Source organism: Amblyomma mixtum, chromosome 6 (assembly GCF_055824585.1).
Source record: "Amblyomma mixtum isolate Tamu chromosome 6, ASM5582458v1, whole genome shotgun sequence".
Lineage (NCBI taxonomy): Eukaryota > Metazoa > Arthropoda > Arachnida > Ixodida > Ixodidae > Amblyomma > Amblyomma mixtum.
Window position 1 is genome coordinate 65,209,666 of NC_143017.1, and position 131,766 is coordinate 65,341,431.

Below are 131,766 nucleotides of genomic sequence, written 5' to 3' on the forward strand. Positions count from 1 at the left end.
GCACTGCCATTGTCTGTGTGTAGTAACGATGCGTTTTTCGCAATTCCAGCCGACCATGTTATGTATGTGGATGTTAGGTATGCGGCTGATTTCATTATGTGAGTGAATTAGACACCTGTCCTTCAATCTGCAAGGGAACTTAAAGGAGTATGGACACCTAAGTTTTGGGTGCGTGTTTTCTTCTTTGTAATGATGCGTGAGGCATTATTATACATGGAGTACCACGTGGTGTTCCTACAACTGCTAAATAATTTATTACCGTTTTTTTCTTTTGCTGTTTAAAGTTCAATAACTCAACTATGAGTGGGACGTCAGTGAGTTATAGGCACCCTGCACCCGCCAGGCACCACCACCGTAGGGGTAGAGTTACTGTATATGCTACCAAAGGTAGCAGAGTTGCGCGTAGGTCCGCCATCTTGCCTGCCAAGCAACCGAAGTTATGCGGCGAAGCCGCACTCCGTTTCTGCAGGCGACATGCCTAGCGCATCACCGATCGACCGTGAGCGCTTTTCCGAGGTTTTTAAAGCACTTTTTCGATTGATCGCAAACAAAAAGCCCCTAAAAAGTTGACTGTGTAACCCAGTAAACAAATGTGGCCAAGAAAAAACGGTGCTCTAGCGCGCGCCGTGAGCTGCGGCAGCAGGCGATTCCCGTCACCTTCCCCGAACTATTTACCTGATAACCTAAGGGCAGACTCAGTATTCTAAATACGCCGTGCAAATGCAGCATTCATTCATCTTTGCGGCAACATTTATTCACCGGACCTGCATTAAAAAAACTGTTTATAGTCTCCTTTACTAAATACGAAACCCTGCAAAATGTTATGAGCCGGAACTATAGAAAGGACTGTATAAAAATCCAAAATACAGTTTACTCGAAACTGGTTGAACGTTACCATCTGACGTAAACAATCAGATGCCTGAACATGTTTCCCTCGATAAAAAATGGTTTGCCATTCAGGTTTTATGCCAACAGGCATAAATACGCAACGCAGAGCTCTATTTTAGCGTTTCAACAGTATACACGAAAAAGCGCAGAGCCGCAAGTCCAGCCTGTTTTCGGTAAAGAAACCGCAATGCAACTTTTACCAAAAAAAAACAAACAAAACGCGTGAGCTACACCCCACAGCAGCGAACGTAAACAGCCGTTGGATAGTGGATCCGCTTCGAACTTGCCCGGCTGTCAATCCAGTTCGCTGCAGCGGCGGCCGGCCTACGTCATCAGCGCACGTGTTTCTGGCCGGATGGTCAAAACATGCACCGTACCGAGGAGGCTCTCACAGGGAGAAGAAAGGCTGCAGGGCGTCTCGAATCGGGGACAGAGGCGGCGGGGGAGCACTTGACACCGGTAAAACCGGTTCAGAACCAAAAGTGAACGATTTTGCCCATCGAGCGTCGTCTTCTCCGCAGTACACGGTTGCTTGGACACCACGTGATGGCGCTCTACCAATGGAGTCGCGAGCGGCGTTGATCAAACAGACGCGCAACTCTGCTACCTTTGGTAGCATATACAGTAACTCTACGTAGGGGCTGCGTTCAGCACCCCCGCGCGGGCAGTTTCTCGTCCCTGTCAGGGAGGCTCGCCCCGCGACTGCGAAGGGATGACGTCTGCTAGCGGCTGCCGCTGTTCGTGGAGCCGGGATTTCGACCTATTCATTCATGAGGCTGAAAAATTCTTTCGAGGAGCGAACGTCAGGAAAGGAACGAAGCTTTTTGAAGCAGACCATGTACACAATGTGAATGAGGGGGGGGGGGGTCGTGCGAAGGGAGCGAAGTAGCAGCCCGGTGCATTGCGCAGACAAGCATCACTGCGCCACCGAAGACGATCAAATTAAAAATATTTCTATCTAATGCCTGTCATCGCTGCACTCTCACTCATTTTTTTTTTATGTAGCTATCTTCCAGTATACAGCTTGTAGCCGCGAGCTGCAGTTGCAAGGCAGGCAAATGTAAACACGCTGCTGCCGTTGCCGTGTTTTTGGAGCGGTGTTAAACGCTCTCCAAAACGAGCCACCCGCAAGCCTGGGGTGTTCCTGCATTTAGAAAGGCTTACCCTGAACTTTCAAAGACGGCCAGGCGGCATAACATTGAAGGTAACTATAAAACTCCGGTTTCCGAGCGAACGGCGCAAACCTGACTTCATAACATTCTCGTTTGCCACGCCTTCGGTGTTCGACGTGGAATACCCTGTTCAAACTACGCCTTGAAATGGTGCGCCCATTGCGTAATCTACCACTCATATTTTCTCTTTTTTCAGCAACTCCCAGGCCATTATCACTATAACACGTGCGTCAGTATTTTGGTGATATGAGATGTCCAATGAACGAGCTTTTGCAAGCAGAAGAGAATGCAAGCTGCGGCGAAGCGCCGGTGCGCACTGAAACTCCTGCCGAAAACGTAAAACTTTTTAACTGGGATTCTGCAAAAAAGGAGTATCCCGGCTATTTCATGCAGGATTTTTGCAGAAAGCTTGTGCTCAGAAAGCGGAATTTCATTGCAAGGTTTGCTTAATTTCTACGCATTTAGTACAAGTGTTCTGACTCTTCGACATTAGGATATATGATTATTGTACTAAATTATCACCCAGTCCTTCAGACGTGGAGGCAAAGATTCATCAAGAGCATGTTGCCGTTGCCCCTGAAAGCTTGCCTTTAGTGTCGAAAAAGACGCTGGACGACAAGGCGCAGTGGAAGCGAGAAAGGATTCTGCGCATAGCTGGAACTAAGGTAAACGATTTTATGTGCAGCGCAAAATTTGGGCTCCTTCCTAAGGTGTTACTGCGGGCGAGTTTCGGCGTGGCTTTTTAAGCCCACATATTGTTGAGAGCCCAGTCAATGACCGCAAATCGTGGGTGCAAGAAGAGGGAAGGGTTCCCAGGGAGCCACTAGCATTCCTCCGAGTCTGCTGAATTTGCCATGTGTCAAAAACCTGTCTAGAAGGTAATGCATGAGTCATGTAAGCGTCTTCCGCACGGGTTTGACCATTGTTTGACCAGAAACCGCGCGCGCGTGTCGCCCGTCGCGAAGGGTGGGCCGGCTCCCAATGTCACGTTGGAAATCCATAAAACCTTGTCCGAGGCGAATTTATATATGTATTATTGCATCCTACAACACAGCAATGTGTCCTGCTGCTGTTATGTGTCATTTTGTGCTCGGGAAGGACGCTCACAACCGCTTCGCGACAGCGCGCGCAACACAGCGGGAGCTGTCAGACTGCCCCCGCCTTCCTGACAGGGACGCGCGCGCCGCCGCCAGTGGCGCGCGCGTCCCAACTCCATCGGCGCTTTTCGGCGCGCGTCCTGCGCGCTTGGGGGCCCACGCGTCGGCCAGAACAGGTCTGCGCATGCGCGACGCGTCGGCCGCCGCCCAGCGCGCCCACGACGCGCGCATCCGACAGTGCCAGATATCGGCGCCTGCGCACGGGCGCTAGCACGCGCGACGGAAGCGGGGTCCGGTTGACAACAATCGGAGGACCGCGGGGCTCTTCAGGACTCTTTTCTTCATAGCTTCGTGTTCCCCGAACTTTTCTTCGCGGTTTAACTCGTCCTTTCAGCGCCCCCAACCATGTATTGTTCACGGCTTGACATTATTCCAGTCGGCTCGCGAGGGGGAGCGAGCCAGCACCAGGTGCATGGAGATGCAAGCCCCTTTTCGACGCTCGTCGCGGCGCGTGCTGGTCGCGCAGGCGTTCCGCGCGCTCACCGAGGGGCGCCGATGGAGTTGGGCCTTTAGATGCGCAGGGTGCGTCCTCGTTTTAATTCACTACAATGCTGAAACCAGTCAGCCAGCTTCACTATCCGGACTTGTAACTAATGTAAAACAGCGATTATATTGCACTTTTTTCATGCCTTCTTGTCATTTCCATTTTCGAAATTCTGTGTGGGCACGTCGCCGGCGGAGCGCATGGAGTCAGCAACGCCTCGACTGGTACCCGTGCTGCTCGCGCTGCTGATACTCTCTTTCATTGTGAGCACGTGCCGTCCTGCTCGTGGGTGCACAAAAGAGGGGTTGCCGCTCGTTGTGAGTCATGACTGGAATGCCGCGACGTTGAGGGAGTGAAGAAACGTATTGTTGTGTCCGGTGCTGCCACAATAGTTCTCACAACATCAACGGCCAAGAGCAGCCCATGGAACTCTATAGATTTCCTGGACATATGTCCCACATTCCTGAAAAAAAAATTCAATACTCGAAATTTGTAATCTACTGCCGAGGAAATTTTGGAGGTAATGGTGAAACTTTTCGATGTGTAGCAAAATCTTGCAGAACTTTTCCATCGCTCGCATCGAGCGATAACAAAAACCTTAATAGCAAGACAGAAAAAAACAAAAACAATGCAAGCATGTCGACGGGAGGTTGGTATAGTGAAATCTTCCAGTGTATAAAAAAAATGCGTTCATACACTTTTTCCCATTCAAAAATGGTTTTCCTTGGAATTGTTGTCTGTGAAATGATTGAGAACGAGACGGCAAGCCTGGATAACTTCTGTGCGCAAGCTGAAGTAGGCGGTTTTCTCTTGCTAAATTGGTTTGGTATGTTGCGCGTGTGTATTATTTCTGACGAATTTTCATTGTAATTCACTAAGCATGCAGTGTTTAGTCGTACAGCTCGCGCTAAGGAAACATTTTTTTTTTTTGCCAGTAAAGCCCTCCGCCGGTCAGGTAACTCAAACAAATATTTTGGAGGCTGACATCAACAGCTGCGTTAGGCAGACGCGTGTGAGGCAAGGTCAGTGATCGCCTCATTGTTCCTTTGTGTGACGCCCGGCTCAATTTCCGAAGTTATTTTGCTAGATGTAAAAAATGTCTCAAAGTAAAAGTAGTAAAGATATTAGCTTGCACATGAGCGAGCGTTTGAATATGAGAGATGGCTCTGCAAATAAATTCTTTTGGGAATGCACGTGCGCTGCAATCGGCATTACATTAAATGTAACGACCACTGCGTAGTGATTGACCAAACTAGAGCATTTTTTCTGTTAGCCGTCAGCCAGCATCTGGTAAACGCATTTCGCGCGTGTTTTGTTTTTCTTTTCAGCCTCGCCTATCTTTATTTTACGTCCAAATAAACACATACGCGTTATTATTCAGCGAAAAACGTAATGAAATTCCAACTATTTGGCAAAGAAAGTTGCGTACATCGAACTGCTCAGCTACCCAACAAAATTAAGTATTTTGCGAAAATTTCCCTGCCATAAAAAAAAAAAGGTATTAAGCTCGAATTCCGCGTCATAAATAAACTTGCCATTTTCTTGCGACACACATTTCGCCGCAACGGTAACGACGGTTTCGTCAACAATCTGCTCCACGAAGTGGACCTGATGCACTGTCAGTTCTCTTTTTTTTTCAAGTCGGCGCAGAAAAAAAATCGCTGACCACTCTTTCTTGAAACCTACAGCTGAGAGGGTACTGTCGCGATAGAAGGAAATGCGAACAGCGCGGCGCCTAATTCGAACATAAGTACGCTACAGACATGAATTCCAGTTTCGCAGTGCGTAGGCAACATGCTGTTCACATTATTTTCTATCGCCCTTGTACATTTTCCTAGTCCTCTTAATTTCGTCTGCGTTCTAGCACGAAGGAAAAAGCAAGCGTCAGCGCAAACAGATTTCCAGGCAGTCCAACACGTGTAAAGCATGTGCGGAACTGGTCTTTTTTCAAAAGAAAGGGCTCAATGGGAGGGGTGACAGGTCCGCCCGGTCAATTGTGGGGAGTCGCGGGAGACGCTGCTTTTCACTCGCGCTTGTAGCGCCCTTCTGCCAAGCTCTGGTTCCCTCGGCGTGCCTTCCGGAGCGAAAGAAAGAGAGAAAGTGACACGGAGCTGGACTAGCCACCCGCCAGCTATCTTCTAACTGAGCACTGCCGAAGGCGGCAATGTGTCGCTTTTCTGCTGTTCTGGGAGGGGGGTTCTCGAGGGTCCGCTTTTTCACCGCCTCAGCAGCGCCATCTCTCGCTCAGTAGGGTAAGGAACATTTTGCCGTGAGTGGTGGCTGACCGTGGACACAGCGGCGACTCATTTATTACGCAAATAAAGTATGTCTTGCTTCCCCGTGACTGCCGGTCTCAGAACTGGCATCTGAATATCGGCCGGCAGGGGAGGGTGGATTATGAAGGGAAGAAAAAGTTGAGGTGAAAAGAAACAGACCAACGCGCATAGTATCAAAAACTATTTGCAGAAGATTTTTTACAAACTGTTCAGCTGTGGCACAACAGTCGGAGTAGAATGGCGAGCTTGGTCAGTACACCGCGGAGACTCGGCGGCGCGGAACAGGCGATGGGTAATAGATTTGCGTGCAGCTGTGGAGTTTTTCTCGTCTGCATTGTAAACGTTTTGCTGGCAACTCTAGATAGATGAATTTCCAAACATTTTGTATATTTTCTGTGACAATTATACCAGAGCGTTTTAATCTTCATCCCTGTGCCGCAAGCAGCGATGTGTTATTTAGGCTCCTGGACAAGAAATGCCTGTATGCTGCAGCGGTTTTGCAAGCGTTTATTGTCTGGCATTACCGCAAACAATGCAGGTTTCCCCTTCCTTAAGAACGACATAGTTTTGGGGAACAGCGCCCAAAGAAGGAACGTACACCGCACCACCGGCTTGATGGTTTGAGTATTCATCATGTTTGCGAAAGGGCTGAGTTCGATCCCCAAGCGCTTGTTGTACGTTCGGGACTCTATAATCTATCAATGTTCCTAGAAACTATGATTTCGATCGCAACCAACTCGCTGGACTTGTAATCCGCTTATTTAGACCCAGTCAGGAAGGTTCAGTTCGTCAGGAAGGTTCGAAGTCCACCGAAGATAGAAAGCGCATATATGCATGTATTAGTGCATTTAAATCATAGCAAAGTTTAATGTGATTTATAGCACTGTACTTTAATTCACATTAATTAAACACCACTACGTAATAGCAGTCTAATTTGATTTAAGCCTCAATCATACAAAGCTTAGTATCTTGTGCGGTGTGTTTCACCATCTTAATTAACCAATAATAAAATGTTTGACACAAAGTTAATTATTTAAGTTCGGAAGTATATGGCACAAGAATCCCATATATGAGGTCGTATATGTTCCATATATGCGAGATTGTTTCCATATAAGGATTTGAAGGTCCCCATATAAAGAAAGAGCATCTATATAAGGACGCAAATACGACTATATATAGCAGTATATGGCACTATATACGGTATCTTATGGCCGTATCTGCCCGTATTTGTGGTCTTATACACCCATATATAGCCGTATATCGCGGCATATCAGGTTTCCCATGGTCATATCTGGCCGTATATACGACCATATATGGACCTATTTAACTGTATATGATCCCATATATGAGTATATACAGCCATATATAAAATACATCTGGCCCATATCTGCCATTTTCGTAAGGGTATAGGCAATGTTTGGGATAGTGTCACTAATTATTTTCACATTTCGCCTCCATAGCAATGCGGCCACCACAAGAGCGATTCATTCCTGTTGACTTTCGGTCCTTGAGCGTCAGAACAGGAATTATGATAAGGAAGTCGGCCCTGAAATTCGGCTTAGCAGTATAGTTAGTTGGTCGACTTGGTAACGATTGGTAGTGGCAAATAGCGCATGGGACGAAAGACTAGAAAAAGGAGTGTACAGCATTTGTCAAGCTCAAGCAGGTTTGTCCGCCAATTCAAAGAAAAGAGGGAAAAGATGCGGCACTGAGCAAAACATGAAGTTCGTTACCTGCAGCACAGGATCCGTGTACCGTCTGCCCCTGTCATGCGGTGCCCTATACTGTATAAGGAAAACCAGGCGACGCTTAAACGCGCGCCTGTGGGAGCCCAAGAACGACGTATCCGACGGCGGTGGACAATCATATCTCGTGGCTCTTTGTCAAGGATGCGAAAACATGTGCACTGCATTTTTTTATCTCCCACAGGGGCTTTATACCCAAGGAGATCAGACCACTCGAGAAGTGACTGAGGCATTCCATTTAGCAAAGGAACATCTTAATTGCATTAGTAAATCCTGCTTAGGTTTCTCAGAAAAATGCCTCCCTTTTTTGGGCGCTTCTTGGTGCCTTCGTTCATATTTTATATGTTTCTTTATTATTTTGTATCTCTTGCCATGCCTTCTTTATTGTTGTTGTTTTTTTTTTCCTATTTTAACGCAAGGTTCCGCAAATAAAGTCTTAGGCTAGAGTAAGCGCCCGTCTTGTGCAATCATCTTTCTAGTCTTTCGTCCTGTGTGCTCCTTCCATGAAATATTTTCTAAGGGACTACTTTTCGGACATGATTCTAAAGACGCACTACCATTATTACTTACACGTTTCTTCTACTCAAGGTAACAAAATTAAAAATAGCGGTAGATGCCTGGTTAGAGCCTCCTCCTTATCCTGTTTTGTTTTTCTTTTTTGTTTTAGGAGGAGGACGGGGTGATTGACAAGCATACACAGACAAAAGCAAATTAGCAGGACGAGGAAGACTACAAATAGGATGGCGGACAGCATAGCCCCGACGAGAGCGACACCTTTGCTTTCCACTCAGAACTAAAAATACGAAGGAGGGCGGGGATCAATTTCGCTTACGCAGTGCCGTCAAAAGCTGAAATCGACTTCCTGTAGCGCCTGAGCACCTCAATGCAGACAGCTACTGCAAGGTCTTCCAACATAAATTTCTTCTGGGGCATCATTTTAACCTCCTCAAGTACACCAGAAAATGAGTCACCGGAAGATTCAAACAAAGATAGTTTTCGTTCATTATGACCGCCAAAACAAGATAAAAAAAGTGACTAAGCAAGGCAGTTGGTATTAACAGTAAAAATTATGGGTTGGAGCGCATGTTTGCTTATTTATCTTAAGGGAGCCAACTCTGCGCAGCCATAGCCGTCACTTTTTGCGCTGTGAAAGTCTATAGAAAGCCCTTTCTTACTACCGCAGAGCACAAGTGGTCTCCACGAACTTTGAATTATTTCAACGCATTGTTTTCAACCTTCAACTTCGCACAAATTGCGCAGAAGTTGCGAGAATCATATGATGAAAATATGACACTAGTTCGGGGCGGGGATAAATGCAAGTAGAAGTGGTTAAGTGTTGGAATAGGTGCAGAAGTCAGAAGACTACGCCACTGCTACCGCTTTTTTTTAGTACGAAAGCACTACTTTACTAGGTATAATCGGCTCACCGAGTTTGTGCGAACCTTGACCTTGACGGTGATCTTGGTCAAACCTAGCACAGCAACAGCCCATGCAAAAATATAAAGTAAATATTGATGTGACTGAATTTCGAGCCTGCAGCGGCGTCTACAGATCAGCTTCGCTGGGCGCTAAACGAGAGCACTATGCTATTGCCGAAGCCGATCACGCCTCGAGTTAAGATCAGCTTAACCTCGAACATAACTTAGCCTGAGTCTAATAATATAACCCGCCGCAGTGGCTTAGTGGTTATGGCACTCGGCTGCTCTCCCGAAAGACGCGGGTTCCATCCCGGCCGCGGTGGTCGAATTTCAATGGAGGCGGAATTCTAGAGGCCCGTGTATTGTACGATGTCAGAGCATGTTAAAGAACCCCACGTGGTCGAAATTTCCGGAGCCGTTCACTACGGCGTCCTTCATAGCCTGAGCCGCTTTGGGACGTAAAACCCAACAAAACCAACCAAAGTGAGCTTAATATCATCGCCAGGCCTGCCGACGACCCAGCAAAGCAAAACGATGACCCAGTCAGGCTAAACACATGGTTGCGCACGTCTACGAACAATAAGAAAAACTATGTCAAGTCAGCAAGATGCGTCATACGACACACTTAAGCAAACAACTACCGGAAAAAAGCGCTCAAGAGCACAGTACTAAAAGCTGCTGCCAAGAGCTGCTGCTATAAGAGCCAGTCCAGTTCAAACGCGGTCCGGGCATACACTTCCTTTAGATGAACAATCATTCTACTGGTATGGTTTTTTGCATTACAATGTCGGTCCTTCATGCGTGTTTTCCAGAGGCTGTACGGTCTAATTAGAAGGAACTTGCCTAAGGGCTCATCAAGAAATCTAAGTGTTGTGGGATATCCTACAGAATGCAGTGTGATGCGATGTGAAATTGTCTTTTATTCATTTTGTGTAGCAGGATATTCCAGAAGTGTATTGGATCTTTGCAAGTGATAAAAAAAAATGCTCAATCACTTCTGGAGCTTCACGAAGGTGGCAATTTACTGCTTGTAACTCTTATGCATAGTGGCTCTATGCCACTATGCATGTAGTCAACAAAGCACAGTCAAAAATTACTAAATCATCGTGGAGGATAACTGCAATCACATTGCAATCACAATGTGATTGGAGTTATCCTCTACGATGATTTAGTAATTTTTGACTGTGCTTTGTTGACTACATTTATCATTCACTGGCGATTCATATTGAGGTGTTTGCCGCTGCGATGCGCCAATCGGAATGTTCCCTCCCCGCGTACATTCCCTTATAAACTGTGTATTTTGCCTGTACCCCATCACTCTGACGAAGGCCAGACCTTGGTCGAAACGTTAGAATAAAGTTGTTGTTTTTCTACCGTGTGTCAACCAAATTACGTTTATGTTCTACCGGATCCATCCGATCTTCACCCCCTACTTATATATATATATATATATTCACCCCCTACGCTTCCCGACCTGCAAACTCCGTACAGCGTCACTACGGACCTCACACCGGTTCACCAGCGACCCAGCCGCCGTCTCCGCGGAGAGTCGCCTGAATTTGGGCCCCTTCCCCCGCCAACAAGGACGACGCAGCCTCGACCGCCGAGTCCACATGACATGGCCACTGACACCAGGACCCCGCCGCCGATCCAGCCTCTACCGTCGAGTCCAACTGCCATGGCCGCTGACACCAGGCCCCTGGCGCCGATCCTTTGCCACCCACCGCGAACACCGCCATCTTTTCACGGTGACGTGTTCGAAGACGCTGAGGACTGGCTGGAGACCTTCGAGCGGGTCGCACGCTACAACGGCTGGTGCGACGAGCGCAAGCTCAATAACGTCTACTTTACCCTGGAAGAGTCTGCTCGGACGTGGTTTGAAAACCACGAGGCTACACTTCCCACCTGGGAGACGTTCTGCCGGAGTCTCCTCGCTACGTTCCCCAACGCTGACCGCCGGGAGAAGGCTGAAGCTGCGCTGCACTCCCGAAATCAGCGCACGAACGAAAGCGTGCGCATGTACACCGAAGACATGGCCCGTCTTTTCAAGCGCGCCGACCCCAACATGACAGAGGAGAAGAAGCTGCGCCATCTCATGCGTGGGGTTAAGCAGGAGCTGTTCGCGGGCCTCGTGCGCAGCCCACCCCGCACGGTGGCGGAATTTCTCACCGAGGCGACCACGATAGAGACGACGCTGCAACAACGGGCCCACCAGTACAACCGGGACATCAACTGCATGGTGCCCGAAGGCTTTTCGTCGTGTCTCGGCGGCAGTGCAGACACCTTGCGCGAACTAATTCGCTCCGTTGTCCAGGATGAACTGCAACGGATCCATCTGCCCCAGGTTGCACCTGCGCCGCTGGCAGCGCTGACTGAAGTCGTCAGGGACGAGGTGCGACAAGCTGTGCAGGCACCTCCTGTCCCCGAAGCGCCGTCCCGGTCGGATGACAGACCCACGTACGCATCCGTTGTACGTCGCACGACAGGCTACGGTCCCATTACCCCAACGCCTGGCGTGAGCAACATCGGCACATGTCACGGAAACGTGCCTGGCTACGGTATGGCCCCGACGACCCCCGTGAGTAACATCGCCGCCTATTCCGCACCCGCATCTGCTACAGCTGGGCCACGCCCTCGCAAGTCGGATTTGTGGCGTACACCGGACCGCAGGCCTCTCTGCTACCACTGTGGGGAGCCCGGTCACCTCTACAGAGCATGTCCGTACCGCCAAGTGGGCCTTCGCGGTTTCCATCCCGACGCACCCTGCCCTCAGAACGGCGAACGACCGCATGAGATTGCGCAGCATCTCTGGGCACGCCAGAACCCTGCCTACTCTGGAAGGCGCGAGTCCCGTTCCCGTTCGCCTCTCCGTTATCGCTCTTCCAGCCCTGGCCGCCAGAGTAGCTCTGCTGGCCGGCGCTCGCCGAGTCCGCGTCGGGAAAACTAACACCAGCGACCTCTGGAGGCAAGGCCGCTGACGTCGGGACGTGTCAAGATCCTCCATCGCGAAACCCTCGAGCCGACGATACCTGGACAGAGAGAGGCAGCGACAGTATCAGATACGCTGCATCCGATTTGCGTGTGACAATTGATGGCACGGAGATTACCGCGCTGCTCGATACCGGTGCTGACTATTCTGTTATGAGCCGTGTCTTTTCTGGAGAACTTAAGAAAGTTCTGACACCGTGGACGGGGACCCCCATTCGCACCGCTGGTGGCCACCTAATTTCCCCTGTGGGCAAGTGCACGGCTAGAGTTGGGATTAGTGGTTTCACGTACGTTGGTGAATTTGTCGTACTCCCCGAGTGTTGCAGAGATTTGATTCTGGGGATCGACTTCCTGCAGTCGAACGGCGCTGTGATTGACTTTCAGGAGGCACGTGTCACGTTCTCGACCAAACAGGCCGTGGCGCGCTTTGACTCCCGCGATCCCTGCAGCAACGCCCTGCGCGTTGTCGAGAACGACGTTACGGTGCCGCCACGGTGCAGTGTTCTGGTGCACGTGCGGAATGACCTCTTTCACGACTACGAGTGCCTAGCGGACAGCCATAGTCCACTGCTGCTTAAGCGGGGACTTGCCGTTGCAAGAGGTCTCGTCCAACTACGTGATGGCCGCACCCATGTCCTCCTGACTAACTTTGCCAACGAATATCAGCACCTGGCCAAAGGCATGGCTATTGCCTTCCTTCACGACGTTGCTGAGGTTCCAGGTTTGTGCACCGTGGGAGGTCCCACTCCGGAGTATGCTGGCCCACATCACGCTCTTCAGTCAGTCAGAATAAATCCTGCCCTGCCGTCGGTTCAGAGGGATCTTCTGTCGGACCTCTTGGCAGACTTTGCGGACTGTTTCGCTACGTGCTCGAAGGTCGGCCGAACTCCACTCGCCAAGCATCGTATCATCACTGATGAGACTACGCGACCCGTCTTCCAGCGCCCATATCGCGTTTCCCCGGTGGAGAGAGAAGCCATTCAGAATCAGGTTGCCGAGATGCTTGCAGACGATGTCATTCAGCCGTCCACCAGTCCGTGGGCATCGCCTGTGGTTCTTGTCAAAAAAAGGACAATACCCTGCGTTTCTGCGTGGACTACAGGAAACTTAACAACGTTACCAAAAAGGACGTTTACCCGCTGCCCAGGATAGATGACGCGCTCGACCGATTGCGGAATGCCCGATACTTCTCGTCATTAGATCTTAAAAGCGGGTACTGGCAAATCGAAGTGGACGAGCGAGACCGGGAGAAGACGGCTTTCGAGACGCCTGACGGCCTCTATGAGTTTAAAGTGCTTCCATTTGGTCTGTGCCCAGCACCTCCACCAAACTGTAGCGTGCAACGCCAAAACGAACACCCGCGCAGAGACGAAAAACCTGCGGCGGTCACCCAGTGGTTCGAGCGCGCGCGAGAGAGCCAACTAACTTCTTCCTCTTCTAGCGCATGCACTACTTCTGTCTCTTCTTCGAATGCATGTATCAATATATATATATATATATATATATATATATATATATATATATATATATATATATATATATATATATATATATATATATATATATATATATATATATATAAATTTTTGATATGCCAAGAAATAATTTTTGAAACATATATATATATATAAACGTAATTTGGTTGACACACGGTAGAAAAACAACAACTAGTTGTTGTTTATGTTCTACCGGATCCATCCGATCTTCACCCCTTCTTATATATATATATATATATATATATCAAAAATTAATTCTTGGCGGCTGATTGATTAATATAAGATAAAGTCACCAAAAGTTGAAAAATATAAGACTTAATTCACGACGTTTCGGCTGGAGGACCAGCCTTTTTCGAAAAAGGCTGGTCCTCCAGCCGAAACGTCGCGAATTAAATCTTGTTATGTTTTTCAACCTCTGGTGACTTTATCTTATATATATAAATATATATATATATATATATATATATATATATATATATATATATATATATATATATATATATATATATATATATATACACGCACTTAAAGAAAACAGACGTGGTGAAGGGACACTGTATTTGACGTTTCGGCCGGTGAACGGCCATCCGCAGTGCCTACATCATCAGAAACGAGAAGTGGGTTTCGAACCCAAGCCGGCGCGAACAAATCAGCTTCGATTGCCGCTTCTATAAAGCACTGCGTCGTTATCCCTCATTTTATTTATTTCCAGCTCACGTCAACAAAAAATGTTACAGCAGTCGCAGAGCAAAATAACAATAACGATAAAATAATATTCAGAGTGGTAGCCGCAGTTGAGCCTTCAGCACAACACACCGCATGCTAAACTGCCAGTCTGTCGCGTTGGGTTTGGGTATCGTCGTCTTCATCAGCCTCCATTCGGGAGGCGCGAACAGATCAGCTTTGTTGCCCACTGCATCTTAGTAATACGCCGGCACTGCAGCCGAACTCCCTTCAAGCTACTGGCGAGGTTCGCCTTGCGATTATTCTACTGTCACTTCCTCTACCGTAGTGACCCATAAATATGAATTAAATGGAAGGGTTTAGCCCAGATCTGTGACCTAGCACTACTGCGCCACCACGTGCAGAAATACCCACAAAATTCACCAAATCCTGCTGTCACCATTTGGCATAGCGGTCAACCCTGCTATAGGATTTGACATTTCTCTAGCGGAAGCAACACTCCCACAGCACAAGAAGCATCTGTCCTTCCTCACTGCTATCCTTGCCCTGGTAGCACTTAGCAGTGCAATAGTAATTTAAAATTATACCATAATTAGCTGTAACGTTACGTGTTACTTAAACATTGGCGTAATGTAAAAAGATCAACGTTAGCGTATGTGCTCCATCGTACAGATGAGATCAATGTTCAAAATAGACATTTTGTTGTTGCTGTGACTGAAATATCCTGTAGTAGAGTGGAAAGTTGGGCGAGTTGGTATACGTTCATTTTGGGTATCTTTGTCTTCCGTCCCTTTCGCCCTGTTTTTCCGCCCAAAATCACTTAAATATCGTAAAGTTCAAATCAAGATGTGAAGTAATATCAGTTTAAAAGTTACTGTAGTGTTAAATAAATATTCTAAAACAACATTACATGTATATTTCAAGCAATTGTGTTACGGAGCTTTTCGCATTGCTTCTACAGAAAAGATGTTTTCCAAATTAGCAGAATTTTTTATTCAAATATATTCGACAGTGCCAGGCCTAAGCCGCATGCGCTGATGCAAAAGTTCGCTGCAAAGCTTTGCCCATTGCACCTTTATCCCTAAGACTTGCGATACAACCTTCTCAGCTGGCTATACGTATAAAACCTTCAGGCCATTCTGTCTGTTAAATAACTGTATGCGTTGCATGCATTGAGGTGTATGGTAGTGTTTAAGTGCCTTTTAAAAGTGACCATCATAGCTCGCGCTGTGGTAATGTCACCAGTTCACATGACACACCAGTGTCACGTAACACATGCATACAGTCGTTCGCGTACACTTACTCTAACCGGCATGCACTTTGCTACTCACTCAATCACTACTTCTTTAATTAGTGCCTCTCCTATCACACACTCTATAGCACACAGTTGTAAGCTACCACATTATGTGAAAGACCGTGCGACATACACATAAAACCCCGCTTCAACCAAGCCGTACGAACATGCCTGCATGGCCTAGCGGTAGTAGCCTATCTGAGGCGCACTCCAAAGGGCAGCGACTCAGTTCCCAACCAATTACCTCAATTTTCTTTTCAGCGCAATTCAATTGCTTTATCTGGTCACATGTCATACTGACGTTTTATTCAAGTAGCGACCTTGTAATCGCAGTAAATGTAGCGCTTTTATCGCTTTGCAATTTCGCCACTCAATATGTGACGCTAAACAAGTTCGACCAGTCCAGAGTTTTGCGACCCAACAACAACGCCGGACGCCGGCGGAACGGCAACGCCTTTTCCACTGAACGGGACCCTTAACGCTGCAGCGTTAAAAATGTATTGTCGTTTCATTACGACGCAATATGGTTACACTTCTGTAACTTTTCGGTACTACCTGGGTAGTACTTAGCTATTTGCTGAAAACACCAAAAAGTTGCAGACTACTCCATGCTGAACTTGGATTATCCTATTGCAGAAAATACATTTCAGCACTCCTTCATGCAGTAGAGTCCCAGTTTTCTTCACACTGCTGCCAACGACGCTTCCTTAACGCTTCACGTATTTTTCGAGGCTACCACTTCGGTCGTAAATACTTTGGAGCGCCGGTGTTACCTAGATACGCTCCAAAAGTACCTGCATGGAAGCACCATTTCTAGAAGTGGTGATTGCCAAACCTAAGAAAATATTAAGGCGAAAGCCTTTAGGCGCTCATAATCGCGGCCATGACTGTCTGTCCGTACGTTACATCTGAAGTGAAAGTCGTAACTAGTCATTACGTCACAAGTCATGACTAACAAGTTATTAACCAGTCATGTCTAGTTAGTCATTAACCAGCCGTGACTAGTTAGTTCTGACTGATTAGTCATAACTGGTTAGTCATTAAGCAGTCACAGGTCATGACTAACTAGTCATTAACCAGTCATGACTACTTAGTCCTGACTAGTTAATTAACCAGTAATGACTGGTTAGTCATCACTGGTTATTATTGACTGGTTAGTCATGATCAGTTAGTCATGACTGGTTATTATTGACTGGTTAGTCATGATCAGTTAGTCATTAACCAATGATGACTAGTTAGTCATTAACCAATCATTACTAGTTAGCCATAAGTAGTTAGTCATGTGTCATGACTAATTTGTCATGAAGAGCCGATCCAAGTCGCCCCATAGCCGCCTCGTGTGTGCCTACGACCGTGCAGCCAAAGTTGCGCGGAAAAGCTTTCGCCTCGCGCACGTTAGATCGTCAAAGTGCCACCGGAATTTTTTAGTATGTCATGATAAATGGAATGAATTCTTCCGTCTGTTCTCCAGGTAGCTGTCAGGTATAAAGTTCACAGTTGAAATGATCAGTGGCCTAGGACCTGAACAAAAACGGTGGCGAAAATGTTTCTATTGTTTGACCAAACTGATTTCTGGTTACTCATAATCAGGAAACAGCATCCTGTCACATTGATTCAGTGACGTTTCTCCTGACAGTAGCTACAGTACCTGGTCAGAGCAGCGGCGGTTAGAAATCGGAGCAGTTGGAGAATCACGCAATTCATTTCCTCTCCGTTTATTATCGAGCTGCAACAAATCTTTGCTGTATTCCCTAATAAGAGAGTATATCACTTACTGGCATCCATCCAAGCGCAGCTATACAGCTACAAAGAAGTGCTATAAAACTTTTTCAATATCATCCTAGTTAAAGAAAAATTCTTCCTGGTGCGGAGTTCGAACCAGGGACCAAAGCTTCACCGGAACAGTCGCTCTACAAACTGAGCTTTATAGCCTTTTGGCTGCGCTTCGGTGGTTGTCAATGAGTAATACACTTCATTATTAGAAATCTTATCAACCTTGGAGGATTCCCGTAAAAAATTTGACCAAACTGTTATACCTACTGCAGGCCTCGCAAACTTGGCAGGCAGTAATGTTCACCGCCTTTGCTAACACGCTGCCTAACGGGCAGGCACCCCGATACTGACTCAACCATTTTATTTTCCGGAAAAGAATATTTTCTCCTCTCTCTCCTTCTCTTCATCGAAAACAATGCATCTGAACCCTTCCTTTTTGCTTTATTGGGCAAATGGAAAGGAAAGATGTTCTGAAACCACCCTTCCGTAACTGCCTGCAAAACGCATCTACTGAGGAGATACAGACTCTTCGGCGAAGGGGCCTGTGCCGTCGACGAAGGCAGTGATGAGGTCGAACATCGGCTTGGGCTGATCGTAGGGCAACTCATGGCCGCCGTTGCGTACGACCACAAAGCTTAAGTTCTCGACGGTTTTCTTGTAGCCGTACAGTTCCTTCCCGTCAGGGCTCCACCACATTTTCTGGGGTGCGTGGAACCAGCGGGCGGCGTGCGACCAAGCCATGCGGGACAGGAATTGCTCGGACTGCGTTGTGGGCACGCATATGTCCAGAGGGCCGCTGTAGATGAGCACCTTGTAGCCATTTTCCAGGACAACGGTGAGCTGGGGCACGGCCGAACGCATAAAGTCGTCGGCAAAGTGCCCGGCCACGACATCGCGCTCTGTGCTCATTGGTGTCTGACCGACATGCAGCGCACGCCGGACTTCTGGCTTCTGGAGGAACACCTTGTACGCTCTGTTTCCCGCTGGTTCTGTGTTGGACAGGTAGTTGTAGTAGTACGTGTAGCCGGTGATGTTCCTGAAGAACGTGTCTTTGCCGTATGTGATTCCGAAGAACAACCTGTCGATGATGTAGAGGGCTTCTCTCGTTCGGCCGGCATGGGTAAGCAGTTCCGCCTCACGGCTCACGCGCATCATGTAGTCGGCGGTGTTGCGGTCGATCAGGCCAAGTGCATAGATCACGTCGCCGAAGCCAATCATGTTGACCGGATCCGTCAAGCCATTCCCATATGCAATGCCCTGGAAGTTGATCTTGACACGCATAGATTCGGCGTTCTCGTGTAAGGCTGCTCCCACTGTAGGAACGTACTTTCCTGCATGTTCGAAGCATAAAACAAAAAAAACAATAACTTTCTAGTACGCTTTCAGCCGGAAATCGGCACGTTTTAACAGCATAGAGATTCCTGCAGAACAATTGACTCTAGAAATATTTCCTGGTGAGTATAGGCTGAAGTTTCTGGCATTAAACATAATTGTTTTCCCTGATGTGTCTTGGTTTATGTGCTTTCTATAAATCGTATTTGTTCCATAAGCTCAAACATCCGCACTCGATGCAGTTCTCAATAATGAAGAAGAAAGCACGACAGCGTGAACGAAAATGCAAGGTCACTGTTCAGAAAAGCTGGACAACTTTAAAACATTATAGTACACTTTCTTGTAACCCCACAGCAAGGAAAAAAAGCAAACGCAAAGTAACTGCGCCCAGTATCGCTGTAGGGCTCTCCTGTCAAGTAAAACTTATTCTATCTTTGCTTTGTAAAGAACATGCAAGTTCAAAGAGATCACATGTTCCAATACATGTGCCGCAACTCACGAGCCAGCACTTGTTAAAAAACGACCTGCTTTTCTTCATTCGCAAAAAGTAAATAAATTCCAGTGATAAATCTCCCAGTGTTACACAACGTCATGTAACCTTTAGTAAAAGATGCATTTCAAAGGCATCGTATACCGGCGTAGGATTCTCCTGTGAGGTAGAACTCGTTCTCGTTCAGCCCTTCGAACAACGTGAAGAACTGCTGCAGGAATTCCAGCATGTCACGGCCGACGTCGGTCTGGTTGCGCGCGTAGCCTGCGTCGTCTTCAGTGAAACTGTAGCCCGTGCCAACGGGTTGGTCCACGTACAGCATCGAGTAGCGCTGCGCCCAAGTGAGCTCACGGAACATGGCCTTGTTTCCGTCCACCGACAGGTAGTAGGGACCGTTTTCGTTGAAGAAACCCATCATCGAGGTCGTGCCGGGCCCGCCTTGCAACCACAGCACCACGGGGGCATTCTCAGGATCGCTCTGTGAGTGAGAAAACATTCGCAAGATGCATCCTGTCAATCGCTGTTGCTTTTGTTTGTTATTTCGGCCTGTATTCAAGGTAAGCCCTTCTTGCCTCTTTCTTTATTTAACAGCATGTGTCGATAATGACCATCAGCAAAACACCTTACAATGGCTCCTCCATGTAACTTCTTGGCACATTCAGCGTGCACGAGTCCCGAGAGGGCTTTTTTTCATGGCATGGGCCGCTATACAGAGCACACCCTGATCCGTCACGTGGATGTAGCCCTTCCAAGGTCATCGATCGAAGCGGTCCGGAGAGAAAGATGAGATAATGAATGTAGGGACAGCGATGAGAGAAAGAACCAAGGAACTGAGGGGAGAAAATGGAGTGGGGGCCGCCGTTGCCAACAGAGAGGTTAGAAGAAGAGATAAAAAATAGTGACCAAGAGAGAAAGGCGAGAGAAACAAGCAAGCAATAAGGATGGCCAAGGAACAAGGAAGACCAGAAAGGGGAGAAAATGAAGCGATGCAGCTGCACAGAGAGAGTTAGAATGATTTCAATCTCGAGCGCGAGCAGCGATGCCGCCCGGCGCTTGCTATCGGAGCCGCAAAGGCAATCAGCTACGTTAGCCAATCTGATCATTTCTGTGTTTCTCTCTCCCCCCGAGCGGCTAAAGCTCGGAAGCGAAGCGCTCAGCGATAGGAAGTTCACTCAAGATTACTTCTGTGGGTGGCCGTAGAAACAAAATAACGAACCGAAAAACCAGCGGGCAAGGATGGCGCAGCTGCTAGGATGCTGCAGTGCTATGCGTGATGCGCGGGACCATCGTCGTGTTCGCGAGGCTCGCGTTGACATGACCCAGTTGTGCTTGCTGTCGAGTGAGAAGCCGATAGGTTTGGTTTATGGTTTGGTTTATGGGGTTTAACGTCCCACAGCGACTCAGGCTATGAGGGAAGCCGTAGTGGAGGGCTCCGGAAATTTCGACCACCTGGGGTTCTTTAACGTGCACTGACATCGCACAGTACACGGGCCTCTAGAATTTCGCCATCATCGAAATTCAGCCGCCGCGACTGGGATCGAACCCGCGTCTTTCGGGCCAGCAGCCGAGCGCCGTAACCACTGAGCCACCGCGGCGGGGCAAGAAGAGCGGCGCCGAGGACAACGCGTAGAGGGCGAACCTTCAACTGACGCAATCGCCGTCTCGGACGAGGTTCGTGCTAAGTATGGGGTTGAATTAGAAGGGTTAATATATCTTCCTCCGCTTAACCGCGGCTGACCATTCAAACCGCCGACACTACTCCGTGGTAGGTATAAAAAGTTAAATGCGCACTATTCACTTCATCTATAGCAAATGCAGGAGTTCTGATTTTCATCTCTCCTTCTGAAATCGTACCAAATAAAACCTCTCTGTGCCTGAGGAAAGTTAGCAAGCATAGAGTTTTGGACCTCCTCGATTCATGGAAAACTTGGCATCTCAGCAGCACTTCTGTAGGTGACACACACACACACACAAACTATTGCTTCGCTCCTCACTTCGCAAATTGAAACTGCCACAAATTTACATTACTTTTCCAAAAATGGTCTGTGAACGAAAGTTCCACTCAGAAAAATTTTTCACGTATGAGAACTTCAAACAGGCCATTAGTTGTATTTTTAATCATTGTGAGAGAGTGCTCTTATGACATCCATTCTGGGATTTTTTCAGAGCCGCCGAACACGTGTCCAAAATGTTTTATATCTATGTGTTCTCATTTACGATTATTTTTTTAATTGCAAAATGTGCTGTTTTGTACAAAGCAACGTAACCATTACTTCTTTATATTGTGTTCTTGCCCTTCCAGCTTGGACCATAAAGATCTGTAGTATAAAGTAAGTAAATAAATAAACAAAACTATTTATACATGCCTTCTAGAAAAGAATGAATTTTGGGACAAGTTTTTTAAATATTCTTCGCAGCGTTTACTGCCACCAAACGCTGCCAGCATTTCACGTCAACCTGCCCTTTCCAAGCTCTCAGCTGTACTACCAGTGCCATGCTTGTATGAACCGGCATTCCCAACATCTGCACAGGGCTTCGAAGTTCGTTGCACCGCTTCACATTTCTCGCCTGCCTCCACGTCTCGCGAGTGTCTGTGTTCTTCGAACCGCATCGACACAAAGTATATAGCGGTGTTTCGACGAGCACGCCCCACTGACAATGACGACAACCTGTCTAACTGTACACTTTTCACGTACGCTTCAACTTGCTGTGAATGTGAAAGCGCTGACAGGTTGCGCTCAGGGAATTTAACATGCCCTGCAGTAGCGCTTGCCTTTTACGTCGTGGGAATCAGGGTTTCTATTGGCCCAGAGGTCCACAACCTAGCAGCGTAACAACCTTGCCATGAATCGTATAACTACTGTACCTTCGGCACCTTTCTCAGCTTCTCGAGAGGTCTTTTACTACTAGTGTGCCGATACGGAAGTCAACTGACAAGTAAACAGTCGTCCAAGATAAGAGGCCTCTAGAGCCCCAGGCACAGTATATGCTACGCAGATAATATGAAGTCGGCATTCTTATGTTTTCTTGCCCGCACCGATCACCTTTAATTCCCTGAGACTGAGATTTTGAAAACTTTATTTACTATCTGTACTAGGGCTAAAATTTGATGAATGCAGTTTTTCTTATCAATTCATCACCCTGCACATGAGTGCCAGCCTTGATGTTGCCCAAAAAGCAGGGTTGAGACTAGCATTTCAGCGCTAGACTCTGTGCTTAATGAACGTAAACAACTTTCATGTCCATTGCTAACCCTCGCTTCTCAGCGCACCTTATAAATCACTCAATGTGGACCTCTCCCTACGAAGAAGCAAAGACAACTCACCATGGATGGCACGAACCAGAAGAAGAGGTTGCTGTTGAACTGCGGGTTGACCGTTATGTATCCCGCGTAGCTGGGCACTTCGGAGTCGGCGCCAATGGGGCCCACCTTGCTGAGCGACTTGGCTTCGTCCAGCTTGCCCGCTTTTATGAGCGGCGTCAGGAAGAGTGGTTCTCCTGCGGGAGACGGAAGGTTAATTGCATGACTTGTGCAGAGTCATTTTCTCGAGGCATATGGGGTTATACAAATACTTTAGCGTTGTTGACGAATGTTTTCCAGCGTGAGAAGACCTTATTGTATGGAGGTTTGAAATCTCAACTCCTATTGTCAGATGTATAGGAACACTCTTTGCAATTCAGTGCATTCATTATTATTTTTTCTCCTTGCGTTTACTAACTAGATAACCAGTAAATGTTTCATGTCTCTATGACAACGTATTCAACATACCGCCGTCGAAATAACTCAGGGAAGGATTCATCATTACCCTTCTTGTGTTCACTCAAAGCTGCAAGGTCCAAGGTTACATAGGGGTAGCCGCATAGCGACAGAGGCGAAATATAAAAGCAGGAGTGTTCCGTGCGATCTCAGGACTCTTCAAAAAACTCCACACGGCCGTAATAAATCCGAAGGACTACGGTAAGGCGTCTCTCATAACCCATACGCGATTTTGGCCATTATACTATACCATGCTAACATTTCAATGTCACAAAGTGACGCCTAATGAGACGCTAATTTCTTTTTCTAAAATAGGCAAACTAAAGTAACTGCTTGTTTATCGTAGTGATTGTTGTGCAGACATAAGCAACGACATAGGACGTAATAGCCGACACATTGTTTTCGCGTGACATTGACGCTGGACATAGACGTAATTGCAGTCAAATTGGTTTTCAGATAATTATTGCAGACATTAAATGCGGACGTAAACACGGGGAAGTGAAAACTATAATTACAGCGAAAACGCCGATGAAAAGTGATAGTGACTCCAGCCACTAATGATCCAATTCAAAGCCGCTGCGGTGTCTCACTGGTTGTGGTGCTAGGTTGCTGACCCGAAAGACGCGTGTTCGATCCCAGCCGCGGTGGTTACATTTTAACGGAGGCGAGAAGCTAGAGACTCGCGTACTGTGCGATGTCGATGCACGTTAAATAAACCTATGGGATCGAAATTAACCGCAGCCCTCTACTACGACGCCCCTCGTAGCCTGAGCCACTTTGGGGCGTTTAAAACCAGGCAAACCAACAAACCTAATTCAGTTCAGTTAACATGTAATTTCTAAGGACGTCGCTGTCCACGAGAAATGATCGCTGTGAAATGATTGCTCGTTCTTGTAGCGCATGCGTTGGCCATGGGCCCAATAGCGTTTGAAAATTCTCAGGCCTTTTAGCAAGAGCTGTCAAGTTCCTCTTCAATCGTGTCCTCTAATTTTCATGTTCTGGACATTCCAGTAAAAGATGAGCTACATTGTCATCGTCATGGCCACACGCCCAGCAGGGCTGTCTGCACTGCCACTTTGATGTCAAATAATCTTTATAATACTACACTGTTTTCGATCACTTTCTTCGTGTACACACAAAAGTACTGTGAGCCATAAATATTATATACCTGTCTCAAGCTTTGTTGAGTCCCGTCCGTGCAAGGCTTTGACAGAATTTGGCACAGTAAAAGATGAGTGTCTTCCTCGTGGCCATTGGTATATCGCGCCTACTTAGCGATACTGCGAACGCTATCCTAAGATCATTGGTGCTTTTCAGCAGTGCATTTTGCTTTACTTTAATGAACCATAGTTTACGAGTGCCGGTAAGTGCAGGCTATAGAAACTTATTGTGAGGGGCATGAGTGCGTGATGCGCAGGTTTACAGAGCTGTTTTCTTTTGGCATCAAGATTGCGCATACAGGCAATACATGTAACCTGACACCGAAACGGGGAAAACTTGGTTTGTTTTGACGCATTCGACGCGTGCAAAATCTTTGTGATCATAGTGCTTGAAAAGCAATCTTGCACTTGCCAATATGTTTGTTCGAAGTGTAAGCCACATCAAAGAAGGAATTATCCATATTCCCTTTAAAAGATCCCCCTGCCACTTGCTTGGCGAATGAAGCTCTTCTCTGGAATAAGTTCAACAATCATGTGTGGAGCCTGCTAAGTGACAAAGAGGTCGACAATGATAATGTCATGATAAGTAATTTTGCAGGCGCAATAAAAAATGTTAGTCCAATGTGTATAAACTGCTCAGTATTATTGCATATCTTCAGTTGTCACCTCGCAAGGGAGGATAATGGCATTTCGAACTTTACCGGTGAAACCTCAACGCACACAAAGAATAATCTTTTGAAACACGTAACACCGAGGAGAAACTTGAATTAACTTGTATTAATAGTTTACCGCATTCTAACGACAATAATTCTACTTATACCATCATGGATATTTTATATAGTAGGAAAGGGGAAAAATGAAATGCATAAGCTTAAATCATAGGACAATTTAGAAAGTGAACTGCGTGAATCAACGCAATTTTTTTGGGTGCGGATCTTATACTTTAGGTTACAACGCCATTTCCTTCAGTTTCTTGATTACGTAGTCTTTTTCGCTTCGACGTCAAAGATTTTAATCAAATTACTACAATTTTTTTCCTGAACATTTCTTAGCAATAAAAGCATCTCTTTCTGCCGGACAAACACCAACATAGTCAGCGAAAGCTAAAAACACGATTTTCATTAAGAACAAAAATTGCATTAATTATTCCTCAGTGTTCCTTTAAAAAATTACATGCGTGTATTTGGACTTGCTGTAAAATAGAGCAGGAACTGTGTAATATAGTTCAAACTCTGAATGATTTTTCATTTTGACGTCCAATGCACTGAACTTCAATCCCCCCTTACACTGCCTGCGAACACCTTTATTTCGATTTTTACGGGTCAAGCGGGGTGGTAAAAAAAAAGGTGACATATCTGGGTTATTGGACATTTATGATTCTTAAAAATATCTTTTTTTTCTATGCGTATTTTCTGCCCCTTGTCCCGTTCGAAAGACGAAAAGCGATGCAGCCGTCAGTCAGAGTGGCGCTTAGACAGATTGTCACTTGTGCTCCAATTTGACCCGTGAATCGCGAAAGAGATCTTACAACTTTGGTGGCACCAGCGTGGACACTTTCGCAATATTTTCTAAGAGCCCTTGTCTTTAGCGACAATTGGACTGGTTGCAAACGCAAAGACTGGAGAATAATTGAACTGTTGATGGTTTACGGTTTCTGCCTCACCTAAGTCGTCGCTGCTGGCTCCGGAGTCCGCGGTCGAGCCTTCCGCTGCAGGAGGCCTGCGCGAACACGAAATATAGCATGACAATGTGGCACGGGGTTTAAAAGCGCATTCATCTTTCTCAGCGGTTTTCATTCATAGCATTCTGAGGTGTCTCATGTGCCTTGTTTATTTTTGGGATTTTATTTTGGATATTTTCATTTTGGACTTTGATTTGGATTTTGGATATTTGGATTTGGGATTTTATTTTGGATATTTTTTCTGCTATAACAGCAGAAAAACTTAGACGCACTGCTGGCAGTGAATAGAGTCATTGTCCCTTATTCTGTTAAGAGCCCCGATACCTGATGCCAAAATGAGTGACCGCTGTGCTGCAGAACAAGGCAATGTATGTTATTATTTTTCTCGACAGCGAACGCCTTTTTCAAACACACGTTTTTTCGCTTTGTGAGGCACACTTCGTGCAAAGTTCCACTTTCCCAACTTCTCTGACAGAGATCCTTCGACTGGACATGCCTCGATGGGTGTGACGATAAACCGTCTTTCTTAGGTCGTCGGCTAAGAACACCAGTTTCAGACTTCACTGGCACTGGATGCTTAAATCTCCAAATTATGCTCTTTGATTAAAATAATGCCATAAGTAAATGGGGCAGAAAAAGAACACCAGCGCTCGCAGTGTTCATATGGATTCCCTTTTGTTCATTTGTGCGAGTATCTGCGTATAAAGTAACCATACTGGCCCAACTTGACTCTGTTTATTGTTCTTTCTTTTTTTGGATCGACATTTCCTTACGTGTTACGCATACCGTTTGTTTGAGAGGAGCCTGCCAATAATTTTTTTAAGTAGGCTTCTTCAGGTATAAAGGCGGCTTTCGCGGCATTGTAATACCAGTGATGGTGGATCTCAGAACACAGGAGAATCAGGCAAACTACTAAGCTGCTTAACTAAAGTCTAATAATTTGTTTTTTTAACTACAGCAGTTGGGCGGTTGGTTGTAACCAGAAATTTGTAGCGAAGAGTTAGCAGCAGTCATATCTGCTTTTGAAATTTTTAAAAGGAGAACACTATGCGCTGTAGCGCTATTCAATGTGCCCAATTTATGCACAATTTGCCATAAGCGCTGCTTTCAGCACGTGTCACGTAAACTATGTCTCTCCTGAGCCGAGTCTCGCCGCTTCTGCCTGCTCCAGTTCGAGCATAGTAACGTTTACGAAATTTTTAAAGCTGATATAGTTGTCTCTAAACGACTGCTAAAATTTCTAATTCCTACCAGGTGCGTAAATTTATAGGTTAAAAGTTAGCTATTACAATTTCATTAACCAGCTTGACAGCTAAATTGAGTTATTTTTTTCAATCGTCAACATTCTCGGAGCGAAAATTTTGAAAACTGAAAAATTATAAGGTGCCGTTAAGAAAATATCGAAGGTAATTGTCCATTCTCATGACAAGTAGCAAAATCTTTCTTCTAAAATGTTTCCATCGATCGCATCGAATAGTGAAGACTGCCATATAAAATAAAAGGGGAACGCTTTTGACAATAGCAAAAACGTTAATAGAAAGAAAAGGCTGCCGTCGGGTTATCTGCGGATATACTGACTGTTATAGTGGAAACCTACATTATATGAAAAAATTGCGTTCATGAATGGTTTTCCCACTCAAAAATGCTTTGTCCAGATATTTTTTATATGTGTGCGGCGTCGCAATAAAGATCTTTCTCTCTCAGTTGTACAGTTTTATTTTACGCGAAAGAAAAGTGCTTCAGACATGGTTTAGGAATTGTGCCACCTGAATATATTAAAAAAGCTTTCCGTTTGGGAGTAACCCATTTGCTTTTTTTTTTTTAGTTTTAAAATGCGTTTGTCTTTAGCTGAGCTGGCTTACCCATCGGAAGCCCATGCTCCATGGTCGAAAAGGGGGCCTGTGGAGACAAGCAGAAGCACTGCGATGAGCTTCATGCCGTGACAGAAGTGGGGGGTCGGGATCCCCGTGGCGTAGACTTGCAGTATGGCGGTGAACCGGTCCTCTTAATAGCCCCGTCGCCTCTCCAACCGCAGGAAAGATAGAACGCCGCTCCGTGTGTCCCCCTTGTTATAGGGCACTGGAACACGCTACAAAGCCTGTAATTGGATACATTTAATCTCTTTCTTTCGCTATCATTAGTGATTGTCAGCTCACCTCTGTCAGACGTTATGAGCGGCAGCACAGGCGGCTACCTGCCACCTGCGCATCAAAAGACAAACCCACAAGATCGACCCCAACAAAGCTGTCAGCTACAATGAACCTTTTTTTTTTTTTTAGGTATCGGTTTCAGCAGAACTTGAACGCCCTGCAGTGACCGAAGCTATTCGTGGTGCGATTCGGATTTTCGTCAAGACTGGTACGATCGCACTGAGCAGCTATAGGCTGCTGCTCATGGAATAAATTAAATTAGGCGACACCGCAGTTTCTGAAAATTGACAAAGAAAACTGGTTGCACCGTCTATGCTGGTTTCTTAAATAGCACTTTATTTAATACCGCGGGAATGTCGGGAAGACGAGGTTTGCCATTAGTTTTGACTAACGTCGGGCCGGAAACGTAAATCCTGCCATGGAGCAATGGCGATGCCGCTATACGGTGTCTAGATGTAGATTTCATAACCGCAATGCTCTCCTCATCGTTGACATTAATTATTTTTAATAAAGCTTTCTTTTACAATTTTATCATAAGTGAATGTTTGGTATTAGGCTCGAAAGGGAAATTGTCAAAGCGTTTCTTTTCTTCGAGGGTTGCCTCGAGAAAGGTCGTAATGTTGAGACGGAATCCGCGTTTTTCGACCCGCACCAGCGAGCCCAAAAAAAAATTGCAACTTTGCGGACCTCCCCCCCCCCCCCCCCTTCCTATGTGAATGAAGCTTTATGAGCGGAAGTAAATCAACATACACTGCGAAAACATTCGAGAGAATAAAAAAAATAAATACAGCACACCACCCCGCACTCTCCACCTCGTCTAATCGCCTCCTACGCAAAATTCAGCATAACATCGTTTATACATCGCCTGGGGCATATATATGCCATCATATATGCATATATGTGAGATACATATTCACCGTCAGGCATATATGTACCTCCATGTCCTAACTGCCCAGAACACTACGCAAACTTCTCCCACTGCCTGTTTGAATACCCATCAGCCATACAGTCAACAAATTACCCATACCCAGCCCCTAGTGGATGGAGTACTTGGCGCGCCTCGGATCAACTGCAAGACCAGCTGGCCTTCGTACGGCAAGCTCGCTGCCAATTTAGCGGCTGACACAAAAGCTGCAAACAAACTGTTCTCTCTCTCTCTCTCTCTCTCTCTCCCTCTAAACGAAACAATCAGAACAGAGGCGCTTAAACAAGATGGCGATCGTCCTGCCGTTTAATTGCGTCCATGTGCCTCGGGCACACCGGAGAGGTCGGTGCACGCATGTACAAAACTGCGAAAGAGCACGCAGGTACTGCAGTCAGCAGTAGAAGTAGAACGTGTAGGTAATGTTTGAGGAAAAGTGAAGAATTATATTCAGATGTGGTTTTTGTTCGGCACGCATAAAATTGGCCATTAGGCTAAAAGTGGTGTTGCAGTTTTTTTCATTCAAAGCCTATCGCTACTGCATTGCGGCCACTTTTAAACGCCACTCCTCTAGCACCTGATTTCATACATTCTTCACTATCCAAGATACGGCAGCTGGTTGCCTTCGCGCGAAGCACTGTATAGCTAAAAGAACCCCCCCCCCCCCCCCTAAGCTTAATGGTAATGTGCCTTTTTGCAGCCTAAGTTGCAGAGAATATGCCTTCTATTTCATTATTTTACAGCTGCTTTGACGGTGTTTCACCGGAGGCTGATAGCAAATGCATGTACCGTGTGCATGTCTAGTGCCCTTCATTTTCGGGTTAATATTTCCTGAAAAAGTAAAAATCGGGTGATAGCTTTCGCGCTCAAATTCACGTACAAATCTAGCTATTTAGAAAAATGTTCCACAACATAGCTTTTTTCGCGTCATATTTTGCATCAAAAGGCACTTTACTATTGGGTCTTCTTCATGTGCGGGACATAAAATTATTTATTTTTCGCGCATTGTTTTGTTAAACAAGGCGTAAATGAAACGTGCGTGTACTTAAATAATATAATTTTTTTTAGTTTTGTTACAATTATTTTCTCGCGTACATAACGGAATTTAGGCGAGAGTATGGTAATGTACGCGACAAAATAACTGCAGAAGAAACAGCAAACTTATGATTTCATAAACCGATTTTAGTGAATGAACTTTTTATTTATACATTGTTACTGAAAATATTCCGCATAAGCAGGTCATTTTATGTCCCATACGAAAATGAGTGCTAATACTAAGGTGCTTTTTCCTACAAAAAAAAAGAATTCTGCGAAACAAAAATTTTATGGTCGTTTTCGTTGAATCCGATTTGCGTCCGAATTTGAGCTCGAGTCCCCTGAGTCCCAGAAAAAATAAAACATCAGATTGAAGGACCGTAGACACTGCGCTCTGACTGTTTGTTCATCCTCATGCTTTATCACTTTGCGATACGAGATGCGACCAGCTTTAGCTCGAATGGTCGCAGCCATGCGCAGCCTCTCCTCCTTTGTTCGAGATTGTTGGGGCTGTTTTTAGTGCTTTATCTCGAACGTTCTTTGTAAGTTTTAAACTTGCACGCCGCAACCGCCTAGCACGCTGGTTACTATCACCCCCACCGATCAGTTGAGTGTTTATGGGCTCAAGTAAGCCAATTGAAGAATTCATTTAGGAACCAGTTCAGTCCGCTCATCCATCGTCCGCGTCGTTGTCACCCCCACCCCCGTGACGTCTGGTGGAAGTGCTGGGTAATGAATGTTACACAAGAAGACGGCGCGACAGACGAAGGCAAAGGAGGCACACAATACGACAGGACCGGCGCCTGGCGTATGTCCCAAAGACAACGGTGTCTGTCGCGCCGTCTTCTTGTGTGATTCTCATGTACCAACTAGCCCAGACAGAGTTCTTCTAGTAAAGAATGTCTTTGGCGCCCGCACCCTCTGTGAGCCACTGAAGCATACACAGGGAAAGCCACAGAAACCGCCCCGCTAAAAAACGCACTGTGAAAGACCAACCGTCGCCGGAGGCTTTCACCTGAACACAAGCCACTACGGGACCGCACTTACACGCGGTCACGTACGACGTCAACCCTAACGACTTCAGGAGCCTCCGTTATTGTGCACCAACCAGGACTGGCGGCAGCCATCAACGGCTCACCAGGCGAAGATCTCTGTGATTGGGTCGACCAGTTTGAAAAAGTGGCCATGTTCAATAACTGGGAGGACCGTACTAAATTAGGCTACACTTTTTCCGCCCTGGTGGGACCTGAGAGCACGTGGTACGAAAACTGTGAAGCTTTCTTGGCAATGTTTAATTCTTTCAAATTCCCGAAGGCGTTTGCAACCGTCGTCCGGAAGATCAAAGCTCAGTTATCTCTACCTCGGACTTCAAGAAGACCAAGGCTAACTAATCGACAACCGAGAAGGAGTGCTTCACTATCATCTGAGCTTGGCTACGTCGAAATTCAATGTCCACCTTAACGGACGACCATTAAAGGTGGTCAGCGATGACCATCGACTGCTGGCTTGCCGGTTTCCTTTAAAGGACCCCTCCGGCCGCCTTGCTCAATGGAGCCAGCGCCTGCAGGAGTTTGACATCGCTGTCGTCTACAAATCTGGGCGCAAGCACACCGAAGTGATTGCTTATCGCGAGCCCCTTTCGACAAGGCGCCTAAACTTAGAATGGTAGTATCTCCATGTCGGAAAAAATTATCCGGCGTGGCGTTGGTGACCGTTTGAAGCATCGCGGCTTTGGTGGGCCACCTAGGTCACGTGACCTGTAGCATCATCACAACATGCCCACCGGATTATAAGAAAAAAGAACACCGTGGCACGTGGCGCTGAAATTAATTACTGCCCGCGAGAGGTTGCTTGGGAAGAAGAACCTGGGTCGCGCAAACCCCACCGGTGGCAGCACCCGCCATCACAGGGCAGTGGAGCGTCGCTTCACCGCTGAGCCGAGAGGGTAATGAAGACTCCCAGGGATCTCTGAATGCTAAGAGTAGAATTACCAATTCCTCATATACCAGGTGTCTAAATGTAACCCAGCTTTTAAAAAACACGGGGTGTCCTAGCCGTATGAAACGAAATGAGGGTTGTTTAGAGTCGCGTGACCTAGTCTGCAGTGCTTTTTTGGTTTTTCAAGGTTGAATAATTAGTTAAGCTTAATTAACTATTTTTTAATTATTGACTTGAGGAACAAAGTGTAAATGGAAAAGTTGTAGATCACTTTGAGAAACAGCTTACTGGGACATTTGCAGCAAAGTAATATTTACGTAAAGTAGTTTTTTTACCGGCCTTTAACCACAACTCACACAATAATAAAAAGCTTCCTCATGACAACCGTGCCACTTCAACGTCTCAAGACGCGCCTTAAAGAATAAATCCAATTTTTCTTAAGTCCTCTCTTCGATGAGACTTTGGGTGCACATTGGGACAGAGAAGTGAGCGAGCAGCTGGTCACGTGACAACTTTCTTTTAAGGCCAATAAATGGTGCTCCGTAAATCGTAACTTGACGGAAACAGCACTACTAGCGGTTTTTCGAGGCGATCTAAAACTTCTTCTTTGACACTTTCTTCCTTAAGTCAATAATTAAAAAGTTAGCTAATTAAAATTAGGTAATTAACTTTAAAGAGCGAAAAAATACTCAAGACTAGGCCACGTGACTATGAACAACCCTGAGTTGGTTTCACTGCATACTAGGACACTTCGCCTTTTTTAAAAGTTTGGTTACATTTAGCTGGGACACCCGGTATAGGCATCAACCCATCAGTGCTATCACGTCATATCCTTAAGGCGGATCTTAAGCGTCCCCTCCAGTTTTTCTGGGATCGATATGCACCACTGACTCCCATAAGCAACGCTCGGAATACGACCTACAGCATCTCATCGAGTGCCTACAGGACAGGGCTTTCAAAGCGCTAGCACCCTTCATCCCGTTCATGGGTTTCGCCGTTGCCACTCTGGTCCTTCTGGCAAGTTGGCAGGCGGCAACCCGCGGAAAAGTTGCATAGTGTTTCGGGCAGAACCTCTGATTTAGAATGCTTGATGTCTGTCTGACTACTTTATGGTTTCTCGTTTACGGTGTTTGATGTCCTTAAGTGACAGGGGCTATGAGGAACGCTCTAGTGGAGGGCTCTAGAAAATTTATACCGCCTGAGGTTCTTTAACGTGCACTGACATCGCTCAGTACACAGGCCTCTAGTATTTCGCCTCCACTAAAATGGGATCGCCGCGACCAGGATTTAACCCGCCTCTACAGGGTCAGCAGCCGAGCACCATAACCGCTGAGCCAGCGCTGCAGCAGTCTAACTTACTCTAGGGATCACACGACTGTCTTTGTAGCCTTAAGTGTGATTATGATTGGTATTCGTGCATTGGACGGCTGTAATAAGGTTTGGTTTGGTTTATGGCGTTTAACGTCCCAAAGCGACTAAGGCTATGAGAGACGTCGTAGTGGAGGGCTCCGGAGATTTTGACCACCTGGTGTTCATTAACGTGCACTGACATCGCACAGTACACGGGCCTCTAGAATTTCTCCTCCAAAGAAATTCAACCGCCGCGGCCGGGATCGAACCCGCGTCTTTCGGGTCAGCAGCCGAGCATCATAACCACTGAGCCACCGCGGCGGCTGGCTGTAATAAGCATCGTGTCATGTATGTAATGGGATTTATCTATGCCATGCAAACACACACATCACGCAGAATATACTTGATATACCACTTTAATAACAGAGTAGACGAAGGAAGGGAACTTCATGGTTTAGGGTGTATGGGAGTTTAACGTCCCGAAGCGACTCTGGCTAGGAGGGACGCCGTAGTGAAGGGCTCCGGAAATTTCGACCGCCTGGGGTTCTTTAACCTGCACTGACATCGCACAGTTCACGGACCTCTGGAATTTCGCCTCCATCAAAATTCGACCGCGACGGCCTGGATCTCACCCGCCTCTCTCCGGTCAGCAGCCGAGCGCCACAACCTCTGAGTCACCACGGCGGCCCAAAAGGAAGGGAAGTGAGGGGCTCGTTATGACATATGAAAGAAGGAATTTCCGGTTTCATGAGAGTTGGCTTCCCTCGTGTACCTTAATCACATAGCAGAATCATGCATTCCAATGCATAACCACGATAAACAACGCAAAACCGAAATAAACAGTGTGGAACATTGGTCACACAGTGCTTGCGCATCTAATTGACATTTGACTCAGCTGGGCGAATCGACCATTTTTTTCAGCCCCAGAGGTGTTCAAGCGTAACTTGTCCTACACCTGTCTACAAAATGGCATCGACCATCGCTGAGAACTTCCTCGCCGTTCCCAACAGCTTATGAGAAGGAATTCTGCAGGCTTCCTATCACGAACCAACAGCAGGCACATCAGGCTCAGCCGCACCCTTCCCAGCATTCAAGACAAGTTCTATTAGCTACGATAATCCGCAGAAGTCGCAAGCTACGTAAAAACCTTCCGAGGCTGCTAGAGACGAAATACACCACCGACCAAGCGAGCAGGGCTTCTCAGGTCAAGCCCATCGCCAAAAAGATCATTCCAGCAGATCGGTATGGACCTTCTCGGCCCTTTCCAGACGTCGGCATCCGGAAACAAATGAATAATAGTGGCGGCCGGCTATCTGACCCGCTGCATCGAAGCTAAAGCTCTCACAGACGACACAATAGCAGAATGCTCAACACAGACAGAGGAACAGTGTTCCCGACTGAGCTGCCGCAAGCCACCCTGTGCGGCCGTCAGACAAGAACTGCGTACCATTCGCTGAAAAATTGCTCACAGAACGCTTGAACAAGACCATCACAGACATGCTGGCCATGTATTTCGACGCTGAACACAAGACCTGGGATGTCGGCACGTAGTGTTCGCATACAAAATCGCTCTGCAGGAGACCACCCAGATGACGCCCTGTCGGCTCGTCCATGTAAGGGACGTAACGACCACACTCGACGCCATGCTGTAAAACATCGACGTCACCGCCTCCCTCCAGTGTGCAGAAGCCCGACGGCCCGCCAGTGTACTGTGGTGAGCAGCCTTGTCTAGAGCGCTCGGGCGGTGCACTTCCTTGCAAACAAATCCAGATTTTGTGCTGCCTCTAGGGTCCAGCTGCAACGCTTGCACGGAAGTAGCGCCAGATAGCCTCGTAAACAAAGCAGGCGCGAAAACTTTGCCCTGTAATGAGGGGCTGCTCTCTAATTTCGGTTTTTGTTACCAAGTGCGCACTGCTCAAGCGCTCTAGACAAGGCTGCTCACCACTGTACATATCAGAGACCAGCAGCGCTCAGACACCCGACACTGCAACCTAAGACGACGCGATGCAAATAACAAGTCTTATGACAGGTTCTGGGTGTGTATACCAAACCGCAGTGAAAGACTTAGTGTAAAACTGTTATGGCGTTATTCCAGATCTTACAAGATAATTCGACGAATAGGTGAACTGGACAATGAAGTCTTTCTCGATGGAGCGACAGCATCGCAGTGGCACAGCGCAAGCCCTGTAGTTGTGTAGGTATTTTTTTTTAATTTTCCAACTCACTCCTTTAATGACCCCTTCGAGGTTGGCGGTATTCGAAATACACCAATAAATAAATAAATAAATAAAAATTCTGTGCACCTTAAGCCTTAATTGAGCGCGCTGATTGACGCTTTACTTTTGCATTCTAACTGTTTTTCCATGATATTGTTTTCGCTGTAAAGCATCGCGGCGATGGTTCTTTGGGAGGGGAGCAAGGTTGCGAAGCTTAGACTTAGCTCATGCTCAAAGCCGCCGCCGCGCGGCTTTATCGCTTTGTTTGTCACCGAATATACGACCAGCTTTATCTCGAATGACAGTAGCTACGCGCAACCACTTCTACGTTGTCCGAGATTATTGCGGTTGCTTTGTGTGGTTTATCTCGTAAGTTGTTTGTCAGCTTATCATTGAGCGCTGCCGAGAACACCGGTGATCAGTCCTTCGAAGACCACCGAGAAGGCTCGTTGCTATCACCACCACTCATTTGTTCTGTGCTTCTGGGCGCAAATGAGCTCGATAAGAAGTGCATTTTGAAACCACTTCAGTCAGCTCATCGATCTTTCACGGCGTTGTCACCATCACGTCACAATTAGAAGCAACGCCGCTACATGTATTTGTTATCAGCCTCTATAACAACACATCATTAGACAAATTCACCCCCTCCCTTCCTGTTTACGGTTCTGATCTGTTCTTATCGGCATAACACTCCACTCGCCTATGACTCTGGCGATAGCCCTCACATTTATAACCTTATTGTACGCTGGAGTGATTACGCAAGATTCACCGGGCCACCTCACCTATAGGCCTCAAATGTGCTTTCGTGGTAGGTGTGAACCGTTTCCTTTCAGCGTGCCCAGTTTTTGTGACACGCATGAGACGCTCCTGTGAAAACGCAGAATGAACGTTCCGTTGGACGACATCTCTTTCATAAAAGCGACCGTTTTCAACGCGCATGAGCCTTGTAGCAGGTCATCCTTTAGCGTCGGAGTGCTTGATGAACTTATGCCTATACGAAGCCTGGTAAGTGCCCGTCTTTCGACCTCTGGCTTTGAAAAACCGCATTCTTAGCTTATGTTCAAATTACAACGTGTCATGGTTGATAGCCGTTAAACGTGGCATAATATAGGGTAGCTGGGCGGAGGGTTGTAGGGGCACCTGATCTTGACATGACGATGTCGCAGCCGTGTTGGGGAGGTGGGCGAACTGCGGGCTAATACGGCGGCTTTTGGTTTTCTCGAAGCGCCCACATTCCTTTAGAATGCTGCCAACCGTTGACCAATTTTTGTAAACTACTAAGTTGAAAGCGTCGTCCGCAATACCTTTCAAAACGTCTCGAACTTTGCTTGTGGCAAAGCACCAACACATCCTGAATATGCGAACCGTAAGACTCGGTCGACGTTTGGGCACGGGAAGCGAGGTCCGTCTTGGGGGCAAGTTGTCGGCCGAGCGGCTTTCCAAACAGCTTGTGAAACTGTTTGCTCGCATGTGTTCCAGATAGTTGGTTCATTTTCATGTGTCTCGCACCATACGCGAGCGGTGCCGCTGTGATAGAACATGGCATAGGCAAGCATGAGAGTCGAGTCACAGCGGTTGTACGTACTCACACGTTCGCACATGTTGAGCCAATCTTCGATGTCGACGGCATATGGTGGAAAATGTCGTAGGGTTACGACGGTGGGCCAGAACGACCGATGACGAGGCTGGCAGCGTTTTCAGCGACGCGTCTTGGGGCATGGTTAAGTGGCTGAGCTGGCGTCCGCTGCGTAGCTCCGTCGAGGGCTGTAGGCATTGGCGAAATCCGCACCTCCACCAAGTATGCAACAGGGAAGAATACATTTAAAGGTATTTACAGGGAAAATATTAACGGCTGCCGGGATAGTTGCGAGCAGCTCCGAGCTTGTTGTTGTTGTTGTTGCCTTGGTGGCGGACTGAGAGAGAGATCTTCGTCGTCGTCGTCGGTCTTCGATCCGTGGCATGGGGGCAAACTCTTCGTCGTCGGCCCGCTACAATATCATCAGTTAACTGAAATCACCCGTCCACAATAAATACCACAAACCCTCAGATTTTCGCTTGGTGTGTTAATCTCTCTGCATTAAAAAACTATTTTTCATAGAAGGCGCATTTTCGGGTATAATTCGAGTTTAACTGGATTTCTAAGCAAGTTGTTCAGTGTGCAAGAATTATGAAACACCGAGTTTTACCCTAAAATGAATAGCTTACTCATACCAGAGAACTGCTTCCAAGTCATAAGGATCGAAGTGGCAAGAACGCGAAATAAATTCATTCTTGGGCAATAATTTTTTTATCATTTTGTTTCGTTTTTTTTCGCCCCTAGCTGTGTCGTTAGTTGCGGATTCCCGGTGACGTACGCTGTGGAGGACGATGTCGTAATAATACTTTCATAAGCACGCCCATGTTATCGCTTATTTGCGCAAGCACACCCATATCCCAATTTTAGTAGGCACGTTATGATAGCCAAAATGAGGTTTGGCTCCCTCTTTAAGGGAGTCCGCGAGCCATGGTATCACCCATCTATATGCACGCTCCTAGCAGCACACAACACCGTTTATGGATGATTAACAAAACAATTGAAAAATGCACAAGAAAACAAACGCAGCCGCATGTTGGTTAAAACAAAATACAGCGCTAGCACTACGGCAACACCGTGCTAACATGAGTGTTTGTTCCTCAAAGCTACAACGAAGTCAATATCGCGACGGTTTCAACTGCAATGCTACTCTTGGTTGGGCGCGGCAAAGTGGACAGCGCTGCTAACGATGCGGCTACACCATCTATACTATCGCCCCGCCGTGGTGGCTCAGTGGTTATGGCGCTCGGCTGCTGACCCGAAGGACGCGGGTTCGATCCCGGCCGTGGCGGCTGAATTTCGATGAAGGCGAAATTCTAGAGGCCCGTGTGCTGTGCGATGTCAGTGCACGTTAAGGAACCCCAGGTGGTCAAAATTTTTTGACCCCTTCACTACGGCGTCCCTCAGAGCCTCAGTTGCTTCGGGACGTTAAACCCCAATAAACCAAACCAAACCATCTATACCAGCAGCTAAAACACACAAATACAACACAAAAACACACATAAACAACACAATGCTAGCATGCTCACATGAAACAACAAGACGTTGTCTTAGCTTGGTGCAGCCTGTGCTAAGGATGGGGTTGTGGTCTTCGCAGCTACTCACACTCGACACTGCTTCTATGCCGTCGGAAGACCTCTCCTGCAGAGTCTGGTAGGATGATCGCTCCCCAGGCACGGTCCAGCAACGCTTTGGGGCCTGGGCCTGGCCGCCCCAAACCACGATGCGCAAGGCCTGCTCCCCCGCGTGCAACTTGCCTAGTTTACCGACCACCCGGCGGTTATCTAGACGCTGCCGACAACACGTATGTACATGCCCACCGCGAGCCCGGCGAAGAACTGGCCCGACTTGCGCAGTGGTGAAATATCCTGGAGCACTCGCTCGCACCCGAATGATGCCGGTCACGTGCGCTGCGCTAGCGCAGCCTTATGCATTGAGGCATTGGAGGGCCGTGGGCTCCACAACCCGGACTATTTTCAGTGACCTGTAATTGTCCGTGTCACTCGGTTAAATCCCGAGCCAGCGCTCTCATTTCCAACCGCGGCGTTTTTAAATCGAAAAGTTAACGAGTAGCCCTCTTCTAACACACGTCCTTACGAACTACGCTAACCGTATGTCACGGTGGACAGCCGGACGACCTCCTGTTGTACAGCAAGAAATTATTGCACCCCCGGAGACAGGGGTATCTAGGACGAAAGAATGATATAAAGGCAAACACAGCTACTCACAGGCTTGAATTCTTTCTCAGAATATTGTGCCTTCTCGATTTTTAAATTTTGTATTATATTTGCTCCAGGATCTGTATAATGCGTGAATGCTATATTTTAGACGAACTCTGTTCCTGCATTATGTAGACCCTGCCCTGTGTAATGCATTTCCGTACCTACGTCCCCGGGAAAAAATTTATACAAATATTCGTCTTCTGTCACGGTTTTCTTATCTTTTTTTCCCGATCGAGCCATGAAAGAACTCTCCCATGAGCAATGCAGAGTTCCCTGTATATCCCTCTTCAGCCAAACAAAGGCCTTTCTAACGTCGAAGACAGTGAAGACTTCCAAAGGTCGACGAAATAGCAAAGGAATGACACTCCACTCTCTCCTCTATTCCTCAATACTATTCCTCACGATACAGTTCATAAGACCACAGAGAATCAGTGAGTTACCGCGGATTTCCTTCCCTTTGCTCATAAGCAAATTATTTATAATTATTTACACTTACAGACGAAAAAGTGAACCCAAGTGCAGCGCTTACGTCGTCTTGCACTGCTTCTTCGTCGATAACTCTTAGACGATGTTCCAACTACCCCGTGTTACCAACAAACCTGAAAACCTGTTTTAGTAAAAACTTGACTTACCACATTGCCACCAGTCCGTACGGATTCACGTGCATACCAAGCGTTTTCCATTTGATGGTGCTGTCGTTTAAGACGTTATTTATATCGTCATGCTCTCTTTCTCTCTCTCTCTCTCTCTCTCTCTTTAGGGGAATATAGCAGGCCGCTTCAAATCAATCTCAGCGGTGATCATGTCCAACTTTTTCGTACAAAAATTTTGAAAAATGCAAAATTGTAAAAAACTGTTATGGTAATATTGAATACAGTGGTCCATTCTTCTCATATGTAGCGAAATCTTTGTTTTAAAGTGTTGCTATCGATCGCATCGAACAGATAAGGCTATAACAAAAACCAATGGGGAACGCTTTTGACGGTAACTAAAACGGTAATATGTAAGACTGCCATCGGGTTATCTGCGGATATACATTGGTATATTGAAATCTCCCATTATATGAAAACTTGCGTTCATAAGCAGTTCCCCCCTCAAAAATGCTTTTGTCCAGAATAGCTGGGTATGAGTATAATTTACGCCTTGGGCCACTGCACAAAGTCGAGATGTACTATCAGCGTCAACTGAAACGCGAACAAGCCAATTGAAACGCGAACAGCATAACTCGCAGATATTATACTAGGGAGGCAAAATACATGAGCAGTTGATTTCCCCATCGAAGCCGAAAAGACCTCTCTTCTGAAATGTTAATAGGCCACGCCTGTATTTCACCTCCAACCGCTAATATGCTTGATTTTTTGTGCTCGCGTTTCAGGTGTTTTGTTCGTATTTCATTTGACGCTGATAGTACTTGTGCGCACCGACGCCTTCTGCACTGCGAATCTGCTATTTTGAGTAAGCTCTCCGCTCGAGGAGTAAACCGGAGCCGAATATTAAAGCGGTTACACACCTGTTTCCGGAAAAACGGATCTGACATGTCAGATATTTATCGCTCCAAAGGTAACTACTACTTTGTAAAAGTTCGCTGCCTTTAACCAATTATTTGTTGCTTTATGAGTCCGCACGCTTTATAGAACGAAGCATTTGCAAGTGTTTTATTTTCAACACGCCTTCGTTTCAACTCTTGGAATGTTTGTACCGCGTTTAGACCGCAATACAGTAACACTCGGATCTTCGCAAATGCTTTAGTTGACAGCGTGTTTTGGTTCTTCTCAGGATGAGCGCACGTGTTTCCCAATGCCGTCTCATATTTTAACCCGCCCCATGAACAACTGGTCTGGAATCGTTGGCAGATCGGTTACTCATTTATCTCTCTCAGGCTCATCGCTCTGGGTACACGGTGCATTGTACCACAAAGAGTGTATGCGTACATGAGAATGTGCGGAGCCGAATAACGACTACGGAACCACCGAAAGTGTAAAGTTCCTCATTCATAAGGGTCTGACCAGTTCTATTTTGAGAAAATATTAAGAGCGTGAATAAAATAATGGTCGCAACATTGAAGATGCCGCCCAGTGCCTGCCTGCGTAACTAGAACTTGAGGAAAACTGTCCGAAAGCTTCGAATCTCGTATCCCTCTGAAGGCGGCAAGAGTGCATGTTTTGATATATGTTCTACTGAGGTATTGTTCGGGTGAACTCGTCCATGCCGAACGCGCCTTGCGAGAAGTAGCTGCTTCGCATCTTATGGCTGGCAACAATTCTAAACCAGAGGCCCGGTCCTGTCACAATGCCATTCTCAAACCTTTGTTGCACATGATCCCTCTGACGCACTTTGAACTCAAAACTCGACTCGTGTAGAACTCTAAGCTTCAGTACACTGCTTGCAAGAAGGTCAGGCTTGCCGTCACTAATAAATGCATGAAATGTATTATCCGTCAACGTCCTTACTTCCCCGTGCATGCGTTCACCTCGTCAGCACATCTTTGTTAGTCCGTATGTTCACGGGTAGACACGTCACCAGGATCGCAATCCTGATCCCAGCACACGTGTATATCAATAAAGAACCCCCGTGTTTTTGTAAAAGCCCATTGCATACTGAGCTCCGTAGGAAGGAGTACAGGTTATCGATTTTATTCAGGTAATCTTGGAAGAAGATGAAGATAAGGAAGTGGCATTCTGGTAAGAAAAATTCACAGGGATACTTCATTTCACTATGTATTGGCACTGCAATAGCATTAGAAGCTGTTGATGCCTTTTACAGTGACTGACATTACTTCCTGTCTGGTGACGTCATGTTCGGTGTGTCACTGCCGGTCTGCGGACGCCACTTCCCACCAGCCAATGTGATAGATGTCGTCTGGTGGCGTCATTTCTCTCCAGCCAAAGGAAATGATTCGTTGCGGTGACGTCACTCCCCGCTAGTCAATCAACGACCACGCATTTTGCCAATGTGGATCTTCTAAAATGTTTGTGTTTCCATGGGAGCTACCAGGACAGAAGAGCGACCAAAAGAATGGATAAAGGTGTCTTTATTTACCGTATTTTCCGGTGTATAAGACGCACCCCTGTATAAGACGCACATGCCATATATGCAGGCTGTCATTGAAAAAGTTGGTATATAAGACGCACCCGTGTATAAGACGCACCCCAATTTAGCCACTTAGGCTAGTGAGGCTTAATTAAACACGCTTGCATGACCGTCACGAAATTCACCGTACCGGTGAGAAATTCTTAAGCAAACGCTAAGTGATCGAAAAAGGCAACACTCACGCCATACCCGCCCACGTTTTAGAAAAAAAGAAAGAACGAAAGAGCTCGCCCATATGTCCATAACAACATTTTATTTCTGCTTAAAACCTTCGAAGTCTTCATCTTCGAATGTGGTATCAAAAAGTTCGCCCATTTCTGGAGGCAACGCAACTGACACATTCTCTTCTCACTACATACACGGAGCAAAGAAAGTTGCAAAGGGTGGCTAAAAAAGAACGCCGGCTTGTCTTGGCTTGTCCTGACAATGGCGAGAAGCCTGTTTGTCGCCATCTTTTGGCATTTCACATTACTTTTGCTTGGGGCATCCGAAACGGTGCGTGTTTCCGATCCAGGAAGTCATCATCCCCGTCGTTTCATGATAAAGTTCACTTAAAAAAAGTGGCTCATTACGGTCCACGAATTGAAATATTAACCATGCTACAACAGCGTCATTGGTAGTGATATTTGTTCGGTGAAAAAAACTTCAACAAGAGCCTGAGTAATTTCTGAACTCGCAAAAAAAGTAAAAATTAGCGTATAAGACGCACCCTTGTATAGGACGCATCAACAAGATTTTTGAAAAAAAGTCGCGTCTTATACACCGGAAAATACGGTAGAACGTTTGGTCTGATGTGTGACAACACAACGCGACGCTGAATGCAGGCTTTACATAAGTAAGCTAGCCCAGTCGTAGCATGAATTAGATGATACAGGTTTTGTGAAAAACTTCTTTTGCTATCTAACGATATTAGTTACGTGCACTGAAGGACAATCAATTCCTTAAGGCTTTTCGCCGTTCAGCGCCGCTTCTATCCGGCCGGTTTACCCTCTATCAAAAATGCAGTTGCAGCTACGAAATTGCTGCGACCATGGTTGTCATTATAAAAGAAAAAAAAGACAGGGAGGGGATGAAATTCTTCAAAAGAAAAAAACAACCAATATCTAAATGGGTTTTTCTCTTCGAAGTATTTATTCTTTTATCTCGCCCATCATTACGTCAAGATGACGGATGAAAAATTGCACTTTCTATATAGGCCTTTTAGTGCAACCACTCTATATATGAAAAAATATTTTTCTTTATGCCAGTGTCAGCGCAACGACATTCAGCTCACCTTTAATGAGAACGTTGCAAATGAACCCGTCAGGGTAGTGCACAGACTTTCTTATCAACGTACGGTCATAAGTTGCCAGGTGATGTGCCTGTCTATTACGAAAGGTCTCTCGTGTTTTTGACTCCAATTTAATTCGATAGTGAACGGGGTCAAGTACGTGCTGCCCTGGATGGATGACGAAAAAAACATTTTTTTGTATGCGTTCTGACCTCCGTTTACCTGACTTCCTCCAGCATTTCTACGCCCTCGGTTGAAAAGTACGCCTGGCGAGCCTAAAGTCGTTTCAAACCGCAGTGCAGCTTTTATTTCCTACGTGTCCATTGTGCAAATTTTAGAAAACGGCGAGCCTCCAGCCTAGCCGAAGTTTCTGGTATCATCATTGTAGAGTAAAGTTGCAATTAGAGGACATTGTTTTTTTCTTCAGTTTCATGCACTGCCTCTAGATAACACAGTTGTTATTACTTCACAGAAAAACAATGACTTACGAATCGCCGCGCCATTTTGAAGTTAAGATGTCGGTTATGCGGCTTTCCTGACGTTTTTTTCATCGTCATTACAGAGCCAAGTGTCAAGATGACTGATAGCGAGGGCGTTTTTTTTTTTATTGGGGGGGGGGGATCCTTAGCTACCTCACCCAGATTTCGTGATCTATGTGCCCATCTTCTTTGGTGAAAGAGTTCGCCACAGCTGAACCAATCACGCATTAACACATGTGCCCATTAGCGCCCAATCAGTACGCCACTGCCCTACAGATATCGAGGCACTTGTCGAGGCAGACATAGCGGGGCCTCGCAAGCGGTCACCAGTCAGAAAGGAGGAGTTCCTCGAAAGAAAATGCAGATGCGCAGTCGCCGAGAGCCGCCGATACGCGGTGAAGCAGAACAACACGAAAAAACAGCGCCCACTAGAGACGCGAGAGGTCGCCCGCCAACGGCACACCCTAGAAACTACCCAGGAACCGGAGGAGGGGCTAGAATAAATGCTTGAAAGCTGCGTTTGTCTCAATACTAGGAAGCAAGCATGCACACAGCAACAATAAACTCGAGAGTGTTGATGAATAAAGTTTAACGAAGGAGCAGCGGTGTAGCTGCCACCACCGACGCGCGCGTGCTCGTTCTACCGCTACTGTGTGACGTCACGGTTGCTATGCACAGCTGCGCCCCCCACTGGCGCGCCGGTCGCTAAGGAGAAGAGGAGGTTGCGCTTTTACTTTCTTCATTCCATTAATCAAAATCGACAAATTGCGTCTTTTTTTTCATACCAAGTTTTGTCGTGAGTATCGTGACGAATGTCCTCCCCGAACTTCATACACTTCAAGCGTAGTTGTTTCTGCAACAATTTTTTTTTAATTCAGTGTTACGTCTCTACACATTACTATTTCTCCTTCTGCATACACAGAGCCCGGCTTAATAATCGTCAACTGCTGATTAGGGCTAGTAGCCAAGTTATGTCAAGGTAGGTATCTTAACTGCTGCACGGTGACTTTTTTGTTCGCAAAACTGTGCACAACAATTTATTCATTTCTATTTTTTTTTTTAGGAGGGGGGATCCGCACCGTATGCGCTAGATGAGAAAGGGAATTGGTTAAGTCGAACCAGTTGCACACATAGCTCCGTTAACGGCATGCTTCCCACACATTTCTTCAACCGCACAAGGCAATACTTAACTGCGTGCTGAAATGTATCGTCGCCGAAAATATTCGACGGGGCTCAATATATCCCATAAGCTCTTCCACCCATAGCGCACGATGTTCTCGAATACTGGCTACAGAATACCACCATACGAGAACACAATCGTCAGGATATTGTGGTGACGAACGTCGTTCAGTTGCGTTTTAGTTTCTAGTTCTTCTTAATTATCGCTCTCCCACAGTTAAGCTCTTACCCTACACAGATGACTACTTAACATCTGAACGATCAAAATTTCTTTGCGAAGAGAAGGATAGCATTATTATCAACTACATCCCAACGCATGTACACATGCAGAGATTAGCAAATGAAGTTGGACTGCGGTTTATAGAACTAAAAAGGATGACAAGTTTATATTGTCGTCGAGATCTGACGTAAGCATGAAAGGTTTTGCGAGAAAGGAGAAGCACAATCTAGTGCGCCTCATAGATGACAGTATCCACATTCGAGTTTTGTTGAGGTCTTTTGACTGCTGCAAAAGCCACCGCCTTCCTTCGCTTGTATTCATCAAGCTGGGCACACCTCCTGGTCTCGCTGGCCACTTTTACGACTTGAAGAGCTACCCGACCGTCTACCGGAAAATGCCTCTAAACGAGTCGCCATTTTTATTTTATATGTTGTCTTGTTCAAAGCTGCCAGAAGGGCCCAATGTGACACGGAAAAATTTAATACCACCTGAATTACTTTTTGTCGAGTTAGAAATCAAGAAGTATTTACAAAGGCTGGTTACTTGACCAAAACATGGCGTGCGCTGCATTGAAGACCTTCAGAGGAGGTGCCAAACAATCACGTTATCTTTAAAGTTAAATTGCCAAAAAAAAATCAGTGTGCCTAATTTGAACTGTGTATTCATATCTGCGATGAAGTAGCCCGTTATCGGAGTGCGCTTTTTGAGGCACACTTAATACTGCAACTATTTATTTCAAGGCATAGTTCTCAGAACTCTGTAAAAGCACAAAACAACTTTCTTTTACTTCACCTCTCCAAGGTTCTCGAGCTTCAGCGGGACGTAAGAGACAGACCATGTTGTTGAAAAGCGAAGCATCCGACTTGAAGACCTTCGACCGAAGAGGCATACTGTAAACGTTGAATCAAACGCAGAGAGGGAAAACCTAATCATGAGAAGCAGGACGCTGATCAAATGGCTGCTGGCGTTTCGAAAAATACAGGTGTTGTCCATTAACACTTCCACGCATTTGTTTTCGCGGCAAGTAAAAATCATTTGCCCACTCGGCAATCTGGGCAGGCATAATACAGAAATGCCCAAGTCGATATCATTTCATTTTTGCCCCTTCGGTATTTCCTGAAGCGACTCCACTCCCCGTGTTAGCTCTGTATCGTTGGGCTTTAAGCTCAGCGACAGCGCGGGAGACGGGGGGCTCCTCAAAATGGAATTGAAATCTCATTCGTAATCGTTGTAGTATTAGGCTGTCCTTTGGTATTAATCTCTTCTTTTCAGGCAGTGGAGTAGAGTGGGAAAGCTATCTTTAGTAGCGGTGCATGGTACACTGATTCTGAAGGCTTCCCCGCTTACCATGTAAGTGAACGTCATGATTCTTTTAAGCGAATTCGCGCGGTTCACCTAAATCTGCTACAGTGGAAACCAGCTGTTAAAACATAGTAATGTCGCAGTTCTATAGAGGCATTGCCCTTTTCTACACTTCGAAAACTGTCGGACTCCAACCGCAGGTTGGCGTACTTGAGCTATACATGTAGGCGTTCTTAGAGGAGTATAGGCACCTAACTTTGGTGGTACATTTTATTTTTTAAATGATGCGAAAGACACTACTACGCATGAATCGCCATGCGGTGGTAGCCTACTACCGCTAAATAATTTATGATTGAACTTTTCTGTCATGCTGTTTCGGTTTTCGTTTCAAAAGCCGAACCGTGGCTCGGACGTCAAAGTGAGGTTTTGTGTCCCACGAGGCATGGAAAAGACGTCGATATAATCACTGCTTCATTGTATTGATTCTCCACTGTGCTGCAGCGAGCCTTCCTCCAGAGCCGGAATGACAAAGAATGTAGAAACAGTGATTATATTGCAGTTTTTTCATACCTCACGTGACCTATAACCACACTTTCACGTCACAGTCCTCGTTCGGTTGTTGCCACCAAAACCGAAACAGCATGAGAAAGAAATTCGATTACAAATTATTTACCATGGTAGGAAAATAGCAGGTGGTAATCAATGTATAATAATGCCTTATGCATCATTACAAACAAGAAAACACGCACCTAAATGTTATGTGTCTATACTCCTTTAAAAATGCACTACATGATAGCGGAAGAAGACTGCTATCATACATCATGGCTTCTTAAGTTAAATTACGAATAATTTTCGTAACTATCGTAAGGTACGCCGAAGTTAACTTCAGGCCGGTAGTTAGTGCGGAGGTGGTAGTACCAAGGGGGGTTCTAGCGAACTGTGTGTGCTCAGTGGCGTATGCATCGGCTTGTTTCTCGCAGCCGGTGCGTCGCAGATATTCAACGGCCGTCACACTCTGGGGCTTTACTTTTGTGCAAACACTGTCACAGTTAATGAACAGCTCAGGCGGCATCCGACTCTCTTTATCTGAGACACATGCTCTCGATATTTTCAGAGGTCAAATAAAGTACATGCACGGATTAAAGTGAGCCCTAATTTTTCTCATTCTTTTAATCCAACGTGCTTGTCAAGCACAGGGGCCACGCGCGCCTGTTAGATAAAACGCAGATGGACGAAAAAAAAAAAAGAAAACGTCAAGCAGCACATACATACCAGCCGCACTAACGTTCAGCTCTTTCAGTGTGCGCGGTTCCAGACACTTTGTCTCGTCATCCTGCGCCATTTTCCAGAATGCTGTCCCGGCATTCAATACTATCCCGTCAATACATATTACCTCATACACTTTGCGAATGCAAGAAAACGGCCCGCGAAAAGCCATATTTTGAAATATTTGTATTTTTGGCAGTGCGACTGGTTCCATTAATTCGGCAGAGTTGGGTCACATGAGGCAAGATTTAATATCAGGTCATGTGTTGATCATGATGACTCAATTCGAATTGCGTAAGATCAGCACGGGATAGGGTGCCCTGGCTAACCTATTTGCTAACCCGCCAGACGTATTACAGGCGTTTCACGCCAGACACACCGAGCATCCTTCCAGAAGGAATTTTGTGCCGAATGTAAATTCAGTGGGCACCTGGAGGCACATTGCAGGGGGTAGAAGGGGCACCAGCTCATGTGCTCTGGCCGAAGCGATTTAATCGATTGCTATCTTCTAGCCTGAATTTCATTTGCCGCGAAAAGATTTTCGTGGAAGGACAAATGAAGGATAGAGACATCGAAACCAAGAAAGCATGGAGGAATGCTTTCTACTTTTTAACTTGTGCTGTTGATCAATTAAAAATTATACTGTAGTTACTTTATGGCTGAAAGAAAATTGATAAGAAAGTAGAAGATAGAACAACCACATTCCGCTAGTAGGATCCGAATCCACAACCTCTGAATTTCGCATCTGGTGCTCTACCAACTGAGCTACAGTGGCGGCTGTCCAATCTTCTACTTTCGGGAGTATTTATGTTACGTGTAACCCACCCTTGAGAGTGTTCACCAGTGCCATCCTAGTCCATAGCGGCGGACGTAGTACGTCTTGTATTACCGAGAGTGTCACGGCGAACATGACAGATGGTGAGGGCGGAAGCTCTGCAAGAACCATCTTATGCTCCCTATCGCTGCAAGACTTCCACAGACGAAGTTCTCGTTGAGCTATTTGGCAGACGAAGGTAGGGGAATAAGGGGCTCGTTATGACGCACACGTGATGAAAGCCAACGTCACCAAAGCCAAGTAAAGCATAGGTGACTGTTTTCTACTTCTTTTTTTCTTTTTAATCTGTGGTGTTGATCAATGTGAGGTGGAAGTGTTAATGTGCCCGCTGTATTTTCGCTGCAAGTGTTTTTCTTTATAAGCACGAAGTGGCTCAGGAGTTACACGTACGGCAGCTGAGACCCAGGACGTGGCATTAAATCTCAGCCGTGGCGACCGGAATCGCAGGTGAAATGCATGACTCCCGCGTGCTGTGCGATGTCAGTGCATATTAAATAACACTAGGTGCTGTAAATTGTTCCGGAGCCCTCCACTACGGTGTCTCTCATAACCCATTAGCAGCTTTGTGGCGTTAAATCCCCAGTACCAGAACGCATAACATACTGTTTATTTACTTGTTTTTTAGCAAAGCTTCTCCCAGAAACTGTCGAATAACCGCTATATCTGGCCCACTCTCAAGAACTCTCATGATACGACTGCGCATCTCCGTCTTGTCCTGGCAGAAATGATTCAGGTCTACCGCCACGGTTCAAGTAAAAAGCCAGTGGCATAAAAGTGCGCGTTTTCGGCCTTTTCAAATCATCTTCATTATTTGAATTCTGATCAACTAGGGGGAGCACGACGTGGGCCACATGACGGTGTACATGTTCAGAATGTTCATGTTATTTTCGCGCAATTCGTCTTCAGATATCATGCCATGAGCTATGTGACACTCTTTTGGCGTCCAAATGAACGCGGGCACGTACGTGTGTGAGAGGTCAGCAGCAGCAATCAGAAATTGACACGAGGTGTAATAATGTATTTGTTCGACACGGCGCTTTGACATCCGAGGGACAGCACTGCAGATGACCTACTTCTGAACTGTCATAGATGTAATGGAAACAATAAATCCGAAATACATATTTGAAATTAAGAGGTATAACTACCTATATCGAACACCGGCGGCAGTACTGAAATAAACGTCACGTTGTTAGTCGATGTCTGCCGCCAACCGTTTAGGGCTTCCACATCACTCATGTACGTACATGACCGCCAACCAGTACACTAGTTGAACTGCGCGGTTATGCAGTATACTCGGCGCGATCGCCTCGAGGTGGGCGCAGACCTCATTACATTTTCGTGACAGCTGACCTCATCTTATCGAATACGCAGGTAAGGCTGACAGAAGTCTAATTTGTGCTCCTCAGTTATTTTCAACCTGACTGGCTTTCTCTTCAAAAGAAAGTTATCGCAGCAGGAGTACAATAAGAAGGGACACTAATACTCCGACATGCTTGGACCATACTATTGGCAGCTGACCCTATCTTTTCGTATACAAAGATAACACTGACAGGACTATAATCTGCGCTCCTCAACATTTTTAATCTAATTTTCTTTCTCTTCAAATGGAAGCTATCGCAAAAGGAGTAACAATTAGATAGGCCACTAATGCTCCGACGTGCTTCGGACCGTCCTTAGGGGCAGCTGACCTCATCTTTCCGAGTATCCAAGTAAGACTGACGGAACTCTGATATGTGCTCCTCAATCATTTTGAGCATAACTTCCTTTCTTTTCAAATGGAAGCTATCGTGGCATTTGCAACAATATGAAGGACCATTAATACTTCGACGTGCTTCGGACCGTTCTAGTGGCAGCTGACCTCATCTTTCCGAGTATGCAAATGAGATCGACCGAACTCTGACATGTGCTCCTCAATCATTTTGAGCATAACTGCCTTTCTTTTCAAATGGAAGCTATCGTGGCACGTGCAACAATATGAAGGGCCATTAATACTTCGATGTGCTTCGGACCGTTCTAGTGGCAGCTGACCTCATCTTTCCGATTATGCAAATGAGATTGACCGAACTCTGACATGTGCTCCTCAATCATTTTGAGCATAACTGCCTTTCTTTTCAAATGGAAGCTATCGTGGCACGTGTAACAGTATGAAGGACCATTGATACTTAGACGTGCTTCGGACCGTTCTAGTGGCAGCTGACCTCATCTTTCCGAGTATCCAAGTAAGACTGACGGAACTATGATATGTGCTCCTCAATCATTTTGAGCATAACTGCCTTTCTTTTCAAATGGAAGCTATCGTGGCACGTGTAACAGTATGAAGGACCATTAATACTCCGGCTTGCTTCTCACTGACCTACTAGCAGCTGACGCCATCTTTTCGAATATGCAGATAACACTGGCAGGACTTTAACTTGTGCTCCTCAACCATTTTTAACCATTTTGGCTTTATCTTCAAATGAAAACTATCGCGGCAGTTGTAACAATAAGAGAAGCAAATAATACTCCAACATGCTTCGGACCGTCATAATGGCAGCCTGCCCTTTGTTGTTGTTGTTGACTTTTTAGAATGGCGCATACCCACACAGGGCGATCGGCCAAGAAGAAGGGTGCATAGAGAGATTTTGTGATGTTTTTTGTTTTATTTTTGTTTTCTTGGGAAAATAAATAGATAAATTGAGCAATAAATAGAAATAACAGAATGCTGGGGAGGGAAAACTTCAACAGAAAGCAGAAAGACCAAAAAGAAACGAGAAATGCATAACGCGCTCAGGAGATGGACTCTGCAAGATCTGTAGCAGAGGGAGTTGAAAAATAAATAAATAAATAAAAAAATTTCTGGATATGCTGATATGATTGACAGAAGTCTAATATGTCCTCCTTAATCATTTTCGGGGTAATTGGCTTTCACTTCAACAGGAAGCTATCGCGCCAATTCAACAGTAAGAAAGACCACTAATACTCCGACATGCTTCGGACCGTAAAAATAGCAGCTAACCCCATCATTCTGAATACACAGGTAAGACTCACAGAACTCAAATTTATGCTCCTCAACCTAATTGGCTTTCTCTTCAAATGTAAACTATCGCGGCAGGTGTAACAAAAGAAGGGACCTTCATAGTGGTAGCTGGACCTATCTTTCTCAATATGCTAATAAGATTGACAGATTTCTGATGTCTGCTCCCATATCATTTTGAGCATAACTGGATCTCTCTTAGAAATGGAAGCTGTCGTGGCAGGCATAACGTAAAGAAGGCCATTAATATCGCGACACGTTTTGGATAAACCGATAATAAACGCTGTGCGACGAACTCGATATCAAGCTTGAAAAAACGTCCCGGCTTTCCGAATACGTTTGGGACAATTAGTAGCGGGCTTCTTCGCGATCTGCGTCGTACGAAGTACGATCGTAAACGCCCATGTGTAATGAGGCCTTTTGTAAAAAGCATGTTGTTACGAAATTATGGCAATAATCGTTACGCCATGCGCTACCACGACGGCTTCAATGCCGCGATCCCTTCACGCTTTTGCATAACTTCAAGCAGCAGCGCCGCGGGTCGGTCTCATGTTCTTCCCATTTTCACTTGTACAATATAAATGTTTCGCGTCTCAGATGTGGACTATAACCACTGAGCCACTGAGGGTTCGATCCCGGCCGCGGCGGTTGAATTTCTTTGGAGGAGAAATTCTAGAGGCCCGTGTGCTGTGCGATGTCAGTGCACGTTAAAGAACCCCAGGTGGTCGAAATTTCCGGAGCCCTCCACTACGGCGTCTCTCATAGCCTTAGTCGCTATGGGACGTTAAATCCTCATGAACCAAACCAATCAAATGTGGACTGGCAACGAGGTGAAGTACGCATTCAAAGAATGAGTAGCTCCTGATGAGCAGTGAATATCAGGCTCCACGGTTACAATTTCATGGAGTTTTGTTTGATCTGTAAGTTTTTAGTTTATATAATCTGTAATATATGTGTTTCTTTTGTTGATGCTCTTACAAGTGTTGAGAGTGATGTATAGCCTTCTTTATACTAACTTACTGCCTTTATTTTGGTATATTGTTGCCTGCATGCTTGCATACTTTTTTTTCTGTTGGACCCGTTACTAGCCGTTGGCTATGGGTCCGAGCAGTGTTTGCGTACATTTTTAAAGCAACAAGGACCAATAAATAAATGAATGAATGAAAAGGAAGCATTGAACATTGGACGGACTGCACACACCGCAGCAGGTACTTTCAGCTGCATTTTAGATTGACGCCAGAGAATATGTTACCTGCGGGATGGTGAAATTCTGCTGGTATAGACTTTGGTTTATGGAGTTTTAACATCCAAAAGCGACTCAGGCTATGAGGGACGCCGTAGTGAAGGGCTCCGGAAATTCCGACCACCTGGGGTTCTTTAACGTACACTGACATCGTGCAGTACACGGGCGTCTAGAATTTTGCCTTCATCAAAATTCGACCCCTGCGGCCGTGATCAGGTCAGCAGCAGAGCGCCATAACCACTGAGCCACCACGGAGGCACTGGTATGGATTCTGAGCGCCAGAGTACTATGCATTTTTTTCTCGCAGTGGTATCCGCTTATGCGACCTCATCTCAGATAAACGGAGAGGGGCTGGCCGTTGTAGTCACTCAAAACCAGAAACAGTAACTCCCGCTTGCATGCTCATACAGAGAAATTGTGGACAAGCGCAATTTTGCAATGGCAAGTTGTATATGAACGCAATTTTTTTATATATCGTAAGACTGAACCTAAACAATCGGTGTAGTCATAGATGATGGAATTCTGCTGGTATTGACTTTGAACGTCAGAGTACCACGCGCATTTGATCACAGCGGTAGCCACAATAGTCACCAATGGTAGCCACCTTACTATTCTCTAGAGGGAAAGCTGGCGGCTCTGTACTTGATCCACCATGGGTGCCCGAGGCATGCCGGGAAGACAGCACTTCGGGTTCACATCTGGTGGCCTTTGACTGTGCTACGGATCAGATTTTTTTGGTTGTTCAGTTTCGTTTCCACCACTCTAGTTTTTACTGGTGTTTTGTGTGCTTTGTGGTGGGGTAGTTTTTCATGAAGCTACGCACGCAGTTTATTTGAGATCTGAAGCATCCGAAAGCGCTTCACTTAAATTGAACTGAGCAGAGTGTCCGGTGCCTGCTATGCCCGGGAGGTTGTTTATGAACGCAATTTTTTGATACATTGTAAGATTGAGGCTAAACAATTAATACATCTACAGATTCTTCCACAGGGCACTTATAGTTTTCTGGTATTTATTGACAGAAACGTACCCTATTACTTTTCTTTGCCTGTCTTAAATACTTGATGAGACCCCCCCCCCCCCCGGACAAACTTTAAAACCAAGATTTCGCTACGCATCGTAAGGTTCGATCGTTCCAGTCGGCACGCTCATAACAGTATCTTACAATATTCCATAGTTACCTCACATTTAAAACAGATGTCCAAAAAAGCTTGACTTGAAGGAGAAGGGTGTCCGTGTAACCCTTGATGAGGGCACTTCCACACCCCTTCCTGGAATGTTACCCGATATGGTATTGCGTTGTGCTGTGTACTCCTTAGACATCATCAAGGAGTTACGTCTGGCGAGGCAGTTATAATTTCTCTTCTTCGCCCGAAATGTGATCTAAAGGTGTAGGGGTTTTTTATTTTTGTGATTTACTTTCGCTTTTTGTGTCCTTTTGTTTCCAAAATTCAAACGGGATTTATTTACACAATGGAAGATTCTATGCTTGTGTGCCTGGCAGAGGTAATTTTTTATCTTCTTTGCCTGAAACATTAAACCCTACTATTTCACTCAATCAAGCCGTTCGCCCAAAGCGCACTGTGTTTGTATTCTTTACCAACAAACCAGTAAATCAGGAGCACAACACAGCGTAGGGATGGTCGTTTCGTCGGTACATCAGCGACCGTAAATGTCCCAATGGCGTAAGAACAGTACAGTCCGAAGTTTATCTGTAATGCGGAAGGTTATTAATTTGACAACAATAGAAAAGATCAACATTTTCTTTTATCATGAGAGTTGTCTAGCATCCGCTGTTTCACGTGAAGCAAACCCATTATATTTTGTTTTCTCAAAATTCATAATGCCCAGAAACGAGACAGTTTATTCCGTTGAGGTAATTGGAAACAGTGTGTTTAAAAGAGATTCAAACCGCTTTAAAAATTACAGAAATTTTGGCATTGATGGATGTACCGAAATTTTGCCGAAACCCATATCTTGTTATTTTCGTATTTTATGGTCGTGGAAGAGCTACTGCAGACCTCCTTTAATACAGAGCACATTATATTCAGAACAGCCTTAATTACTTGCGTTTTGATGTCATCTTCGCCGGCTGCAGAGTACAAGTGGAGGGTTGTAAGAAATAAACACATTTTTAATTTCTTTTCATTTTATTTCTTTAGTACATACTGCGGACTACAACAGAATCCATGCAGGGCATATTTTAGTAGGCGTACGAAACAAGAATACAGAACGGATTAACTAAGCAGATGTATGAGAGAATGAATCAATTAATGCTACTTAAGCTATCAAAAATTATTCCAAACGAATGTCGTACGCGTAAGACCGAAAGTTTTGAGCAGTCAGTTATCGCAAAATATGTGATAGTTAATGCGTACGACGATGTCGGGTATATCGGGTAAATAAAGGGGATATGTATGCCGTAGGGTCTTGTGCGAACTTACGATTAAATACTAAATAGAGAAAGTAAATGTCGCATTTCCTTCACTGCCTTTCAAGCGCTTCTGTATTAGTCGCCGTAAGCTTAGCATGAGATTCAGATTTAACATTTTGAATAAATGAACATAGCAGCCTGTTTTTGAGTTATTTGAAGTTTATTGATGTTTTGTTTATTAAAGGGGCACCATACTTTCAAGTTTCAGTCTGATATATGCGTAATACGCAGAAGCTTTACATCGGCGGTTGAATTTCTGAGCTTTTGTTTCAGAAAACATAGCTCGTGGAATGCGGACAAACAAACGTTTTCTACAGGCAAGTTCCAGAGAAGATCGTTGACGATTGTTACTATTGGTGGGAAACACATCGTCATTAGCTACAAGAAAACTAGGTATAATGGCATGCAGAATCTGTAAAAAAAAAATACTGTTAAACTTGTAAGCTAGAGAAGTACAAATATATTGACGACCATCAAACACAAACTCTCTAGAGAGCTCGCTGTCAGGTTCCACCAAGTGACTTAAATCTAAAAAATGTAATTACAGAGTTTTATGGTCATTGAGTAACACAGCCAGTTTATTCTCACAAAAATTCCTTCGTCTTTTCCTCAGACCTGAGTTAGCCTTCTGACATTGCATTAGTTCGCCAGCCTTCGGTCCTTAGCAGTGTAGCTTTTCACTGTTATTCGTGCGTGCATCGGGGCTCGAACTGTGCAATGTTTGTACTATGTTTTGTTTTATTGTGGTAGAACTTATTAAAACTAATTAAAATTAAAGTGTCGTGGTGCGGCGCGAACCTAGCCTTGGAATGAGATGAGAGTGCTCCTGTTGAGATGACACAAAACAAAGCCTAGCCTTTTCAAAATGAAGGCGCTAGCACAAACATGACGTCATACAGGTGGTCAGTGCCGCGATTTTTCATGCATACAAACCCTACGCTAATTTCATGCATACGCTCATTTCGCGTTTGCAATTTCTCTATTATCTGCGTCTTCCATTCAGTACCACGTGACGCCAAAAAGAAAAACAAAAACGCTCTCTTAAGCACACACTGTCTCGCAGCATGTTAGCCTGTCTCCCCACACATTTTTGGCAGGCACGCCTCTGTACACAAAAAAAATCGCAATCACCGCCATTCGCCCGGTCTCTCCACTTTTGCGCACGACTGTACATGACGCTATGGCCGCTTCATCATGGAGTAAGCTAATATATTTGCACAGTGCTTCACAGACTCCGTACACTGGGCTATGCGCTAAGGAAGGAGCCAGCAAATCAGCGGCAAAGCAAGAGAAGCACCTTGTATGGAAGAACGCATCTAGACAGGTTCGTGCCGAATTTCTTAGGAAGATGCGGTAATTCGGTGAGCAGCAGCTAAAGGCAGGCCAAACTCCAACCTTCCTAATGCATAAACAGCTTTGGAAATCAAAGGTGTCATCTGGCGTCACCAACCTCTCCTACATAACCACCGGACGGTGAGGCAGAACATAATAATACATCCCGATTATTTTCAGCGCTACCATTTTAAGACTAAATGTCGAACGATTCGGGAGAGAAAGTTTTCCTGAACGCTTTAAATTTGGCCTGATGTTTTGACTTGACTGTTCGTATGCATGGTTACCGAACAGAGGTGGTGTACTAGTCAAACCTTTCTTTTCTTTTTTCTTTAATAAAGGCATGGATGTAGGTCAGTTTTGCTGGCGGCGTTCCGGCACACAAAGAAAGTGCAGAAATTCAAGTTTGAACATGATTGCTTCACACCATGTGCGTTCCTGCGAAACAACCTTTCTCCTTAAGTTTGAACATGATTGCTTCACACCATGTGCGTTCCTGCGAAACAACCTTTCTCCTTAAGTTTGAACATGATTGCTTCACACCATGTGCGTTCCTGCGAAACAACCTTCCACGAGAATCGCTTTTCTCTAATCTACGTTGATAGGCATCTGTGGTCTCCAAGTGCGTGCAAATGCACCGTATAACAGTGTAAAGATATAAATTTAATATACTTTTTAAGCTAAAGGTTGTTGTAGCTAACGTAACGACCACCACGGCGTTTTACGAAAAATACCAAGAGGCGCAGCCTCCGCAAGTTTGCTGTATAACTGCCAAACTATAATTAATGAAGCGCCGGTCCACGCAAGAAAATTTGAATGCCAGGACCAGCAAAATCCGGCCTCTGAGCGGACCAATTTTAAAATTGCGCGCTTTGCGCTAGCCTATAAGTGTCATCCTGCCTATCCCGCCCCTTGCTTACCACCAACCCTAAAAGGACATCATGAATGCTATATAATTTGTAGAATGCACTTTTGATAATCCGTTATTCAGTTTATGGCTATTACCTTGCAAAAAAAAAAGACGCAGCTTTCGTTGCTTCCGCACTTTCAGTCGAAGTTCTGGCATTACCAGCACTGCATTGTAAATCCCGGCACGGTCTAGTGTTCTCATTACGAAGCGAAATATATATTAAAGGGTATAACGAAGAAAAGATAATTTTCCTTCAAAGCCTTCATGGACGACCACCTATTTTGCACCTCTTTTTAGAACAAAATCTCCCTACAAGTTCCTACAAGTAAATTTAATGATAATTTTGTGCCGACAGAAAAGAATGCTCGCCCAAAATGAATTTCGCTTTCGCTTTCAAGGCTTTCTCTATCACGGCTTTTCTAACATAAGAACAAAAATTTGCCCTATAAACTTTTATTGACAATATGCATTAAAAATTTATTGCGCACGTAGTCGTTTGGCAGTGGACTGCTTTTCTACTGACACTTCTGTTCGCGTGTTTTAAAAGTCACCTCTCGTGTATTCAGTTCTCGTGCTAGAATTATTTGTTTATTTGGATAACCAAACAGTGGTTCAGCGAAGAAGCTTTAGCTGCTCTTTAATTTAGTTCTGATGGCGTTAGACTGCATCACTCTCTGAGATCTAATTAATTAAATTCGGAGGGGCTGTTAGGTGCCCGTGCGAGGCAGCACTTCCAGAGGATAAAAGTCAGACGGAAATAGCGGCATCGAACTGATATGGTATTCGGTTCATCCAAATTTGACAAGTTTTTTGTGGAACTCGATGAAACAATTCGTTGTCATTTGCACCGTTACATGGAAACTTCGCCAACAATGGCATGCTACAAAAAAGCTAACATTAACAAGGACTGCAGTGAAGTACTTAGGATCTACTGATACACTTCATTTCCTACCTGCCATGGCAGTTTCTCGTCATGTGTCACACGTTTTGCACATGTTTCAGTGTCACATGTGTTTTAGTGCAGATCGACCGCAGCCGCTAGTAATGACATGAAGGTGTATGTACTCTAATGCCGGTGTGAAAACCGTGAACTTAAAAATGTGTTTATAATAAGTAGCTGTGTAAGACGCCGTCTCGTATAAAGTGCAGCATTTTGATTTTGTAACAGTACCCCTCGTTTTGCCAGCCTGAAGCTGTACGCAGTTTCGGCGCCTCAGGCAAAAACCTCAGGGGATGCTTCTCCGACCTCAATCCCAGAGACGGCACGTGCTGAAAAAAAAAAAGATATACACTAGCAACGACTAGTCGCCGATACTGAAGTTACGATGCTCCAGACGGCTTCTATGCCAGAGGTGAGCAACCTAGGCGTCAAAAGGTGGCGTTTCGTCGATGAAAGAAGTGATGAGGTCGAACATCGGCTTGGGCTGGTCGAACGGAAGCACGTGACCGCCATTGCGAACCACCACGAAGCTGAGGTTCTCCACGGTCTTCTTGTAGCCGTACAACTCTTTTCCATCGGGGCTCCGCCAGATGTTCCGGCCCTCGAGGGCCCAACGGTCGGCGTGAGACCAGGCAACACGGGACAGGAAACGCTCGGTATGCACCGTTGGCACACAGATGTCCAGAGGACCGCTGTAGACGAGCACCTTGTAGCCGTTCTCCAGGACCACGGTGAACTGCGGCACTGCAGAGCGCATAACGTCTCCGGCGAAGTACCCGGCCACCTTGGTGCGCGACGTGCTGAATCCCTGTTCGCCCACGTGCAGGGCACGACGGATCTCAGGCCTCTGGACGAACTGCTTGTAAGCGTACATGCCAGGAGGGTCCTCAGTGATCAAATAGTTGTAGTAGTAGTCGAAGCCAGTGGCGTTCTTGAACAGGGTGTCTTTGTCGAGGAGGCCGAAGAAAAGCTTGTCCGCGATCACTCCCGCCTCCAACGTCCGTCCCGCGCGGAGGTAGTCGATGGCCAACCTGCCGACGCGCATCATGTCATCAGCGACATTGCGGTCGATTAAGCCTATCTCGTAGACGAAGTCGCCAAAACCCATCATGTTGATCGGGTCAGTCAGGCCGTTGCCGAATGCGATGCCACGGAAGTTAATCTTGACTCGCATCGTGTCTGCGTTCTCGTGCAACGTGGCGCCAATCGTTGGAACATATTTGCCTGCACAGAGGGAGAAAAAAAAATTGAAAGAGCGGGCGAAAATATTATTTTTCAGAGAGTTGCGTTTCAAAGCCACAGGCTGCAAGAACATTTGTGTAGGACGAAAAGGGTTCAACACCACAAGTGATATATAAGTCGCCTATCTACCCGGACGGCCAATAATGGACGGCACAAGGCATGAATTCAGTAGAGTACGTACAGTCGGGGTCATAAGTCTATGATCCCCCCTTCACGTTCCGAACTCTGCCGCGCTGCATACCGGCGCCACCTGACGTTGCCTACCTGGTGTTTAAATCGGCGCACTGAGCCTGTCTCGACATGAGCAGTGCATTCTCAGGTGGAGCTCTCATTCAGCACGGCAAGGTTCAGGACATGGAGGGTGGTCAAAATCTTTTTACCCCGACTGTACCTTATCAAGGGAAAAATAATTTCTAGGTGATTACGATTGTCTGCATATCTTTCTAGTAAAATGGAGCACAAGAACTGCTTCAAGAACACAGATAACAACAAAATTTCATTTTAAAAATTCTGTGAACACCTGTGTTCAAAGCATCTCCTGGAACACCACACTTTTAGCTGCACTCACCGGCGTAAGACTCGCCGCTGAGGTAGAGCCCGTTCTGGGCCAGCTCTCCGAACATCGTGAAGAACTGCTGCACGAATTCCAGCATGTCGCGGCCAACATCGGTCTGGTTGCGCGCGTAGCCGGCTTCGCTATCAGTGAAACTGTAGCCCGTGCCCACGGGCTGGTCCACGTACAGCATCGAGTAGCGCTGCGCCCATGTGAGTTCGCGGAATTTGATATGTTCGCCGTCTTCTGACAGATCGTACGGGCCGTGCTCTTTGAAGAAACCAAGCAGCGAGGACGTCCCGGGGCCGCCTTGCATCCACAGAATCACCGGCGCGTTCTCGGGATCACTCTGCGCACAGGAATGACGTATACATGACAAAAAGAATGACCACTTCTCGTGAATTTTTGGTAGCCTTAAGAAGCATCGGGGTACTAATGTGAAAGCTTTAACTAACTTGATGAGTTGCAGTAGGCTTCTAATCATGGAGCAAGTATCCTGAGGGATGTTGTCACTTTGTATCATAATGACACACCTCACGCACATCTCGTTATCTAAGGGGGAGCGACTTTGTTTTATACCGGCGTTAACTGATTATAGCCGCCTTCCCAGACCTGAGGCTTTCGTTCATGGTACGACCGTGACCTCAGAGCACAAGCATAGCAACAACGTATCAGTGTGAGTAGTGTAGAAGTTGAAGAAAGGAACAGCATGCGCCGATTATATGGATACCTCGTGTACCACGCAGCGCTCGTTATAATATTAGATTGCTCCAGCCACGCAAATGGGAGTGGGCCGATCACGGGGCAGACACGTGAGTGGCAGCATAGAATAGACAGCGCAGGCACAAGTATGCCAATGCGCAGCCTTCCTGACCCGGTCAATTAGCCGGTACTGCCACGCCGCTAATGCAACCTCACTTTAAAATTACTGGATGCTTGGAAGCGCATGTTTGTGTCCCTCTGTGATTAGTTACAATGCCAGGGAAAGAATTGCGTACTTAATGGTCGTATACAATATCCCCAAAAGGCGTACTTCCGAAGGGAAGTTGCAAGTTTAAATTTTACGGGAGTACCCACGTGTGAGTACTTTCGCACGCAATGGAGAAGAAGACACGTGCAAGTATGTGTTCAGGAGTCAACAACGCCGGTAAAGCATGAAAGTGCAACGAAGATTAGAGAGAGTTGGGGAAAAATTTCATGGAGAATAGTGATGCAATCCGCAATTTTCTGATGTCATTTCTCTGCTATGTTACTCAGGGCACAAACTACTGAGCGTTACTGAGAACTAAAACAAGCAAAGCAGAACGGAAGACATCGAAGTGAACTAGAATAAAGCTAAAGGAAGCCCCACAATCTGTGAAGGAAACAACAGTGTACAACAGGTAGCTTAGCACTGGAGGTGGTAAGAAAGTACACTTAGTAAGGTTGGTGCACTATGCTTGCCACAAAGCGCGTGGAAAAGGCAAGGACGAATGAAGACGATGAACAAGCGCTACTCGCAACTAACTTTCATTCGAAAGATGGGTCCAAATATATAGGAAACATGTTCCTTGGAGATTCACCGGCCACTTGTAGTACTTTTTGGCGAACGAGCAGCATCCTCAAGAACAGGCTTTTATTGGGTGGAAGGCTATCAGCCCACGATTCCACACGCATGTTTTACTGGCGTTAGCACATTTGGCGGTCGTTCAGGGCTCGTACCCTTCGCTGTTGACGTGCGGCCTGCTTTCCAGCCTTCCGGCCCCTAGAAGACTCTTCTTCGAGAAGCTGCCTGCTCGGCACACTGCCACAAGTCACTGCTGAATCTCCAGAGAGCTCGCATTCTCCTTCCACAAAAACCACGTCGTGCAGAGCTGCCTTTGCAGGTCATCATGCATGCTGCCCGCTCGGCTACTTACATCCACAGGAAGAAAGTACCCTGGCAACCACAAAAAGAATGCCTCCGACTAGTGCTGCCGTCTGGTGATGTAAAACTGTTCCCACTACTAATGACAGACGCGACGAACGGCAGACCATGCGATGCGGAGGTACAAAAGTGCAAATCAATATAGCACGGCCCTCATATCTGTGCCGTATGCAGCCATCACCACGAGTGTCCTGAACATACAGTAGGCAGCAAATGTTTGTCGGATGCATCGCGCTCGTGAATAAAATTTGTTGCAGCGGAACCTCGCATCGAAGTCACCTGGTATTATTACTAGAAATTATAGCATGCAGGGCCCCTCAATACCGTCAGGAATTTCAAGTGGTTGACTAGAGTGGCTCTCATAACTGTTGGCTGTTGGCTTCTGTCTCATAACATAAGTTTTTTCACCACACCTGCGTCCCATAAACTATACCTGTCAACTGCACTCCAAGCACTCTCTCCTGGAACATGCGTCTATGTCTAACATGTGATGCCACTCACCAGAGAGGGGACGAACCAGAAGAACAGGTTGCTGTTTAACTGTGGGTTGACTGTTATGTAACCCGCGTAGCTGGGCACTTCGATGTCGGCACCGACTGGGCCGACCTTGCTGAGAGACTTGGCATTTTCTAGATCTCCTGCTTCGATGAGTGGTGTCAGGAAGAGCGCCTCCCCTGCAGAAATCGAGAAGGAATTCTCAACGGCAGTGGAGAAAAGTGATCGTGACCTCCATTCTTTCTTAAGCAGTGCGGGGTAGACATGTAAACACACAAGCCAAATACATTTTCTGCGCGCTTCCTTCGGATGTTCAGATAAAACTTGGTTAATTCCCCTGCAATGCCTGAGCACACTACACGCTTACAAAATTTTTTAGACAGTCTACATACTGTCCATAGACTTCTGTCTATAAACTCTACAGACTCTCTATAGAAAAATTCTATAGAACAGTTTAAAGTCAATACAAATGCTATAGGCAGTCTATAGACAATCTATAGATTTATGGCCATACTCTGTTAGTAGAATTTTATCTATAGACTTTCTAGAGACTATTAATAGACAAAAATAAATATCCAAAGGAAGGCAATAGTGTCTATAAGAAGGCTGTCTATAGACCATTTTTGCAAGGACTGCAGCTTGGTTCATCCTTCTCAGGATTGAGGAAGTGTTGCTTCTTTCGGATCGCATGCTTTGCGCATAAGCCCCTAAAAGAGTGTGTGGCAGGCATGAGTCTACATGATTGTTCAGTAATGTTTTACTTTGTCATCGAGCGCGAAATTTAAAGTAGAAAAAAATATGTCTGCTACTATCGAGTCGCAAACATTCGAATCACATTTGCGCTACTGCCATTTAGTCTGGGGAAACGGCACCATGAAGGCAATGTATAACCTAATAATAGTTCAAAAAAAAAGCTCTACGAGTGATTTCAAAGCAGCCTTATGATGCCCACACATCTCCATTATTCACTAAACTCAAAATCGTGAAATTACAAAACCTGTATAACTTTAACCTACTGTCAACACTTAAATCTGAAATACGTAAAGGCACACATACTCTCACAACATTGGTAAATTTGAAAAGAAACACATCTTTACGCTTAATGAGGCACACAGAACTGTGGCATGTTCCAAGAGCTCGCACGAATTATGGATTTCAGATGGTTCAGTCTAGCATTCCACAGATTTTAAATAAATACCACCACACAACAGAGAAATTGCGCGCACTTTCTAAACTTGACTTGTATTCACTTTTTGTATAATGTTTGCTAATACTTCATGTTCATTCCAATTCCTTATGTAATAGAGTTGCTTGAATTTGATCTCTATTGTTTGCAAACTAACTTCGTAGTCGTGATATTTGTTGCGTGAATCTGTGCTACTAACCTTTGTCAAAGCGTCCGCTGTCAGTTATTGGGAGGTGGGGCTAGTCAAGCTACTAATGTGTAGCATTTTTCCCACCTTCCCTACCACATCTCATGTATCAATTTTTTGCTTTGTGGTAAAATAAACTTCAAACTTCAAACATCATTAACGTAACTGCTCGAAACAAGCAAAATTTTTATAACCGCGTTGGATGGGCTCGTTTGTGTCTGTTACCTCGGTAATTGTTGGTCGTAAAATGATCTACATATTTTGAGGCTTTTATTTATTCTTTTTTTGTTGTTATACGTTCAGCAGGCCCTAGCACACCAGATTATAGCATCAATGAAACGGGATTCCGGGATCGCGGCTCAATACCGAGAATTGCGAGCCCGTGTGCGCAATACTGTCGTTTCATTTCCCGAAGAACTATTGGATCCACGGGGTGCAAGAAGAGACACGAGAGCATTCAGATCATGTCTAAGCTGAACTAAAGCGTCGCCGTAAATGAGATCTGAGTGAAGGAAAAAAAAACTATTTCGCCTTTTCCTTTAGACCTTTATTAAAAAGAAAGAAAAGACTGCCGCAGAAGACTTAGTGCCACATGTGGGGCTAAACGCATGATAACTGTTAAGCCTGATGGAGCAGAAATTGAGCGCTCGGAAAAATTACGTAGCAAAAAATTGCGAAACCTTCTGGTTTCTATGTTAGCCTGAGCCAGATTAAAAGTTACTCGATAGGAGCAAATGTCATAAACAGCGTTGCGTAAGTAAATAACTTCGCCTGGTTGCCTTTTCTTGTTTTTTTTTTCACTTTGCTTGCAACGAATTGGGAGAATGCCTGAAATCAGGGTCACAGTTCCCCGAATAATTTCGACCACCTGGGGATCTTTAACGTGCACTGACATCGCACCGCAGAAGGGAAACGCAAAAGGCGCCCGTGTGCTGTGCGATGTCAGTGCACGTTAAAGATCCCCAGGTGGTCGAAATAATTCCGGAGACCCCCTGCAGAAATACAAACAAAGGACTGACCCATCAATCAGGTCGCTCTTAGCCAAACAACCTCCTAATCAAGCCTGAATCATATGGTTTCCAAGGCACACGGAACACACCAGAAGGAATGATGCCGCCTACCGGCACGCCCTAGCTCTCTTATACCGGGATTCCCCCTAAGCCGACGAGGCAGAGGAGCCCGTTACACAGCACATAATCAGCTTCGCCGAAAACCTACAGACCTACAGACAGGCCAGACAGACATACCCCGCACCTCACAAAACTCTAGACAAGGAAGGAGAACACACCCTTCGCCGACTACAAACAGACACTCTCGTAACTACTTAAACTCCACCACAGGTACCCCTCACTCTACAAACCACAGTGTCCACACTGTGGAGAAATAGCGACTGTTTTACACATGGTGTGGGCATGCCAATTCAATGCTGCCGTAGACAGACTTCCGAACCCCAATTTGGAGCAGTGGGAGGCCATCCTGCACAGCGAGAATCCCGACCAGCAACGAGGGCTGGTTCGCAGGACCCACGCTGCGGCGCAGGCTAGTGGGCTGCCGGAATAGGCGGACCACCCAAGGCTCCGATATTGGCCATTGTTTAAATAAAGTTTTCAATCAATCAATCCACTACGGCACCTCTTTCCGTCTTTCCTCTTCCAACCTTCCTCCTTTCCCTTATAGCGCGGTTCAGGTGTCCACCGATATAAATGAGACAGATACTGCGCCATTTCCTGTCCTCAGTAACCAATTATAACTCCATTTGCTGTCATACAGTAACTATTATAAAGGACGGGTGCCTCTGTCGTAATTTGTCATTTAAGTATTGATGTTACTGAACCTCCACTGTTTAATTTCCATATAGAAGGTAGTAAGGTGCGTTCGTATTCAAAAATACTGCATAAGTACCTTGAGGTGTGGACAGCAAATCTTAAAAGGACATTATTTTTTCCGAAATTTGCGCTATAATTATGCCGATCATGGCAGCGCTTTGTTCATCATTTTCTATATAAAATAAAAGCACATGAAAAATGATAAAACCGACTGCTTAATTTCCTTCCGGAAGTCCACTTTTTTGGCACCATTCGGCGGGATTGCTTTCTCATGGCGGCGGCATTATGCGCTGGTAAAATTCAGCCGGGGACTGCAGGCAACTTCCCCTTAATGCCGATAGATGGCGAAGAGAACGCAGCGTTGGTAGACTCTAACACTATATATCCAGACATCAAAGCGAATGGTCAGCCTTCCAGTAGCTCTGGGTGTTAGGCATAGTTATAGCGAAACTGACATAGCAGCAGTGACAAGCAAGAGAAGAATAGAGTTGCCAGCGTGAAAGCAGAATACACAGTCTGCACAAACCGTAACATAAATCTCAGTAATATAGCTTGGAATAAGAAAATAGATCGGAATACGAAAGAACCGCAAAACGAATAAATGTAAAAACAACGAGATACATAAAATAGCCACTTTAATTTACTAGGCAGGGTTGCACTAGCCACCATGGTGGCTAGTGCAAAGGGGATACCAATAACACCTATCAGTAAGATCTATCAGAGGAGTCGTTTCAGCAGCCGCTTTACTCGTATGAATATTAAATGGCCAGTTTGCTTTCAGCCGAATCGTACGTTGAACCAGTTGTTTAGATGTCGCTGGAGAGAAATATACTTACGATTAAACTACATGTCTTCCGGCTAGGAAATGGTTTTTCGCAATTGTGAACCTGGAAAGTACTTATTTACACATATCGGACACGTATTACCTTGCGCATTGGCAAAGCCGCAAGCGCAGCTTACCCTCCTGCCTGCGTAATGTAGGAAATGCTCACATAAGCCCTACATTGGTTTCACGTGTGCCTCAGCAATACTTTGAATATTAGCTTCCATAATACCACATTGTCACTGGCGATAAGGCTGTTCACTTACACTGGCATATTTTTCTCCATACTCACCTACGCCACTGCTGCTAGCGTCATCACCTACCGCTGGCTCTTGACGTCCTGGAAGCCTGCAGTATAAATAACGAAACGTGCAGTCACGTTATGCAACGGCGGCTAGGGTTGGGACGAATTCCATTTCTGTGCTGAGCCCGAGCTTCAGTTTTTTTTTCTGTTTATCTGTGCGTTTGTGTTTGCATTGTTAGCTTAAAGTGCACTTTTCGCCTTTTGTACAACCGTCCATCATCGCCATTTCATTCCCGAAAAAAGCATTTAGGTTATGTGAACAAAACAAAAATGAATGCTTCGTGAAAAGCACTGAACACTACTGCGGCGCATTATTCAGAGTCCTAAGTTTCTGCGCAGAACACTGGGAGATGTGGCCACATATTAAAGGAAAGAAAACGAATGTGGATAAATTGTTTATTTCTTTGAGTCAACTTCACTGTCTCGAGGTAAATATTGGTTAAGAGCCAATATAAAGAAAACTAACAATAAATAGTGCGCGCACTGCCGAGACATACGAGGTCACGCGTATTTAATACACAGAATCTACCGCATAGCAAAGAAATCACTTTTCATTATTCAAAAGTTGCCTCACATCTCGCTCATCAGCACTCCACAGTAACCGGTTTCGACTGTTCATCCATTAGGCACTTTGTTTAACCCGCACTCTTGAGGCACTTCATTTTAACCCTCTGTAGTACAGTGGTACATGTATGTACCACTCTCTCTCCGTGCTTTCTTGCACGCACGCCAACAGCGGTATACGCACTACCACTTCTTTCTTAGTGCTCTGCCATCTATCGGGGACTCAAATAAGCAGTTCAGCGTGGTTTTGCGTTTCGCTAACAGATGCTGCTGGCATCCTGCGTGTTTTTCCGAGTGCATGTGTAGATTTCGACTCGGTGCAATTTGGCGCGAAACAAACGGCGGGAAAAGAGCAATTCCTGATGCCTGGTGAGTGGCTGAATTTACCCGTTTCTAAAACAGTCCTTAGTGATTCAATTCCAAATATACAGAAACTTCTGTGGGATTTGAGCGCATATTTTCTTTTTAAGCGTTTTTCAGGTTAGGTTTTGCTTGACAGCGCTCCCTCTAAACGGCTCGCTCGAAGTATCAGCTTCAGTAATACAGTGCTTCAAAATAGATAGGAGGTATCCGCATTTTTCAGGCTGCAACATCTTGTTTGAATTACGCAATAAGCTGGGGCTGAGCGAATGGTGGCGAATCCAGTAGTGATAAGGTATTTGTTTCGGAGTGGGCGCCAGCAGATGAAAGTGAGGGAAACAACTGTAAGCCTTGTTGAAGCACTGCTACTCTGAAGTGAAGTGGTTCATAACAGCGAAAAAAGCTGCCGAAAAAAAAGTGAGCAAGCCTTGAGTACTGCGGTCTATGAAGACGATGGTGCATCATCGTATAGCTTGGAGGGCAATTACAGGCTTAGAAAAGTGTTCATTTTAAAATTAATTGAATGAGCATTTCACAGGACACTCTACTCCTTCCTCCGATCATTCTATGAATGAACGTATTCAGGATCTGCATCCCCAGCGATCCTCAACACCAGGACGCTATAGGGGGTGGTCGACCGCAACAAAAGCCGGTCCGCATTAACGTATAAGGCCTAATCTAGATATCAATTAAGTTTTATTGTGCATATAATGCTTGAAGCCATTCCACCAGCGAACTGTTCATAAATGTTTTTGAAGCACTTTTGACCTCTAATGCAAACTTTTTTGTTTAAGACGAAAGGACAGCGGTACAATAGCATACCACTTTTGACTTCTTGTTATGAAGACAGTGGTATGCATTTGTGCCACTTTTTCCTTGAAAACCAGTGGCTGAAGTGACTTCAAATTCAGCCCCTCAGTTTCTAGAGTCGTTTTAAGTGCAAAATTACCGTTTGTATGCATATGAAATTTCACATTTCATGCCTCGTAAAGGGCTTAGCGAACATTTTGTTCTAGAGCAGGGGATAATCATCATATAACTTCGTACCAGCGCATAGAAGAAGCACACACCACAACCGTTGGCAGTCGTCGACGTTGTTGTTTATCTGAGTTGTCCTGTGTGCTGCTTCTATTTCTTCGTCCATAAAGCTGGTGCCAAGTTTATAGGCTTAATCATCAACTGGCCAAACTTTCTTCCTTTCACAACAAGGATAATCAGTCGCCGACACGATTTGTATCCTTGCCTTACTCAAGCTGCGGCGCAGAAGTTCTAGCAATTTTCTATAAATTCACGGCCTCTGCGTGCTCCACTCAACCTGCGACTGTCCCATTTGGCCTTTAACATTTGTGACAGCTGGAACGAGCTCAGACGAATAAAATGTCGCACAGGATGGCTTATCTGTCATTTCCAGCTCGTCCTGAATAGTCACCTGATGGGAATACCTAGCACGTGCTGGAATTTCATCTGAGCACCCACCTCGCATTGCGTTTCTGAGTAAACTGTGCTAAGTTGCTTTGCAGCCTGCAGATGCCGTTTTCAAAAGTGTCATGGTTTCTTATTTGAGAAAACAGTGACGAAATGTGCTTGAAGAACCATAACTACTTACTGGTAAATTGCATGCAAATGGTTCCTGACTCAACAACGGGCGCTACTATGAATGGCAAAGCGCAGCCGAGTGGAATTGTGGAAAATTTGACTGCCTAAGGCATGGCTGCGAGAGGTGACATAACTTAAAGTTGCGCTCCTAGTTTTCTTAGGAAGCGCACAACAACACACAAATAGAAACTAGCGTCTTCCACGCAAGTGTCTTACTAGATGCCGCGAACGAAACCAAAACCATTTTTTCTGCTCGAAGCTCGCAAGCATCTAAGTGAGCCTCTGATGCAAGGCACAAGGGATCGGGTATCTATTTATCTTGTTCTGAGCAAAGACTTAAGCGCTCTTTTTGTGCGACAAAGCGCGTATCCTTGAAGGACAACCTTTTCTTTACATTTTCATCTTCTCACGCCAGTCTTTTCTTACTCCTGTACCGCAGGAAAGCTTGTAATATGTTTCTGAGCCGAATAGGTCTTCGCAACTCTCGATGCTAGCGCAAATTATAATTTGTCAATAATCACGGCTGTTCCATCTATTGGGTTCGGTTGTTCTTGAACAAAAATTTTACTTTTGCAAAGTAACTTACCTCACCAAGATACCCTATATCGAGGCAATAAAGGTCCATCTTGCTCTTTTAATAATTTTCATTCTTTAAAAAAACTAATACCTGACCTGATTTACCCTTAATATCACTTATCTATTACCAAAAATGAACATAAACTCCCGAAAAAATTTTATAGCGGACAGTATTTTGTTGTAATTGATTTCTTTATTCTTTATTTTCTTGCTCTGTTAATGGCCGACGGCTTCCCGGGGGCGTAGACCCGCAAGGATAGCGTCACGTTTATCTGCGTAAGCATTCCCGTGGTGTCATTTTCGTTCGGGTAGCTATAATTGAATTGAAATGAAGAGTTTTCAGGGTATATGTCCTCTGTGATGTCCTGTCTGTTGCACCGCCTGCTGTAGCTTTCGTCATGACTGTGTCACGACCACACAAAATGAAAGAAAAGAACCATTAACACAAAATGGCCCCTGGAATAATACCTTGAAAATGTATACCAATTTTTCATCCTTTTTTTTACATCTTTGCCATGTCTAAAAACTTTTTTAAAGCCTGTCATTATGTGAGGCAGATATTACTTTTTCTCTCCTTTTTAAGGTTTATTCTTCTAGGCAGCTGACAGACTGCTTATTCAGTTGGCGCTCTCTCAGCAAGGTATCAACAGTCCCCATGATTCTTCGACATTGAGGCTATAAATGTAAGTACCTCTTTAAAACCAAGGATCAAACAACTCCTGCACATAGATATAAATTTGTGGCTCTTCTACCTTGTTGCCCCGTTTTATTTGCACCGGACGGGTACGAAAAGACTGTCTAAGGCCATAGTGAAGATTTATTTCATGTTTCAATGGGGAGTAGTGTCCCACGTTGAGGAAGAAATCTTCGCGGGCGAAGCGGGCGAGGCGATGCACCCCTCATTGGTAGGGGTCGCAACGTGACCAGGAATTCAACCTCAATATAACTGTGTCTGCATGAAATTTGATTAGAGGGGTAATGAGAGGGATCGATTGAACTGAGGGTAGCTCTCTGAAGGATCCAGTGTCACTGCTTAGTGCTGGAAAGCCGGGCCATCTGCCATGTGCCTAAGTGCTGAACTCGTAAGCACTGTCATCACAGTGTGTAAGCTCAGGTACAACTCCATAAAATTATTTCTCTGAGCTTGTTTCGTGCAACGAATAAATGTCATTTCAAACGGAACCGCGAGGAAGGAACAAAAACTTCTCGTAATTTTGCAACCCTGTTGCGCACATACTGTATATAAGGCGTGTCTACTTCCATTCGCGCAATCATTTGTTTATTAAATATTAAAGATGCACTCTAAAGCAAGGCAGACCCTTGCCGTATCTTTCAAAGCACTTGTCATGGTGTTCGCTAAAAAAAACGCATCGATGAGCCTGCAGCAAATAGTTCTTGCGTTTAAAGGATAGCGTACACGAGTGCTGCCATCTATTGCTGCAAAAAAAGACAAAAGCAGTAAAATATAGCTTGCGTCTCGCATAGCTTAAGGTCATTCTACAGGACACGTATGTCGAAAAACTCAGTGTCGATCATAACCTAGAAACTTTACTCGCTTGACCGCCAGAACTTGCGTTGAGAGGAAAATGCGATGCGAGATTTACGCAAAGCTTTATTTACAGGAAAATGTCATGTGGATAGTTCAATCGTATTTAAACAAATAAAGCCAAGCACAGAAAATACGCTACGATGAGTGATTAATATTTTAGACATGTTACTATTCGTTGTCATATGGTTAACACGGACAACACAAGCGAGCGAGCGAGAATTCCAAATCACGTTGTTAATCAGATTATGCTTGGGCCTTGCGAGAGGAAGACGTCTGCTGTATGAAATTCCTCTTTTAGTGCGTCGGCACTAGGTGGATCACTAGCGAAAAAGCCGTCGCGCCTTATGTTGAAGTATCGGAGTAATTCGGGTATCTTCGGAGGACCGTTGTGCCAGCCAATAGGAGGAAGCTCGGGTAAGCTCGGAGAAGCTTTGCGCACTCGGTGTGTAGAGGGCGCCACGCCAACTGCAGCCGAGTGGAGAGAGGGTGTGAAGATGAAGAGCGAGACACACGTTTAAGTGCACATGCAGATTCCAGAAAGAAGAGAAAAACTCTGGCCAATTCCCCACCCTGGGTAGGTGCAATTCTTTCAATAGCAACATCATCAACAAAAAAATGGCTGAGGCTTAGCTAAGGTTAAGCCTAGTCAGATGCGAAGCATATTGATGGCTAGGCTTGGTAATGCATGGCTTTCCTTGGTTGAATACTTGGTCATTTTAATACAACCACTAGAAGTGTAGCAAGGATTGCCGTGGCAGCTATATACGGGATCATCGGTGAATTCAATGCAGAGTGTACAACCGCTGCCCCAGCACCGGCTACAACAGCATTCTTGGCACCCACGGAAAGTACATTGGAAACACCCTTAGTTATTCCACCACCGCCACCATTTCCTATAGACTGTATTGATGTACCCCCAGCAGCAGCAGGCAGCGCCTCTGATGTGGAGCCTCCACCGCCGCGGCCGACCGCGCGAGCCGGCAGCCCATCTCTCCTCTGCTGTGACGTCATGTTGTCACGGGGTCAGCCGCCGCGCCTCTGATGTGGAGCCTCCACTGCCGCGGCCGACCGCGCGAGCCGGCAGCCCATCTCTCCTCTGCTGTGACGTCATGTTGTCACGTGGTGTCACGTGGTCACGCTAAAGGTCAATGGTAGCTCCACCGCCGCGCTCGACGGGCTGTAGTGTAGCTCTAGTAATATGCTTCGCATAACAAGAGGCGAAAGATGAAGTCCCCGGAGGAAAGCGCAGCGCAGCAAACCGTAAATCATTGATGTAGCCGGTCCTTTGACGTATTCCGAAACCGAACCACGCGCACGATGAGCTGAACAGCAAGGCAAAAGAATCGAGCGCCAGTGTGAGTCAATCGATGCAGTGGATATAACGAGATGGCAAGCCGAAGCAAAACGGCAAAGATAGTATAACCTTTCTAAACTGGGGGCGGATTCTGATAAAGAGGAACGCGAGGAGCGATCAAGAAGAGGTGAGTGACGAAGTCGCCGGAGGAACGTGCAGTAGGGAGGCGTGTAGAGGTGGTTTATAGACCTCCGAAAAGAGGGAACGGCGACTCTCACCGCAAGGCGCAGTTCAGGCGGTTTATCTCAAGAGGAAAGCCAATGAACGACTGCAAGAACGTTTGGGTGCAATAATTTTCAAGCTTATAAAAAGCTAAACAAATATTAACAAAGCTGAACAAGCGCAAACGTATTGCCGCACCTAAGTCGAATTTAGCTTAACCAGGTAAAACGGAGCCGTTGTAAATAAATTATTAGAACTGGAAAGCCTCGAAACTAGAGCAACGGGTCAGACAGTCAAGACATGACGAAGACTGCCATCGCTCGCATGCCACCTTATGCTAAGCCTTCGCTCAGTCTTCGCCTCTTCTTTTCAAAAGTACAGACTCGTGGCAGACCACAAGCCAAGCACGATTTTGGGGGAGAAAAGTAATAGGCTCACCCACTGACGCTTCGAACCCCGATTCCAATCAGGAGACCTGCATGAATCAGCAGGAGAACGGCCACCAGCTGCATGTCGCCGCGCACACTCAGGAACCCCGTAGCGACGTGTCCGCCTGTGACGCTGCGAGGAGCCGGCTTTAGCTCGCAGTTGCCTCGCTGTTGCTTTTACGCTGGACGAGAGGTAAACCGCTATTGGAGCTGAGCGGGAACATCCACCAGTCAGCTTATTATCCCTGTGTGACGTTTCTGGCGGCTCTGTAATTGAAACATTTCTCTCTTTTTTTATCACTGTTTAGCCTGTGCGGGACAGGGGAATGCGACCTTCCGGCCACCACACTCCACTACAGCGAGCGTGAGTGTGCGGCGTCTACTTGCTACAAAGTAAGGCCCCTTTTGAACTTGGGGTGTGCTGATTGGCTGTGCAGACGCCGCGGATAATTGCGCTTTAACCGATCTTTGCGAGCTTCACTTAACTTTGGCCTGCTCTATATATACAGCGCTTTGTTTTGTTTGTTTGTTTGTTTGTTTGTTTGTTTGTTTGTTTGTTTGTTTGTTTGTTTGTTTGTTTGTTTGTTTGTTTGTTTGTTTGTTTGTTTGTTTGTTTGTTTGTTTGTTTGTTTGTTTGTTTGTTTGTTTGTTTGTTTGTTTGTTTGTTTGTTTGTTTGTTTGTTTGTTTGTTTCAGGGGTCGCGAGAGGACTCGTGAATCATTGGCTGAAGGCCAGAGGCTCATTGCGGTATAAAAAGTATCGGCTACGCGCACGCGATAAATTTACAAGACATCGGGGCCATCGCTCACCATTTTTGTGCCTACGCGTGCTTTCGTTATTTCCACCTATTGCCTGTGGATGATCAATATTGTAAACAGCAGAAGGAAAAAGAGAGAGATAAGGAACGATAATTATTTTTTTTTTAAATGAAGTAACTGACCTATTCCGTAGTAGACGACTCCTTCCGTATGTTTGCTCAGCAAGAACAAGTAAACTACTTGCGGACAGAGATGAATAAGCATGGCACTTAACTCTAAAGAAAAATATGCATCACACATATAACAAAAATAACAACACGTAGGCTATAATAAATGTGCATCACGCTACATAAAACCCTGAATTATTGGCACGCTAAAAAAACGATAGAAATGAAAGCGTCAAAAGGAGAAACTTAGGCATGCGCATGTCAAAATACATCCACAGTACGTTTTGAATACAGTCAATGAGTTCTAGAAACCTAGACGCCTGGCGCTCTCCTACGAAATGAGTGTTTTCCCGTGATGACACCTGAAGACGTCATGTCCCATCATAGCTGCTATGAATCCTTTATAGAGTGCTCAAGAGCTCGAGTTCTGGGTGTAATTTTTTTCACCGAGTCAAAGTTTCGAAGTTTATTTCCCATCTAACACTACAGATGGAGGAATCGTAGAAAAAAGCTGCCCTTGGGCAGCTTGACGAGTCTACAATCCTAATTATTGACAGGGAGGCAACGCAAGAGTTTATACAATTTAAAAAAAAAACAAGCACATCAAGAAAGCACCGAGAATACACGAAACAGCAATATGAATACATAATGAAACTTAAACCATGTTATTCAAAAACAAATTATGTAGTTCACGACGTGAAAAAGAAAACAAATCGAGGTTAATGTGGATATGCCTATTTAGAAGAGATGGAAGTGTGTACTGAAGGCATTCCCTACCAAGATTTAGTGGAGGTGTTGGCACTGTCCATTCTTCGCCACGTCTTGTTGGATAGACTGATTCTTTTTTCCTTAGTTCTGCTAAATTTTTAAGAATTGTTACATTTTTCCTGATTTCTGTTTTAAAAGTAACACTGAGGCGGTATTTATAAAGATTATGTGCTTTAATAACTCTGGAATGACAAAAGAAAGCTGCACTTGGATGTCGGAACGGTAAATTATATGTATTTTGGAGATATCTTTTTTGCATTAAATGAATACGTTCAAGGTTAGTGAATGTTGTAGTGTCCCACACCAACTGACAATAGTTTAAATGCGAGTTGAATATTGAATTGTATACCAGCATCTTAGTTTTTGTGGGAAGTATGTATTTTAGACGGCCTATAACACCAGTGATTTGAGCTATTTTTTTTTTTCAAGATATAATTTACATATTAATCCGATGACATACTGGCAGAAAATATAACCCCAAGGCATTTAAACTGCTCAACAATTTCTACAGCCCGCGAGTTTAATATAATATTATCGTGCGGTGGGATAACTTTATTTTTCGCCCTAAATATGACAGCTTTGGTCTTACTCTCGTTTATTTGCATCAGGTTAACTGCAGACCAGACCTCAAGAGCTTTCATTGTGGCATTACATTGTTTGATAAGTTCATGAACATTTTCACCTAAAAAATGCGCTCGTATCGTCGGCATAGATGAAAAACTTTGTATTATCGAAGCCGCTCTTCTGACACCGCAGAAGAGCGGCTTCGGTTCAAACCGTGTACCATTTATGTACACCACTTGCTGTCTAAACGATAAATAAGAACTTAGCAGTGAGAGCGCTTTTCCTCTGATACTATAGTAGTGTAATTTATTTAGTAAGATTTTATGATTTACCAAAATCGACAGGCATTAACGCAGTACAATTTAGGGAGCAACAGACGAACGCTTTCGTAAATGCCGTTCATTCCTCTGATGACATGACATAGGGCCTTTTTAAAGCGCCATTGTTGTCTGTGCAACTGGTATAAATTGGACATGAAATAGAATGTTCTGTGTGCCACTTCACAGCATTGTGCGCGAGTCGCAATCTGCTGCTGGCCAACTTTTGGGTAGAAGCCTTCAAGTCTCTTTCGGTATGCCTTGTGGGGCGGCAAGCCCTATGGTGATCTCCAAGCTTCGTCAACCTACCTTTCGATAAATGGGGGTCGTAATGGTGTGTCTCCTTTTGTTTCGGTTGTCAATGTATACAGACCACCCTCTCCACCAAGTTAAGAACTGGTCAACTGAGATCGTGTGTCATGTAAGGAATGCGAGAACTGTACCTTACAGAGTGCATGTATGAATATTGGCCAAGAGGACTTCCGTGGTCTCCAGGATTGTTCTCTACGCTAGAGGTTCAACTCCGGTTTCTGGAATTTGTCGAAATAGATGTTTTCGGTTGATTTCGGTGGAACATGTCTTACAACACCCGGTAAATGAAAAGGACGCTCGCTAACACATTGATTCTCTTTCCAACACAGATGTCACTGTAGACTGTACGCATTGCTGAATGTTCCTGTGGTGACCTGTGACCTGTTACCTGTGGCATGTATAACCGCATGGATGTGTTCGGGGAGTGTAGCATTTTCAAGAGGCCCCACTAATCACTTAACGGCTTCGTTATAAAAAAATTATATCAAAAATAATTTTCTTGTCTGTGGGTTAATGCACTGGCATTGAGAGAAACCTGAGTTCATACTTGTATATTCATATATCTGAGTTCACATATAGTGTCGCGAATTCGCAATGCTGCGAATGAGGTGCAGTTGGCACAACCAGCTTCACGACTATCGCAGTGCACTCGCTTCACCTTTGCCGCAGTGGCAATGAGACGTTCTTGAAACTTTCTGTTCTTCCGACTTTTTTTTTTACCCTATTGACGACACGTTCGCCAATGTACTTTCCCCACCTGTTCATCATAGGAAGCCTCCAGATAACCGTGGCTGTGCATTTTTGAAATATGTGTGCAATTACTTAATTGCGGACCAACTAATGAACGTGAACGCAGACACACTGGAGCTCCCGCTTTAAACTCTAATAAAATGGTCACCACCTTAGAAGACCACAGAGGGCAAATCGGGCTGACTGGTACATGTTTTATGAATAGGAAAAAACAGCGCAATGAAAGACGACAAAGAGAAGGACAAAACACCAGCGCTGGTGTTTTGTCCTTCTCTTGTGTCGTCTTTCATTGCGCTGTTTTTTCCTATTTGTAAAACTTTAGAAGAGCTCAGGCCAAACAGCCTAACTGGGTTCCTAAATACAATACCAACAATAATATCTCAGAGCCAATTTTGCAATTACTAATTTTTTTTTCAATCAACTTACCTCTACATTCTGAAGCTCATTATTCTCCCATTGTCACCATTTACCGAAAAGATAGAGCTGACTATAGGCAGCCGACAGCAAAATTAAGGGCCCCCTTGCCCTACTGACCTGAATTTGCTGGCCCTTGCTGTAATTGGTTTTCACTTGGACGTCAAACGTGATCTGGTCAACAGAAATATACTGTTGTCAAGTACAGACCTTATTAATTTCGAAATTAATGGGTCGAGGTCTCCTGCGTTTGCTGTCGGCCATGCAAAATACAAACGGCATGTAAGTGACCGCGGTATCCAACCTACGCGATAACTTGAGCAGGGGTCACCCGCAGGTGACTGAAATAATCGTACGGTCGCAACAAGCTACAGCTTTTCGTTCGGCGGACATGTTTTCTTCATAGTGTCTACTAAAAGTTTATGAAAGCATAGCGGCAATTAAAAGGCCAGGTAAGGCAGCTACGATAGCCACCAAAGAACAGGTGGTCTTCTCGGCTGCATAAGAGATTTATTTACACTTGTGCAAACAGCAAGTTGTTCGCAACGGGGTGACGTCAACTCCGAAGCTTGTGCTATCGAAAGTGCCACAGCACTCTGTACTTGGGCCGCTTTTTTTTGTTGTTGTTTAAATCAATGATTTGGTAGCAGCCTTCTGTCTACCACCAGACCGTATTCCGACGACTGTGTCGTGTATCGTTCGCTGAAATGCCTTGCCGATGTGACTTCTTTGCTGTTCAACCTTGAAAAAGTGTCTGTCGGGTGCAACCGGTGGAAGGTGACTTTGAATACCAGAAAATGCTACCACGTGCAGTTCGCGAAAAAAAAAATAAGAGTTCCAGTGCTCATGTAGGTAAGTAATGTCGCACTTTAAACCACAGAACGTGTTAAATACACTAGGATTACGCTCATTAAAATACCATAGTGGTGTATTCAATTTTACTTGATTACCACAAGAAGTTTACCATCTCCTTCATATTTTTCCATGAAATTTTAAGCGTTCTTCGCGAATTAAAGTAAACTTGTATTTGGCTAGCGTTAGCACTAGCACTAGAATATGCATGCGTAACCTGCGATCTTTGCACAAAATCTTAATAGATAAAACAGGCTCCATTGCGCAATTCCACAAAGGGACAAGACACGAGCGCTAAACTTCCACTAAACCCTTTATTTGTGTTATCAGGCTGACCGCATTTGTGTCAGCCTTCCAGCCTGACACTGGCCTGATAACCTTCATAGGTTTCCCCTCTCGCACTTGGTTTGCACCTCTATAAATCTGTGAACGCCAATAAAGCGTTTAGGGGAAGTTTAGCGCGTGTCTTGTTCCTTCGTTGTATTGCGTTATTGAAACTCGTGTGAATTACCCACCAGACCTAACCATCATTCTTCTAAGATAAACTGGAACGAATCGGGAAACAATCAGCATGATTTGTAACAGTAAATTTTAATTTTGGTGTCAGGGCCCTGAAATACTTTAAGGCATCGCTGCGAAACCCTCTCTTTGCGCAGAAAAATGCTGAGATTGGAAGTTGTGATTGAGCTCACGATATTTGGTTATGTTTACATTGGCTTTGCTGTATGGCCTATGTCGTGCACACGGGTCAGTTATTTTCTTGTTCTTTTGTTCATTACTTTATTAAGATCGTCGAGCATTTGGAGGCGGTCTTTCACATTCTCGATTGGCCAAGCGTAGCACGTGGTCCAGTCTCACTAGTATATATCGTGCTGGTTTATGAAACAATGAAGATTTGGTACTCGCGCCCGTCCTGTGTTAAATGGTTTTCGTGTCCTCATTGCCTCGCGCTGGATTATTCTGGTGACTGGAGTTCGTTCCCAGCATGTACAGGAATAAAAATTGCACTGATAAAACAATGCTGCTCATTAAGGAGCCGCGTTACGTTTTCTCTAGGAGAGACAATGTTAACAAAATTTCAGCTTATCAGTGCTGTAATAGCTGTTTTCTCCTAACGCAATCAACGACTGGAATCGACCCCCTAATGATGTGAAGGCTGCGCCTGATATAGAAAATACTATTCAAAGTCTTATTCATTAGTTTTAGTTTTGTTTTTCTTTTCAAAATATTTATTCATTCATGCGTGAACCTGTACTACTGCGTCCGCAGTTTATTATGTACTTGCATTTCATTGTTCCGCGACGAGCTACTCTACTCGTACATTGTTTTTTTTTTCAGCGTTGTTGCTTATTTATTTTTATTTTTTGCTGCATTAACTGATGTGTTCGTTTGATTGACGGCGAACTTCATAACATTGTGTCATCCCCTGTATCTAAATCTCCGACAGTAGTGCCTTATTGGCGACGCAGGCGTAGCTAATACAAAAAATTGTTCCCCTAGGTGACAGCGTGCATGCATATTGACTTGTCCGTGCAATCAATATTCCTCATGAATTTAGCCCCGTCGACGGCGCCTACGCTCAGACGAGCAGGATTCGAGAGTGGCTTGCTTCCGGAAAACGAAGCAGGCTGTAGCATAAAATTGTGAACAAAAGCAAATGAGCTACAGTTGGCATATCGACCTGATAGGCATCTCCTGGACCAAGCTGCAGAGTTAATATTGTTCTTGTTCCTTTCCGCGAAAGCGCTAAGTTTGTTCCGGTTGCTCTCTGAAATTCGGTCATTTTTAACGTTTAAAAGCATTTCACCGGAAATCCATGGGAATTTACCTTTTACGTCTTTATCTCTGTCTTTTGTTCTCTTTTTCTTTTTTCTTTCTCTCTTTCTCAAGTGCGTCGTGCCAGGAGTCTACCTCCTGCACCGACGTGTGACGGATTTAGAATTTGCCACAGTGGCTCAGATCTATTTGTATGTCCCATCAATTATCTTCGGTAACTGTATGTAGTACTATAATGGCTCGAGTAAAGGCCCTGCAGATGTAAAAGACGAGGATTCTGAGCTTTCCACTCAAGCTAAAGGCTCTGCGACAGCCTGTATGAGCATAACGCTGGCCGATGATCGATCGGTGCAGATCCGCCTGTCCGCTGTGTAGCGTTTACGGTCATGAGAACATGTCAGCTGCATCTAGGAAACATGACGTATTACTTTCAGGTATGTGCCAGGAAATGAGAATTTCTAGTAACGAATCAAGTATCCGCCATTTGAAATCACGGACATTCTCGAACATTCTGAATATTTCATCTGCCAGCTGTGAAAACTTCAGAAGGAAAGCTGAAGAAAAATCCTTAATTTGCTGTTTTCAAACGCAAAAGCATGCTGATAATGTGGAACTAACGTTGTGCTAGAAACACAGCGTTCGCTTCTAGGTTGCGCGTCCACACAAATTCTGGAAATGTACTACACTGCACTCTTTTTGCGGTCAAAAAATCCACCTCGATTATGTAATATCAGTGAATTATGTCTCATTTTGATAAAATTAATGAGAACATTATTATGTCCATGAGACTAAAAAGTAGCAATAAATTCGTTTCCACATACGAGGTGCTGTGCCCGAGGCCATGAAGAATAATCGTTTTGCTACCCTACTGGGGACGAAAGGGGTGAGGGGATAAAAAATGAAAGAGGAAGGAGAGTAGCATAAAATTTAAGTCACTATGAAAAGCCAGCGTTCGTTAAAGCCACAGCCTATCATGCAGGCCGGAAGTTCGCAAGAAGCGGAGCAGTGCCTTGGAGGCCTCCACCGCCGACGATCACCTCGGCCCGTGGCCGAGAATCTTCATTTCCGTCAGTGGGCGTGGATCTAGGTAAGCGCTCAACCTCTGCAAATGCCCACCGTCATTCTACCACATGTCTGGGAAATGTGCCCTCAACCGCCCATCCGCCACCCCTCAAGGGCCTTGTATGACCACTGGCTGTCTGTTCCATTGCCCGGCCGCCAGCTTCTGCTGGTCCGCAGTGCGCGGCAGACTGCAGCAAGCGCTCGGCTTTTAAGGCGAAGGCCTTTAATGCCTCATACTGTCGTTAGCAGAAGCGTCGGCAGGAGTGTCGACAGACAAGTCGGCAGCCGTGTCAACAGATGCGTCGGCAGATTCGTCCGCCTTTCGGCGTCACTGCTTAAAAGGCTCAAGGTTCCAGCATGAATAAAGGCGCATCTAGTGAATGCATGGTCTTCATAAGTAAAATAAAAGGAGTAAAGTCAAGAAAAGAAAAATAAAAAAGAAAAAAGAAAATAAACAAAAATAAAAACAAAATAAAAGAGATGTGAAAATGAAAATAAACAACAATAAAATTAAGAAAAGGAGCAAAAAATAAATAAAAAACAAAATATGAAAAATAAAAAGTAAACAAAAACAAACAGTGGCCAGGAAACGCTTTCGCCTTGCAGCGCTTTAGAGAGCCAAAAGCCCCCTGAATTTTTCTGCTGAGAGGCACAGCCTAGACGGAGAAAATTATTTTAATAAAATTTTTCCTCTATCTCGCTCTGCCTCTTTCAAGTGAAGCCTAATAGACAATTTCTTTTTCCACATGTCTAATGAAGCAGCGGCTGTTTTAAGCAGTGACAAGCTTGATAAAGAATTTCGGGGAGACTGCTTCTGCGCGATTTCATTTGGTATCCAATTTTGTACTGCTCCTCTTATCCGTATATTACTTGCGGGTTTTGTTTTTCCTCTTTAGTACTTTTGAGGCTGTCATTTTTGTTTTCATTTCTTTAATGTACAGTCATAGACAGAAGAACGTGGACCGCGCCTCATCGGTGAAAGTGTTCGGACTATGTACAACCCCAAAAGGGTAATTTGTCTCACTGTATGATCTTTTGTTCGGAGCAGGCTCCCAGTGTATATATGTGTGTACTGAATTATTTGTTTGGTTTGTACACAATAAATTTCTCTTTGTATTCTGACGTGTTACCTAGCAAAAAGTAATGGATGTTCTATGCATCTGCAAAATTTGTTTACCTTTATCTTGCACACAAACTCAGCAAACATTTGTTTCCGCTACGCAACGCGAGTGAACAGGTTGAACGCGGAAGAATAATTGCTATTGTTTAGTCCACGACTGCAAATCTCTTTTTTATTTCCCCGGCATGAGGGTTGCAAAGTTTCGAATATTGAATATTGAAAAGATCGACAATACGTGTTTCAGCTAATTTTAAATGGTTGCTGTATAAATGCTTCAGTAATAGCAGTGTCTAGCTTGAAACCTGAAACATAAAAAAGCTGCTTACTTACGAACCAGAAACGTTTGAATTTAGTACTGCATAGTGGTGCATTCTTGTCTCCAACGGATCGTAGTGAAATTGAAATCTGTTTTCATGCTCTCCGAACGAGCAGCACACGAGACGTAAATGATCGGAAAATTCAACCTATTAAACATACCATGGATCTAATTAGCCCTATTTTAATGCATATATTTAATCTTTGTTTTCAGCAGGGAGTTTTCCCGCAAGCCATTCAAGTTGCTAGGGTGTCAGTAATTTTTAAAAGTGGCGACAAAAATAACTTGTCTAACTATCGTCCCATCTCAATCCTATCCATTTTTTTCAAAATGCCTCGAGAAACTGCTGTAAAAAAGGATCATTAGCTTTTGTATCAAACATAACTTATTGACCCCTCATCAACATGAGTTTATATCAGGAAATTCCACAGACACAGCGCCTTTAACTCAAAAAGAACTAATCCTAAAATCTTTTGAACACCATCAGTTAACTCTAGGTATATTTGTAGATTTCAAAGGCATTTGATTCCATTAATTATCTGACAATGCTTGCTAAACTCGAGTTCTATGGCTTCCGTGGCGTTTTTCTTGATATATTAACCTCTTACCTATCAGCGCAAGTACAACAAGTTGTAATTAACAATAAATTATCCGACCTAAAATCAGTTTCAGCAGGAATCCGATAGGGAAGCATTCTGGGGCCTCTACTTTTTATTATCTACATAAACGACACTGTTCTCATTAACCCACACCCAACATTTATAATATATGCTAATGATACGAGCCTATTTTTCACCTCTAGCAGTACACATAATCTGACTGAACAAGCAAACACATGTTTACATCTTTTAAATCATTGGTCTATCATAAACTCACCATCTATAAACATAACTAAAACAAAAGCTGTGCTTTATAGGTCAAGAAATATAACAGTGTGCGATAGCGACGTTTCACTTCAGAATGGGACTGTTCCTTTAGAAGTTGTCCCCGTCGTAAAAAGCCTTGGAGTATACTTCGACAAGCATTTCTCGTGGTCAACACATGTTGGTAAAATAGCTGACTAATTATCAAACATAACTGTGGTCTTAAGTAAACTGCGCAATTTTCTGCCACAAAACGTGAAACTAATTCTCTATAATTCCATGGTCGCTTCCATTGTAAACTACTGTTTCACAGTATGAGGAACTACAACGCTCTCAAATTTAAATAGCTTACATGTCATTCAAAAACGAGCAATAAGAAGCATTGCAGGCATCCCCCTAGAAGTTACGACTAAACCTCTTTTTAATGCTCTCCACATAACTCCAATACACGAGCTATATAATGTCAATTTAATAAAACGATATAAGAGAAGTAATACCTACCGTAATTTTCTTGGAACTTTGTCTCGTCTAACACCCAGAGAACACACTCATGCCATAAGAAACCGCGATGAATGGTTCATTCCCCAAACGCGAACTAATTATGGACATCAAATGCCCATCTATCACTTACCATCAATGCTAAATGCCTTATGTTAGTCTTTTATACCTTTATTTGGCATCTTATTGCTATTGCCGTTTTTTATGTTTTTATTCGTTTTTTTTTCTATCAGTTGCGTCTCGCTTATATTTTTTCCTCAAACGCAAATGTTTTGTTAGTTGCTGCCAATATGTGAAATTAAACAATGCTTGAAACCTTATACGGAGGTGCAGGCGCTCAAACAAGCTCAAGTGAGAGCTTTTTGCCTGCGTCCCTAACATCTGGATGATGTAAATAATGATTTGATTTGAAATTTGATTTGATTGGACCACGCCACATCGGTGAAAGTGTTCTGACGCATTACCTAGCAAAAAGTAACTGGTGCTCTATGCATCTGCAGATTTTTATTCCTTTTAATCTTGCACGCGAACGCACCAAACATTTCTGCTTCCGCTGCGCAACGTGACGGAAGAGGTTGAACTCGGAAGCATGATTGCTATTATTTAGTCCACCACTGTAATTCTCTTTTTTTATTGTCCCGGCGTGTGTGTCACAAAGTTTCAAATTCGGAATATTGAAAAGATCTACAATACGTGCTTCAGCTACTTTTAAATGGTTGCTGCATAAATGCTTCAGTAATGGCATTTTCCAGCTTGAAACCTGAAATATAAAAAATATTCTTACTTACGCATCAAAAAATTTTCGTTTTAGTTTGGTTTTGTAGATTTTAACGTCCCAAAGCGGCTTGGACTATGATGGAGGCCCTAGTGGAGGGCTCGGGATAATTTTGACCACCTGGAGTTCTTCAATATGCGCTGACATCACACTGTGCACCGGCCTCCAGCATTTCGCCTCCAACTAAATGCTACCACTTCGGCCGGGATCGAACCCATGCATTTCAGATCAGCAACCGAGTACCGCAACCCGTGAGCCACCGCGGCAGCTCCTTAGAAACGCTGTAATACGTAGCCTAGGAGCAGAAGCCTTTAACAGCAGCCAAATCGTACTGGTTGTGTGAAAACTACGCAAGAAGTATTCAGTTCCAACAGCATTTAACTCGGTGTCTTCGCAGTTTGATTCATATTCAATACGGTTTAAAAAATACACCTTCTTTTTTTGTTGTTGTCGGGACACCTTCTACAGCATCTTTTCACGGAGCCTTTTATTTTATTGGGTAGTAAAGAAAACATTATCTAGGCAATGATTACTTGACCCTGTACATTTTCTGATTAGTACCTCAGAGGGTGCCGTAGCTATATCTCGGTTCGAGGGCTAACCCTCAGTAGAACAGGTCAAGCCGCATAGAGGTGAGACGGTCTTGTTCCGACTGCATAACCTGTAGAAAACATTTACCTTAAGGACAGTCATTACACCATTGGTTCCGGAATGAACTTCTGCGACCATTCAGGAAAAAAAAAAGAAAAGAAATCTCGTGCATAGGCTTTTAACCATCTTTTCTACTCTCCACTGCTTTAAACATGAACTCCTGTCGGCTTTCTTACCCTAGATATTTTTCTTTTTAAACTTATCGTTCTACTTTTACTTCATGCCGTGAACCTCATGCATTCATTTCTCAGGTGCCCTTAACTTCCGGACTCCTTGCCACTCCCTCTTTCTTTGCGCTTTTCCGCACCCGCCCAACCTTTTCTCTTATTCGTTTAATTGCTGTTTTCTTTTATTGCGAAAGTAATACTGCGCTAGGTTTCGAGCTTTCAGCGTCGTCCCGGCGGATTTACGTTTGACCTTTAGCTTGACCTCTGTGATGACGTCACGCCAGACGGAGAGAAAACTGGGGCCCCAGCTCGGCTCGTCGCTGCTGTCCCAGCGGATCCACGCCGCGCCGCTGCCGCGAGGAGGCGCTCGCTGTGATGACGTCACGCCAGACGGAGAGAAAACTGGGGCCCCAGCTCGGCTCGTCACAGCACCACCAAGACACCACCAGCCAAACCAGGCGCAACCAGGGTTATCGCTTTCGCGACTTACCGGGCTTCGCCAAGCTAAGCCTCTGCCAATTTTTTTCAGTATTTCGTTCTGCCATGCTGCTCAGTTCTTTTACGTAGTTTTTCCTGGTCAACGCAGCCAGTCATACCATGCCACCTGCCGCAGTTGGACAAACGGCATTTCAAGTCCACGTTCGCTACCTCTCCACGACACCCCCGGATTCTTCTCTGCTGAGCTCGCATCTTTCTTTATCGCAGTTTCGCAGCTCAACCGGTCGGTCCTCTTTAGTAGCCGTCCTTCCTGAACAAGATTTTCAAGTTCACACTCCCAACGATGACCATTTTGCCCAGACTCCTCTCCTCTCGCCGAAACGTTGGCAAGCACCCTGGGGCTTTGCCTTCCCTTGTTCACTTTTTGTGTGTCAAGAAATCATCTGCCTGCCCTCTTGCTACCACATAGTTGTTAAAATGTATATATATATAGCATCCTTGGTTGCTAGAGGTAAAAGGCGCAATTGAAAAACGCGTCATTTAATATTATTAAATTATCATTATTAAAAAAATACTATAAAAAGCATTAACTTTAATAAATATTATAAATTGCTTAACCATCTTACTAATTAAGACGATTCAGAGGTTTTCTGGTGTCCGCCAACACTACTAATACGAATAGTAATATTTCAGTTGTGTTTCCAGCGTTGTCCTGTGTACTTCTCCTCCTTGTGAACGCGTCCTTTCCGCTGGTTTTCCACTTACCATGAACCAACTGGCCCAACAAGCTGCGCTTCTTCAGTACTGTTAATACTATGCCGCAAAAGCTGTATTTTTACTCCAAAAAGCCTATTTTCGGCAAATTTTGCAAGTGTTCGCTGAAACACACGTATAAATACATTAAAATAAAGAAAATCCCAGCAGAACGACACAGCTCTAACGGCCTTTATTTTGCCGGTATGCCCTCATATTCTTAAAGAATATTCGCGTGCAGCAGAGCCACGATCAACTTGTTGCGAATGCAGCAACCGGAATGCGGGAATACTGCCTGGCGAGAAGGAATTTTATTCACATGCTTCTACACCGCATCAGAGATGAACTCGAACGAAAAAAAAAATGCAGGTCATCACATTCAGGTTCATCATACCACACAGATAAAAGACTTTCATGCGTTTTGACACTGCGAGCTACGGCGGCTGTCACAGGTGTCCCCGAAGCCAAGGACATCATCACGAAACAATCAGTTGACCTGACAGCTTGTGTCAAGGGTGCGTACGTGATTGTTTCTAGTACTCACCTTTGGTAGCAGACATCTGCGTCCTCGTAAGGTCAACGCGTACAAAAAGAGGGACAAAATGCCCATGGCGGTCCACAAGCGATTTTTCGATTTTTTTGTAATCCTTATATGCCCTTTAAATATGCCCTTTAACGCAGTCCTTGAAGTTGCCACCTAAGACTTGCAACCAGCGCTTTGGTAGACATTTCGCAGCATGCGTACATAATTGAGATTTTAAATTCCGCGCACGCCCAACGTTCACTTAAGTGCGTCGCGGCACACGTGTCACAACTTTTTCATTGTGCTACTGCGTGCTGCCTGCTTAAAAACCTTTGCGCTACGTCCGCACACCACGCTGTAATAGACGAGGGTTTACGTACTTTGAAGGAGGTACCATGTCATGTGGTTCCACTCACAGGGAGAATGACGTACTTCGGCCACTGCATGCTTCTCTCGATGCAGATGACGTTGGACAGTCTTTCTTGGTGTAATAAGGGTTATTGGTTTCTATTACAGTAAATATATGTAGGAATTCACCGCAATAACACTGCAATTTGAACAGATTTTATTTGATTGTGCACTGCATAATTAGCACAAGCGAAATTAGTGCGCAGCTGTTCTCCTTAGCTCTTGAGTCGGCAAACTTTTAACCTTCAGCATTTTGTTCGTAAAACGGCAGCGACGTGCTTGCAGCAGCTTACAGGCTATGTAGACCTTAGGCAAGTCTGTAAATAACCTATTAGCGTTATATCGCGCTTTTTCACCTAGTAACGAGCATAACATAATTATTGCGTCATTTCTTTCCATAGTTTAGCTGTATTATTGGCATCTCAATCTTCTTACGCCTTCCGTTTGTAAAATCTCAGTGATGCACCTGTAGCATCTTAAAGGCTAAGTAGACCTTGAACAAGTCTGCAATTAAGCAACCTGAGCAAATTTTAATGATTAATTTGCTGATGGTGGGTCCTAGATCCCATAAAGTGGATAAGAGTACATACATGCTCTTGAGACAAGCTACTTAGAAGTGTGAAGTATTCAAGGCGATCTCTAATTATCCGTCCAGATCTAAAGAAGTTTGTGTGAATGAGGTTCCCTTACAGCCAGCCGCATCATCTCTTGACTGAGGCTGTTCCTGCACAAGAACTTTTGTTTCGCAGGGGCTGGTTGCTGCTGAGAACACTTAAAGCACTACGCATGCGTAGAATATGGCCACCACACCATCTCGACACCAGTCCTCATCACTGCCCAACTCGTGGCGAAGGACAGTCCAAAGTAAAACATCTGCGTGAATGGCTTTCGAGGAAGAGGACAAACACGATCACCGACGACGGTATCACGCTCCTTCTACAGGAAACCCTCGCGGGAGAAGTTGGCCTAGTCGATGAAAGGCGGCTTGATGTCGATGAATGATGTGATCATCTCCATGCTGACCTCCGGCTGATCGAAAGGCAGCATGTGGCCGCCGTTCCTGATCACCACGAAGTTGAGATTCTTGACAGTCTTCACGTAGCCGTAAACGCTCTTCCCGTCCTTGCTTCGCCACACGCTCCGGGGCTCGCGTGCCCAGCGGTCGGCGTGCGACCAGGCCACCTGGGAGAGGAATTTCTCCGTCGCTATCGTGGACATGGCAAAGTCCAGGTGGCCGCTGTAAACGAGCACCCTGTAGCCGCCCTCCAGTACCATGGTGAACTGGGGCCTAGCCGAGCGTAACAGGTCGTCTATGAACTTGGTGGGCACGACGGTGCGAGACACGTCGAACTGCCGCGAACCGACGTGCAGGGCTTGCCGAATGTCCGCCCTCTGGACTAGCGCCTTGTAAACATTGTTGTCCGCGGGCGCGTTGTCGTAGAGCATGTTGTAATAGTAGTTAAAACCCGTCTGGTTCTTGAAGTAAGTGTCGCGGTGCATGATGCCGAAGAAAAGTCTGTCGGCTAGCAACGCGGCGTCTCGGGTGTGACCGGCGCGGATGTGGTCGGCCACCTGGCCGGCGACGCGCATCATGTAGTCGGCGGCGACGCGGTCGATCAGGCCGAAGCCGTGCAGCATGTCTCCAAAGTCGAGCATGTTGATCGGGTCCGTGAAGCCGTTGCCGTAGGCGATGCCTCGGAAGTTTATCTTGACTCGGAGAGATTTCGCGTTCTCGTGCAACGCGGCGCCGATTGCCGGCACGTACTTGCCTGCGAGTGAGGAGCAAAACCAAAAGAGTGCAGTGAGAAAATGAGTTTCTAACAAATTCGAGGACGTCAGTGGTTAGAGTAGCATAATCATCTGACAGCAAGACCCGACGATTTCTCTTAATAAGCCTTCAGAAAACGACAAAAGCGCACCTAGTATCAGTATGACGAAACCTTCAACGTCAGCAAGTGCAAAAATAGATATATGCCTTAAATCTTAACCTCTTAATTACTGTTGACCAGCCTGCACTTTCTTCAGTCGAAAAAAATGAAATGGTGGCACCGAAACAATTCGGCACCACTAACTCGTCATTGGAAGATGCTTGTCAGCAGGATCACCTACCAGCGTATGACTCTCCGGTTATGTAGAACTCGTTCTTGGACAGCTCGCCGTAGAGCGTGAAGAACTGCTGGAGAAACTCGACCATGTCGCGAGCCACGTCGGACATATTGCGAGCGTAGCCGCAGTCGTTCTCTGTAAAGCTGAAGCCAGATCCAACTGGCTGGTCCACGTAGAGCATCGAGTAGCGCTGAGCCCAAGTCAGGTTGCGGAACAAGATCTTGCTGCCGTCTTCCGACACGCGGTACGGGCCATGCTCGACGAAGAAGCCGAGCAGGGAACTGGAGCCGGGTCCCCCTTGCAGCCACAACACTACGGGATCATTCTTTAGATTAGTCTGCGCAAGAAAAAAATACGAGCAAGCGTTGTGTTTAAATACCATGAGGGATGAAGGCTTAAGTAGAGACATTTCTAGCATAGGCTAGTATAGACAAACACCGGACCAGCCGAACTTCTGCACCCTGCTGGTTCCGCGTACGTAAACACGGCCACGTGTCCGCTGCGCTAAACCTCTCTAGTAACTTCTGAATCTCTGTAGTCTGTACAGCGGTACCTGCATCTGACGGCGCCTGCATCTGCATCTGCATCTGCATCTGAATGCGTGCACGGGGTTCGACATCGCTTTGCAATGGCTTGTGCGGCCGCCGCGGTGGCTCAGTGGTACTTTGGTAGAAGAGCTGTGATGGTAGAAGAGCTGTGTATGGTAGAAGAGCTGTGTGATCATGCACAACCGGTAAAGCAAGGACACTTCGTCAGGCAACTTTGTTTGCCTTTTTGTCGCCTCCTCAGCAGCAAGTGTTGTTTAAAATAAAGTTTTGAAGAATTGAATAACATTTCGAACTTTTGCGGCTACACGAGAAAGCTGCTTGACCTGCGCGCATTTGTTAATTTTTTAGCCGTGTCTCGCGAAACACATGAGTATCAGACTGACACTGGCCTTGGAGTGGTTTGACACTTTTTAAAAGAGGAAAGAGAAAATGAGCTGTAAAAAGCCGCTCCGCGCAGGTGCAACATCAGAGTATACTCACCAGAGATGGAACGAACCAGAAGAATAGGTTGCTGTTAAACTGCGGGTTGACAGTTATGTATCCAGCGTAGCTGGGAACTTCGAAGTTGGCGCCGATTCGGCCGACCTTACTTCGGGACTTGGCTTCGTCCAGTTTTCCTGCCGCGATGAGTGGCGTCAAAAACAGTGGTTCTGCAGAGCACGAAGGATTTGCAAAGCAAGCGTTAGTGGTGGGCGCAACTGAAAACACGAGCGCGTTGAGGTTCAACTTCTCTTTCCCCTATTCGTATTGAACGCGGTTGACTAAGAGATTGAAAGCTACTTCAGCTCAAAATTAAATGTGCCCGATGCCCAGTGCAACAACAAAACAAAACAACCTAAATCGTGACATAGCCCTGATCTGCGCGAGTCTGAACATCAAGGAACTATGTATAACCATTGTGTATAAACCACTGCTACACGGGAAAAAGAAATGTATGGTAACAAGTCAGTAGGTAGAACAAACAAGGCCCAGAAATAGAGAAGGAAGGAAGGAAGGAAGGAAGGAAGGAAGGAAGGAAGGAAGGAAGGAAGGAAGGAAGGAAGGAAGGAAGGAAGGAAGGAAGGGAGGAAGGGAGGAAGGAAGGAAGGAAGGAAGGAAGGAAGGAAGGAAGGAAGGAAGGAAGGAAGGAAGGAAGGAAGGAAGGAAGGAAGGAAGGAAGGAAGGAAGGAAGGAAGGAAGGAAGGAAGGAAGGAAGGAAGGAAGGAAGGAAGGAAGGAAGGAAGGAAGGAAGGAAGGAAGGAAGGAAGGAAGGAAGGAAGGAAGGAAGGAAGGAAGGAAGGAAGGAAGGAAGGAAGGAAGGAAGGAAGGAAGGAAGGAAGGAAGGAAGGAAGGAAGGAAGGAAGGAAGGAAGGAAGGAAGGAAGGAAGGAAGGAAGGAAGGAAGGAAGGAAGGAAGGAAGGAAGGAAGGAAGGAAGGAAGGAAGGAAGGAAGGAAGGAAGGAAGGAAGGAAGGAAGGAAGGAAGGAAGGAAGGAAGGAAGGAAGGAAGGAAGGAAGGAAGGAAGGAAGGAAGGAAGGAAGGAAGGAAGGAAGGAAGGAAGGAAGGAAGGAAGGAAGGAAGGAAGGAAGGAAGGAAGGAAGGAAGGAAGGAAGGAACTTAATCTCCGCCTTAAGGGTGTGATACGATAGATTTGGTGGGTTACTGGCCATATATGCGGGATGGATCCCTGGGAGTCCTCATACCACTTGTGGCGCAGTGGTGCAGAGGTTAAGCGATGCGCCGCTGCCCTGGGATGGCAGGTGCTGCCACCGACGCTGATTGTGCGACCCAGGTTGCTCTTCCCGAGCGACCTCTCGCGACCAATCATTAATTTAGCTGCCACCTGACATGGTGATCAGTTTGCTCACAATGCGGTGGGCTGGTTGCGATGACGCTGCAAGGTCACGTGACCTAACTGAGTCACTTAGGTTGCTTCTCTGGGGGACTTTGCGCTCACAACGCCCACGCTGGATTTTTTGGCAGAGCGGCAGCTTTAACGCTTTCAACTTAAAACAAGGGCGAGACCCCAAAGAAAAGAAAACTTTGGAATCCATTCTAACGTTGGATATACAGAAGGAATTCATAGGAGCGTATGCAAAAGTGGACAGACCACGGGAACGGTAGCAGGAGTGCTTGTGAGCGCTACCTGACGGCGTGTGCCTTTTGTCGACATTACGCGAGGTATGCGCTGTCGGCCCTCCCTAACATGCACCGGGTCCATTCACAAAAGCATTTTAGTTGGACACGCCCTTTTCGCAAGTTTAGCCGCAAGGGACCACTCTTCGCTTCTGCGGGGCCAGGATGCCTAAATGAGCGAGTTAACGCGCGAGAGCAGTTTTTGCAGCCACCCACGATCGCAGGTGGCTATTGCTGCAGTACTTAGCGCGCAGGTTCTGCATGCTAAGAAGTGCAGCAACGTGCAGCTTCCACTCGACGGCAGTCATTCCCACGTGACCGTGCTGCCGGGTGAGAGCTACAGTAGCCGATTCCTCGTGCCAAGCTGTGTCCCCTGCGAAAGTGTCAACGGGAGACGGTGGATCTTTGAGCTCAGATTTCAAGCTGCTACTGAGCACGAAATCTGTCGCCATAAGTTCAAGAAATGCGGTGATCCGGATTATTCGCGCAGCAGCCTACGTACAAAGTTGTGCCGCGATAGCGATTTGCAATACAAAGACTGACTTATAAACTCGCTCGCAAACTTATAAACTCGCAAACTCGCTCGTCCATGCGCGACTACAATCGCGTAAGTGAAGAGCGGTTCTTGGCAGTATTTCTTGCGAAAACGCCCTGTCCAACGAAAATGGGCCGACGGGCAGGCCAGCATATTAGAGAGGGCGCACGGCACATATCTTGACAGCAGGCACGCTCCATCAGATAGCGCTGACAGGTAGTTCTGCGGCCGTGCCCGTGGTGTTTTCACTTTTGTTCATGTCTGCAGCGCATAAAAAAGAACTCAATCCATGTGCCTTGTACAGATCGCTTAAGGCATTTTGTTTTTGAGCTTGCGTTAGCTTCGTGTGCAATGTACTATCGCGCTCAATATGAGTTGCAACGCGCGGTCATCGACCGGGGATCGTTCTGTGGTGTGCCTCCTCCAAACGGTTGCTCGGAATTCTGGGAGAAACTTTTTCCAGAGCGGGGGTGCTGTTGTTTCCTGGAAAAGCAGTTTCTCCCAGAATTCCCAGCGACTGTTTGGAGGAGGCACAGCACAGAACGATCCCCGGTCGATGACCGCGCGTTGCAACTCATATTGAGCGCGATAGTACCTGCAAATTTGTGAAGGGTTAAATGCATTATTGCCGCCGCGGTGGCTCAGTGGCTATGGTGCTCGGCTGCTGGGCCGAAAGACGCGGGTTCGATCCCGGCCGCGGCGGCTGAATTTCTTTGGAGGAGAAATTCGAGGCCCGTGTACTGTGCGATGTCAGTGCACGTTAAAGAACCCCAGGTGGTCGAAATTTCCGGAGCCCTCCACTACGGCGTCTCTCATAGCCCTAGTCGCTTTGGGACGTTAAACCCCATAAACCAACCATAAACCACCCTTAAATGCATTATCCAACCAGTGGCAAAGTGACAAGATTCCTGCGCCGCAAAAATGCCCTCACTGCGAAGCACCCGCTTCCGACACCAATGCCCACCACCAACTGTGGACATGCCCAGGAACTTCGCTGGTGCGCGCTCGAGTTCTTCAAGACGAGGCCTGTGTTCAAACAATGACTCTAGTTTGCACGTGTGGCTAACGAAAAGCATTTACGTCCGAAGCTTATGTATACTTTTTGCACGCAGCCGGGCTTCATGCGTTTTTGTAACGTATTATACCGTTCGCCACTAACACCACGTTTTGTGCCACAGCGCCACGAATAAATAAATAAATAAATGCATTATTCTTTCCTCCTCATTTTAATGTCTTGACAAAGGCGCTGTGAGTAACAAATACATTAATAAAAAAGGACCGCGTCTTCAAAGCGCGTGGACGCAGTTTATGCTTCCGTCGCACTCGTGAACGAGTTATCTGCGAGCAGCATTACGTAGCAAGACAGGGATTTAGCTTGATATTTAGTTCGCTTTTCATTTAAATTTCACCCTTAACTTCACATCGTATAATAGGGTACCGCAAGAAAGAAATATAGAATGCTCAGCGAGAGATGAGAGTAAGTTGAGACGCAAATCATCTATAAGACGCTCTTTTAGTGGACGGGGAGTCGAATCCCGGCAGAGGTCATAGCGCTGGGAGCAGGACTACCACCGCGCTGTTTCTAGAATATAACCGCCGTTATTTGTCATTCGCAATCATGTCTGCTTAGGTCGGTAATTAGGTAAGTTACAGTCACTTAGCCCACTGCTACAGCAACACTGTTAGCGGGCTAATTGGCCGGCGCACGGCTACGGACGTCAAAAGAAGAACACCTACCACAGTTATCTTCCAAGTGTGAATCCACGTGAGCAGCACATACTCAAGACGGCTGATTATTATAAACAAAGGTGTAGTAGTTGTGGACAGTACGTTACCTTTTACAGGTTGTTGTACTCGAAATTACGAGGTACTCAGGGCCTGGTATGGGCTCCGTTGTAAAAAAGTCATGATAGCTCAACTTTCCAGTTTAAAAACATGCCAGGGCAGTTTTCTAGGCCTCGGTGAAACAAACCGCGTCACGGCGTCTTTTACCACACCTAAGGTTATCACACTAGGGTATCACACTAGGCTGTCACATTATGGTATTACACTATGAAATATTCAGTCCCGTTTATAAGACCGAACGTCGGTTTTAGGCAGATGCGTGCAATGAAAAAACAGGTACTTGCTCCTTTCCTCCCTTGTATTTCAAATTTCCAACGCAGTGTCAAAACCTGTGTTCTACTGCTATGCTAATGCTAGGCGGTGGACGTATGCACCGAAACTAAATTTTACTCTGCAGTACTGTCTAAAAATTGCTTGACACTATTGTACCTTAATACTTTGGTTTGTTTATGGGGCTTAGCGCCCCAAAGCGACTCAGACTATGATGGACGCCGTAGTGGAGGGCTCCAGATAACTGCCGGCCATCTGGGGTTCTTTAACGTGCACTGACATCGCACAGTACACGGACCTCTAGGATTTCGCATCCATCGAAATGCGAACGCCGCTGCCAGGATCGCACCCGCACCTTTCAGGTCAGCAGCTGAGCACCATAACCACCGCGCCACTGCGACAGCCTTAATACTTTCAACTGACGCCATTTGATCAGAGCGAAGTGTAATCATTTCTTATTTCTACCAACTTCACAGGTCTCACCTGAATCCCTGCCTTTAACCGAAGGCCCATCGGTGGTGACTTCCGGCTGCCTGCAATAATGACATGAAAAGATATTTGCTGTCAATGTCTGTGCTTTTGTAAACACACTCAAGATAAAGAAGGAGTCACTGAGTTTTTGAACTGAAGAGGTCTTGTCGATTTCACGTTTTCGGGATGTGCTACTAAAAGTAGTACTCGAGCACTCTCAGCGACCATACAAAATTCGATGAGTATAGGGGTAATGTGATAAAAATCGCGGAAAAGCATGTGAGTGTATACTATAAATAAAGCTGCTGCGGCGCAACACAGTCAAAGTGCATTGTCATTTATCATTTGTCTAGGAGACACTGACCTCAAATAAAGAAATGAATTAAGTGTAGCGATTTAAATTAGCAGCAATACCCCTTCTGAAGGAACCGACAATAATATGGAATGTGAAAGTGGACACAGACAATGTGTATGACGCCTGTCTTGCTACTCCAAAATCGCCTACGATGCTGCGCAGATGTCATATTGTCATTTAATGGTTACGAACCACCAGCAGTCAGGAAAGCACCTAAATACTTCAAGAAAAAAAACTTAACTGGTGCTGAGTTTTGCCCACAAAGAATTCACAGTTATGTTTAAAATATGACCTTAAAACTTGTACATTCTTCAATTCGGACTCCCAGTGGCATTTAATTGCTGAGCAAAGATATCTGAACGCGATAGCGTTATATGCCCGGTTATCCAGAAAATCCGGCGTTGGTGTTGTCGGCGTTGTTGGCGTATGGGCGAAAAATATGGTTGCTAGAGCAGCATCCGACACTCCAAAGAGAAAGGAGTAAAAAGTGAGTGAGCTCTCTCCTGGTGCACCCCCTTTTATAAAAGAGAGTGCACTAGAGAACACCTTACTCCCTTTTAACTCCAATATAGGCTTATTCATGTTTAGAGTGTAGGTGTGCCACCTGTGTCACGTGATCTTGTGGCGTCATCACAACCTGCCCACTGGATTGTTAGCAAACTGACCACCGTGGCAGTGGCTGTTAAATTAATGATTGATCGCGAGAGGTTGCTCGGGAAGAGAAACTTCGATCCCACAAGCCATACCGGTGGCAGTGCCTGCCATCACGGAAAAGTGGCGCATCCCATAACCGCGGCACCATTGGAAAGAAGTGGTACCTATATGAATGTAAAGTTCCGAATGACCAATTTCAGACATACGGGCATTAACTCATTAGCGCTATCGCATCATATCATTAAGGTGGTGCTTAAGTGTCTTCTACAATTAATTTGTTATCTTATGTGTCTGCGAAGACTGGGACCTTTAGCTTGGCACGTTAATCTCCAAAGACTTGTTGTCAGGCAAACCAAGTTAATTGCCCCATATATGCGGACGCTGTAGGAAAACGCTGTCCACTAAACTTTAAAAACCTCGGCTACTGGCCCGAAAGACGTGGGTTCGATCCCGGCCGCTGCGGCCGAACTTCGATGGAGGCGAAATTCTAGAGACCCGTGTATTGTGCGATGTCAGTGCACGCTAAAGAACCCCAGGTGGTCGAAATTTCCGGAGCCCTTCACTACGGCGTCCCTCATAGCCTAAGTTGCTTTGGGACGTCAAACCCCAATAAACCAATAAACCAACTATACTTTAAAGATGCGTTGTATCTCAACTGTGCCTTGGAATTATTTCTCTAAACTAAACCTTTATGAAGAAGCGTGGGTGTTTTTACCACTAAAAATTTTGCCCAACAATTGTGATCATGCACTGCGAGTATCTGGGTACTCGATCATCCTAAAAAAGCGAGTGTTTTCAAGCGCGGGTTGTTTTCAAGCGCAAAAACCAGGTTCCTCGCGAACTGGCCAAGGTACTTTTCATTCAAAACACGTAAAGCACGTACGTTGCGAAGCGATCGATCAAACTGATGAAAAGGGAAACAGTTCTTCAGCCAGAGCTGGCACCTCCTGACTGATAGATCAGTAGGGTGTGGGCAAAGACCTTCGCCCGTACGAACAACAAAGACTTTCGTTGCTCTATCTTGCTTGCGCACGCAGGCTTTCATTTTTTGCAGGGTTGTTCCTTTTTTGTTGTTGTAGTTTTCTTCTTGCATTATTACATATTTCTTTCCTGAATAAATTCTTCAACTGACAATCAGCGTCATGCTATGTTGATCTTTTTATTTACCCTACGTCTTCTGCGAGGTATGAACGATGGATCACTTTTTGGACAAAAATTAATTTGCGGCTGGACATTGTGGACGCTAGCGCAAATCCATCACGTTGCTACAAAAAATTGCTATTACCTCGTCACACTTTTTGACCTGACCTTGGTAAAACTGCATCAAACTTGTCGTAGATTAATTTCTATTTACTTTTATAGCTGTTACTCTCCACTACATTCCAGTCCGTGGCTTGTTTATTCGTTTCTTTTGTCCACATTAAAGTTTTGCCTGTTTTGGAACAGCAACGGGAAAGACAGCATCTAGTTGTTATGACGCGAAGGCTAGAAAGCAAGACTTCTTTCATAAATAAAGACGATATGCCAAGTAGAACTTCCGAGATTAAAAAAGTAAATGCATTAGCCGTCCTCCCCTCCCCTATCTTCTTTCGTTTCTTTTGCGTCTAACGTACGGAACACCACATCTAAGAAAGCCGCTCTCCCACGCGACCTTCTTACACGTCACTTCGCACAAAAAGAGTGTCATCTCGACGTACGCTAATAGCAACCAGAAGTGATCGTGCACCGTATAAGACTCGCGAACACCGAGCTGACATGTTAGACGCCTCCCTTCAAGTAATTTTAACGGCGAACACCTGGCATTATCTGTCACAAAATACTTTATTCCCGTCCTTCGGATGGCAGTAAAAGAGGCATTGCGCCCGTCAGACTCGGATTTTCAGCTCTAGTTCCATGCGTGAAATTGTTTTTTTGGCGGCGAGCCACTGACGTTCACTCTCACATAGCGCAGTTGTAAGAAGCTGGAAGTGTTCTTTTGGGCAGAAGATCCGATGCGTAGCATTTTTTTTTATTTGAGAATAAATAAAAACACTCAATCCTCAAACTAAAAATAAAAAATCTGCAGGTGAGGGTTCACGTAAAGTGAAAACTCGCATGCCCTTCAAACGTAGGTACGTAACCTGTGGCAGTTGTGCTAGTTTTACGTTATCACTCAAGCAAAGCTGTCGGTTTTTACGTAAAACCTCGCATTTTATGAGTAAGCTCAAGTTTTCTGCTTCAACGACATTTATGCAATTCAATTTTTTTACGAGCTTACTCAACTAATCGTGATGCTCGTAAAAGTGTCGTGCTTGGCGTGCAGCTCAATCAATCAATTCCTTTATTTCCCATCTTACAATACAGATAGATGGGATTGTAGAAGAAAGCTGCCAATGAGCAGTGTGGAAATAACAAAACGTGCCACAAGAGAGAAAGCACATCAGGAACAGATGTGAGCCTGCCAGTGGCGGTTACAGTAGGAGAAGAAAAGAAACGTATAAAAAGGCTAGAAATGCATTATATAATTTATGAATGATGTTGCCTCGATCACCCATTCTTTTGATAGGCAAAAAAAAATTGCTTGCGTCACTGGCCAACAGAGCATGAACCTTTTGTCGAGCTCCTTGCACAGTTTGTTCTGGAAGCGTGTTCGTGGGCAAAGTTGTGCACAGTTTTGAATCTTTCTCCTATGCGCCATAAGTTACAGCTTCCTTGAGACAAGGTTAATGTGACGTCAGTGGGCGAAGCCTTTGTCCTCCAGAAGACGCACTTAGGCTGAAGAAGAAGATGATGATGAAGATTATAAGAACTGCTACGATGTAATAACTCCGCAATGCAAATCAAAAAAGTTGACCGAAAGCAACAGCTTTGTCTTTAGCTTTAGTCTTGCCCTGAAACCAACTCCACACCATCATCAGCCTAACTACGTCCACTACTAAACTAAGGCCTCTTCCACGTCTGTTCAATTAACTGTGTCCCGCTCTAGCTGCGGCCACCTTATACCTTCACACTTCTTAAACCCATCCGCTCAGCTGACTTTCTGCCTCCCACTGCAATGCTTGCCTTCTATGGAATCCAGCCCGTTACCCTTAACGAGCATCGATTATCTTGCCTTTGCATTACCTGCCCCGCCCAAGCCCATTTCTTCTTCTTGATACCGACTAGGATGTCATTAACTCTAATTTGTTCCCTGACCCACTCTGCCATTTTCCTGTCTCTCAACATTACACCTACCATCTTCCTTTCAATAGCTCACTGCGTTGTCTTCAGTTTAGGTTTAACCCTTTTCGTTAGCCTCCACATTTCTGCCCCATAGGAGAGTACCGATAAGATACAGCTATTATATGTTCTTCTCTTGTGAAGTACTGGTAGACTGCCATTCATGAACTGAGAATATCTGCCTACTGCGCTCCACCTCATTCTTATTCACCTAGTTCTTTGATTTGTGTGGTCCGGATCTGCGGTCACTATTTGTCCTGAGTGGATGTGTAGCCTTACCCCTTCCAACGCTTCGCCATCTATCGTAAGTACACATATCGCAGCTCATATGCTTTTTGCGGTGGCGGCAGAGAAAAACATATTTTCTGGTGTTACCTGTACAGCTCCAGTGGGTTGGATGTTTTGTCCAACTTTCATTTCTATCTCTGACATTTACTCAACGGATTTTTGCTTTACTGCTGCCACGTTAAAGCAGTACGCAAAGCTCGTAATTGCGAAGATAAGCTTCATAGACTAGCTTAGGCCATATAAGCCTAAGCTAGTCTAGCTCCATGTCCAACGTGCGTTTGCGACTACACCCAGACAATCCGCTTAGAATAACACTCAAACTTCGAATAAGCATGCTCGGTATATATCACTTGCGATAAGTTTAGGCACCCTTAAATTTCTCCTTTTTTGAGTATTTAGTGGTTTGATTCGATCATTAAAATAAACAATGTTCTTCTCTTCAATGATATCATAGTGGCGCAGTGAGGTTGTACGAAATTGAAACAGGAATGGTACCAAAAAAGTCCGCGTGGCTGTGGCATTTCCTGCAATGGTATTCAACTTCTTAGAGGTTTCTGAAGTCAGATTTAGTTTCGTTTGCCTGCGTAGGTGTTCATCTGTGTGTATATGTCTGGCAAATGCATGTTTCTTAATCATACTATTTCTTTTTTTTCTTTTCAGCTTCAACTAGACCCTTCTTTAGGATCCAAGCAATATTACACTGTTTTCTGGGAAGGAAAAAAAGGTTGCAACTTAAACGTCACATTGCTCTCAACATCCTCTGTTATACTAGAACAATTAAATAATCCAGATATACTGCAGGCGGACATCTCCGGTGATCAGTAAAGTGTGCTTCCTCCTTCCCAGATATACGAAACAGTTGCAGAGGCGCCTTGTTTTTTTTTCTGTTCAAATGGTCATAAGAAGGGTCAGGAGAGAAGAAAGGGTATCTAAATATGCTGCGGCATGGTCATCTATCTCCCTGGGGATCCTTGCGACAGATAACTGAAGAAGAATTATCGTGTCGGTGCTAATTATTTCACGCTCTCGTCTTGCCAGTTACCTCAAAAGATGACACTGCTGCTGCAATTTATTACCCGACACACATACTGAAGGACTCCAGCTTGATTTGCTTTGGGGTAGCAAAAGGAAGTATCCTTCGCTTGAAGCTACCATGCCAGCTTTTCATTTTGCACTTTACCGAAGTCTCAGAATAATAAAACTTCAGTTGTAAGTCAGCGCCTGTGTCTCATCTTCCCTTTCTGTGTCCTTGTGAACGTTAAGCTGTTTTTCTTCGAGGTAAGCGTTTCAAGTAGATGCTTCGGGCCGGATTTTAAATCACTTCATTTCAACGTGAACAGTTACATGAAATCTTACATTTGTCATAACAGCCTTTCTTGCTACTCTGCATACGTAGCAATGCCAGAAACTGACAGTACAGGTTTCTTTTTTAGCCAATCAAGACTGCGTTTCACTGATTACGGTGTTTTAGCAGGTGGTAGCACTATTCTTCTTACTCATTCGGTGAAAATCATATCGCTGGTTTCATGTTTCTGACTTCTACGCTACTTTGTGTTCAGGAAAGTAAAAACAGCGCTAAATTTTTTTGTGTTTGTGTAAAATTTGGCGCTGTTTTTACTTTTCTGAACACAATGTCACACCAACTAGCCCAGCAAAAGGCACCGTTCTACGCTACTATCAGATTAATCTCGTAATTTCATTATGCTTGAGCTCACAAAGTGAGCAGCTAGGTGCGGCAGAAATAAATCTTCAAGAAAAAAATTTTATTTCGTTCGTTTTGGGTCCTTAAATGCCGTGAGCTTTCTCAGCAGTGATGCCACACGCAATCAGCTGTCAAACCCCTGAATATCCGAACAAGCTTTGCAGCGCGACGCAACACTGCCAGTCAGGCAAACCACTCCCAGCTCAAGAAATTCTTAGTAGTCACTGTCAAGTCCTGGGAAACATTGTATAATTTATGGAAACATGCCGAAACAGCCAGTAGCACGCGTTTCTATGCGGTAGACGAGATCAACTTACATTTGCGCTCCGTTCGCGCCGTCCGAAAGAAACGCAAATCAACGATCAACAGCGGAAAGAAGTTCAATAACAGTGTTTCAGATTTGGCTTTTCAGGGCACAAGAAGAAGCACAATCTCCACACTTCTGAAGGCTAACATGGGCTCACCCTTTAACGGCGCCCGATCGGAATCCAGCCAGCGGACCCGCCTTCAGAAGAAGCAAGAGCAGTGCCACCAACCGCATGTCGACAGGGGCTACTTAAACACGACGATGCTGCAGCAGTTGCATCAAAAGGACATTTCCAGAGGGTCGTCTACTCGGTGCCAGAAGCTCCACATCGTCATCGTTTCAATGCTGACAGCGGAGGAACAAACCACTGCGACCGCTGGTAACGTCTCATCAGCGCGTGCGGGCTGCTCTTCCGGGTCCGCACTAAGCCTTGATCTTCTTTTAAGCCCGACAAGACTCTTCTCCTTGTCTGCCGCGTTCACGTTGGGTTGTGGCTAGCGTGACGCCAGGTCAGCTGCTGTTGAATGTCCTCCCCAAGTCAGGATGGTGATTCGTCGGCCAGACGGCAGCCACACGCCGTAAGATTACTTTTTTTGCTTTTTCAATGGAACGTTCGAGTAGTAACTTCGCAGTAACTAAGCCGGAATTTTAGCTTTCTACGATTGTGGCAAGCAGTGCAACGCGACTGCTACCCTTTGTAGAAGCTGGAACACGCGCTTTGGACTGCGCTCCCGCCGCAGTGAGACTGCGCACCGACCGGAAATCATCGCCGGAGCTCCCCGGCGCCGCCGATCATATTGCTCGCATCGTAAGGTATCTTCGTGTTTCCATCAGGTAGAGGCGAGCCTATGTGAGAGGCAGCGCAGTTCGGAGACGCACGTCTTTCAATAGGCGCACAATAAACACGCACAAGCACCTGTGCACGACTTTGCCGGCTGCAACTGCGTTGGCATTAAAAACTCGAAGAGGCGGCCGTGTTAAACTTTTTCTCTCGTAAGTTTATGTCACTTTATACGTAGTGTGCCCCATTTATGGGGTCGGTAGAATCGGGGAGAGTGGCGTCAAGAGGCTAGGTTTCCTTCCGCGGGGTTTCTCGTACCGGATTTGTAAAACGTTCTGGAGAAAAAGAAGCAAAGGAAGGTAGGAAAGTTAAAGACGTTTAAACGCTTAAAACCGTATGTCTCTACCACAACGAAGGTAATGTGACATCTCACCTAATTATCATTTAAAGTCTACTGTTATATTTGTGCTAAATTTAAACTCATAGTTTTTCAGCGCAACGGCACACGGCCTGCTTCTTTTCTTTGGCCGTGTGCGCTGAAAAAATATGAGTTTAAATCAAGTATACCAACTAGCCCAAAAACTAACTCTACTGAAGTAAATTTGTGCTAAAGTTTTTTGATATCGTCCAGTACTGTGATCCCCTTAAATAGGTGGTTTTTAGTGCTTTTGTGGTTTTTTACCATGGTATTTAGCGTTGTGTTTGCGTCCTAGTGCGTGTGTACGTGCTACTTCCTCTTGCTACTGCTGGAAGACTGAAGCTCTTCGCACCAGGGGTGCCCCGTCAGAGACGGTCTTGTGTTCAGTTGAGACGCAGGGGTAAGGCGAACACTTCAAATTTTATGTACAGTATTTTACAATAGATACAAGTTAAGGCACTAGACACATTAAGCAGCAAAAAGGACAAACCAAACAACAAAAAGGTGGATCTGGCTAATACTAGGGGAGGCCCCTACTCGGCGTTGCCGAAGATGCGTTGCATCTCACCTTAGCCCAGAACCCCGCTTCCGGCTCAGGGGCCCAGTTTTAAAGCCCTAAAGGCCCGGCCCACATTCCGTAGTACCCAATCATTTTACATTCTTCATATCATTGGCTAATCGAGAGCATGGTCAGCCCTCCAACTACCGTAGGGTAACACCCTTTCCAGAAAAACAAACGCACGGTCGTGCCAGCATGTGCGGAGTAGAAGGTTCTCTCCACCACAAAATAAAAATAAAAACAAACACAAATACACATTCGTGCCAGCACGTGTGCGAATCGGTACCGCGGGTGGGGGGACACCCGTACTTGCCGGCGCGTTCGCGAGCGGCCGCGTTCCGAGAAAGGAGACGCTTCGCTTTGAGCGCTCCCAGCCGCGTCCCGATGACCCGGAGTACACTAACGATCCCTTACACGCCCTTCCCAAGATTCTACAAAGGGCTCAAATGCCACTTTTAGAATTATAAAAAGAAGGGATCGGTACGGGTCACAAAACCACCCTGTAGGTGACATGCCGCAGCTACACAAGTACTGGCAGCGACAAAACCAAAAGCAAAATAATGCACACGCGCACCAACACATTACAGAAAATGCTTACGGGCACCAAGAAAACAAGCAAATTGCACACTAAAATACACCCATTGGCATGCCTGCCGTGCGCCGTAACACAGCGTCCAAGTTGGTGGGTTGCACCCAGTTCACCACCACCAAGTAGACACCCTCGTCCTGCTCGCGAACGAGCACACGCACACACACAGACACTCGCAACTTGAGCGTTCAGTAGCACTCGCACGACGTCCGCAAGTGGCCACGTGAGCCTCCTTAGTCGCACCGAGCGTCCCTGTGTGCGTTCGAGCCACTACGCGTCTCAACACAATTAACGCCTAACTGCCACTCGGCTCATTAGGCTGGTGCCACAGCAGGGCAAGAATTCAAAAATTGGTGCCCTCCAGGATCGAAAACAACGTCCTGGTCCTCGATAAGTCCAAATCTTTGACCCCACGACGCACCTGAGGGCCCGCTCTCTCTGGCGCGCCGGTACGAGCCGCGCGCTGCATAAGGAGCATAGCCCCTGCCCTGTCTAACCGTACCACTGACGCCGGTTTTGCTACTCTTGATCTGGCATACTGCAGCACGGAACGTACTTCTCCACGCAGCGACTTTCAATTTGAAAGCCACGCCCTTGCCTCCTGCTACTTCGCCTCGCTTGGAACCATTTGCCCCGTTCCTCCACGAGCAAACACTGATGTTGCCGTTCCCTGCTTGATAGGCATTTGCCGGCTTCGTGGCATCGTCTAACTCCGAGGCTCCATGAGCTCCCTGACAGTCACTTGACCCGAGCTTGCCTTGCGGCAAGTCGCCACTCATTTCCGGGTCCTCGACTGACCTGGCCGGGCACACACCGGGTGCGTTCGACAACTGCGCGGCGCTCTGCCCGGTCGGCCCAGCGGGCCCACCTCCGCTCTCTGCCTCGGATGTAGAGCTGTTGTCACCAGGAACGCTACGGGGCACTTCATGCCCTATGGCCGACACAGTGTGTGTTTGCAGCAACGCCAGATTTTCACCGGTTACTAGCTCCGTGTCGGAGGTCACAATCTTAGTCATAGAGCCTGCAGGAATTAGATCACTCTCCTGCTTGGTTTCGGACAATTTGGTCTCGACTGGCCCTAGACCATCAGAATTGGGCTGCTCTTTTTCTTTGCTAGCCGCCCGCAGTGGCGAAGCTGTGATTCCTTCAGAAATCTCGTTTTCGCTCTCTGCGGCATTTCCCAACAAAGAGGTGTCCGCGCATATCGGCTGATTACCTACAGCGACCTGACTGCTCTTTCCTCCACCTGTGCTTGAGCACCATAAGTCTTTGTCTTCCAGCACAGGCGGCCTCATCTCTCGGGACTCGGAGCAGTTCTCCGTGGCTGATTGACTGGCTCTTCTACTCTCCTTGATCTGAGAGATCTCGAGCTCTACCTGCTGGCGTCTTGCTTCTATAACCTTCAAGACATACTTAACATCCTGAGGTTCTTCCTCGCGAAGCAGAGCCTTTCCGCCATTTACTTTCGAAAGTTGAGCCTGAAGGTCCGCTAAGCGCGCCTTCGCTAACTCAACCTGGTACCTCACATCGAGTGAGGGCTGGCATGGATAACTCTCCATACCGCCGTCTGTATCCCTCAACTGTCCTACCAGCTCGAATACATGCACAGGGACGCTAACAATGCGACGAAGGAAACTCACAGTTTCGATGCGTCGATCCGCATTGCCAGCTCCTTGGCGTCGCAGTCCACCGCCACTTTCACCGGACGCTGCGATGAACTGCCGTACGCCGCTGGTCCTGTGCCCACTGTCGTCACTTGCTGCGACCCGCCGGTGACCGTCGAGTTGTCGACGCGTTTTTATCCTTGACCGGACGCAGTCTCGCGTCGCTGGACTACTGCCGTGGTCCTTGCGTCCTTGCCGCCGTCTCTCCGCAGGTCCTTTCTCGAACGCTGCTGTCGCCTGACCGTCGCCTTTCTCCCTGCCCTCAGTCTTCCTCCTGCGCCGTCTTCCGATGGCCGCAGGATCCTCGTCGACTGCGCCAGTAAAGTTTCACAGGTTCTTCTACTCTCCTTGCACCAGGGGTGCCCCGTCGGAGACGGTTTATTCCAACTGGAAGACTGAAGCTCTTCGCACCAGGGGTGCCCGTCAGAGACGGTCTTGTGTTCAGTTGAGACGCAGGGGTAAGGCGAACACTTCAAATTTTATGTACAGTATTTTACAATAGATACAAGTTAAGGCACTGGAGACATTAAAGGGCACAAAGATACAAAACAACACAAAAACGTGGATCTGGCTGATACTAGGGGAGGCCCCTACTCGGCGTTGCCGAAGATGCGTTGCATCTCACCTTAGCCCAGAACCCCGCTTCCGGCTCCGGGGCCCAGTTTTAAAGCCCTAAAGGCCCGGCCCACATTCCGTAGCACCCAATCATTCTACATTCTTCATATCATTGGCTAATCGAGAGCATGGTCAGCCCTCCAACTACCGTAGGGTAACACCCTTTCCAGAAAAACAAACGCACGGTCGTGCCAGCATGTGCGGAGTAGAACGTTCTCTCCACCACAAAATAAAAATAAAAACAAACACAAATACACATTCGTGCCAGCACGTGTGCGAATCGGTACCGCGGGTGGGGGGACACCCGTACTTGCCGGCGCGTTCGCGAGCGGCCGCGTTCCGAGAAAGGAGACGCTTCGCTTTGAGCGCTCCCAGCCGCGTCCCGATGACCCGGAGTACACTAACGATCCCTTACACTGATCATTTGACATTTATGTGCAAGTCGCCTGATCAGAAAATAAATTTACTGTTCTCGATAAAGCGAACTTAGTACAACGTCGTTCAGTGAAAATAGTCGTCAACAATTGCCTTTCGCTCTGATATAGACACAGCATTCATTTCCATTGTATTCATCTCTCGATCGCTAGCTATGAGCAACACTTTTGCTTTCGCTACAATCACCCTTACCCTGTTTTAAATATCGTTACTGTTTCTTGTTTTTTTTTGTATCTCCACTTGGTCTCACGTGCGGCATCCACATCAGTACGTTGTTTGCGCAGCTCACCTGACAGGTTCAGACATTCCCATTGCGCAGGCTTCATCTCTAGTTACGGAGACACATCGCTTTGACCTTTTCATGCGAGCCCAGCGTCACAGCGACAGCCAAGCGGAGGCAGTAGACGCATTTTTGCGTCTTGACACCTTTACACCTTGACTTTCTGCTTATCCGCTTAGCTTCACTTGTCCGGAATTTACAGCGGTTTTCAGCGCAGTACAGCTGTGGAAGACGTCAAAGAAGCTACAGTACGACGCGTGGGACGAGAGGCTGCCTAGAGGCATCTTTTCATTTCGCAGCGACCTTGAACGCAATAAACGCAAGAATATAGCGCTTCTCTCCAAGCGTAATGTAGGTCAATGTCCCTCGCCGATAACGCCTCACGTCGCCGAATCATCAGAAAACATTGGCGAGATTAGAACGAGAAAGCACCGTTCCACACGTGCAGCACCGAACATTCAGGATAGATATGTGTCCTGACCGGTACAGAAGATTTAATGGGAGAGGGACGTAAAGTTTCGGTGCGCTAAGTGGAGGTGTCATGGCTGTGTATAGCCTCATTCCTGCACCGTCGTCCAGAGTTCGGGCGAAGAGATGCAGAAAAGAACCAATTTTTCGTCTACGTCTGCCATTCTACACAGGTACTTATTACACGCAGACTTGTCTTTCTCACCTTCTTATTGACGTCAACGCAAAAAAAAAAAAGAAAACTCACATGCTGTGTTGTGCAATGGGGCAACGAAGAAAAAGTGTTACTGACGTGTGTTTTAAGGCGCACTTCTCAAATTCGAGGCTACGCAATCGTAACGCCTAACTGCAGCCAATCCGGACCCGTTTTAGCTCCTGAGCGTTTATTAATGGCGAGCAATGCCATCTTGAACAATTCGTGCAGCATGCAAAGCGAACCATTGTTACTACCACGGTGAACATGGGAAAAAATACCACGTAGCAGATGCATGAAAGAAAAAAATAACTGCATTGCTTTAAAATAATTAAATGCAGCAAAATATGAGCAACAAATCGTCGCATCATGCGTCGGTGTCAAGCTCTCACCTTTTTACTCCTACTACAGGTATACGACCGGGAGGCTTCAAAATTTATTCGTATCCAAATATTTGCTTACCTTCTGGTCCTTTTTTATTATTTCAAACGGCGTTGCCGCTTATCCTCGGAGTAAAGTTAGATCAATTATTTATGTGTCTTATTCTCATTCTTAATTCTTATTAGTCCTATAATTCTTATTCTGAATTATTTTCTGTGCGTACGTTTTACCGCAAGTTCGCCCCTGGTGTCGGCAAGTGGACAGCGGTACACACCTTGAGTCGACTCGGAACGAGTGCCTCGCTTGAATCGCAGATGCCTACAGTGTTTGCCTCTGCTTTGCTCCAATAACCCTCGAAAGCACTTCCACTGCGGCCACTGGCAGTGATAAGGCCCTCTCAAAGCAGGATGCAAAAACCAAAGAAGAGAGCTCATTTCATACTTGACAGAGCTGTGGGCCTTCGTGCAGGCAGCCGGCTTGCCCGATGCACCGTCGCCTGAAGATCCGCATCTTGGGTTGACGTCGGGATTTTCTTGCCTGCATGGCAGGCCATTATAAACTTCGGTGGTAAAGTAATTGTTCTCACTTCTTTCAGCACAAGAGTGAACAGCCTATCAGTATTTTTTTTTTTGCTCATTACAGACTTCGCGAGTCTCATTACAGTCGAGTCTCATTACATGCTCATTACAGTCGCGAGTCTGCGCTTGTTGTGTTATCTTCTTGTCCTTGTCTTTTTGTGCGCAGTACCCTCCCTTGTATTCACAAATCACAGATCTCACGAGCTCGTCTCGGAGAAGAAAACACGAAGAAATCACAACCGGACAAGTCAGCAAAAGTTAAGAGTGCGGTTCAAGACGAAGACATGGAGAAGGAACGAACGTGACTAGCACTCTGTTGAAAACTAGCTTATTGGGGATCACGGCTAACCAGTAAATAGTCTGAGCAAGAGGCGCAGTCTTATTGCCAAGCTAGCAGGCATAAAACAGAATCACATTGTGCGCCCACGATGAGGGCTCGCTAAAACGCTTTGCTAAAAACTTGAAACTGTTTATCGCGCAACAAGGCATGTGTGTAGTTGCTGCTCTGGTTCCGCTTCCTGCTAATATGATACGTTTCTTAAAGCTCACGAGCAGCAACGTGTTCGGCCTTATGGTTAAACCTAATTCCCTCAAATTCTGCCGTGCAATCGAGGTCACATTTTTAATGAGCAAAGCCAGATACGAAGTCATACTGTCACGTGGGATCATTATTACACTTGCCTGTGTGTCCTGTATACACATTACAGCAGGTGACAAAGGTCACATAAACTACGTCCAGTTCGCATGTGAACAAGTGCCGAAACATTTATCTGCTGAAATGCGCCTCAGTAAACCATAGTTGTAAGTGAGCTCTCGTCCCGTTCTTCTCTTTTCGACGCCCTCGTCTTGCGCAGCGCTCTTTTTTTCTGTTTACCGACGGTAACAAAACAATCCCAAAAGTACATGCTCGGACAATTCAGTTGGCCAGCAGCAGCAAATTTCGCCTCACTTAATATACCTCGCGTTCCGAACCTATGCGGCTGTTATATTTCTCCGCCGTCGCGAACGCAGTGCTTGCTGAGGAGAGAGAGAGAGAGAGAAAAAAAAATGGACGGAAAGGCAGGGAGGTTAACCAGGCGACGCCCAGTTGGCTACCCTACACTTTGTGAGGGGAACAAAGGGGAAAAAAGGAAAAAGAGCCTCAATGAAATGAGTTTTCCAGGTGTCCATCGACCACTATTTGAAGGGGACAGAGGGTGTGCACTAAAAACTCAAAGATTATAGACGGGAATATAACCCCGTGTCCTTTAAGAATCTTAGGAGTGCCTTCACCAATTTGCTTTGTGAGGAAGGTTGTGTCCAAGGCCCCAGAACCTTGGACTCTGTTAGAGGACGCGAGTCCAAGTGGTAGAGAGTAGCAGTCAGGAAACCGCGCTCTCGCTCAAAGCGAGGGCAGTCACAGAGGAGGTGTGTAATTGTTTCATCGCAACCGTTGCTGAGGAGAGAAGCACTATACAAGAAGCGGCCTTGTCTGGTCACTTAAAAATTAAACCAGTTTCTCTGAGCAGCAGTGACGCGCTTCACCGTCCACCAACATAAATCTGTCTTGTAAGGTATACGCGTAACACTGAGGTGGAAATTCATCCTTACTTAAATTTTGCGAGAAAAACTGCACCATTTCCTGGTTGCACTGATAATTCAAATTCTAATGGCCTATCACGACATATGGGGCGAAATCTGCCTAACTTACCGTAAGCTAGCCTTGTGTCGTTAGACAAACTAGTTAGACGGACATATGAGGACAAATTGAAGTTGGACTGGATCGATTGGGTTGCGTGCTAATTAAAAAGAAACCACTCTGAGCGAAAACGAAGCTTTTATAAGCTAGAAAGAAACAAACGAAATATAGGTGTCGCTATCTCCCGGCCGATTTCGCAACTAAACTGCGTGCGTTGACATCGTATTTTGCAACGCGGATCTCAGAGGCTACGCTACACTGTCTTTCACTTCAAAATGGCGGCAAACAGCCGCGAGTTTGAATCGAGAGGCAAGAAATTTTTAAAATTCAATTTTCTCAGCCATAATTTTGTGGCCAGACCAACGCTGTCATTGCCAGAAAGAGCCAAAGAGTAATTTCTTACTGATAATAATGTTTCAGTGGGGTTGCCCTCAGTGTACCTTTAAAAATAGTGTCAGCGTTCCCTGTTGCCGAGATGAAATCTCACAACGGCTCTCCATGCTTGAGAGAGCATTTACCCCGCATTTAGAACAGGCCGTAACAAAACTGGGTTTTGAGAAAAGGAAATGGCGCAGTACCTCTATGACTTCTCGGAAAACACGTCAACCGCGCCGTAAGGAAAGGGAGGAAGGTGGGGTGAAAAAATAAAGAGAGAAAGAGTCGAGGGTTCAAGTATAACTTCGACCACCTGGAGATCTTTAACGTGCACTGACATCGCACAGCGCATGGTCGCTTTTTGCGTTTCGCTAGCACTGAAACGCGGCCGCCGAGGCTAGGTTCAAATCTTGCTGCTCCTGCTCAGTAGCCGATGGCCTTAACCACTGAGCCATAACAATGTGTAACAAACAAGATTCCCTTCTGCACACCTCTGCTAATACTCCTCTCCATCACTACTCGATTAAACTCTCTCTCTCTTTTTTTTTCAGCTCCTCGGCTTTCCTGAGGGATTAACATGGCGTTGTCATTTGCGACCAGTACGCGAAGCTCACGCTCAGCTGCCCTTAAGCCCCACGTTCATGCCTTGTAGGGCGGCTGTTGTCGCTTTCTGTCGCTATATGCACAATCGTGCACGTCGCAGACCCGCTGCTTTTTTTTTTTTATTGATCTCCAGTTAGCAGCGTTTTCTTTGCCTCAGACATATGTCGAAACTCTTCATGTCGCAACTATACAGGATGTTTTTTATTATTATTTTGCGCCAGCTAGTGAACGCAGCAAGTACTTACAGTAATTTTACTTTCAGCTGCATGTGCCATGTGCATGTTTCAAAACAAATACGTGACACCCCGTTCCCTCTGACGCTTATCTGACGAATCCTGGTATTTCCATTCTCCGACCGTTCTGACTGCACATACAAAATTTTTCACATGCCTATAGGAAATAAACAGTCGGTGTTTTGCGTTGCTAAAGTAGTTGGCTTTCCTAAGCTTGTACGAAATTTCCAGATAGAAAATACGTTGCACTTGAATAGAAATGGCGAGCTGCGTCTGAAGTAATTAAGGACCGCTGGTCAAAAGCGACACGCTATACAGAGTGAAATAAAAAAAAATGCGGGTATTTGAACCTCGCAGTCAGGCGAAACTTACGCGACAGCTGCGTAGATGTCGGTAGTGAGCACCAGGCTCACCTGCCACAGGAACAGCATTCGCAGGGCCGTCATCGTCGCCTGGTTCACCTTTCTGGCCAAAACAAGACCGTGGGAATCAGTGGAAACGCAATGTTTGTCTTGCAGTGGCCTTCCTCTCACAACCGCACGGTGAGCGGGAAGGTAGGCACTGTGTTACTGCCAGAAAGACATCGCTCTCCGCAAGAGATATAGCCGCACTCTCTGGAGAGCGGGCGCCGTTATCTTGCTTCATGCGGGCGCGATATAACTTACCAGAGACGCTTTCCTGTTTCTTTTCGTTTTTCTCGTGTAAGCGCGACAACAAGACGCGGACAACTGCCGCGTCAAAAACGGTGGGCTGACACGTGACCGCAATACTGAGATGTATTTGCATGCGCTTACCAGCGTTTAGTCACTGCAAAGAGTTATAAATCGCACACACTGAAGAGCGAACGTTTTCCACAAAGCGGGTTCAAGCCAGGAGCGAAGTTGAATGCTCGGCCAGCCTTCGCAGCGCAGGTGGGCACTGGTAACAAAGCAAGAAAAACTAGTAAGATGCATTACAAACGGTGCATTCATGCGTAAGCCTTAAGGCAAAACTTAGCACCGCCGCTTGGCCTCAGAATCAGGCTACGACAGAACCACGTGCGCACAACAAAGACCCTACACATGAATGGCCTGCGTTGCCTATTGGCCACTAGTAGCGAATGCCGCGTAACTCAATAGGGATGTTTTTGACTTGTAATTTTGAGGTAACTGGAGAGTCCCGATGGATCCTGCGTAGACACGGTGATTATTATGGACGATTCCTTCTCCTCGCAGTAAAATCTGCCCTATAAAGTGTTTTCAGCGCTCACGCCAACTATTTCTGACGGCCACAGAAAATCAGTGGAATGTACCAGACATTCGAAATTCCCGCGGTGATTTTGAGCGTTCAACGCTACGTGGAACGCGCTGGTAGCCGTGCAAGCTAGAAGCGGTTGTCCAAATTTCTTGGGATTGGTTTATGAAGCTAATTAAAGAAGAGGTAGTACAAAATGCGCAGTAACTGTCTCACTTCTGGGTGGACACCTGTGCCGAACCAACGATAGAACAAATAGAAGCGAGAGTGGGGAACATTCTACGAAAGCCCTTTTGTACTGTAATAGTGCGCTGCAGAGCAAAAACTGGTGGACATCGAAGTCCACCTGGTCTGGACACCTGGGCATGCGTCTCTCCTTTGTAATGAGCACGTTATTTCCCTATCCGTACATTATCATCCCTTTACTACGCATTTTTCTATAGCCACTTAAACTAGGGCGTTTCATCCTGGGGTAACGCTTATCAGATTCATCTCTGGCCGTTAATAAATCTTCAAAAGCAAGCCATGCGCATCATCTTCTCCTGGAACCTCACCCTCGCGCATTTTGTTCATGGATTTAAAGGCTCTACCCATCTCCGCCATTTATCTTTATAATATCAGTATTCTGTTTTTTTAAGGTTCTTCATCGTCAACTCCCGCTAAGCATCTTTTTCCTCGACATGATCACAAACAACAATATCACACGGTTCGCGCTGCGTGATAACCTTCTACTTCCCAAGGTCAGAACTAACTACAGTAAACAATGCCTTCAATTTTCGATCCCATCATTTTGGAATTTCTTTAAATTTGGACATCAAGTAAACTAATATATGTTCTTTGTTTAAGTACAAATTAAAACTTTTCCTTCTTAATATGTGATTTTCATTACACCAATGTTATTTATCCTATGTATCACGGTATATAACCTATGTACATATCCTGCAGTGTGTAATTGTATTTTCTTCTGTATATACTGTCTGCCTTGCTATTTATTGTCGTGTGTTGCTTCGCACTATTATTCGTGCAGTTTGATCTGTTTAACTTGTTTTCTGATTAGTGGTGTAGTGAAATTTATTCTCATGGGAGGTGCCACCTGCTGTCTTGTACCTTGAGATCTCTCGCTGTGTATATTTGTAACTTTTTTGAAATCACAAAGAAACCTTCAACTTCCACAGTCTGTGACCTCGCCCTCCGGGTACCAGCGGAGGGCCAACACAACCCAGACTTGGTGGAAAGTATCCCACTTACGTACACAGACATAATACAACACCACAGGCTATCCCGTGAAACTCCCCCTCTACCACGCGCGAAACGTACCCGTGAAGAAACCGCCAAATGGTACCAGCTTCAAACTTAACACCTTTCCTAGCCTCGCGCTAAAACCATCTTCTTTCAAACCAGATACCCACAGCGATTCCTCTGGCTGCTGAGGACACCCAAACTTTTATCATTCTACTTGGGAATACTCCCAGCCCGTCCCTCTGTCCGATCTTTCCAGCACAGAACCGGACAATCAGCGCAGACTGATCGGCCGGGCAAGCTGGAATGCAGCAGCTAACGAGGCTCTAGACTAAGGGGCTCCACCCTTTGGGTGCTGTATAACCCACGACGAAAAGTTAGTCAGTCGAAGCCGCTAGCGCGAACACCTGCGCCGCGCGCATCCTAGCTACTCCCTGCGCTAAAGCGCGCCAGCACAGAGTTGCATCTTGAGACTGTTGTGTCCCCTTATTGCTTTTGTGTGTGTGCGCCCCGCATCCTCCTCCTAACGACCACTCGCATCCTCCTCCTAACGACCACTCGCATCCTCCTCCTAACGACCACTTGCCCCTCGTCGCACGCTGTCGCCAGATGCCCCCCCATGGTGCGCCCCCGCATCCTCCTCCTGTTTTGGGAAGCCACTCCCTCCCGTGGACGCTTCTCCGCTCCCTCCTTTCTTCGGGCGGCCAGTTCGGCTCCTGCCTCGGTCGACGCTGGTCGCACCCTCATCGGCTTTAAATAAACGAAGTCTTAAAGTACCGTGTGCGTCTTTCGCTGCATTCAACACAGCGACCGGACACGACAGTGGCGACGAGAAAGTGGATTCGACCCGCGCTACGCAACGCTATTGACAAGCCATGGCTACGCGAGGGTTTCCCAATCAGATACCAGAGTTCAACGGCTCATCGTGGTCATCGTGGGTTGGACGCCTTCAGTTCTACTTTGAAGCTAACAACATCACAGACCCAGCCTTGAAGAGGGCCAACCTGCTGACGCTGTGCGGGGAGCAGACCTACGATACTGTCTGCGCCCTTATTCAGCCAAGCACACCAGCGGCAGTGTCTTACGACGACATCGTAAAAGCGCTGCAAAAGCACTACGACCCAAGGCCATCCGAGGTCTACAGCCGGGCTCGCTTCCAACGACGAGATCAACTGGGAGGAGAAACTGTGAGCGCCTACGTAGCCGCGCTCAAGAAGCTCGCTGCCGACTGCAATTTTGGAACGCTGTCGACAACAGCTACCGGGCAGGAGGGAGACGCAGCTTCTTCTGCTAACACCACCATGCTTCCCTTGGACGTGATGTTACGCGACAGATTTGTGTGCGGACTGAGTGACGAGTCACTGCAGCAGCGCCTGTTCGCTGAGAAGGACCTCACATTCAGCAAAGCTTACGACATCGCCGTTCGAGCGGAGAGCGCCGGTCACCAGCAGAGAGGGATTCGCCGGAACACCGAGCCGGTACACCAGACAAGCAACCAGGTGCGCAAGCCTTCTGTTGTTGTAAAATCGGTCAAAAAGGCACAACGCTGCTGGCGGTGTGACGACCAACACAACCCCCAGGGATGTCGATTCCAGTCAGCCACGTGTAATTTTTGCCACAAGCGAGGGCATATCGAAAGAGCATGCATTACGAAACGGAGACTTGCCAAGATAAAGTCACCTTCCCAGCCTAATCACAGCGTCAACGCCTCAAAGAATACGCCGCTATCTGATCTCCATGGAACAACATCAGCAACACCATCTGTGTTGTACGACCTGAACACCATGAATCTCGGCACGCGACCGAAGATTTTTACAGAAGTAAGCGTACATCACCAGCTGATTAAGTTCGAGGTGGACTCCGGCGCAGCCTGTACTCTGATCAGTGAGGACACGTTCCGAACTTCATGGCCATCTGACGCACCCGCCCTGCAACAAGACGACACGCACCTGCGAACGTGGTCAGGACAGAATCTGCCACTATTGGGCTCTGCCAACGTGCAGGTTAACTACAACGGCCAGACCCATACGCTACCTCTGCTTGTTGTGAAGGGCACAGGATCAAGCCTTCTAGGGAGAAACTGGTTTTCTCCACTAGGCGTGATGATATGCGGCATACACCAGACGCCGAGCCAGAACATGGTTGAGCAACTGCAAGAGAAATACGAAAGAGTATTCTCGGAAGAGATTCCAGGAAACGAAGGGCCCCCGGTCACACTGGAGTTGTTGGACAACGCGCAACCCAAATTTCTGAAGGCCAGGCCGGTGCCGTTTGCTCTCCGAGATTCAGTTGAAAAAGAGTTGGACAAACTGGAGCAGCAAGGTGTCATCGAGCCGACGCAGCATTCAGAATGGGCCACACCACTTGTCGTAGTTCGCAAGAAGAACGGAACCATACGCCTCTGCGGAGACTACCGGAGCACCGTCAATCTTGCGACTAAAGCGTCCTCTTACCCGCTACCGACACCTGAAGAAGTATTCAGTGTACTACGTGGCGCAAGAGTCTTCAGCACATTGGACCTCACCCAGGCGTATCAGCAGCTGAAGGTGAGCGAGTCAACTGCTGAATTATTGGCAATTAACACACTGAAAGGCTTGTACAAAGTCAAGCGACTGCCTTTTGGCGTAGCTGCAGCCCCGGCCATATTTCAAAAATTCATGGAGACAGTGCTTCAGGGCATCCCAGGAGTTTGTGTCTACCTTGACGATGTCATCATCAGTGGCACTTCCACTGAAGAGCATGCAGTGCGCCTAGAGCTCGTTCTCGAAAGGCTAGCAAACGCTAATTTGTGCATAAGCAAATCGAAGTGCTGTTTTGCGGTGCCAGAGGTGCAATTTCTGGGACACCGAATTAATGCGGAAGGCATTCACCCTACCGAGGACAAAGTGCGAGCGATCACAGAAGCACGAGCTCCAACAAACAAGCAGGAGCTACAGGCTTTTCTCGGACTCTTGACGTTCTACGACCGGTTCTTGGAACAAAGAGCTACCGTGGCCAACGACTTATACCAACTCCTTCGGAAAGATGTGACATGGACATGGTCGCCACGCCATCAGCGGTCATTCGATGCCCTGAAAGACCTGATTCGAAGATGTACAGTCCTCCGCCACTACGACGAAAGGAAGCCTCTGCTTTTGGCTTGCGACGCATCACCGTACGGAGTCGGCGCGGTTCTATCGCAAACTGACGAGCAAGGAAGGGAAGCTCCCATCGCCTTCGCCTCACGTACGTTGTCGCAAGCAGAACGCAACTACGCGCAACTTGACAAAGAAGGGCTAGCCATCGTCTACGCGGCGACACATTTTCACCAGTACATTGCCGGCCGGAAGGTGACCTTTATAACCGATCACCGACCGCTATTGGGCATTCTGGGACCACAAAGGCCTATGCCACCAACTTTGTCTCCGCGAATGACACGTTGGTGCATCAAACTCTCAGCGTACGACTACGCTCTGGTCTACCGCAATGGGAGTAAACATCAAAACGCCGATGCGCTAAGCCGTCTGCCACTAGACGCAACTGTTGACGAACCATTTCCACCAGGAGACGTTCTGATGTTCGAAGCACTGCCAGAACCTCCGCTTACAGCAGGCACAGTTGCAGCATCTACGCAGAAGTGCGCAGCTCTCCGGCTAGTTTACACAGCTGTTCAACAAGGCAACGTGCATAAACTCAAAGGGGACAACTTCGACGCTTACCGCAGGCGAGCTACAGAGTTGAGCACCCATCGCGGCTGCATCATATTTGGGTCCCGAGTTGTGATGCCGAGAGAACTACGCGCACAAGCTATGTCTCTCATCTACGCCGGACATCGGGGCATCGTTGCAATGAAAAAGTGTGCCAGAAGCTACATGTGGTGGCCTGGCATTGACAACGACATCGAAACAGTGGTGCGAGAATGCAAGCCTTGCCAGAGCAGCCGGAGCGCCCCGCCGAAAGCTCCTGTCCCAGAATGGGAAAAGCCAGACACACCATGGCACACACTGCACATTGATTTTGCAGGACCAATTGAGGGCTGCACTTTCCTTGTGGTCGTAGATGCCTACACAAAGTGGCTTGAGATAAGGCAAATGGGACAGACGACTTCGGCAGCAGTCATTGACAACCTCCGATCACTATTTGCAACGTTCGGCCTGCCGCGCAAGGTAGTGTCGGACAACGGAACACCGTTTGTGTCTGCGGAGATCCTCAAGTTTTATCGCGACAACGGGATCTCATCAGTTACATCGGCCCCCTACCACCCAGCGACAAACGGACAAGCCGAGCGCTACGTAGCCGAGCTAAAACGCGCCCTTGAAAGAGATCAGACAGGCTCGCTGCAGCGCCGCCTTGCGCGCTTTCTCTTCAAGCAGCACACGACGGTTCAGAGCACAACAGGCGAGACCCCCTCGAAAATGATGTTCGAGCGTGAAATGCGAACCCAGCTCACAGCCATCCTCCCCGAGCCAAAGGCAGAGACGTTCCGGGAAGAAAAAGCAATTCCGCGCTGCGGCACGCTTAATGAGGGGCAGCGCGTCCTCGCCCGACAGTTTCTGAAAAAGCCACGCAGGGAGGAAGCTACAATTGTCAGACGCATAGGCCTGCGCTCTTGGCTCGTCAACATACATGGCACAGTAGCACGCCGACATCTCAACCAGCTGCGTAGATTTACGACGCCGTCTGAGAGCTGTCCGCCAGCGGAGAGAGCACGTGCACCATCTTCCCACATAGCCTGGCACCTCTTCCCGGAAGAAGAGACTTCGCCCAGGACAGACCTAGGAGACACAGCGAACAACAGCCAGCCTACAAGTGTTTCTCCCCCGAGCGCACAAAGCCAGCGCGCCTCCACGCGTGAGCGCCGACCCCCTGCACGATACCAGGCAACTTTCTAAGGGGGAAGGAAGTGTTGTGTCCCCTTATTGCTTTTGTGTGTGTGCGCCCCCGCATCCTCCTCCTAACGACCACTCGCATCCTCCTCCTAACGACCACTCGCATCCTCCTCCTAACGACCACTTGCCCCTCGTCGCACGCTGTCGCCAGATGCCCCCCCATGGTGCGCCCCCGCATCCTCCTCCTGTTTTGGGAAGCCACTCCCTCCCGTGGACGCTTCTCCGCTCCCTCCTTTCTTCGGGCGGCCAGTTCGGCTCCTGCCTCGGTCGACGCTGGTCGCACCCTCACCGGCTTTAAATAAACGAAGTCTTAAAGTACCGTGTGCGTCTTTCGCTGCATTCAACACAGCGACCGGACACGACAGAGACAAACCCAGTGGTTTTTGAGGCAAACCCAGTCTAGTCAGCCCGCAAGGGGTAATTTTATGGCAGGCTTGGCTGCGGAAGCAGAAGTGCGTTGCCAATTATGGCTCCGGACTGGCCAGTTCTAAGCGCAAGTGACGTTTACTTTGTAATCGGATCACCCTGAGGACACAAACTAAGACCCAGAAGATGCCATCTATGGACCCTTGTTTGTTTTTGTTTTATTTCCTGCTTGCCGGTTGTCATATAATGCGAACAGCCACCCATCAAGAACCTCGCGCGGCTAACCGTTCTATTGGCGGTGCTTTTCTAATCGGGGCTGACCCAAGAGTGGAGCTTAGACGGCAAAGAATTCCAGCAAAGATAGGCTTTGGTGAAGACGAGCGAGAATGGACACTGCAAGCTTCACGCTGACTCTGGTTCCAGAAGCGAGAAGACAGAACAAAACAAAGCGTTTACTCGCGTCGGTTGTTCTTGCAGGGGCTCGTGAAGTGTGAGCTCTGACCCAACGCTCGTAATGGTCAGTGTTCTTCACTGGCCGCGTCGTCAGTTGTGATTAAAATGTACATTCAGTTTTGGTACGGAGGCCTTGCGCCGTGTCACTCCTCCTCATCAAACAATGCATTAAAAACGTGAAATAACACGAGTTTAACTGCAGCTCAAGTAAAACTACAGGACGCGTGTGTCTGGTACTTGCTTCACTGGCAAAACGAGGGACGCAATTCAAAAGCAGTCGAAGGTCTCCTGTCGAAGGACAGGGGACTGATACGAAGTGCTACGCACCTTCTTGCGGCTCAGGTCAGTACCAGTCTCCCTGATCCTCGCCCGTGCCCGTGCGCGGCAACAACACTATTTTACGTCACTAGGGAGAGGTCCAATGGGGACGCGAAGCCAGAAGAGGAAGCACGAACACAGCGAAAAAAATCCAAGAAGTAGTTGGAAGAGCTGTCCAACTCACTACCCCCTCCTTCCAAAGGAAGGGGCCTATGCGGCTCGGCTGCTGCTGTTCTGCTCACAGAAACCGCGGGTGTTGAAGATAACGAGCACAGCATCGGAAGCGCCCCCCACTGAGGTCGCTTAAGAAGAAAGAGAGTCTAACAACCCCCCTCCCCCCCCCCCAACTTCCTCTTCTTGATTATCCCCTTCCCTCTGTAACTGCGGCAAGATCCAGAAAATGCAGCAGCACGGATCTGCTTGCGCTTTTTGCAGTAACGAGCTTCCAGCATTTCGAGTGATCTCCATGCCGCCGAAACGTTTGCTAGGTGATACTGCTGACAAAACAAAAGCTGCAAGGACGAAAGATATGACGTCCAAGTAAACGCGCAAAGGAAATAAACGTCCGCTACATGGAGGTGACAAGGTTGCCTTAATCTCCCAGCAACTCAGTACAAACAGCAGCGAGCGCGATAAGGGTGTCACGCAATACTTGTACATGACAGTGGTTATGGTCCCGCTCGAACCACAGAGCCGGAACGAGGGCTACGGGGCCAACTCGTGCAAGTGCCCTGTCCCAAGCCGCCGCGCGAGCCTTGCTTCGAGGTCAGCCAGGCACATACACAATGGTACCGCTGCGGCTCTGAAACTCGGCGCGTACTTGAAGCTAAGGCGAAGAACTGATAACAGGGCTGTAATAGAGACAGCACTACCGTTATCAGAAATTTCAGACATGCGCTAGCTATAGCGTCGTTAAGCAATTCGGCTTATACTATATCGTTTCAGTGCGAGAAGTCATGTTTTTTGGTATAACTTATCGTGCAGATAACCTACTGGATTTAGTCCCAGGATTTCGGTTCTAGCTGACCTCCCGTACATGCAATGGAATCTATATGTTTTACCTAACATTTACTTTAAAAAAAAAAACAGTTCGTATCGGGCGTCTAAGAAAACGACGAAAATTTAGAGCCCCTTAGAGCGACAAAAATCTATTTTTTTTTAACCTACAGTCTCAGTCGGCCTTTTCTAGCGGCTTCAGGTAGTACAGGCACTAGGATTTTCTGTGCTCAATGCCATGTTTGTGAAAAAAAAAAAGAGGAATATTCTCCAAAATAGACAAAGCATGCGATTACCGAATCTTACGATGTAGGGCTTTAAGCTATAAGCAAATGCGTGCGCACGCGCTTATACGTTCCGTCGTAGCCGGATGGCCTAACGCTACAACTACAACGCACTTACATATATAGAGATTCTCAGGCCGAACCATCGCTGTCCCGATTTCCTGATAACATGAAACTTAGTGTAGTTCCTGCGTCAAGGTATTCAGGCACACACATCCAAGCACGATGTTTGGGCGCGTCCCCAAAGCACACAGAGTACAAACACCAGCTGCTAACAGTAGGTAGTAAAGTAGAATTATGCAGGAAAAAAAAACTCCATAGATACCGTGCACAGCCACCGGAGGTTCCGTACCACGCAGGTTTAAAATTTCATGTCTTTGCTTTTTATTTAGGCTCAATCGCATAACACCTTTACAGAAGCAAGTGGTGACAAAATTATACGAAAGCACAGAAAGCACGAATTTGTAAGGGGTATCAAAATGTCATGTTTAATATCTTGCGATACGCATTTCAATGTAGACGGAATGCGAAACTCTCTGGGGTGTTGGAAAAAAAAACAGTATTAACACATAATCCTGAGCCCTCCATGATGAAGCCGAAACATCCTTCACTCCCTGCTCTATCCCTTCTTTCATGACGCCGTTGGTGGTGGTGGGGATGAAAACTTTATTTGGAACACAGTAGCTTGGGACACGCAGGTTCTTGGGCCCCCGCACGGCCCCACTGCACTCAAACGTTCGTGCCCCGGTAGCTCATGACGCTAACAGCCCGGCATAGTTGAGGTGTCCACCGTGATTGAGACAGTTTCTGCGCCTTGACTTTTGTCATTATAACAATTTTCCTATCAGGGGCAGGTTGAGAAAATGTATTGAAAGCTGGAATCTAAACATTACCACCCACCTTGTAAGACCATGGGGTTGTATTTTCTAACAATCCATTCCCTTTCCCATTTCATTAAGTCGTGACGTCAGTCTTGACGAAAGCAGCAGCAGGTGGCGCAGCAGACGACCAATCACAGACACGGCCTGTGTGGCCGTGGCGCCGCCGCAATCCATCCTCCTGCTACCGCATCCAGTCCGGCTGAACCCCACGGATCACCCTGCGTCCTTTCGTCTCACAAAAGACGACCAGTTTCTCTACCAATACTAGATTAGCGCCTATAATGCTCGTCGGGCGCGTAAGCTCTTGGCCATCCGGCGTGGTTGACTAGATGCGTTATGAGGGGCTCCACCCCTACCACTCATCTAATCAAGTACAGTACGGTCCACTCTTAAAGGGAACATGCAATCGCGCGGCCTCCGCGCTTCGCGGGGCGCTGCCGCCGAGATCCTTGTGGGAATTGCCGGCACAAGACGCATGCGCAGTAAGCATGACGACTGATCATTCCGCGCATGCACCTGATGCCGCCTATTTTCGCCGCATCTAGGCGGCAGCGCTTCGTGAAGCGCCTTAGGCACGCGATCGCATGTTCCCTTTAGCAATTGACCGTACTGTATATTGTCTGTCTGTCGTCGGGCCGTGTCAAACGCGCCGTCGTGCTTTTATCATTCGTCGGCGTCGACGCCGGTTCGCCAGTGCCACATGGGCGCGGTGCGCGCTTATGCAAGTTAGAGTCACTAATGGAGTCGATGGCATGATGGGCGTGTTTCTGTCACAGCCAGCGTGACGTCTCTTCAGCTTCCTACGTCACTGGAAGCAGCGACCAATGGCAGAGAACCAAATAAGTGCAAAATAAAATGCACCGTTAGGAAATGCGGCCCCAGGTTCCATTCACGTCTCAACGCACAGGACAGTATCCTGGACTTGGTCAACAACATCCAGCGCAACAAAGACGTCATTTGCATTCTTCTCCTATTCCTGAATATATCCAAGGCACATGATGGTGTCCTTGCAAAACTCTTATCACCGGACATTTTCTTTGATTCTTTACAGGTCCTAATTTGAAATATTGCTCTGAACTTTACTCTTTAGCTATCGGTTATTATATATCAGTCATTTAATTAGACGAATTTCAGAAAATAAATGTTACTTAATCCACTAATTGGCCAACATTTTTTAACTGTTACGTCCTGCTACAGAACGCAACGATATTTTGACCACTTGCTCAAGTTGGTTCATGTGAGGCGCCTGTGCCTTTTCTGGCAACTGAAAAGAACGAGAAAGCAAAAACAAAAATGTAAGGCCTCCGGGCCTTACTCATACACAGAAAGTGCTCTATGTTACTCTTCTGTGAAGCCACTTTTATGAGAAGCCATACACGGTCGCAGTTTCGAAGTGGATTACTACTCACAGTAATGGGCGTGTATTTGTTTTATCCTGGCTGTATACTTTTAACACACGATGCACTGCCGAGCTGAAGCGCTGTTTTCAACCAACAACGAGTGGTTATAAGCTTACAGATTCAATTACGGATAAGATGTCACTTCTGTATTTAAGAGTTATTTAACTGTATTTAACTGTTAGCATATAACACATTTATACGATCAGTTCGCGAATATGGAAACACGATTTGGTTTCCCTACACACAAGAGCTCATTAACAAACTAGAAGGAGTGCAGAGAAAGGCAGTTAGATTTATCTTTAACAAATACAGAACGAGTGATTCACCATTCCAACTACTAAATCAAGCATGTATTCTTACTTCACAGAAACGCGCCAGACTAGCACGACTAAAATTATTGTTCCAATTAGTTTATAACACGTTAAACATAGATACTTCGTTATATATATCTGTAGATGAATACAGACCATCCCGGCATAAGCACCCATTAACCCTTAGAGAGTACGCATTCCGAACCGACTGTTTCAGATATTCATTTTTCCCGCTTGCCATAAAAGAATGGAATAGTTTGAACCCCTCTATCACTACTAATACATCTTTGCAGAAATTTGTAACTCTGGTAGAAGAACAGTTGCGCGATAATTAAATAGATAATTAAATCATAATTATACAAGTGCAACAGACCACTCGTATCACTGCATATAACAGCATCTGTATGAACATATTACTTACAATGTGTAAAATTGCACCCTTTTCTGTGAAAAATACTCTTTCATTGTGTGTTTTATTTTCTGTTATCTGTGCTTCTTTCCCATACTCATGTAATTACTTGCAAATAACAGTGTTTTTAATGTATACCATTCCATTTGTATTCGCTTTGTAGTACCTTCTTAATACGTGCCCATCCTGTAAAAATCCCAATGGGATTGACAGTATCTGAAATAAATAAAGAGCGTACAATTCTGACGTATTTAAGAAGGTGGTGGGGAGCAATTGACCGCACAAAACCGAAAACAAGGTGGATGGGTAGACGAGCGGGAGATTACCGGCAGGTAATGTTCTAGTACAGCAACGCTGGCAGTCGTGCTTCCCTAGCGCTGCCTGTTTAAAGAAACGAAACGTCCAGGGCGGGAGAAGAGCCCACCTATGCTTCAACATACCAGACTAAGCACGCTGCGTAGAGCTGTGACAGCAAGAAGTTTACTGCCGAAGCGACGTAAACAAGCCAGGCTTCCTTCCTTACTCCTTCCAACAGAGGAGACATGGAATTTGGCCTTATCTCTTCTCCTCTTCAAAAGACGATAAGCGGATAAGTAGAGGACTCCGGAAAAAAGGTTCTGCTAATGGGTTCCCTCTATCACTGCCTCTCTGTCGCAATGCGGTCTCAACAGTCTAAAAAAATCTCCACTTAAAAAGAGACGTTTTTCCAACATTCGGCCCGGAGCGCATGTTCTTTTCGATGTCCTATTTAAACGAAGAATTATTCGTCTAGCTCGGTTAGAAACACTTGATGCATGAGTCTAGCTCGACTGCCGAACCCGTCGTGAATTGTACAAGTATACGTGTGATCGGTAAGCATTACGCATTTCAAAATAGCAAGCCGCATCGACAGCGCGACGAATACTCTTTGGAAGCCGAGAGCATTTTTACAATATTTAATATCTCGTTCATTGATTCTCTAGACGTGCAGGTAGTGAAGCTGAGCACATTCCGGACGTTCAAAAGACATGTAACGAGTGGCATGTGCAGCAGATTTGTTGCTACACGTAAATTTAAGGTAACTGTATGGTTCTGACAGACAGGGTCGTTATGAGTGGCAAAGTACTCAAACGCTTTGCGTTCATAAGCTGTAATTTTTGTTTTATTTTTCAGCATCCACAATGTAAACGTACTTTTACGCTAACTGTTTAAGAACGGAAAGTAGATATGCTACGAGTTAAGCGAGGTTCGAATTTCGACTGGCAGCATAATTACTGATTGAACGATAATTAGGTTTTTCTGGTCACGATGTATAGCGCTGGAGAAACGATGAGGGCAAATGACCTGCATAAGTCATTTACGTGCCCGTAATTTTTTCTCATGCCGTAAATCACATCAAGAAAACGTGGCTGCTCACCGTAAACTGGACGTTCTATCGAACACACGGGCAACTCTGCTACCTGGAAAGAAGTCCTGCACCGACGGAATTGGTGGTCAGTAATATACTGACAAGCTGATCGCGCAAGCACGATGAATTACTGCCTCTTCCCATAAGAAGATAAGCGGAAAAACGCAGTACTATTAGTCAGCAAATTGATGCGATCCACTCGTTCACTTGGCAGAGGTATACGTGTTGTCAGCAACAGGCACGACAGGGGCGTTTTGCATCGTAGCGGGTAATTTGAGTCCGCGGACACCGCTCTACTAAGCCACCGGCGGCAGTGCACTGGACAGGAGCTCGCCAGCTATCGGATCTTCCTTCGATGAAGCAAGCCGCGGTTTTTAATGAATCGCTTGCAGCCCGACGCATTAGCTTCCGTTCGCCGAGCTCCAAGCACGTATCGGCACATTCCGGTCAAAGAAATCTCTTCGTCGGGGTGGAGCAGCGCAAAGGACGGGACACAAGAAACAAGGAAGGACGTACTACACAGGCGCTGAGCAATGTTGCTGGGCCTGTGTACGTCCTTCCTTGTTTCTTGTGTCCCGTCCTTTGCGCTGCTCCACCACGATGCAACAGTACCAACTAGCCCAGCAACTTGCTCTTCTGAAATCTCTTCGCCCTAGTCGGCGTAGTTTCGGTGGATTACTCGTGATAGTGTGTCCTGGGGAAGTTCGGTTCGGTTAGGTTAGGTTAGGTTAGGTTAGGTTAGGTTAGGTTAGGTTAGGTTAGGTTAGGTTAGGTTAGGTTAGGTTAGGCCCTGAAGGCGGCATCTTGCTGCTCTTCAGTGGTTATTCACCAAGGGGACATCAGCTGGAAGCCCGGATTTTCATAAGCATGAGTAGTGATTCTTTGCTGTGCGCTGGAACGGCTGCGGGCTGTTCGCGGTCTTCTGTCGGACCTCCGCTTCGTTTGCGGCAGTTGCATATCAATTCACTTTGACACCCCTTCTATTTCCATTGTGCAGGGCGCATATGTAATCATGCGGCTATCCGAGCTTTGGTTCAATGTATACTCCCGCTTTTATCGACACGTTTTCAGGGCAGCCCTTTGTGCGCGATAATAGTGCGCACATTCAACCCGGTACAGTTTGAAAATGAGCCTTTCATACTCGAGCAATTAGCAATTTCGCAGAATGCACACCACGCATTTCTGCGTTTTCCGAATAGTTCGCGTCCCGAATGTGCCTCCAGATAGTTTTTTTTTTTTTTAAACTTTGCTAGTAAATCAAAGCCACTCAATCTTGCCAAAATTAAATTAAATCACTGTTGTTGGTGGGAGAGTCGAGAAACCTGGGGTCTTATTCTGTTAACATCCATTTGTCCGTTTTTCTTTTCGGATAGATTCGGTTCTCTGGCATTGATCGCTCTTGTTCGGTGACGTTGTTGCGGCTATGAGGCGTCAGTGGGAAGAAAGCGGACCATTGGCTCTTTAACCATTGGCTTCATACGGTAGCTAATGGTTAACCGCTGCGTGCAGCCAGTCCCGAAGGCTGACACTGACGTGGGTACTCGCTACCTTGTGATTTGTGCGCTTGGCCGCTTGCTGCTTTCGTATGATGCTGTCGTCACGTTGAAGCCAATCGAAATTAAGTGGAAAATGTGTTTCCTCATAAAATAAGGGCCCTGGGTTGTCTGTTTTTTTTTTATTCTAACAGCGTGCCTTCTGGCATGAAGTTTCACCTTCATATATTCAGTCTAAATTAATAAATTAGCTTACGTCACAGGTGACTATAGAGGGCGCTTCAATTATAAACTGGCGAAACGTCATAAGGGAGATCATACTGCGCAATTTTTGAAGACCCACCCGTGCTCTTGCACTTCGTCTTTATATATTATTATTATTATTATTATTATTATTATTATTATTATTATTATTATTATTATTATTATTATTATTGTTATTATTATTATTATTATTATTATTATTATTATTATTATTATTATTATTATTATTATTATTATTATTATTATTATTATTATTCACATTCTAAAGGAAGAATCAATACGCAGAAGCCGAGGTCTGTGGATGCTACCACTCGTGCTGTCAGCTCTCAGCACTGCTAGATGCCTAGTGTTGAAAACATGCTCTCCTGTTGCTGATATTTAGGATTTCATCCCAGGTTTTGCTTAGTGTGAGAACATACTTTCAGATAAAGGTGCAACTAAGTAAAGTGCAGCGTTTGTGTAGCAAGCTATTTCATTACCTTCTGTGACTCACAAGTTTATTAAAAAAATTTAGCTAAGTTAGTATAAAACAAAAAAATATTCCTGCCTACACCAGCTACAATCAACAAGGCTGTGCTTCTGCATCAAACTTGATGCACGTGCGCTTCTTTTTTTTTTTTTTGGCGTCACCCTTTGAGGTTGATTGACGAGCTTCCTTGTAAAGAAAGAAACTTGCCCGGTCACAGTTCGTAATAGGCAAACGGCGATAGAGACGGCTGACTAGACAGCATATACCGGGCGAGCGTTGACCGCAGGTCAGACCTGAAACTGCATGGACACGTGTCTGAGAGAAGATAGGAGGAGTTTGAAAGGCGAAACACATTCCCGTCTATCAACTCAGCAGACGTGTGGATCCATTGCATTGTTCGATAATGCGCGAAAGCTTTCGCGCACCGAGGTCACGCAGTATATGGAGTGGTGAAGCTCACCGTATCGAAAAGAAAGGGAGAAAAATCACAAGTGGATAAGTGCAGGATACCATAACCTTGTCGCATAGGGAGAGATTAAGTTCTTGGACGGCAAATAAGAGCCGCGCAGCGAGTTTCTTATTCCCACTCGTGTCTTGTACTCGAAGATATTCTTCTTCGTGTTCTCCGCGTTTCTGTTGTTTTTATCCGTGGGCAAATAGCACAACACGGAGCTCAGTCCATTTTGTCTAGTGTTTCAATTGTAGCGCTGCTTGGCCATCATGGATCGTTCATTTGCCCAACTTTTGGAAAATCAGCTGTTTACGGAAAGACACTTGAGTGACGAAGATTACACAAACCAAAAGTCCAAATGGGAAAGCGCCGGACAACATTGAACATCCGCGTGGTATGGGTGCTAAGTGCCAGTCAAGGGCTTTGCGACGGAGTAGTGGCTTATCGCACGAGTTGAGAACATCTCGGGAGTTATGTGTCCACAGCGTGGCAGCCAAAGGACAACACAAACGCAAGAAAACACAAGGCAGGGTTAAGAAACTTTAAAGCCATATAGCGCAGTCTTTTGGCATCCTTGTACTGGTCACGAAGATTAAGCGTTACGCCATCGTAGGGCTTTGTACTCTCTTCAGTGACCCCGCTGTTGAAGAGAGTTTCTTCAGTTTTAAATTAGCTTCTCCGCAGTGCACATTTCTCAAGTGATGGCGGGCCAGGCAATTATACAAGCAGGAAATATATGCGCAGTTCGTCCGTTTCTCCACGTAGGATATGTCCACGTGGTTTCACTTTTCTCTCTCTCTCTCTCTCTCACTTTTACCACGTCGGCATATCCTACATCGGAAAAAGCGCGAAAGGCGCAGATATTTCCTGCTTTGAAAACTGCCGGTTCCGCCGTAAGTTGGCCAAAGTGTAGCGCGGAGAAGCCAACTCCTCCCTCTTTTTTTATTTACATGCACATGAAAGGCTGGCGCCTGGAAGGGGCGCCGGCTACTATTCCTTACGTTTAGGAATAAATCACTCGTTATGACCACATAAAGCTCAACAAAACACAACACAACTACAGCGCGCAATATACAACATGCAGAACGCAGTGTACACTTCAGAAATTCCTCGCCACGGGTGTCCAGTCTGCATATCCAGGAATACTGAGGCCGATATTCACCCCCTGCTGTGGGTTTGACCGACCCTGAAGCCGACGAGAATCCGGCACCTGGTGACAACAGGTCTCTCGCCGAACAGTCTTTCGTCATATACCGTTTGGACGCAAGGTCCGCATCATCGCTCAATCCCCGACTTCATTACATCGTCCAACCTATTTTCATTCATTTAACCTTCCTTTTCTTTAACCATCATTACATACCCCATTTACGCCCTGAGGCCATAAATACTGATTTTAAAAAAAATCTTCGGAAATGATAACTTTTTTGAGCAAGCGTGATCCCAGCAAGTGCTAACTGATAAATAAACAGAATGAATGACTAAAATGCAGTAGGCAGGGACAGAAGAGGGTAACAGTACGTAATCACATAAGAGCATTGCAATAAACAAGGACAGACGGACTTAATCGCAGGCACATGAAGGTGAAACTAAAGAACTGATTGTATGACAGCCATCGCAATCATGAACTCGTAATGAAAACACAGCAAAGTGAAAACTCTAAAGAGAGCGGAGACTGCCACGAGACGCCTACGAAGAGAGGAAGTGACTCTAACTTCTAGAAATTCATTTGAGATCAAGTAATGAATGGCAGATTAGCAATATCTTTCAAGAGAAAAGCACATAAAATAAAAGTTGTATCTTACCGGTACTATAGAGCAGAAACGTGGTGGCTAACGAAAAGGGTTCAGGTTGAGTTAAGGACAGCGCAGAGAGCTATGGAAAGAAAAATGACAGGCGTGACATTAGAAGACAGGAAAATGGAAATGTGGGTCAGGGGTCAAACATGGGCTGATGACATCGTAGTCGAAATCAAGAGGAAGAAATGGGCTCGGGAAGGGCATGTAATGCGAAGGCAAGATAACCGCTGGTCCTTAAGGGTAACGGAGTGGATTCCAAGAGAGAGCAAGCGTAGCAGGAGCGGCAGAAAGTTAGGTGGGCGGATGAGATGAAGTTTGCGGGGATACGGTGGCCGCAGCTGGCAAAGGACAAGGTTAATTGCAGAAACATGGGAGAGGCCTTTGACCTACCGTTGGCGTAGTCAGGCTGATGATGATGATGATGAATTTCCGAGGATATCGCTGTCCACAAGGAATTATGGCAGCGACATGACAGCTGGTTTTTCTAGGCCACGCGTCGGCCACTGGCGTAATAATTTTTGAAGATTTAAATGCCTTTGATCAAGGGCTGCCAGCTCCCTTTTTGAGCGCGGCTTGTAACCGTCATGTTCTGGACATTCTAGAAGCTGAGTTATGTTCTATGGACTCGGCGCCTGTCCTGTTAGCTTCTGTTTGTCCTCGTCTCTTCGCGCTCTCCCTCTAGCCAGGAAACAAGACCAACAAGCTGAAACCACAACTCTATTTCTGATAGTCATGGTTGCACGGTCATGAGTTCTCATGACGATGAGATGGCGATGGTCTACACTACCAGTTCTATATCGAAAGTCTTTCGCGAGGGCTGTTCGTAATCGC

General features: G+C 46.1%; 3 protein-coding genes and 1 long non-coding RNA gene across 16 annotated transcripts; 1 reads left to right on the plus strand and 3 right to left on the minus strand.

Annotated features, from left to right (window-relative positions):
* Positions 1-17,797: 17,797 nt before the first annotated feature.
* Positions 17,798-38,834, minus strand: LOC149339250 (venom serine carboxypeptidase-like). 9 transcript variants are annotated; one of them, XM_089548013.1, is made up of 7 exons: positions 38,585-38,834; positions 27,952-27,996; positions 27,658-27,874; positions 25,778-25,833; positions 22,523-22,695; positions 19,342-19,675; positions 17,798-18,706 (listed from the first exon to the last, which is right to left on the minus strand). In XM_089548013.1, exons 3-7 carry the CDS (start codon positions 27,729-27,731, stop codon positions 17,883-17,885), a joined length of 1,461 nt encoding a protein of 486 aa, XP_089404139.1. In that variant the 5' UTR covers positions 27,732-27,874; positions 27,952-27,996; positions 38,585-38,834; the 3' UTR covers positions 17,798-17,882. The 9 variants fall into 9 exon arrangements, with proteins under 9 accessions (XP_089404139.1, XP_089404138.1, XP_089404135.1 ...); XM_089548012.1 differs by having other exon boundaries at positions 27,658-27,884; XM_089548009.1 differs by having other exon boundaries at positions 27,658-27,893.
* Positions 36,181-101,676, plus strand: LOC149339251 (uncharacterized). Of its 2 annotated transcripts, XR_016283497.1 has the most exons (4): positions 36,181-36,411; positions 81,480-81,587; positions 82,504-82,572; positions 101,119-101,676. It is a non-coding gene; the product is annotated as an uncharacterized LOC149339251 (long non-coding RNA). The 2 variants fall into 2 exon arrangements; XR_016283498.1 differs by lacking the exon at positions 82,504-82,572.
* LOC149339252 (venom serine carboxypeptidase-like) lies at positions 58,333-74,015 on the minus strand. Its single transcript, XM_089548017.1, has 5 exons — positions 73,833-74,015; positions 67,222-67,277; positions 62,914-63,086; positions 60,522-60,855; positions 58,333-59,935 (listed from the first exon to the last, which is right to left on the minus strand). Exons 1-5 carry the CDS (start codon positions 73,904-73,906, stop codon positions 59,133-59,135), a joined length of 1,440 nt encoding a protein of 479 aa, XP_089404143.1. The 5' UTR covers positions 73,907-74,015; the 3' UTR covers positions 58,333-59,132.
* On the minus strand, positions 88,215-121,053 carry LOC149339253 (venom serine carboxypeptidase-like). 4 transcript variants are annotated; one of them, XM_089548005.1, is made up of 7 exons: positions 120,804-121,053; positions 112,690-112,778; positions 109,292-109,387; positions 95,976-96,025; positions 91,209-91,378; positions 90,184-90,517; positions 88,215-89,843 (listed from the first exon to the last, which is right to left on the minus strand). In XM_089548005.1, exons 2-7 carry the CDS (start codon positions 112,761-112,763, stop codon positions 89,041-89,043), a joined length of 1,527 nt encoding a protein of 508 aa, XP_089404131.1. In that variant the 5' UTR covers positions 112,764-112,778; positions 120,804-121,053; the 3' UTR covers positions 88,215-89,040. The 4 variants fall into 4 exon arrangements, with proteins under 4 accessions (XP_089404131.1, XP_089404129.1, XP_089404133.1 ...); XM_089548003.1 differs by having other exon boundaries at positions 112,690-112,782; XM_089548007.1 differs by lacking the exon at positions 109,292-109,387 and having other exon boundaries at positions 112,690-112,782.
* Between the last annotated feature and the right edge of the window lie 10,713 nt (positions 121,054-131,766).

Bases quoted from the DNA above. Each gene is read 5' to 3' on its own strand.
- LOC149339250 (XM_089548016.1), bottom strand. From the start codon at position 27,731: ATGAAGCTCATCGCAGTGCTTCTGCTTGTCTCCACAGGCCCCCTTTTC. The intron at 22,696-25,777 runs GTGAGGCAGAAA...CGTCTCCCGCAG, and splicing joins AGCCAGCAGCGACGACTTAG to GAGAACCACTCTTCCTGACG. The intron at 19,676-22,522 runs GTGAGTTGTCTT...TCTCACTCACAG, and splicing joins TCTGGTTCGTGCCATCCATG to AGCGATCCTGAGAATGCCCC.
- LOC149339252 (XM_089548017.1), bottom strand. From the start codon at position 73,906: ATGCAGCTGGTGGCCGTTCTCCTGCTGATTCATGCAGGTCTCCTGATT. The intron at 63,087-67,221 runs GTGAGTATGGAG...CGATTTCTGCAG, and splicing joins CGCTAGCAGCAGTGGCGTAG to GGGAGGCGCTCTTCCTGACA. The intron at 60,856-62,913 runs GTGAGTGGCATC...TCCTGTGCGCAG, and splicing joins TCTGGTTCGTCCCCTCTCTG to AGTGATCCCGAGAACGCGCC.
- LOC149339253 (XM_089548005.1), bottom strand. From the start codon at position 112,763: ATGACGGCCCTGCGAATGCTGTTCCTGTGGCAGGTGAGCCTGGTGCTC. The intron at 90,518-91,208 runs GTGAGTATACTC...TTTCTTGCGCAG, and splicing joins TCTGGTTCGTTCCATCTCTG to ACTAATCTAAAGAATGATCC. The intron at 89,844-90,183 runs GTAGGTGATCCT...CCTCACTCGCAG, and splicing joins AACCGGAGAGTCATACGCTG to GCAAGTACGTGCCGGCAATC.